Source organism: Galendromus occidentalis, unplaced genomic scaffold (genome assembly GCF_000255335.2).
Source record: "Galendromus occidentalis unplaced genomic scaffold, Mocc_1.1 scf7180000077430, whole genome shotgun sequence".
Classification (NCBI taxonomy): domain Eukaryota; kingdom Metazoa; phylum Arthropoda; class Arachnida; order Mesostigmata; family Phytoseiidae; genus Galendromus; species Galendromus occidentalis.
Window position 1 is genome coordinate 295,252 of NW_003805418.1, and position 132,650 is coordinate 427,901.

General features: G+C 51.1%; 17 protein-coding genes and 1 pseudogene across 18 annotated transcripts; 7 read left to right on the forward strand and 11 right to left on the reverse strand.

Annotated features, from left to right (window-relative positions):
* Positions 1–11,007: 11,007 nt before the first annotated feature.
* Positions 11,008–12,873, forward strand: LOC100900205 (meiotic nuclear division protein 1 homolog). The gene is made up of 5 exons (XM_003742714.1): positions 11,008–11,170; positions 11,327–11,483; positions 11,605–11,735; positions 11,878–12,008; positions 12,626–12,873. The coding sequence occupies exons 1-5, from the start codon at positions 11,096–11,098 to the stop codon at positions 12,747–12,749; spliced, it is 618 nt and encodes a 205-aa protein (XP_003742762.1). The 5' UTR covers positions 11,008–11,095; the 3' UTR covers positions 12,750–12,873.
* Positions 12,874–26,942: 14,069 nt separating this feature from the next.
* On the reverse strand, positions 26,943–29,884 carry LOC100900348 (uncharacterized). The gene is made up of 7 exons (XM_003742715.1): positions 29,673–29,884; positions 29,392–29,492; positions 28,865–29,081; positions 28,336–28,545; positions 28,123–28,242; positions 27,901–28,040; positions 26,943–27,178 (listed from the first exon to the last, which is right to left on the reverse strand). The coding sequence occupies exons 1-6, from the start codon at positions 29,742–29,744 to the stop codon at positions 27,915–27,917; spliced, it is 846 nt and encodes a 281-aa protein (XP_003742763.1). The 5' UTR covers positions 29,745–29,884; the 3' UTR covers positions 26,943–27,178; positions 27,901–27,914.
* A 1,634-nt stretch (positions 29,885–31,518) lies between these two features.
* Positions 31,519–35,591, reverse strand: LOC100905235 (uncharacterized protein K02A2.6-like; annotated as a pseudogene).
* Positions 35,592–36,823: 1,232 nt separating this feature from the next.
* On the forward strand, positions 36,824–38,651 carry Tcs3 (Probable tRNA N6-adenosine threonylcarbamoyltransferase Tcs3). The gene is made up of 6 exons (XM_003742716.2): positions 36,824–37,155; positions 37,269–37,361; positions 37,501–37,801; positions 37,925–38,148; positions 38,251–38,333; positions 38,429–38,651. Exons 1-6 carry the CDS (start codon positions 36,991–36,993, stop codon positions 38,565–38,567), a joined length of 1,005 nt encoding a protein of 334 aa, XP_003742764.1. The 5' UTR covers positions 36,824–36,990; the 3' UTR covers positions 38,568–38,651.
* A 234-nt stretch (positions 38,652–38,885) lies between these two features.
* Positions 38,886–41,006, reverse strand: UQCR-C2 (Ubiquinol-cytochrome c reductase core protein 2). The gene is made up of 3 exons (XM_003742717.2): positions 40,839–41,006; positions 39,967–40,424; positions 38,886–39,836 (listed from the first exon to the last, which is right to left on the reverse strand). Exons 1-3 carry the CDS (start codon positions 40,922–40,924, stop codon positions 39,007–39,009), a joined length of 1,374 nt encoding a protein of 457 aa, XP_003742765.1. The 5' UTR covers positions 40,925–41,006; the 3' UTR covers positions 38,886–39,006.
* Positions 41,007–41,077: 71 nt separating this feature from the next.
* Positions 41,078–45,344, forward strand: LOC100900777 (BTB/POZ domain-containing protein KCTD9). Its single transcript, XM_003742718.1, has 10 exons — positions 41,078–41,210; positions 41,575–41,739; positions 41,846–41,917; positions 41,989–42,073; positions 42,176–42,286; positions 42,366–42,459; positions 42,544–42,687; positions 44,356–44,505; positions 44,659–44,898; positions 45,094–45,344. Exons 2-10 carry the CDS (start codon positions 41,592–41,594, stop codon positions 45,208–45,210), a joined length of 1,161 nt encoding a protein of 386 aa, XP_003742766.1. The 5' UTR covers positions 41,078–41,210; positions 41,575–41,591; the 3' UTR covers positions 45,211–45,344.
* A 107-nt stretch (positions 45,345–45,451) lies between these two features.
* Positions 45,452–46,639, reverse strand: mRpS10 (mitochondrial ribosomal protein S10). Its single transcript, XM_003742719.1, has 5 exons — positions 46,492–46,639; positions 46,209–46,343; positions 45,922–46,110; positions 45,747–45,836; positions 45,452–45,605 (listed from the first exon to the last, which is right to left on the reverse strand). Exons 1-5 carry the CDS (start codon positions 46,522–46,524, stop codon positions 45,537–45,539), a joined length of 516 nt encoding a protein of 171 aa, XP_003742767.1. The 5' UTR covers positions 46,525–46,639; the 3' UTR covers positions 45,452–45,536.
* Positions 46,640–58,054: 11,415 nt separating this feature from the next.
* LOC108864183 (uncharacterized) lies at positions 58,055–60,929 on the reverse strand. The gene is made up of 5 exons (XM_018639296.1): positions 60,762–60,929; positions 59,371–60,636; positions 58,991–59,263; positions 58,690–58,924; positions 58,055–58,614 (listed from the first exon to the last, which is right to left on the reverse strand). Exons 1-5 carry the CDS (start codon positions 60,927–60,929, stop codon positions 58,055–58,057), a joined length of 2,502 nt encoding a protein of 833 aa, XP_018494812.1.
* Positions 60,930–62,114: 1,185 nt separating this feature from the next.
* LOC100901068 (uncharacterized) lies at positions 62,115–65,235 on the reverse strand. Its single transcript, XM_003742720.1, has 5 exons — positions 65,072–65,235; positions 63,470–63,684; positions 63,178–63,367; positions 62,860–63,090; positions 62,115–62,705 (listed from the first exon to the last, which is right to left on the reverse strand). The coding sequence occupies exons 1-5, from the start codon at positions 65,136–65,138 to the stop codon at positions 62,482–62,484; spliced, it is 927 nt and encodes a 308-aa protein (XP_003742768.1). The 5' UTR covers positions 65,139–65,235; the 3' UTR covers positions 62,115–62,481.
* A 2,269-nt stretch (positions 65,236–67,504) lies between these two features.
* On the reverse strand, positions 67,505–70,383 carry LOC100901207 (E3 ubiquitin-protein ligase rnf8-A). Its single transcript, XM_003742721.2, has 7 exons — positions 70,026–70,383; positions 69,000–69,083; positions 68,767–68,899; positions 68,566–68,649; positions 68,343–68,461; positions 68,082–68,188; positions 67,505–67,955 (listed from the first exon to the last, which is right to left on the reverse strand). Exons 1-7 carry the CDS (start codon positions 70,266–70,268, stop codon positions 67,844–67,846), a joined length of 882 nt encoding a protein of 293 aa, XP_003742769.1. The 5' UTR covers positions 70,269–70,383; the 3' UTR covers positions 67,505–67,843.
* Positions 70,384–70,693: 310 nt separating this feature from the next.
* Positions 70,694–73,116, forward strand: l(3)73Ah (polycomb group ring finger 3-like lethal (3) 73Ah). Its single transcript, XM_003742722.2, has 7 exons — positions 70,694–71,056; positions 71,164–71,339; positions 71,462–71,614; positions 71,731–71,831; positions 72,143–72,262; positions 72,411–72,557; positions 72,713–73,116. The coding sequence occupies exons 2-7, from the start codon at positions 71,234–71,236 to the stop codon at positions 72,836–72,838; spliced, it is 753 nt and encodes a 250-aa protein (XP_003742770.1). The 5' UTR covers positions 70,694–71,056; positions 71,164–71,233; the 3' UTR covers positions 72,839–73,116.
* A 1,841-nt stretch (positions 73,117–74,957) lies between these two features.
* Positions 74,958–79,400, reverse strand: LOC100901493 (casein kinase I). 2 transcript variants are annotated; one of them, XM_003742723.2, is made up of 8 exons: positions 79,119–79,400; positions 77,046–77,152; positions 76,765–76,938; positions 76,537–76,659; positions 76,260–76,379; positions 76,019–76,121; positions 75,552–75,831; positions 74,958–75,093 (listed from the first exon to the last, which is right to left on the reverse strand). In XM_003742723.2, exons 1-8 carry the CDS (start codon positions 79,248–79,250, stop codon positions 75,077–75,079), a joined length of 1,056 nt encoding a protein of 351 aa, XP_003742771.1. In that variant the 5' UTR covers positions 79,251–79,400; the 3' UTR covers positions 74,958–75,076. The 2 variants fall into 2 exon arrangements, with proteins under 2 accessions (XP_003742771.1, XP_018494820.1); XM_018639304.1 differs by lacking the exon at positions 74,958–75,093 and having other exon boundaries at positions 75,315–75,831.
* A 3,891-nt stretch (positions 79,401–83,291) lies between these two features.
* Positions 83,292–84,243, reverse strand: LOC100901635 (zinc finger protein 830). Its single transcript, XM_003742724.2, has 2 exons — positions 83,643–84,243; positions 83,292–83,545 (listed from the first exon to the last, which is right to left on the reverse strand). Exons 1-2 carry the CDS (start codon positions 84,213–84,215, stop codon positions 83,333–83,335), a joined length of 786 nt encoding a protein of 261 aa, XP_003742772.1. The 5' UTR covers positions 84,216–84,243; the 3' UTR covers positions 83,292–83,332.
* Positions 84,244–85,514: 1,271 nt separating this feature from the next.
* Positions 85,515–87,351, reverse strand: SdhB (Succinate dehydrogenase, subunit B (iron-sulfur)). Its single transcript, XM_003742725.1, has 6 exons — positions 87,058–87,351; positions 86,666–86,894; positions 86,467–86,575; positions 86,255–86,381; positions 85,899–86,138; positions 85,515–85,767 (listed from the first exon to the last, which is right to left on the reverse strand). The coding sequence occupies exons 1-6, from the start codon at positions 87,112–87,114 to the stop codon at positions 85,672–85,674; spliced, it is 858 nt and encodes a 285-aa protein (XP_003742773.1). The 5' UTR covers positions 87,115–87,351; the 3' UTR covers positions 85,515–85,671.
* LOC100901918 (zinc finger protein 830) lies at positions 87,280–88,770 on the forward strand. The gene is made up of 3 exons (XM_003742726.1): positions 87,280–87,516; positions 87,767–88,386; positions 88,484–88,770. Exons 2-3 carry the CDS (start codon positions 87,814–87,816, stop codon positions 88,694–88,696), a joined length of 786 nt encoding a protein of 261 aa, XP_003742774.1. The 5' UTR covers positions 87,280–87,516; positions 87,767–87,813; the 3' UTR covers positions 88,697–88,770.
* Positions 88,771–90,036: 1,266 nt separating this feature from the next.
* On the forward strand, positions 90,037–96,977 carry LOC100905530 (uncharacterized). The gene is made up of 19 exons (XM_029111297.1): positions 90,037–90,202; positions 90,276–90,428; positions 90,524–90,591; positions 90,671–90,778; positions 90,935–91,022; positions 91,113–91,267; positions 91,380–91,633; positions 91,799–91,981; positions 92,102–92,370; positions 94,187–94,402; positions 94,497–94,622; positions 94,726–94,845; positions 94,970–95,138; positions 95,459–95,615; positions 95,719–95,841; positions 95,994–96,119; positions 96,317–96,471; positions 96,556–96,724; positions 96,786–96,977. The coding sequence occupies exons 1-19, from the start codon at positions 90,037–90,039 to the stop codon at positions 96,975–96,977; spliced, it is 2,997 nt and encodes a 998-aa protein (XP_028967130.1).
* A 4,345-nt stretch (positions 96,978–101,322) lies between these two features.
* On the forward strand, positions 101,323–121,391 carry ATP8B (ATPase phospholipid transporting 8B). Its single transcript, XM_003742727.2, has 32 exons — positions 101,323–101,645; positions 101,846–101,963; positions 112,944–113,002; positions 113,119–113,223; positions 113,344–113,496; positions 113,605–113,646; positions 113,778–113,979; positions 114,082–114,214; positions 114,342–114,526; positions 114,640–114,787; positions 114,935–115,190; positions 115,306–115,424; positions 115,525–115,648; positions 115,756–115,868; positions 115,979–116,090; positions 116,170–116,341; positions 116,466–116,570; positions 116,671–116,759; positions 116,875–116,960; positions 117,065–117,208; positions 117,325–117,455; positions 117,589–117,736; positions 117,832–117,907; positions 118,014–118,097; positions 118,196–118,270; positions 118,368–118,434; positions 118,532–118,614; positions 118,697–118,823; positions 120,582–120,687; positions 120,764–120,901; positions 121,042–121,129; positions 121,216–121,391. Exons 1-32 carry the CDS (start codon positions 101,523–101,525, stop codon positions 121,261–121,263), a joined length of 3,759 nt encoding a protein of 1,252 aa, XP_003742775.1. The 5' UTR covers positions 101,323–101,522; the 3' UTR covers positions 121,264–121,391.
* An 8,908-nt stretch (positions 121,392–130,299) lies between these two features.
* Positions 130,300–131,514, reverse strand: LOC108864184 (uncharacterized). The gene has a single exon (XM_029111298.1). It carries the CDS (start codon positions 131,512–131,514, stop codon positions 130,300–130,302), a length of 1,215 nt encoding a protein of 404 aa, XP_028967131.1.
* Between the last annotated feature and the right edge of the window lie 1,136 nt (positions 131,515–132,650).

Here is a 132,650-nt window from a genome sequence, read left to right on the forward strand (position 1 = left end):
AGTTAGTGCCTGTGAGCGTGGAAGGAGAACAGCGTGCACTTCACTGAGGTCGGTCAGGGAGGCTGTGAGGTGCATTAGGGAAGGGTTTGTCGTACGCGCACCAGATAATAAGGCCTTTCCCTCTCTCTCTCTCCCTCTCTCTATCTAGCCAACGGTCCGCTCGAACGGCGGAACAGCCAACCGGTTATCCGAGCCACTAACGGCGCGCCCGCCCTCCCGCTTGCTCGCCCGCCGTCTGAACGGATTCTTGTGTCGACGTCTCCTAAGAGGGTCCTCCTCGGTCCACTTTCTCCGTGACGGTCAAGAGCACTCTGCGAAGTTTCACACGGAGCCCGGATCTGTCGTTCTGGCCTTGTTTGCTCTAGTTCACGGATGCTGCCGTGGCACCCGATCGCTCAGGCATCTTCCCCGATCAGCTGTTGCCTGCTCCCTCGAATAATCACCGACCGGCGCTGCGCGAGCAGAGGAACGGCGAGCATCATTGCCCAATCAGAGAATATGGAGGAGCTCCCATTAGGAGCGATGTCGGCCGATGGCATCTGAATAATTCGAGTGGCGCCGAGCATTCGGAAAGAGCTCGCCAATCTCCTAGAAAGTTTGGCGCCATCTTCAGGCTTCGACATCTTGTCAATGGATCTGCCTTCCGTACTAGATGCAGGGAACACGGTATGAACGGAGTCTCCGTTGATTCCACAGAGATTATTTTTTCCTGTCTCTCCGAGCGTACTTTTCATCTAGAGACGAATCGGACGGCGGCCAAATGGAGGACTGAGCGAGCGAGCGGGCGGACGGCGGGCGGGTGGGCGCAGGCGAACGAGCGGAATGAGCGCCTAAGCGCCTACGAGAGACGACGAACGGGCCACCGAGAGAATGGAGAGCTGGAACTGTTCTTCAAAGGTTCCTTGTTTCGTCGGTTGATACAACGACAAACTTGAGACAATAGAAGAGCTCTGTCAATTCGCTCGGGTGGTAGTCTTGGCGGCGGCGCGGCGGTTCGCCACTGGAAGCGGAACAACGCTGCTCAAGTTCAGATTCAGAGTCTACTTCATAAATGACACACAGCTGTCGAGCTTTTTACTAAGACTAGTCGAACGTGAAGTGAAGATAAAAGCTTTCTTAAATCACACGACCTCCTCCTCCTCTGAGCCGGGATTCCGGCCCTGGAGTTATGCTGGATCGACGGAATAATATCAATCAAAGTCTTTATTCACTCGTATTGAGGAGTTTCTATCTATCTAATAAGTAAGTAATTAGACGGAATCATATGTACGTGAACGGCGAATGGCATATCAGCCGACCCCCACGAGTCCACGAGCTTCGTTCGTCGTGAGTTTTTGGAGCTCCATTTTTGCCTGAAACGAGTGATGTTGCCGATCCGACCTTTATATCTGGGGAAAGCTAAGCGTAATGAAATATCCTGGAACTTATCGACTCGCACCGGTCCTGAATATATGTTACAATCATAATTGTCGAACCTTATTAAAAGGAGAGATTCAATTTCTGCCTTCCGCCCCCTCTACGATCGGATGGATGGGCTCAGATCGAGAATTGGCGTTTCCCAGTGCTGCGGTGCAGAAAGAGCGAGTACCAGTTGATCGCCTGACAGCCAATGTACACCGCTGACCATGAGGGCGGTCGCTTCCGCCGTCGTCCGCCTCGTAGCACACGAGCGGCTCAAGTTCCTGGCCACTCTGTCGGTCGCTTCGTCGTTTGTTTCCAGATTATTCCAAGAAGCAGCACCCTGGAAGATTTAGACAAAAGAGGATAAGGAAGATCTAGCTGACCCAGCCCAGCGAGCTATTAGTGTGAGAGTAGGGTCTCTTTGACTGCTCGTTCACGATGATCGCGTTGGCGGCGAAGGCGGCAGCCGCAATCGAGTCGGCGGCATCGTCTCTTGTTTCACTAGACGAGCTCTGACTCCGACTAAACTCCGGTTTCGATGTGAATCCAGCCATTTGGCCGACAGTGCGTCCGTCCGTCCGTCTGTCGGTCGGTCGGTCGACTCCGCTGGATACCTGGCTTCCAGGTTCGCCGCTCACCGAATGACTAACTGAGCTCGAAACCGCATCAGATCCCGTCGTCGCGCCGCTGCCGATGTCGACGACAACAACCCGAGGGAACGGGAGAATGGTTCGACACAAGCGGGTAAGTTCCTTTGTCTTCTCTCCGAAGCGAACCTCCCTCCCGAATGGATTAGAGAACGAACGGGAGAGCATATTGCGGCCATCTACGACAGAACACGACCAACTGGTGTTTTCGTCATCGTCGGTGCGCGAGAGAGCGAGCTGGGAACACTCTCGCTACAACCGGCTCCGTGGGCTTGCTACACCTAGAATCAAAGAGTTGTAGCCGGCTCCTGGACCCATAGTTACAACGGGTCATGGTGCGAGTATTTAGTGCTCGTGAATGGAATGCACCAGAACCGCTGGAGGAAGGACTTCTTCCAGAGTTTATCACCGGGGAACCTCATACGCGGCCGAGATTCAGGGAAAAGCAATTGCCGGCCTCCCTTGAAAATACTGAGCTATAACACTCGATTCGGGAGAGGGCCTTGGATTGATTCCGTCGAGTTCGAGTGAAGCGCGAGATTTTCGCGCGTACTCGCTGCGTAAATCACGTGCGAGCGAACGGCATCGAGTCACAACCACCTACGTGTTCAGTAGGAGATGCTGCTCTAATTAGCTCGATGATTCGAAGCTCTAGAGATTCAGTGGTTCATTCATGCAGCTAATCTGTTTGAACTTGGTATTTGAACATTCGTTCATTCATTCATTGGATCACTCATTCATCTGTCCGTCCGTCCGTCCGCCAGCCCACGAATTCCCTTTGGTCGATGATTCTATTTGTTCGGTCGGGAATCGTCGCTTATCTATTCACCCACTTCTACCAGCCTTCGATTACGGTGGCGTCGCTGGCCGCGATCGAGACCCGGAACTCGAACTCGGGTTGAATTACGGACCACAAGCTCACTGCTATGACGGCTTCCGATTGGAAGAAAAAATAATCCGAGCGCCTTCCCAACGAGCCCTGTCGCTCCCGTGGTCGTATCGTATCGTTTGGCGGACACAATCATCGCCGACTTACATTCACGTGTGGTGCAGAAATTTTCAATTTGCTGTCTCGCAGCTCCGGAAAGAGGAAGCGCGTCAAGGATGCAAAGCCGCAAAAAAAGGCGGCGACGTCGCCACCGTCCTTTCATGTTTTACTCGACTTTCTTCTTTCCGCGCTCCGTGAACGAACGCAAGTGATAGAGCTGCTGAGGAGAGGAACGAGGAGCAGCAGCAGCCCGCAGAGGGAGAGCGCAGCATGCGTGCAAAATGGATCAGTTTATCAAATATTTAATACGCGCTCAACAAGCCACACCTGCTCGCTTCCACGAGCGCGTTCGCGCCCAGCAGCCGAAGATTGGATTGCAGTGGCGGCATCAGAAGTTGTCGCACTAAAAAGTCGTCAAGGAAATAGCGAGCCAGGACATGGAGGACCAGGCGAAACGAAACCGTTCGCGGACCCACTTGGCAGAGAGAGACCCTGGCGGACTCCATCGAGGGAATTCTACGAGCGTCAGACAACCGATCAAAAACCCAAATCCGCAGATACCGGGCAAATACGATGTCACCGACAAAAGCCAACGCGCAGAAGAGAACATTGGGCCAAGTGACAAAATGACAGTGATCATTTTCGAGCACTCACCCGCCGCCATCAGGAGGGCCGTCGCAGCTACCACCAGTAGCGAGACTACGATGCCACATCGATTCGGACCGTCGAGACCTGGGACCGAGAATCACGATTCCCTTCAAAGTCTTGACAACACACTCTGCTCGGAATTTTTCAGTGACTCCTCGTCAGGCCCGACTCGACTGTAGAGCCCGAGCGATCAAGGCTCTTGAATGTTCGGACAGTGTGTACCATCGAAGATGATGGAGGCTATCTACATGAAATGAGCCGAGAGAGGTTGACTCCCGTCTTGCATTCGGGAAGATCCGGAAACGGAATCATTGGCGCCTCGATCGGACACGCGGCATACGGGAATTATCATGCTCACTATGCAGTAAATGGATTTTAGTTGGCATGCAATCGAGAGCCGGGATTCCGCGAGGCTCCCGCCGTACACGGTCTCTCTCCGTCGGTGCCCCACCGCAGCGGCTGAGCCAAACGACCGTCCGTCGTTCTGTTTGTCTACATGACCACCACCGCCGCCGTCATCGTCATCATTGTCCCCGGCTATCATCAGTTGTCGCTCGGGCGTACCTACCTGGTTAATAATTGAGGAAGCACACTGCAAGCTATGTTCTACCAGGTAACCCATCTCCCCCTCGTCCCGCTAACAAGAAGAGAGGATTGTTGGCTATTGTATGCACAGAGCACACATACACACAGCAGACAAGCTCTGTGATTTAAGTACCTGCCCCGGGTTCCTCCCAAGTTCCCCTCTGCTATGTTCTCCGCCTAGGTTTGCTCGCTTCCCCTGAGTACACACGGTGTAGCTACTGCAGCACAAAGGAGGATCCAGATGATGTCGCTGACGAAGTCTACGAGTCTCTCTTCTTGTGAGTTCAACCGGTGGTATCATAAGTCGTCGACGACTTTGCAATGTCCTCATCACGCAACTCGACCTCCACCTCCTGATGCATTTCCCCGCCGTGTTCGTTCGCTTCTGCTACTGCTTCAACCGGAGAATTCTTGGCGCATTCGGAGCAGATAAGTCACAGGGTGGTACTCAGTATTCCCTACAAGCGTCGTCCTTATCCGGGGACCTCTCCGAGAAGTGACCCACCGCTCTCTCGTCAGATATGGTCTCTATCGGATCGATGAGGAAACCTGAATGAAAAATGAGGATAAAATATATATATACTACTCTGAGCTGAACCTTTGGTCTGGACCGGGCAGCGTCCCAGGTACCGGCAGATGTAGCCTGAGGATCGAGTCCCGAATCCTTCGAATTCCTCCATCATCAGGCTTTGTACAAACGCGTAGAAATCCTGGTGGAAATTCCGACGGAAATCCCTGCGAGAACCCTGACACAGATGCGGAAACCCTGCCTCCTGCATGAGCCGAGCCGTCTTTTTCAGTGTTTTTCGCGGACTCGGCCGACCGCCCCCTCCTTGGAGGGAACATCACGGAGTCGGAAGCGCGACCTCTCTGAAGCCCCGACTATGCTGCATCGGTATCGATAATCTTGACCCGTGAAGTCATTTTTCTCGGGCCTTGCCGAGTCATGGATATATTATATACAGAGCTGTGCGCCATGGGATTTTCGTCGGCGGCGGCGGCGGGCTGGAAAACGGGCGGCGGCGGGCTGGAAAACGGGCGGCGGCGGCGATTTTCGGCGGACCGATGAGCCCACGGCGCGCCGCGGGATAGGTGGAACGCACGTTCGAAAGTCTTTTGATTGCGTCTCCTCATTTGTCGGGGATGAAATACTATCTGACACGTGCGATCTTCCGATGAATTCAAGTTTAATTGATCAGTCAGGGCTCTCAATGACCACGGAGCTTCGGTCCGAAACATCCCGTCTCATTCGAATGCTATGTCCCCGCATCCTCGTGCGAGCTCAGTACCTCGAACCGAATCCAATTTTTTTTCCCGTGGTTTTCTGTTACTTTTCATGAGGATTGGGCACGGCGCGCCGGCGTTCCGTCACGCCGTCGGACGCCGTGCTCGGGTTCCGGCGGCGGCGGCGGACTCCAGAGGTCGGCGGCGGCGATCGCCGGCGAATTCGTGACGCGGCGCACAGCTCTGATTATATATAGTTGAGATAGTCATGGATATAATATATAGTTGATGTGGAAGAAGACACGGAGATAGACTCAAAAACTTCATGAAGCCTCGTTGTCGCCACCGTTCTTCTGGCTGAACTTGGCATTCATGTAATGAAATAAGGACTTGTTTAGTGGACTAACAGCCGGACTCTCCAAGTTCGAGAGAGAGAGAGGGCGTGCGGACGAGGAGGAAGGGACAGCGTTTGTCTCTGACTATCGCTAAAAAGACTTCTCTCGACCGAGGGCCAACGAAGCGAGTAATTCGGCTCTCGATGTCACTGGCGCGGCGGCGACGGCTGCTACAGCTGCGGAGATTCCACCAGCAGCGAGAGAGAGATCTCCTCTTCTCTCTTCCGCGAGCTGTCTCCTGCTACCCTCGACCCCTCGTCCCCTCTCCCGATCTACCCCAAACGAATTTCTCACTCCTCCTGTTCTTGAACGAAGTTCCGCTATGGGGTATATATTTCGAGCCACTTAATGTTGACTCATTGCTTCCTGGTGGGGGAGGGATGGGGAGAAGAGAGATCCAGAGGGAGAGGAGAGATCAAGCGTCGATGATGAGGACAAGGAACAAGTCGATTCTAGGAGCGGAGCTACGGGCGGGAGGACGGGAGCCTGTGAGCAGCTTTCGAGGCTACCGATTTAAATGTTAATAGTCGTTGTTGCTGGCGCCCTCGGGGTCGGTCGACGCCTGTCTGGTCACGTGACCTCGTTGGCAATCTCGCAATACGTTGCGCATAACATGTGATGTTATTCGCTCCGTAATTTGTCGCCCTCGAAAGAGAAGAGGCAAAAGCTTTTTTGACACGTTCCTTCGTGTGCCTACACTTTTGAATGAGATCTCAGAGCGGCCAACCCACCACCAGTCAAAGAGCCCTCCAAGTCCCCACTTTGCTCCTGGATGTCATTGTTCCTGGGAGGATGGAGAACTTACTGCTAAGTAAACATTGCTTCGATCTATTTCATCACATTTCACCCAGCCTGTCAGAACAATAGTCATCGTATCTTGCTCCTCCTGCTCTCCTCATCCCCTCTCTGCGAGCTGTCTCCCCCTCCCCCTTTCTTCTCTCGTCCGGATTCCGCCATGGGATTCCCCGCATATCTCGATCTCTTCCCGAGTTTGCGGGAATTTTCGGAGATCAAGCAGCCCGGATCGGTTTCCGAGGAAAATCGGCGCGAGAGGCGGACGTGTTCAGATCACGCCCGAGCTCGACGGTACGTCCGAAGTGTCGTTAAGGGACAATTAGGCGGACAAGTTGAGCTAGATGAAGTGGAAGTGGCTCCATCTGAGACACCCTCTAACCGACTTAGTCCATGCCATCTAATCGTTCCTCCAACCCTAATCGGCGATACCCTCTTCTGCATGCTAATGGTCGACTTTGTAATTGAGCTATCCTCACATGAATGAATAATTCATGGATTAGCTCTGTTCAAGTATCGCTCATCGTTTCATAAAATCCTGGGAGTGACTTGATCTTCCAGAGCTCCACCGATTGTCCTGGGGACGCATTCGCGCTGTACTCCAGCCGGCTGTCCTGTACGGTTAGTCCAGGGCGATGCGATGTGATGTCCGAGACCACGGTATCGACCCTCCGGAAGAATTTCTCGACTTGAACGCGAGCTGTGTAATGGACTTCTTCTGCGCTTCTTTTCCGATGATAAACGCCGACGATGGTTCCCCCGGCCGGTCCTGGGAACCGGCCCGGGAGTTTTGCAGAGTATGGAGTTCCCGCCAAGAGTCCTCCAATGCAGAATCTCCCTAAGACTGAATATGCAGAATGAGGGAAGAGCGATGTTCTATCACTGAGCACCGGCAGAGGCCTTTCCCGAGAGATGGCCCTCGAAGTCTCCAGGGAGAAATCGTCTCAAACCTCCGCGGACGTTGTCGCCGTCTCCTCCATCCTCTCTTCCCGCTGAGTGAGTTCAAGTCGTCTACGATGTCTCCTGGTCGAAGAGGAGAACGGAAAATAACGATCCGGTCCCGGTCGTTTCCTCCAAATGGAAGTTTAATAACACATGTGGAGGTTGATAGAGCACTTTGCCAGAAGGGATTCTCCCGCGTTTGGAGAAATGAAAAGAAAGAGGTCATTCATCGCTCCGACCACGATCTCGAGACGATGAAGTCGAGAAATCGTCGCCGATTGCAAAACGATTTCAAGCTTCATCGACTCAAAGTCGTCAGAGTTCGCGCGATGGCCTGAGTGTCGTCCGTAGTACTCGCCTAGCTCCTTCCCCGTCCTTAATTCCACGATTCGGGGGAAAACTGCCGCTTCCAGCGATTCGATCGGGATAGGTGTGAGGAACGAGTGAGATAAAGCTCCGCGTTCTCGTTCAGATGGTGCAGTTCCAGGGCGCGACTGAGTGAGCGAGCTGGCCGAGCAGCTATGAGGCCAACCAGGAGGACAGTGGAGTTGTAGGACCAACCGACGAAGGAACATAAGGACATAAGCTGCACTTTATAGCCGCAATTTCGGCCGAGCGACCAAAATGGCGGTCTTCGTTGGCTCGTAGGCTCGTTGCGGGCCGCCATGCTGAAGTGCTCTACCGAGGCCACTTTCGCGGAATTTGTGAACAGAATATGGAGCTGTGTTAGCAGCTACAATCCACTGTCTCAATGGGCTTCTTGTGCCTTTCCTTGCCTCGCCTTCTCCGTTTGCCCCTTTGCCGACCCGGACGGACGGACGGACCGACCCCCAGGCGTACAGCGTGGCCGAAGCTCGCCTCCCTCCAGTTTTAGCTCTAAAAAGGAGATTCGGTGTCATTGGACACCGCGCTCTAGAATAGACATACCACTCGCCGAGAGTCCGTGAAGTTTGATGGTTGATTCGCCCGCGACCCATTCGGGGATCAGCAGGGCACACCCACAGACAAGATTGCGGCAAGGAAAAGAAGGGGCTCAGAAATCTTCTCATTACTCCTCTGGATGTTTTCGATGATCTTCGACGACTGCTACCGCATCCCGAGGTCCGGACACTAAGGCACATACCGTGAATATCCCAATACAAGCCCGAGCTTCTATTTTTTCAAACCCTTTCGCAGAGGGGCTCCTGTTGGTGAGGGGCTTCTATTACAGGGGAGCTCTTCATCATTCTACAAGCGGTCGTGCAAGGACGGTGATTGGGAAGAAGAGACTTCAGAAAGCTGGATTCCTCGGGACTTCTGAAAATCGAGGTACCTATGTTCTGGAACAGAGCTTCTCGGAATCTGATCCGATTCCCCTCAGGGAGCTCCTGTCCGAGACGGGCTACTACCGGAGAGGGGCTTGTACTGGAATAATTACGGTAACTCCTTCCAACGAATGCACTGTTCGGTAATCGGTGTGTTCTGGCGGGGTAGCGGGAGTTCCGATCGCTCCCGAAATCGCTTGCACCTCAGCGCGGGCTGTGCGTAAATTCTGCGATCACGAACGCGTAATAATTCGTCCAAAGCGTTTGCAACGATCAGGGACCGTCTTCCACCCTCGGTCGTCTTCGACTCTCTCATACTCCATTGGCTGCTGCGCTCCTGTACGTTTGTCACACGTAGTCTGAGCTCTCAATTGGACTCAATGAACGACGTAATGACTTCTCCCACTCGGCTTGGGGAGCCCTGAAAATATGAAACCGATTGGGCGCGAGCGATTTATCCTCACCACGTTTATGCCCTCCGAGAGTTCTCCGAAGCGAAAACTCCCTGATCTCACGTTTCCTTAGGCTCCCTTCTCGGGAACGGGCTCTTTCGACGTCTGGTCCCGGACGGTATGATAGCGTCGCGATGGAGCTCAACCCAGCAGCTCCCTCGGATTCGAAATCGCTGTAGTCGGAGTCCGCTCATTATTTTGTTTCGAGCCCCCTATAACGGGGAGGTCGAATCGACGCTCGAATTCCGAGTCCAAGTCTTGAGATCCTCTTGATACCTCCTCGAGTTTTCTGAAACTTGGAAATGGCAGAGACGCAGAGGGACCGAACGTCTTGGGGCGGGACGCGAATTTCGTACAGCTGTCATCAATGAGTACAACGACAAAAACAGCGACGGCGGCAGGGTAGCGGAAAAACGCAGTGAAGACCCATCATAAAGAGAGTCCGCACTTTCTCTGTCCATAAGTTTGAAAAGCAGATGAAGAGTAGAGCGCATCCAAAAAGTAACCACCCATTTGTCGGCTGTCTTTTCTCTTTTTTGTGACTCCGCGCTTCCTTCTGCCTCTCCATGAGACTCTGGAGGGAACAAGAAGCCGAGAGAGTGCGGTAGAAAAGTCATCGCGGAGGGACATGAGAGTAGTGAGCGGCAGATAGATAGATGGACAAACGATGGCGTCTGAGGCATCCGTCAATCCGGAATATAAGTGCATCAGAGCTGCAGATGGAAAGCGAGAAGAGAAAAAGCATTGCCAGCGAGCGCGGACAAACACATATTTATATTCGCATCAAAAAACATTGAAACGATTCTGCGGTGGGAGGATCCCGAGCGCTCTGTGCGAACGATGTCTCTGTTTCTGTATTTGAATTCATCCGGTCGAGGGCCCGGACTCATGAGCGATCGTCATGACACGCACTCATGTAACAAAATTTCGGAGCCTGAGATATAAGGTACAATTATGAACATGTGTTGAAAGACACGCCTGTGGAAGACAGAGGGTTCGGTCTCTGACTGCGAATTTTCCCCCAATCGGTAGAAGAATTCGGTCGAGACATGGCGGGAGAGGGGTGGTCTTCCGCAGACCACCGAAGTTTTGCGAAAAAACGTTGAAGCCTCATGAAGACGAGAACTCTGCGTTGAATATTCGTTGGGAGATGACTCAGACCTCGTGTGCTCCTTGAACTTGAACTCGCGGTGCAGAACCACCCGTCGAGAGCTTTTCTCGGAAGGGAAAACTTGGTCGCCGCTACAAATGATAGTCTTATTGACTCTTGTCCTCGGATGCATCGCTGCGTAAAGCCGACGGAAGTACCGCTGTCTATTCATTCAAAAGTCACCGATCGAGTCGATCTTTGTTCAAGCTCAGGGAGACGACATAATGTCTCGGGATTCTCGCAACTCGTATCGCACGGCACGCATCGAGAAACATAATTATTATCGGATTGCGACTTACGGATAACGCCGACGCGCTTTGAATTTGTGAAATTCTCGAGGCGCCTGATGATTCCTAATTTTCCACCGCTGAGCGTCGGTGCTCCCCTCAGTACCGGGATTCCATGTGATATTCGCGCGACGTCCAGCTTCATGACGTCTTGGGGAACGTGTTTCGGGCGTCATGCCCAGCTGTGTATTTGTTTACAGACCTGATAAGAATGCTCGTATGATCTGCAAGGAAATTTTTGTGGTTTCGTCCTTGCCGAGCAGCGATCGTTGCCTGGATAATGGCTAAGAGGAAAGGTCTGAGCGCAGACGAGAAACGGGAGCGAGTTCTGGATATCTTCGTCAAAAAGAAGGAGGTAAAAGAGCTTTCTCCCCGCCGACTTTTTCGACAACCGGGGTGTCGATCATTCAGCAATCATCTCTCTCCGAAGTACAAATCGCGGAAGCGATCTGTAACCGCCGGCGGGTTCTGATCAGGAAGGATGGACGGTGAAATGACATCGTATGATAAGGTGTTCCAGCTGAAAGAAGTTGAGAAGATCGCTTCCACGGAGAAGGGTGTTGTGCTGCAAGCGGTGAAAGGTATTCTCAAGGAACTCGTGGACGACAATCTGGTTGAATCGGACAGGATCGGCACTTCCGTATATTTCTGGGCGTTTCCAGGAAAAGGCATGTTCCCGGATACGACTTTTGACTCGTATATGAATTCGGAGAAAATGTGCCAGAATGTAATTGTTTCCTCGCGGCTCTTTTGCCATCGTTCGTTGAAGCCATCGTGGTACTCCCGCAGTGAGTAGACAACGGGAAGCTTGTCTTACGGAGCTCCGTGAGCAGCTGAAGAAGCTCCGTGAACTCCAGAGCGGCATTCTCAAGGATCTCGAAGAGGAGAAAGCGCTTGGCGACAAGCAAGGCGACATGTCGGTGCGTTTTGGTCCATTCAGGGTCTCTATTCCGAAAGTTCCTTGAAGTCGTCTCGCTCGATGTGATTATCGACATTTTGGGGGGACCATGCAGTCCGGAGAGCGTTGAAGTTTCATGAGTGACAGTCGACTCATTCCCGCAGGAGGTCTTGGCCGATCTGGAACGCTTGCAGCAGGAGAACAAAATACTAGCAGACCGCTACCAGAAACTCGTCGAGAACGATCCGAAAATCATGGACGAACTCGAGAAAGAAATCAAGAACTCCACGTCAGCGTGAGTATCCAGTCCTGAGCCGCGGCCGATGTTCCCTAGCGTGATTTCCGATTCGCGATGTCTCGGCTCTAGGAGTTTGATCAGGAATCGCGAAGTGGACACGATTCGCATTTCTTTCGGCCTGAGACTTCTTGGTCTGTCGCCTATGATCATCGGAGCCTCCGGCCAGACCGATTTCTGACAGAAATCAGAAAGCCTGAGGCAGAGGTGGGGGAAGCTGAATCGAGCGATGATCACCTACTCGTCTAGGCAAAGTAGGATTCCTTCCGAGTCGCCATTTTCTGTCATCCTCATCGGACACACGAATTCGGCGGCCGATTCCATCGAGGAGCCCTCAATTGCGGGAGCAAAGTTCCTCTCTCTTCATCCGAGTAAGGAGTAAATTCGCGAGGAGAGTTATTATTATAGTGACACCGATACGAGGCGTGAGAGCGAAGGAATCATTGGAAGCTTGAAATTCGTCGGTCTGCTCGTCTCCAGCTTCGCTCCGTGACCTCTCATCATGGAGCCATGGGAGAGTCTACCCGCTCGTTGGGGAATTTCGTAACGGGGCGGCATCTTCCAGCTGATCAGTGGCAAGCGCGGGGAAAGTTTTTTATTTTCACTGCGTATTCTAGGGTCAATCGATGGACCGACAACTTGTTCAACACTCGATCTTGGGTCATGAAGAAATTCGATAAAAGCAGCGGGGAAGTGAATCGAATGTTCAACATACCTGAAGACCTGGACTACGTCGAATGAATCCTAAGCGCGATTGATCTGATCCAGCAACCCGATGGTCGAGAGATCGGTACAGAAGGACGAGAACGCTCCACGACAAACAAGCGGAACGTTAGCTGAAAGTCGATTGATTCGCTCCTCTGAGCAGTTGCCTTGATTCCTCGGGGGCAATGTTTGTGCTTAATAAATCTTAACAATCTCGTGATAGTGTGTGTCTATTTTCGAACGCTCACTGCAAAGCTTTTCTAGACCGATTTAAGGCGAAATTCGAAGGAATAGCTCGACAGACGTTGCCTCAAGTGGTTCAATATCCAGCAATAGTTCCCTCGCAGCCTTTGGGTCCACGCAGCCCTCCTTTTGACAAACTCGAGAACTCGCTAATATTGTTCTTTCGAGCCACCGCTCGAGCGACTGAGATTAGCTCATTATGATTGCACTTGCTCGACGGAGGAGAAGCTCACTAGCTTTCTCCGCTGATCATTAGAGATCCGGCTCGGAAAGAAGCAGAGACCGCAGCTCAAACGCGACTTCCGATTCTATCTCTAGACTTCCCACTTGTGTGTGTGTTTATGTTGCCAGCTCCCTTATTCTGCCAGCTTCTCAAAAAAGCGCACATGTTTCCCTCGAAACATCAGAGGGTGAAAGCGAGGCTTTTATGTGGCTACCTTCGAGATCACTACCAGCAAAGCCACTAGTTGTCTCGTCGTCGAGTGGCTTTCCAAAGAAATCCCACTGCAACTCGGCTATGTTTTGACTTCCAAAAATAAAACCAATTTACTGAAGAGAACGACGAGAGTCGCCACCGGCTCAGTAAAGTAGGGAGCTGCACTTCGTTTTCGAATCTACGACTGTCTCGAATTCCTGAGTCGTCATTCTAAGGCCGTAAGCACCGGCGGTCGGTAATCGTGAACGCGTCTGGAGGCGACATTCCCTGATCATGGAGGCCGGGATTTCAGACGCTTATCGCGGCTATCAGAATCAATAATTATCACTTTATCACTATTTAATATCTGGCTCCTAAATGTTCGGACCGCGGAATTACTTCCCTAATTTCACAGACAGGAGGAGCTAGTTGCTTGAGATTGACTTCTTGCGAGCTCTCAAGGAAATTGGAGCAGAGGAATCGAGCCCATGACTCGCCGGGCTCTAGCTAACAAGTGACAATCGAAGGGTAATGATGACACCACAGTCGCTTTACACTCGTCACACGGCTATTTTTGACGGAGAGGAGTGCCGACTTAAAAAACTACGACCCGAAAAAGATGCAGGGGGAGACGAGCTGAGCGAGGAACCCAGCCAGCCAGCTTGCCAGTCCGACTGTCTCTCACTCAATATGCTACACGGACAAGCAGGCTCTCAGAAAGCGACGACGTCGTCAGGCCGGCTCTCGGAGAGCACGGCTGGACCGGGCGGGATGGCTCGCGAGCCGACAGGCTGTTGGTTGGCAAGCTCTCGTCAAAATAAGCCAAGGGAGAAGGGCAACATAATGAAAGCGCTAACTGATTGATGAAAGCTCAGCTTGCCTTCGAGCAGTCGAGCGTATCGGCCAGCCTCTGAAGAAATGGGTCAAGAATATTCTATTGCCGGGTATATCGAGGTACACCCGCTAATCACCATACCGATTCTGCAGTTGTCCCAATCTCGATGGGAAACGGCATCGCTCAGAAATTCTGTGAGACGGCGTGAAGTCTGCGAATATTCTGGATAATAGCCGCCTGTACTCCCGATTTGTTTAATCCCATGCTACCCGATTCCCAGCCCAATGATTTTCAATGACGAACGTTCGATGGACCCGATTGAGATTCCCTAGTTCTTAGTCTATCTGCGTCGAAGGCTGTCATGCCATCGTGTATGTCAAGAGCTTCCCTTCACAATGCGTTGTTGGAAGACCGCGGCACGAAGCTGAGCTAGACGGATGCGGAGTTAAAGAGCATCTCAATTCTCTGATAGCGCGCAGAATGCCGGCTGAGCAGACCAATGAGCGTCAGAGAGAGAGAGAGAGTGAGCGAGACACCGAGAACCTGAACGCATGAGTGAGAGAAAGCGGAGCGATCTCCCTACAAAGCTCAACAGCGCGAAACTTTCCGAGGGTCATCGGCATAAATTACCAACGAGCCCAGGTCCCAACGAACCTATAGCAGGCTCATATATTAGAAAAGCTGCCGCTACCTACCGTAGGTCGGTCGAGTTCCGTCTTTTCGACAATCGAAGACTCGAGTGCTGCAGCAGCGAGCCCACCGAAAGCAAGAGGAATGGAGGGGGGAAGAGAGTCGCCCGGTTGGTTTGCTTGCTTGCTGGCTGACTGGCCAGCAAAGAGGACACCGCTGAGGAGGGAGCCACATAAGTGTATTACTTACTGACGACTGTGATTACCATTGGGAAATTGGCTTGCAGCTTCAGGGAGCCATTTAAATAGCCGGCTCCGAACGCTCCGCTGAACGCAGCAGGTGGCTAGTGTGCGGTCTCGATAGCTACCAGGACGGACGGATGGATGGATAGGTTGAGTGGGGGTGGGGAGCGCCAGTTGATAGGAGAACAATGAAATTCTCCAGAGCGGTATAGGTGACTGAATGAGCGGTTTCGTATTCGACTCGACAGGCATTTTCGAATCGATTCCCCGCTCCTTGGAAAATTTCCTCCAAATCAATCCTTCCCATCCTTCAGCCCTCCAACTTCGTGATTCCATCCACTCGGCCGGATCCGAGCCATCCATCTGGATCTGAGTTTCCGGACAGATACTTCCCGAGAAAGAAGATACTTTCCGCGGCAAATCCCCGGGACGCTCGGGTGGTGATCAGAGAAAGAAATGACAGTAAGGGTATAGATCTATCATTCGGATGGCTCGCCGCCGAATGCAGTGAGTGTCATTTAAGCAACCAACATGCGTGTAATGTGCCTCTCCAACGAGCGTAGCTCGGGCACAAACGCACAAACACATTCATTCACTTATTCACATTGACACAACACATTACATTGACAAACACTCTGTCGCGGGAGAGACAAACTGCGCCGACGTGTGTGGGGCTCGCTGCTTGAGAACGGATCCTTCCGCTAGCGGCTTTTCATTTCGCTACAAATCACCTAGGATTGATCACGCTGATTTGTGTCATAAAAGTAGAAGTGTTCCACTCGAGGAATCGGGCTCTCCCTCCCCAATCGTAGAAGGTATTCGCCGAAAAGGTCGCTCTGTAGGTCGCGCAAAGGTATATCGATTTGCTCGGGTCGGACCTTCCGCGACAGCGCACCCGTTTCCGAAGACTCGGGGATCAGGTAACTTGCCTATCGATGGCCAGGATCCGAAACAGCGCTTGAGCCTCTGATCGGAGTCGAAACATGACGGGCTCTAACATGATCACTGGAATACACATCATGTGCTCCGCCGAAGGCTGTTAGTACACGTAGAATGTTGACTTCACGGCATCCTCTCTAGGCTCTCTATACTGTTTAATGCTGTGAGTCCTAAGGGATTTTTTCCCGTCTGCTTCATCATCACGGGAAGCCAGGCTATATGCATGAAACGCAATCAATTGAATTTATACGGGTAGAGGATTCATCGGGATTCTTTCTCGAGCGGATCAAGACCTCCGTGTACTACATTCTTGTGAGAGGCAGGTCGGTGGACTTTTCGCATCAAACACCAGAGGAAGTCCTGAATGATTAGCTGGGATCACGGGCAGGACTGTGTGACGGTTTTTTCCCTTCCATGAGTTCCCACGCTTTGTCAGCTACGTAGCTCGAAAATTTTGGGAGCATTCGCAGCCGAATGCCGTGACTCAATACGTTTTTACCGCCGAATCATCGCGTCCCGGATATGACTCTCTTAATCCAGATTTGACGGTGGCTTTGACGGAGGAGCGTAGACAACGCGCTTGCGAATTATGTCAGTCGAAGTCGGTCCCACGTAATCCGCGTCCCGAAATGAGGAGACCGGGCGTGCTCGAGCTCGCGACCTTCTGAGCAAGGGAGGATAATGCTGAGATAGGCTCCGAATTATGAGGGGGGCGTTCACCTCCTCTGATCGGATCATGTTACGGATCTCGCGATTTCAAGTTCTTGCCGCCGACCCTGTCCGTGTGTACACCCGCCACGGTTCGAGGGAAGAACCCAACTCTGAATGGAATTATATGAAACTCGGATGCTTGTTTTTCCATGTCCTCGGTCGACGCTTCCCTAGTCTGAATCCGGAGATCAGTCTTGGGCGCGGGTCGGCAAGAAAATCTGTGATCTTTTCGGCGCAAGGGTGCTACCGGAGAAGGGAGTCTCCTCAAGCGTTCAAGCACAAGTGCTCTCTGAGTACTCGAGCTCGAAGTTCAAAAATACCCAAAAGACATTCTCGACGACATCATTAATCATACGGTGTTTTATGAATATATGACTTACCGGCACGGCCCGCTGTCAGAATATTCATGCTATTCCGGATCAATGGGCTGTTTACGCAACAAGGTCCCTGGCGAAGCTCGGGTAGAATTGCGTCGCTCTCGACTCGCTTCCATTGGATGACGTCTCTTCATAAAATGCGCCAGAAAAATGAATGTGCGGAGCGGAAAGTTGTGTGCTCGGAAAATCGCAAGATCGCAAGCATGAGATCGTCACGGATAGGACCACAATACCAGCGGGACCCAGGTTCGAACCATTGTGCGATCTTTTGCTGAGTCCTCCCTAAAACACTATTATTACCATTTCTTGATACATTCCCTCTCCGACTTCAGGAACGACCTATGAACTCGCGGCTCTCGTTCTTCGGCACCACTCGAGAGCTCCAATCTCAGCCTTCTGCGATTGATTAATGACACCAAATTCGATCGGCGGATTCATAGATGGATGAGAAAGGGATGAACGCAAGAAATGAGGATCGGAACTAGAGGTCGCGACAAACCGGTCATATTCGGGACCGGCTTCTCGACTGGAATACCAATTATGTCGGGAAACCGGTTCTGTAGCCGGTGTCCCCAGAATTCGAAGTGAGGTTCAAAGCGAAGGTCCGACGTCATGAATGTCGAGATGAATGTCGGAGATGAGGATATTTAAGTCAAGGAGTTTACATATGGCAGTCAATAATGGAGCTACCCTCATGGGCAGCATGACTTCTCCAAAAGCAAAAACCCCGGAGAGCTGGGTTTGGCGATACTTCAATCGAAATCAAACGCCGAAAAAGCAAGGTTTCAGCTTTGCGACGTTGAGTATAAATGCAAGGGCGGGCGCACGAGCGATTCTGCGTCCCATTTGCGAAGAAAACATGCCGTGCACGAACGAGAAGTCAGGCCCGCCCGTTGCCTAAAGACAGTCTCCGAGCGAGAAGTGTGGAAGAAGAGACGAAACAACGTCATGGCAAAGTTGGCGGCGGAGAATAACGTTCCTTTAAAACAATCGCGGAGTCGTCACTCATGCGAAACATGATTTTCAGCTATACTGCAGAGGATCCCGAAATCGCCGATATCGTACTCGCGGAAGCCGACCATTCTCGTCAAAGAATGCGATTCGGATTGGGGGTCTATCAGAGCGACGGCGGCTATTTCTCCATCTCTTTCGATGAGTCTCCGCTGCGAACTGCTCCCACAGCTTCCTCAGTCTCAGTCTCAGGACAGGAATGTCCGACTTGGGCCGTGATTCGCCAGTTTCGAAGAAGGCATATCTGGGTTTGATAAGGGTAAGTGGAAGAGCTACGGCGGATGTGCTTCTGGACGCGATCCGCCACCGTCTGGATCTCTCTGGAATTCAACAGCGCAATTGCTGTTTCGCGAGCACGGACGGGGCCGCCGTTATGAAACTCGCGGTTTCGGAGTTAGGCCTGATTTTTAAACTTTGCCTGGTGCACGGTCTCCACATTGCCTTTAGGAAGGCTCTGAAAATGTGCTCGATCAATGTCTCCTCGAACTTCCAAGCTCCAGATATCGAAATTCCGAGCCATGATGAAAGTCCCCCGATGAGTTCATTACAGTAGCCGACGTTGAGGACTCCTCCATTCTGAATTCGGAATCCGGCTCGGACGCGGCCGTCGAGATCGACTAAACTGACATGGAAGAAGACGGGGACCATCTAGGAGCTCACCTGGTGCGAATCTCACACGAATCCGAAGATATGGAGGAAGATTCAGAGCCTGAGCCTCCACGGGAGCAAGAGTTGAACCGGTCTCAGCACCGGTTTCCGTAACCGGCTCTCCGCCGGATTAAGACCAATCTCAGAACCGTTTTTTCGATCGATTCCAATCCTTGATCGGAACTCTCTTCCGGACGGTAGATTAGCTCTGAGATGACGGCGTGTCACCCAGCCAGATAAATGCTTGTATTGGACATGGTGGATGATTGATGGATGGATATATAAACGGGCGGACATAAGATCGGTTGGCCGGGTTGCTGACTGGCGTAGTAAACCGATGGAAGTCGTTGATGTCGGAGCATGCTTCGCTTATTTCACTGTCTCCCTTCTCCGCTATCCGATGATCTGCTAGGGAGAACAAGACCATCTCCTGATCGCACAGCAAGCACCGAGATGTTTCGTCTTATAGACGGCCTAAAGAGCAAAACTAAGCAGCATTGAATGATCACTCCCGATGCTACCAGATCAACAGCAAGCAGGTTGGAAGACCGAGATGGAGGTTTCAGAGATCGAATGAAGTACACAACATTTTGAAATTACGAATCACCACTCATGCACGAAGCATACACGGAGATTTGTTTTTAAAGTCGCGTGTCCTTCATTTCCTGCTGCTCCCGGGCTCATCACGAATGACAGGCAACTTTTATGTCTCTTGAGATGCGGAGTCGCAGAGAAGCGGAGACGTGAATTATTCCTGGTGGCCACGCCTTCAGCTCTTTGGAACTTTTTGCCTAAAACATTTCGCAGGGGATTACTGAATTAAGGCTCGTTTGTTCGCTGCCATGCTTGGTGTCGGCTCTGTCAAGGATCCTCTGTCTTCGATCCCGTGTCCGTCCGCTAGTCAGTCAGTCAGTCAGTCAGTCAATCTCTTCGCCTATCTGTCCTTTCGTGCGATACAGAGCTAGCCGAAAAATCATTCACTCACTCGTGAGTCAGTCAGTCCGTCCGTCAGTCAGTCAGAGGGGAAAAGAATGAAATAAGTACAAAGAGCTCTGTTACCTCTAGCTTACCGACCGGTCGACCAGTCACTCAGGCGAGCATTCGTTGGCTCGCAGATTCGGTCGGTCCGTCTGCCCGTCGGACCGTCAGTCGAAGCACCAGAACATTTTTTTTTCAAGCCATATGTATTGAGTCGAACTCTACACTTTGATGAGTTACAAGGTATCCGAAGCACTGCTAAGAGCAGCGTGAAGTCCATGCTGAACTAAGAGTCTTTAGGCTCTCATATCTAGAACGATCAATCGTGAGATGACAAGTCTGTCTAGATAGAGACAGGGCTATCGAGCATCGCTATCACAATAAAGAAGTCTGCTCGACGGATGGTTCCGGACGGCGAAGAATGAATGAAAACCCGATGGATTCCCCGGATGAGTTCCCCATTAATCGAAGACCATTTAAAATATCCTCACCCGACCCCACATTCTCGGAAACAGAAAACTCGGACCGCGCGGCGTTCCGCTTTCTGAGGAATAAACTCGTATGCGGGAGGTGTCGAGCGGAAGTGATCTCTTCTTCCAGCTTGGTCGTGCTTTACACTGACTGGATAGATCGTGATCAATGATCCAGAACGGATGAAAAACATCGAGGCGGGAGCATTACAGATACTTCAAGAAAAGCAGTCGGAGAGCTCCGAAGATAGTCGTAAATGTCCACCGTGCAAACATTCTCGAAACGGGTCTTCAGATCGGTTGTAAAGCCGATCCGTTTCAAGATCGCTAATAAAATTGAGGGCAACGCTCCGAGGAGGGAATCGCAGCTAAACAATCGCGCTCGACTCGCTCTAGCACTTCGAAGCGATCCAACGATCGAGCTCTACGCAATATCTCGACACGGATTTCCGTTGACAATCTCGACGACCATCGATTATGCGGGTTTCTCCTGTGTATTTTTCCGGGTTCCCTGTTCCACGCATAATCACGAACCGTGACTGATCGGGACCAATCATTTGTAGACCGCGGTTCTGTCCGCGGGTCTGGCTTCTCGAGAACATGTGGAGGCTCGTTTGCTTTATAATTAGCCCATCAGAGCCGTTCCGTTGCTGTCTCCCTGGAAACTTGTTAGACACAGACGGTCAGCACATTTCCGTGCACGTGTGGCTGCTTGGGATTCATGGGCTGGGTGTCAATTTGTCTCCAATCTCGGGTGAGAGAGCGTCGGGTTCCAAGATGGATGACGCCAGTCAAGAAGTAAAAAATCGTCTTGCCGACTTCATCTTCTTCTTCCAGGTCTACTATCAACTTACTCGTTTTTACCTCTGTCGAATATATTATGTGCACGGAACCGGGAAGAAAACCTAGCGATATGAGCCACGTAGCGGATGCAGCCCTGCTCATATCGATTGACCCGAAATGCCTAATCCTCACACATGTCTCTTCACTTTATCCGAAACAGGGAGCACGACTATAAATCACTTCCGCATGACGTCAGTGTTGGAAACCAAGATTCACCCATGAGCTGCGACAATACAAACACGAATCAAAATTTCCCAAGCCGATGGAGTGAGATCGACAGTCAGAGGGGTCATGTGCTGCGGCTGCGTATAGACATGAAACTCGGGTACTTTTATAACTTCCGAAGCATTCGCCATAATAGCTCGTGAAATGCCAGTCCGAGCTCACTCAGACGCTCAGTCATAAATAGGGCTTCTGGCGACAATTCTCAGATCGTCGGAAAAGGAAAAATCGTCCAAAGCAAGCTGGCAACGAGAAACACTTAAGTTTCAGGAGACGGAGAACACGATCGGTGCTCAAAAGAAGCCGAATGTCGACGCTGTTCCCCGTTTTGTCGTAAAAGCCATCAGCCCCAGAACCTCTACGCGCTCTCTTCAGATGATCCGGGTCGGCGTCTCGGAGCCATGCAATGGGGAAGCACCTGGTTCACGCATTAGCTGTACCTCACTCGATTCCGGAATTCAAGGTTCGAGGATTGTTTCGAAAAATCTCATTCTAAACGGTTTCGAATGCGGAATTCGGGAGATACCTATGCCATTCTCGGGACCCTGATGAAACTTTGGGGCGTTCGCCTCCGGCCACTCCATCGGCCATGGGAGCGCTGCCATATCCAAAAACTGTCTCCGTTCCTTGCGGAAAATCACCTCTATTAAGGACCGGGGGTTGTTATCGCGTTCGGAACGAACGGGCAAACAGGGGGAGGAGGAGTCTTCGTGCCGGAGTCTGTACCCGCCCGCGCGCTCGCCAGCTATTGTCTCCATCAGCCCCTGGTCTTCGTAGCCTCCCCTCCTTCGCACCGTGCCCCCGGTCGACCCTTCAGAGGAGAGGCGACAATTTAAACTTTTTCAAGAAGACATGGACGAACAAGCCACGGGAAGCTTTTACTCACTTTAGACCCGCTAGCTTGCTCGCTCGGTCGGTTGGTTGATCTTCCGTCCCGGCTGGCTCGCTGTCTGCTCGCTGGCTGGCTGACAGGCAGGCTGGCTCGGTGGCGATTGGTACAACAGCTGCAATGAGAAGAGTTTGCAGCCCCACCGCCGCCACCAGCAACAGCAGCCGATGCCAAACGGCGGCGGCACCACCGGCAGCGGCAGCAGCAGGCAGAATCCAGCGGCAAGATGAATAATTCTCGTCCCAGTTTCGTCGGGGGCAATGCGTTCAATCAACGCTCGGCCAGCGCCAGGATGATGTCATGAATGCATTATTGACAAACCGGTTGGCAACGAGGCCAATAGACTCCTTCCCGGAGGAACCACTAACGAGGATTTATACGCTACGACTCTGCTTACTTGTCGGCTCGCTCGCTCGCTTTCCTGCCTGCCTGCCTCTCTGGCGAGTCTGCAACCTCTCTGTCGGCGAGCAAGATGTTGTGGAACCGACTGAAGGTCGGTCCGTCCGTCCGCTGCGTCCATCGCTTACTTCACAGGGAATAAGCACCTTGCGGTAAACCTCCGGCTCCGGCAGTGAATATCGACATCGGGCGCATCTCCCTCTCCGAGGCCAACCGACAGCTCGCTCCAACGGTTGACAAGTATCCGTGCGGAGCTCGCTCAAACGACTGCGAGAATTCCAAACACGGTTTTATTGAAGTCGAATCGGACTTGATCACTGTCGTCATGAGCCCCTGCTAAATATTTTAACAAACGCTTCGCACTATATCCATGAGCAAGGGATTGCGGAGCCGGTCTGCGATTTCACTAAAAGATGTCTGGCCGATTCTCTGGCCGAATCAGCCATGAAGAAATTTGCTCCGCCCAATTATTGCCCGAAGAGCCACCTCTCTCTTCCTTCAAGACATTCATGGTCCTGAAGAAGAAGAAGACGAAGAATTTCAAAAGCCTCGGAGAACGGCATGAGCGGATCCTGTTGCTTTTGATCCGGAGCGCGGTGTCAATTAGTCGTCGAAGCCGCCTCTGAAGCAGTCATTTAGTCGAGAAAGCAGCCCGCCTGATCGGCTGGTATGTCAGGAGAGTATTGAAGGAGGAACATCCAGCGCCCACAGGCTGAGATCCTTATAGAGAGCCGAGAAGACTCAATGACTCCCTCCCAGTCAACCGTCGACGGAGCCCAATTCATTTGATCGCTTCGGGGACAGAGGGGTGTGCCCACCGGTGGAGTCATGGGCCGATGAATAAATGATGATCGTGATCATCTTACCGAACCACCCAATCTCTCCTACCCGACTCTCACCGCTTCGGCGGCACCCCACCTCGGCTCCCTATGGAGCTGCGATCATCGTTGCGCTCACCAGGTGGAAGTGCCAAATACGAAAGCCCTTGCGGTAACCGAGACCTCTTCAAGGCAGACGTCCAGAGCCTTGCAATTGGTGGAGCGCGCAAGTTCGCGTATATTAGGTGTCGAGCCTGAAAGCGCTCGCCGCGCATACCGCGAGTTTTTCAGCTGCTCAGCCAGATGATTATTATGATGAGTGGAGGTCGCGGTCAGAGGAAAATTCCCCGATCCGCGCGTCTCGAGACTAGCGAACACACAGACTCAGGAGTTTAGCTCAGCTTCCCGGAAAAGCATCCTTGACGAGCTCGCTAGAAGAAAATAAGTCCCCTGCCACGAAACACATTCGATTCTCGAGTTCGAGCGAGTGAAATGAGGAGTTCCTGTAGAAGATCCTCGATAGGACATAAGTGAGTTTCCACTGTCCGTCCTAGCCAGACTTCCTTGAAAAATCAGCTCAGCATCGTCAGAGAAGAATGCGCTTCAAGCGCTGCTACTCGGTATCGATAAAGATGTTCAGATTGCTTCAATGATCCGCTGGAAAGATCTCCTCCTGCTTCTGAAGTTAGCGGTTCTTCAAGAAGCTCATTTAATGTTTGATCACTATCTAAATCTGTTAGACTGCGGCCTCCTCGTGCGGTATCCGGGTCTTGCATCGAGGGTGATTTAAATTTCATCGAACCCTCTTGCCTGGGATCGGAAGCTCACATACGCCGATCCCGACGGAAACGAGAATTAGAGGACTCTTTCATTCCAGCTCTGGAAGTCGGAGAAAAATGGAACTTAGACATTGGGACAATAGGAACCTCTGTTCCGGTTGCGCGGCGAAACGAGACTGAGTGAGCAAGCTCAGATCTGGGCCCAGACATCGAAGTCACCATTACTCTGTCTGCGATTATCGCGGTCCCGATTCACTCTCGGACGGTGCTGGGATGCAATCAAAGAATACCCGACTTGCGTCCACCAGGGAACAGATGAAGGCTGCAATGCCCTTTATCGTCCGATTCGTGCTGCCGACCAAGGCCCCGGCGATTCGAGCGGTCCGGAAAGTGTCAGATGGCTTTAGAAAGTGCCACAATACATATGTTGCTTACCTAATGACCCACGCCGACTCGAAAAGCTGACGACATCTCAATTATTCGCCTCAACACAACGCGTGCTGAACAACAAGCACAATGTCACTGCTGAGGGAGAGTGTGGCGGCAGAGACACTGGAAACTCTCACCGGGTGTAGACTCGAACAAAGAATACTATTCAGCACATCGGCGTGTTTCGTTGAACGTTTATTGTCCGCAGTCTCTCCGGTGTAATTCGTCGTATGCAGGAAACGATACTTGCCGAATTTTCAGGAAGTAGCACTCGCGAGAGCCGAGCCCTGGAACCGCGCTCGCTGGGATGAACAGACAAGGAAGCCGCTAATAGCTAGCCTTTGATGTCTCGCCATTGAAAGTAGATGCGCGTCCTCAAAGAGAAAGTGGCTTTTTAACAGCAGTCGGATTAGTGCGTCTTATTTGCCCGGAAGAAAAGAAACGGAGATCAATTGAGCGCTCCAATACAGGAGCCGGGGTCCACCGAGAGCAGCACTGACTCCTCTGCTTTGTCGGCTGCACCCGCAAGCGTAATCAGCGCTTTCGCAATTGGTATAAATAGTAGCAATTATCGGAGCCAACAGCTGAGGAGAATCGAACGCCCTGCTCGGACTTCGATCGCTTTGTTTCGCGTGACTCGATTCGCAATAATCGCAGATCGGCCGAGGCGTATCGGTAGCCCGCACGTTAGACGCCATGGGGACCTCGGGGGGTTGACCTGTTCGAATCCTCGGAGGGAGCATATCTGCAAGCGATTTCTGTCGGTGGTTTCCATTGAGGTTCCGAAACCTCGCTCGGTTGTAAAGTCGCTCCGAGAGGCGTCGCCGCAGCGCCCCTCGCAGCAAATTCAGCGTTGCTGCTAACGAGGCAGCGCTAGGCGGCATCATTTCGCAGACCCCTCCACGCGTGCCCTACTCCTCCCCGCAGCGCATATTTCCTCATCATGCCCGGCGCCTTTATGTTGCTGTTACGCTCTAGTTATGTTCACAGAGGCAAACGAGGCGGGATCCGCTGCCGCTGCGCCACTTTTGCTGCATGCTCCCACCGAAAAGGTGGGTGCATGGCTGGTAATCGCTGCATAGCTGATAGCGATGAGCCCCTTTTTGCATCTTCGAGCAAACTCTCTTACACGCAGTCATCGAGTTGATGATGACGCTGCTGTGGCGGCTCATTGCGGGTTTCGGCGGGCCGGAGAAAGCTCGAGTGCGAAACCTGGCAGGCAGGCAGGCAGGCAGGCAGGCAAGCAAGCAGCGAATAAGCGAGCGAACATCACGCCGACATCGGATGATGCGCGCATAATTCACAGCAGCTGGCAACAATTATCTGATGGGTGCCAAAGCGGGTGCGAATATTTTAGTATCTGCGGCTAGCTCATCCACCTGCGGGTTATTTCGCTTGAATTTCCTCGCATCTATTCCGACGATTATAAAGAAGTCAATCCGATCATGAATCATGACCTGGGATTCATGTGACGAGTCATTAGCTCGCCATCAGAGATACAGAACCCTGTTTGACTCTCGGCGGACGTAAGCTCATGACCGAAAGAAATCCGGGAGGGAATGATTGATACCGAGTGAGCGAGCGTTCACCTTCGGGAAGTTTGCGAAGGTTCGAGAGCTTACGGCAAATATTCTCACGGCTCTTCGGAAGGGAACGGTGTGAAATCGGCGGTGGCTTTGATCAACAGACCGTGAGTCTGGAAGGTCCGAAATTTTCGTACTCTCAGCCGACGATGTAGGGGCGGCACCCTGAGCCCCAAGAGAACATCCGTTGAGCTCTGAGCGAACTCTCGCTCAAGTAGCGGGAGTGGAAATGACCGCTGAAAGGGCTCGATACTCGGCGTTCCTTGATCGTTTCGGCAGACGTTTCTGCCAGCCAACCAGCCGATGAACATGTCGTTTTCCAAGAATGGACCCATACGCTGATCGGAAGTCTGCGGTGCCGGTGAGGGGAGAGTGAGTCTTTCTTGATCTCCTCGAAAAATCACATCGAGACATCGAATGAGCTGGGGAACTAGGAGGGGAACAGGTTGCGGAGCGCGAGATTTCCCGAAACCTCCATTGTCATACGATTTCATCAGCACCATCGTCAGGTTCTGTGAGATCTGCTATCTTAGCTTGATATCGCAAGGAGGCCCTTGCCTCCGAGTTGCAAATATTCGAAGATCGTCAGATCCAATCTCCGACTTCGGTTCTTCATCCAGGAAAAATTCGGATGGCAGCTATCCTAGTACTCGACGTGTCTAACTGCTGCGGGCGCTCACTCGAGTGCATCTCACTCAGAGAGAGCTATTCTAGTCTAGCAATGGATCGTGGTTTTTTTCGAGTGGAAAACTATGAGGAAAGACACAGCGATTTTATGTTTCTCGGCTTTGCTTGGAATTCTTACGAATCGCTCCAGGTACGATTCCAGCTTCGCAGCTTGCGAAGACACGTGAGCGAGTCCAGCAGGCTCCTCCATCCCGAAAACGATCCCAGATTGCGCCGACAGAGTCTCTGGTGTGCCGTGGTGCGTGATATCTCGCGGACATCTTATCCAAATCTTCATACGGAGATCGTTCTGAACAAGAGCCATTCAAGGGTTTGACCTGGAGAATTCGAGAAGAACCTAGGGGTCACAATCAGGAGGCGCCGAGTATCACCCAACGAGTCGGTCAGAATAACGTGACGCAGGGTGGAAGGGGTCATGACGGACCTGGGACGCAAGACAATAGATATACTTGGGAATGATTCTGAAGGTGCGACGAAGAGTGCATAGGGAGATCGAGGTTGACTACGCGGAGAGCGGCAAAATCTAGAGGCGTAGCCAAGATTCTCCACGAGAGAGCGGTCAAGGTATCCTTTTCGGCCGACAAAATAAAGGGGCGGCGGCTTGAACTCCGCGTGATTCCTCAACGTGGGGAGCAAACAAAGCCGTAACCACTATGCAGGTTTGAACCCCCGAATGCCCCTTATCCCCGTGACTGCGCCTTTGAACAGCTTGGATGCCATCGTCGAGAACAGTACGTAGCGGGAGAGATGATGACTAAGACGACAGTCCACATATCGGAACACAGTACGGAGATGGAGTGGAAATGATCGCCCCGCTATCGTCTGGGTGTGAGGATTTGTCGCGACCATGTTCTGAGACTTCGGGGACAGAATCGAGCAGAAAGGAAAGAGAATCGGCCGGCGACAACCGAAAATTCACAACAACTGTTGGGGATACGAGCCAATAACCGAGCCTCCGGGAGCACGCGTGGAACTTGGAGAGGAGACCGGGGCACGGGACCCTCATGGGCCGATAATGGGGATTTGAAGCATTCACTACCGTCAGCGATGAAGTTATCCGACTGGGATCCTTCCGCTTATCAAGCCGAATATGTCAACTTTGCCTAGCAGTTCTCCGAGCTGTTCCCGACCCTGGGTGACTATCTGCTGCCGTATTTCTTCTTTCCGGCTGCCGATGATCTGGAATGAGCAGCGGTGAGTTCCTGACCCTGCTGCTATGAGACCTCAGCTCCCCTGGGCCACTCGTGATCAGACACCAGACCTTGTTGGCGATGAATTTTGCGAGCCAGTTAAAAGCGCATGAGGCACCCGTGAATCTCTGTACTTGAGGATCGTCGAGTTCGACGTCGAATTCGCCCAAGGAAGGCTGGAAACCTACGACCTAGAAGCGATGAGTAGGAAGTAGCGCAACTCGTCGTGTGGGAGCCCTCATTCGGAAAATTCGCTGACAATGAGCCCGGAGGCGAATACTTACATCAATTCTCAAAAAAATTGAGATTTTCTCAAGGAAGGCGCCCACTTCGCCCTTGAAGTTGAAGCATAATCCTGCGTTGTAGGCGTAGTTCAAGCTGACTAGAGGACGTGTGACACCCATGGCCGCCTCGATCGAGATAGATCCATCTTCGAGGACTGAAAGGATGGCATCACCAGTCCTGCCGAAGGAGAGCAGGCCTTCGACCAAAATCTGGAAAGAAGTATTCGGAATCGCCTGGGGATCTCAGTCACACAAGACAGGATAAATAGATCGCATTTATGAGCCTTGCAGGAACGACTTCCAATGGATCAGATGCGTCGATGTCTCTTCACGTTCTCCGGAGCTCGGCTGGCCACAATACTCGCCAGCACGTGAGACATACGTCGATCCGAGATCAGACTCCGGCGGCGAGAATCCACCGATTTTTACCGTCTCAGACAGCCATGATGGAAATGCGACAAGAGGACGAGTCTCTTCTGTCATCGCAAACTTCGGCATAAGAAGATCTACCGCTGGCGTCATTACTTACATCACTGACATGATTGCCTTTGTCGTCGAGGGGTATAACTTTATCGATCCGCAGAGGGTTGATCAATTTCTGTATTTCTTCGCGACTCAGGAACTGGTTGATGATGGCATCCACTAAGGCGTTCACATTGTTCGCATTCACGAGATTTCCAAGACCGAAGTACGGTCTCACCGTAAATTGTGAGCTAGTGGTTGTATGCTCCCGACTCCGGGCCGCTCTGTAGTAGAGAAGATATGATCAGCTCAATTCGCTCGCTCCACGAACTATCCTCGATTCAAAACAGGAACAGTGTATCGCAGAATGATCCCGACTGGGAGAGTTCAAGCTCATTAAGATGAGACTACGAATATTCTTCTCCACATGTTCTTCGAAGATCTTGAATCGTGGTACACGGTCCGCGATACTTCTATCGTCGTCGGCGCTACGAACGTGTTGCTCGACGGATGCACTTCCGGTCAACATCACGGCCGTGTATATCCTGTTCGGGGTTTATGAGAACAGAGGAGATTTAAGGCTAGTGTACTCACAGAAGGCATGCTTCTACGATGTGTTTCGCCTCGCGTTCAATAGACTCCTGCGAATCTCTCACCTCCGAAATCACGATCGGAGGACCTTCCATCGTGGACCCCTGCGAAAAGAATTCGATTCAGTCGATCTACGGAACCGTAAAATTTTCTTCGAAAACTTCTTCTATCGCGCCTCCAGAGTACGTTCGCCGAATTTACCGAAATGACGCGAAGGGAATGGAAGGAAGACGAGCAACGGGAGCAAATTCTGCAGCGAACAGGTAGCTCAAGTCAGGTCTTACCGAATAAAGTCGGTAGGTTGTGTCAGTATCCTGAAGGAGGGCGGTCTCCTCTGTCGGCTCACTGTCGGACATGCCTTTTAACCACGAGAATCAAATCCGTATCAAGCGGAAACCAGCGGGCGCTGCCGATGGTACACCGCCGTAGGCTGCGCGACCGATTGCCAGGACAGCGAGAGGGCTCATCCAAAGGGTTCGCTTTCATCATGTTGAGTGAGTTAAGCCGACAGATTATACAATGCACCCTTCGCCGCTATGTGCCTGGACGATCAACTAGAAGTCGTCAGCGGACAGATTAGCGGATGAATTGAAAAATACAATATGGACAGCTTCCATAGATGCCGACCGCAAGCTTGATGAATCTCAATACTCTTTAAGTTTTAATCCGTAGAACGAGAAGCGCGAGAGTTGAGCGACGTATAGTTCAGAAATGTTTGCGATCGGAGTAGAACAAAATCTCATTGTGGAATCAGAACATGTCTTTTCAGCGGACGAATACCTAACACCGAAAGCCCTTTCGCAGCAAGATTACCTTCAGAATGGTTGTGGACTGCGCATGGGGAGTCTTCGTCCTTCCGTAACCTCGGAGCTTCCTTCTGCTCACCGTTACAGTCGAAAATTTCGATTGGATAGTGCCCATTGAACACACAACAGGGCTTTGTTCCGATTTCGGGCCGTTTCGGAGATTGACGCATCCATCACTGCCTGTCAGGTCTCCCGTCCATTCCAAAGTTAGTCCTGCAGGTTGTATCAGAAAGGTTGCTGAATTTTACATCCGAATATTGGAATCTGAGAGAAGGATTATATTCCTTAGCAGCACAAGACGAGTGGAGACAACTCGTTGGGCGACAGAGACTCGGCACCATATTTGCAGCGAACCGGCCTCATCCGAAGGGGTCTGAGGGTTTGTATAGAGCAGTGGTTCCCGAACTTTTTCTTCCGCGGAACCCCTAATGTTCCGTGGAACCCCTAGTGTCCCGTGCAACCCTTCGTCATTTTTCAAAAAATTCAAAGTCCTGTCAATTGCTCTTTCCTTTCAGCTATTAGAGGAGAAAACACGCGTTTGTTCCGGATCGGACCCGAATGTTTATTGCTTAAGTCAATTCTTGCGTAAAGTAGGAATGTTCATCCAGTGGGAACGTTCCTTGTGCAACGACCTTCGCAGTGTGCATTCGATGCCGATCGATGCGTCAATTAGAACGATGCCCTTGGGAATTGAGGAAGACATTTGGAATACAAAAACTGAAGTTCCCCACAGGGCTACGACACCTAGGGCCCGTATATGACCGTACATATGGAAGCAAAACCTCGTCGCGGAACCCCGAGTTGCGCAAAGAGCAGCCCACGGAACACTGGGGTTCCGCAGAGATTTTTTCACGGAACCCCCGGAAAAGAGCGACGGAACCCCAAGGGTTCCGCGGAACCCAGTTTGGGGACCTCTGGTATAGAGTACGAAGGTTCCAAGCCTCCGAACTCCATACTTCTATACGATGCAAGTGCAAGGCTCGAAGACCGAAGCGAGGTTCATGGAGAACCTCGATGTTGAAGAGTGCGGCGACTGCTGATATTCATAAACCAAGGAAGCTGCTCATGGACGCGCCGACTCCGCCGCCTTCGGGATTCTTTCACTGTTATACTACTCGGAATTTGGATGAAGCAATCGATCGGAGGTGTGTTCGAGACCGGCGGTAAACCACGACTGGTTTCGCTGTCATGTTTATTTGGCAGGCTTGATAGACCGTCTGCTTGTAGCGGTCTGATTCAAATGAGCAGACCTACCTAACAGTTTCCCCTCATTTGAAATTGGTGTCGATGAATATCACAATTTCCAATTATATTATAACATTATTTACATGCTTCCACAATTACTTTCGTCTTCGTCTCCGTAGCGTTTCGGAGGTACTCCTTTGTTTCGTCTCGAAGATTCTCTGACGGTAGTCTTCTGTTGGTTCTTCTGGGGGGCACTCTCGTTTGTTAGTGGTTCCTCTTCCCCCACCGGGGAGTCGTCGTTTGACTCTTCCGAAGGATGTTGTTCCTCTTGGTTTGTTGCTTGCTGGTCTCTGCTTGCATGAGATTCTGATGGTGTTCCTTCGATTTCTGGAACTTCGGGACCTGTGGTTTCTTTCGGGATGTTAATTTCACAGTCGATCAAGCAGTCGAGTTCATGACTTGTGTCTGAGTTTTTGTCGGTGCGTTTTCGAATCTGCTCGTAGTGTCTTCTCCATGTACCGCTTGGGACCGACACTTCGCAGATTCTAGAGCCGCAGTTCTTCTTCACTCGACCCGAGGTCCATTTCTGTTGGCGAGACCTGTAGTCTCTAACGCTGACTGGTTCGCCGATGGCGAATTTCGATTCTGTCTCGTCCTTCGGTTTAGGCAACGATGGTTCGCGCAAGAGGTCAAGTCTCGAGCGCAGTTCTCGACCGAGCATGATTGAAGCGGGGCTTTCTCCTGAGGAGCTTGAAACCATTCGCTGTCTAAACAGAAATCTAGCTAAACTATCGGCCAGATCCTGTTTTTCGAGCGAAAATTTCTTGAGAGCTGTTTTCATGGTGTCCACGTAGCGTTCCACTTGGCCGTTTGATGCGGGGTGAAATGGCGGTGACGTCATTTTCCGAATTCCGTTTGTGGCGCAGAATCTCTTCATCTGTTCGGATACGAAGGTTGGGTCATTATCCGTTACGATTACGGATGGGATCCCAAAACGAGCAATCGTATCCTTGAGATGTTTGAGAGTCGTACTTGACGTTTTGTCGTTGGTTATGAATGCTTCTAACCACTTGCTGAACGCGTCCACAATTAGTAAGATGTATTTCCCTTGGATCGGGCCGGCATAATCCAGATGAATTCTCTCGAAGGGAAATTTGCACGGTTTCCAGCTATGTATGACTTCTTTTGGTGGATTTCGAGCACATGCCAAGCAGGCGGGACACGATCGGGACAGCGCCTTTATGTCATGGGATATATTTGGCCACCAGACGAAGCGACGGGCGAGTTCCGTCATTTTGCGTTCTCCGTACGTGTCCCTCATGCAACTCCGTGAGCACCTGCTCTCGGCAGTTTTCGGTATGACGATACGATGGCCTCTGAGTAATGCTGAGTCCTGATGGAGACTGAACTCGCACGCGTCTAAGCCAAAGAATCTCGGGCATCCTTGCAACTCCTTGGCTCTCTGAAGAACTTCAAGAGTGGTTTCAATTCTGGATCACTTTTCGTTTCCTGCACTATTTCTTCGAAACGTAACGGGGTTTCGGAGATTAGGTTTACGATGAAACAATCCGAAGCGTCCATCTCCTGTAGTCGTTCACTTCTTGCTGGCAGTCGGGACAATGCGTCTGCATTCCCATGCTTCTCTGATTTTCTGTACACGATGTCGAAGTTGAAGGCCAATAGGTAGATCGAATAATGTTGCATACGGGTTGCTGACAGCGGAGGCAGGTTTCTTGAAGGATGGAATATCTGCACGAGTGGTCTGGAGTCGGTTATCAACTCGAATCGTCGCCCGAACAGGTAATAGAAAAATCTTTCGACGCCCGTCTTGATTCCGAGCGCTTCTTTGTCAATCTGGCTGTATTTTTTCTCGGTGTCTGTTAGAACCCGGGAATAATACGCGATCGGGCGCTCTGATTTATCCGGATAGCGGTGGGACAAGACAGCTGAAATTCCGAACGGTGAAGCATCGGTGGCGAGTAACAGTGGTCGCTTCGGATCGAAGGGTACCAACACCCTCGGCGAGCAAAGTTCTTCCTTTACGGCTTGGAATGATTTCTCCATACTCGAATCCCACAGGAATTTAGCGTTTGATTTCAGCAACGAGTACAAAGGGTGTGCCAAATCAGCTAAACGTGCTGCGAATCCTGAGTAGAATTGAATGATGCCGAGGAATGATCGCAAGTCGGATGCGTTCTTGGGTGACGGCGCTTCGCGGATCGCTTTGACTTTATCGTCGCATTTATGTATTTCTTGATTTTTGATGAGGAACCCGCAGTATGTCACCGATTCTTCGAAGAAGACACATTTTTCTGAATTCAGGCGAATGTCGTGCTCGTTGAGACGAGAGAACACTGTGTCAAGCCTCCGTAGATGCTCCTCGTTCGTGGCTCCAGTAACCAGAATGTCGTCCATTACGCACTCGCAACCTGGAATGTCTGCGAGAACACCCTCGATGAACCTCTGCCAGATCGCTGGGGCATTGGACAGGCCGTTCGCCATTCTGTTGAACTGGTATAAGCCTCTGTGAGTGTTCACAATCAAGTACTTCCGATCCTTTTCACGAACAGGCAGGTGGAGGAACGCAGAGAATACGTCAAGCTTGGAGAAAGTTTTGCCATTCCCAATGTTATCGAGCGCATGTCTGATGTTCTTGAGAGGATGGGAGTCTATCTTTATGTGACGATTTATTCCTGCTTTGAAGTTCCCACAGATCCTGACCTTCTTGCCTTTCGCTCTGGGAACGACACACATCGGATGGCTCCATTCGCTTGTGTTCACTTTGGTGATTACTCCGTATTCTTCTAGGAAGTCGAGCTCCTTGTTGGTTTTTTCGATCAAGGCTTCAGCCGGTTGATGAGCACCTGAGGTATATGGCGCTGGATCCTCCGATGTCAGTTCCAGTCTCGCCTCGCTATTCGGGATACATCCTATGCCTGGTTTCGTGAGATTCTCGTACTTCTCGAGTAATTTCCGGGCTTTGCTTTTGAAGTCCTCTGTATCTGAGGCTCCGTAGCTGCTATTTTGATTTGAAGCGTTCAGATGATGTACCTTATTTTCGCCTGTCAGCAGTTTAGACCAATGCAATGGGAGTTCACGGAGCCAGTCGCGACCTATCAACTCAGGGAATTTGTCATTCTCCATGAGATATAGTCGTAGTGATTTTTCCTGGTCTCCGTAGACGACGCTGACGTTGGCAAAGGAATGCGGTTGGAATATTTCTCCAGTCGCGCTTCGTAGTTGAATATTATTCTCGTGAAGTTCATGTTGGGGAGCGATTCTTCTGAATGTCTTAAGGGGCATCGTGGAAATCCCACTCCCTGTGTCGATCTCCATTTGAAGTGCGTGTTGCTCAATATCCACTTCAACTCGAATTGGGTCCTTCGAGTTGACATAGCGAAATGGGACCTCCTCGAGATAGTTTTGATTCGAGAGAGTGGTCCGTCGGCACGCTTTTTTCAGGTGACCGACTAGTCCGCACCCAGCGCACTTCACACCTTGGTATCGGCAAGTTTTCGCCGAATGACCTTTGTCTCCGCATCTGTAGCACCCCGGTTGATTTGAGCTTGCAGGGTATTCAGAGTTCTTTCTCAGGGGTTTTTGATACGTTTTCTTCCGGAATCCACGAGTCGAGATTTTATTCACGTCTTGTTGCGCAGATCCATTGTCGTGGATTGCGCTCGTTGCTTTCCTGATCGACAGGAACGTGTTAGCTAGCAGGGAAACTTCTGCCAACTTGGTGAAATCTCCTTCTTTCATGAGAATTTTCTGCATGATTTGCTTGTCTTCAAGACCTTCAGTGAATTGTTCTATCAATCTCTCCTGGAGTTGGTCCGCTGAGAAATGACAATCGACTGCGGCGTGACGAAGCCGATTTTCGAAAGTGCTTAGGGATTCACCTGCCGACTGACGGACCTTCCTGAATGCGCTGCGAGAAGACCATTTGTTTTTCAATGGTTCGTAGACCTTTCGGAGAACTTCAACGATTTCCACGAAACTGAGATCTTTTGGCTTCCTCTCGGGTTGCACTCTGTCCATGAGTTTCCGGTAGGCATCAGCTCCCATCCACGATATGACTGCGTTCTTTCTCTTTTCCTCGTTTGACACGTCGTGTAGGCTGAGATGATTTTCCAGTCTTTCAGCCCATGAGGAAAATTGCTCCGTTGAAACATCGAATCCGTCGAATGTAGGCACGTTGTTGGTCGAAGCCATCGCTTGACTTTAGATTTCACGTGAAAAATCGAGGCGGGTCACTACCAGGTCTGCCGAGACACGATGTACTTTCCTTCGAGTGGGTTTGAGATCTTATCTTCGTCGCCAGTTGTTATACTACTCGGAATTTGGATGAAGCAATCGATCGGAGGTGTGTTCGAGACCGGCGGTAAACCACGACTGGTTTCGCTGTCATGTTTATTTGGCAGGCTTGATAGACCGTCTGCTTGTAGCGGTCTGATTCAAATGAGCAGACCTACCTAACATTCACGCTCGCGGCTTCCCCCGTAGTAGGCCTCAAGTCTTTTTGCATGCGATGAGGAACAGTCTTTGCCTTTCCTCGCTTGGAAATTACGCCCCACAAGTATAGTGATTCATTGAAGAACCCAAATGCTCCGAAGTAGCGCTTTCTGCATAATTTCACCCTCACACGCTCTTTATTCAAGGGTTCTGCGGTCAGACCCATATCAGGGACGATCCACGATATAGGCTACATCGATATGTTGGTGTTGCTGTGTCCATATTCACTCTTTCGATGCTCTGATCGGTGGAGTCAAGCTGGCTTTCGTCCGCCACGGAATCCATTTCGTGTTGGTCATGAGTGAGCATAAGTGAGTCCATTCATCTCTTCTCCACCATTATCGGCCATCACGCTATGGGATATCCCTCATTGAAAGATTATTCCGATTTCCGGACCTTCCGTTCAAAATTATCGCCTCTTCACGATCGTCGACTCAGTCCGACGAGTCTTGCACCATGCGATTGGAGAAAAGACCAAAAACTTACGTCGGGGTCGTTCCCGAAACGTTCGGGGCTTATCCGCTACTGACTGATTATGGCCGCGACTTGCATGAGAAGAAACATGCGATCGACTCCCATACGGCTCACGCTTACGACGTGTATCATCGATCTCGATCTGTGTCGCATGTGTGTTTAGATACGGGGGATCTAAAAGCTCCGCCGAGGTGGAGGCTCGAGTTTTCTCCCGGTATATAGCCTCCGAGCTTCGATCGTAAACCTGGAGTGACATCGCTCAGAAAGGTTTGCCCGAACTCGTCGATGACCACGGCGATGCCAAGGATATATGTCTACGCTTCACGTACGCTCCCCGACTTTCGCGGTGATCCGCAGGGGTGCGCGGGCCCCTGTCTCTATGAAATGAGCGCAAGCAGACGACTGTGCAGCAGTTGCTGACGACTGTAGTATCGGAGAGAGGCCATATTTACAAACACTCGGCTGGAACATTGGCAAGTCGCGCTCGATTCAATACTTTCACTGAGCTCTAAGGTCACGCTTGCGCAACTAGACTGAGGTTTCGGAGTTGCTCGAGCGCATTCCATGGATACAAGACAGCCTGCATGTTTCTCTATTGAAGAATAGCTCGCTGTCATACCTCGAAATGGTATGCGTGATCGGATTCGAAGGCTCGGCGAATAAACTCGGTGTTGGTATCGTGAGAGATGGAGAAGTTCTGGCCAACCCCCGTGTTACCTATGTTACACCACCGGGGGAAGGATTCAAGCCCGGCCCGACCGCGAAACACCACCGCGAACACATTATAGAGGTACAGGATAGACGAGAACCCCGTGCGACCGAGTCTGGTCCTAATGACATCTGAATTCGCCGACTGCGCGCGTTGCTGTTCAGCTCCTTGTGAACTGAACTCATATTTTCCAGGTGTTGAGGAAATGTTTGGACGAGGCGAAAATCTCACCATCGGAAATAGATGCGGTTTCATTCACTCAGGGTCCCGGCATGGGCGCACCATTGGTAAGTGCCAAAAATTATCATCAGCTCTCCGCAGAGAATCGAGAAATGAGGTCTCGGTGACTCGCTCCATCATTATCGGAACTAGTTCCCATCTCGGGTGGGCGGAATGATTTCGACTCCTCAAAGATCGTTCATTAAGGTTTCAGTCGCCGTGGTAGCACGAACAGTCGCTCAGCTGTGGAATAAACCTCTTATCGGAGTGAACCACTGCGTGGGTCATATCGAAATGGGAAGACTGATCACTGGTGCAGACAACCCCACCGTCTTATACGTCAGCGGTGGGAACACCCAAGTTATAGCGTACGCTGCGCGGAGATACCGGATCTTCGGAGAAACAATCGACATAGCCATCGGGAATTGTTTGGATCGTTTTGCGCGAGTCCTGAAGCTCAGCAATGACCCGAGTCCAGGTTATAATATCGAGCAGATGGCTAAAAACGGTTAGTGTCAGGAGACCGCTTCCTCTGTTTGCGACCCGTATGAGTGCGCATGCAGACCGGAGCTGATTTTCGACGAATGGAGGTTGTTTCGGATCGGAACCACAAGTTGTGATATCATTTCAGGCAAAAAGTTTGTTCCCTTGCCCTACGTTGTGAAGGGCATGGATGTCTCCTTCTCGGGCTTATTGAGTTTCCTCGAAGAGAGAACGGATAAACTTCTGAAAGAAGGTTACACAGCCGGAGATCTGTGCATGTCGCTGCAGGAAACAATGTTCTCGATGTTGATTGAGACGACGGAGAGGGCGATGGCGCACACAGGGAGTCAGGAAGTTCTCATCGTCGGAGGGGTAAGGACAATCGCCGGAGACGAAAGGAACATGAATGAACTTGCGGCAGGGGTGAATCGGCTGTGGACTCACGGAGGTCGTCTCATCACGTTCCATTTACAGGTTGGGTGCAATAAACGACTTCAAGAGATGATGGGTATAATGGCTGAGGAGCGGGGCGCGAAGCTTTTCGCAACGGATATGAGGTATGGTTTCTACAACTTCTCGAATCAAGGTCTTGCCATCGGACTTTCCGAGTAGAAAACATCTCGCTTCCTCTATTCGTTTACTCTTCTCTAAGGTTCTGCATCGATAATGGTGCCATGATCGCACAAGCTGGATGTCGTATGTTCGAGGCGGGGATGTTCACTGGAATTGAGAACAGTTCCATCACGCAGAGATTCCGAACGGACGAAGTTGAGGTGAAGTGGAGGGACTAGTCGATATCGCTGATTTCCTGTTCCATAATCGAAAGAGAATAAAGGCGGGGGCTCGCGGATCGGAGCGCTGATCACAGAATTGTTCCATGATCGTTGTCATTTCCGTGAAATCCAGTCATAACGCTTGCTCCATGATTATTCGTCATTCCGATAACTGGACGATCCGCTTCCATACGGAGCTCGGAATTTGCATCCCAGCCGGCTAGACTAGATCGATAGAGAAAGGTACGTCACGCATTTCTAGGGAACCGTTGAGTCTCCTACAGAGAGCATCTGAGGTGAAAGCACGAGGTACATATCCCACGGAAGAAGTCAGAATATTGCCATCAACATTGAAACGTCTATTTATTTTATGCTTCGACATGATTCTCCGCATTTATACGCCTCACTTCGCTTAAAACGTACCACAGTTTCACTACTCCGTCCCGCGAACTAGCTCCTATTGCAAAAGCTCATCCAGATGGGGAACGTTGTAGGTTTTGCCGACGGCTGCCATTGAAGGCTTGACGCGCGACATCTTCTGGGTGACGTTAGCAATATCCGCGCTCGTGATGGCGTCGATCATTGAAATAGATTTTTCATAGCTTTGAGGGCCACCCTGCGTCAGGTGCTGGATGGCGGTGTTCCTCGCGGTTTTGGTGTTTTTCGAAACGCGCTTAGCGATGGCATACTTGGCCTTATTCTTCGCGGCCTCGAGCTCAGACGCGGAAATGTTCCCTTTGCCGAGATCCCGAACCGCACCGATGGCAGCCTTTGAGACTACGGCGATGTCGTTGTTGTTCGCGGCCAGAGCGATGCCGAAGAGTCCGGTGTCGCTGTAGTTTGCCGTGAAGGCTCCGATGGAGAACGGGTTCGCGGGCTTAGTGGCGAGGACAGCTTTGCCCAACCTGGTGGCTCCGAGCTCCGAGAAAGGAACTCGTGCCTTTGACATGCCCAACACGTGCTTCAAAACTTCCATGGTGAGGGCGTCCTGGGGTTTAGCGAGTCCGCTGGATTCCATTGCTAGTGCAACCATAGTGTTCGGGGCCGCAAAATCAACGCGAACCTCTCCTCCATGGGGGTTGAACCTCGACGGTTTTCCATCATCGGTGGACGAGCGTCCAATGTGTTCGCACTTCTTGTAGATGTGGACGAGACGCTCGTGGTCCACTCCCACAGCAGACACCACCGTGCGCGGTCCGGTGACGTTGTCTTTGTGGAAGTTGGTCAGGATGTCGGACTTGAGCTTGCCGATCATGGAGGGGTGAACGAACAACGAGTTGGCGAGACCTGCGGAAAAAGAGAGTGGACGCTCCGTGGTTACATTTTCTGAGCGAATTTTCTAGGAAGGATCGTCTGGTGCACACGACCGACAGCGTTTGAGCCCGGGAATATCTTTGAAAACGTGAACTTCACTCACCGCCGCGGAAACTGGCCTGGTGGAGGGCCTCCATGAGCAAAGCTCCCTGATTTTGCTGGAAAACAGCTAACTCCCGGTTGAGTTTCGGCATGATGTCATCGATCTGCCAGTGCTTGAAGGTGGGTGCGAAGACAACATCATTGAGGAAGTTGATTGTTGAGGCAACATAATCTCTGTTGCATTCGAGAGTGTAAATTAGGTGGTCTCTTGTCGCCGCCGCGGAAATGTTGCCGCCAACCCATTCCACGTTCCTCGTGATTCCGAAGCTTGTGGAGTTCTTCGTCCTCAGTCCGGCCATACAACGTACAAGATGAGATGCACCGAGCTCAGGGCCCGTCTCGTAACGAGAACCGGCCTTCGTGACGATCACGACTCGGCTGACAGGGCTCTGGTTCTCGACGGAGTACAGGGATAGTCCATTATCGAGAGTCGTGAGTCTCGTTTCCTCCGAAGGGAGCCTGTGGAGAAACTCAATTTTCAGTCTAGATAGGAACATCGAGGAATTCTCCGGAAATGGAATTATGCTGACAGGTGGACAGATAGACAATCCGAAGCATTCGCCCATGATGACGGGATTCTCTGTGCGCTCCCCGCGCATAGCTCGTCCGGACCATTGACGGAGGGAATGGGAACCTCAATATTGCAGCTTCGAGGTCACAATCAGACAGGAGAGGTTCACATAGGAGTTTCTCATGAATGACGGGGATTTAAGACCCTCAAAGCTGAACGAGGACACCATCAGAGCTCCCTCCTCCCCCCCCCCCTTAGGATTGATAGAATCGACCAAGATTCAGCCGAAAGTCTGGTTCGGATAGAGCGCTAGATCAGTAGTTTCATGTCATTCCTGAACGATTTACAGGACGAAAGGTTACCTCTTCTGGGAAACAGCCACCTGGGCGCTGTAAGCCCGGCTGGGGATCCGCTTCAACGGAGCGAACTTTGGGAGCAGAGACGCCATGAGGGGCGCGAGCGAGCTCGGATTCGGACAGAATCACCGAAGTTTATCCTGAAAAACACAGGGCACTCCGGCAAAGTCAAAATGGCTGCTTAATGCGCGGATGCCGCGCTTTCTAAAAGTCGGAGGTTCCGACAGACGACAACAGCGTGCGCTAGTGCACTGAACACGGTGAATACACACTCCTCGGAGCGAAAACTTTCTCTAGCTGAGTTCTCGATCATGAACATATACATCCAGTCTCGGGTCCGATCGTCCTCCGAGTAATCTCTCCGACTTCCCTTGTCAGGTCTGATCATCATCTTAGAGCTTGTAATCGTCTTGTCGCGAACTTTTCTTCCCTAATTCTGCGCCGAACAGCTGTGAGTCGCCCGCAAGGGATATCCAATGGAGTTGACAGGCTGATCGAACTCTTGCCATTCGGCTAGGTTGCTCATCAATCGAAATTCGTAAATGATGGAATTCCTTTTTCGGACCTTCAGCGTCCTCAATACGATGGCCTGCCTCCTGTTGTGCATGGATCGTCGATATTTCGTACTTTGCTATTTTCATCTGATGTGCTATTCTCAGAATGATTGCCAATTCTTCGAGATCCATGGCGACGACTCCGACTCGCGCGTAATTTTTCTGAATGAGGTATTGATTATTTTCAGTCAAGCGTTCGTGCTCGATGGATTTCAAACGAGTCACGCTCTTCACCAACGGGTCGACTCTTGGTGGCAAAGTCGTGATGTGTCCGGACACAATAGATGAGCTGAAACAGCTGGCTTTGGAAGTTTTGGGACTGCCGGTGAATCACATTTTCAACAAAAGTGGGGGTAGGCTCGCTAAATGGATCTGAGTCCAGACTCGATGATAAATGAGGCATACGCGAACTCCTCTCAAGATATACCCTGTACAAAAGCTACTCTCAACCTTTCTCAGGATGCTTCGATTCAGTAGACCTCATCCGCGATGACGATGTATTATATTGTTCCACGGGTCCCAATTTCATTGGTGAGTTGCCTTCGTTTTCTCTTCCGCCGTATCTAGGCTGCGTTTCCACTAAACAGACATGCCGCCTGCAGAACCAAATCAAGTTCGACAGGTTGTTGATAACAACACCGAATGGATCCTGCTCAACGTCGGAGGAAAGCGCTTCGCCACAACGAGGTAAGCAGGAAGAGACGAATCAGGGAGTTCTGGACTCAGCGAACCATTTGCGAGATTCCAGAGGCGAGCCCACGAAGTGTACAGACTTTTCTCAATTCCCAGAAGGACATTGGTCTCGAAAGAGCCACTGTCGATGCTGGCTCGGATGTTTTCCTCCGATGTTTTTTTCTGGCCGGCGGCTGTGGACAAGAAAGGAGCCTTCCTGATCGACCGGTGAGCGATCAGTTCTGATTCACATATCTCTCTGCGGTATCAGTCGGGATGCTCGAAGTGAACCCACATCTACTCCCAGATCACCCCGGTATTTCGAGCCCATCCTGAATTATCTCCGGCATGGTCAACTGATCATGGAGAACGATCTGGAATTAGAGGGTGTTCTCGAAGAGGTTTGTTCTCATTTATCATGGCGCATGCTTTCATATTCCAGTGGAGTTCCATTCATGTTTAAAATATCGGTATTCTCTCGACAGGCGAAGTTCTACGGCATACAATCTCTTGTCAATCAACTAGAGGACCGAATCGCCAAAGAGCCCCAGGATGATTCCCCCTTGACTCGCCGGGACGTTGTATCCTTACTCGCCGGGACATCAGCTGACAAAGAGCTCCGTTTCCAAGTGAGTTTCGGTTCTCCAGAGCAGATATTTCCTCTCTCCTAATATTCGCAGTTTTCAGCATCTGCATGGTATTGAACGTCGGATCCGAGGTATTCCGCTACGAAAATTGGGAAAGGGTTTCGAAGAGCCTCCGCCGGTGGCTCTACGATCATCGACGGACAGCCTCGATTCGTCCTCATTGATCGCCACGAATCGCTCGATCGAGATCGACTCCACTCGAGGGAATGGGTCTGGGCTTCTCAATCTGGGTAGCAGCCAGCGCTTTTCCTTCGAAAACGTCGCTCGAATCCAGGCGAGCAAAGAGCTACGAACGATGAGCCTCGCGGAATCTCATGATTATCGCGATTGAGAGAGTGTAGTATCCCACTCTCTGCCAGCAATTGTTCATCAGCGACGGCAGGCTGCTTCGCCTCGACGAAACGAGAAACTTTGAAAATCATCAACGATGAGTGCTCTACGTTTCATCGGAGCTTCAGAAATTGAAGATGTACTCCAAACCAACATGGAGAAATACCTCGAGTGCGTGGAGAATACTTTTGTCGAATACTCTCGTGGAAACGCCCAGAATCCGCTCCGATCATGGATAAAGACAGGCGACGGAGAAGGTAGAATGCGAACTCGGTCGAAGGAGGAGCTTCCATGAAATTGCGGCTCACTGGAATCTCTCAAAAGTCTGATGTGTACATTCGAATTAGGGCTCATTTGTATGCCGGGCTTCTTGCCGTCGACTGGGGCTCTAGCGGTCAAAATCCTGAACTACTCACCGGGACGTCATGGGGGTACCGTCGTACATTTCGAAAACGGTACAGCCGCTGCTCTTCTTGATGTCAACGCGGTGACCGATTTCAGGTAAACTGACGTGGGGCTCAATCGGTTCTCTCGTCTCGCTTGTATCTTGGGAACGATGGTTCGACGCGAGAAAAATTCTGAAGATGTAATTCTCTCTGTAGAACGAGCGCGATGTCGTTAGTTGCCACCCGACTCATGGCCCCGACGTTCTCCCGACTGGGTGTTTTCGGGAGTGGAGCTCAAGCGCGCAGACACGTCATCATGTTCGCTCAGTGCTTCGATATCGACATTGTCAAGATCTGGAACCATCGGAAAGAGAGCGCCATGACATTGGTCGAAGAGCTCACGCAGATGGGGATCAACGCGGAATTCTGCGAAAATCCGGAGGATGCTGCGCTCGAAGTCATTGTGACCGCCACCAATGCCGTGGAACCGATTCTCAAAGCGGATTGGCTGCCGAAAAGATGCCACATAAACTGTGTCGGCGCTCCGCATAAGACTCATCGAGAGCTAGAAGCTGAAATTATGAAGACAGCTGAAGTTGTTGTCGTCGATTCTCGGGAAAGTGCTCTGAGCGAGAGCGGGGACGTTATACTCAGTGGCGTTGCGGTCGACGAGATCGGGAGCCTGCTAAAGAGAAACGCTCTTGAATCGTATAAAAACTTGAGAGAAGGCGTAACGGTTTTCAAGTCTCTTGGGATCGCAGTCCAAGACGCTGCGACGGCAAAATTCATTTGGGATCGAGTTCAATAAATGTCCAGCGCTACCTCACTCAAGTCCTTCGATTCCGGGGTTGAGTCGGGTCTTCCATTCGAAATCCAGTTGGTTTCCTATGGAGGAAGCCAGAGCCCTGACTAAGTTTCCCGTGATGTTTTCTAGGGCATCAATTTGGAAGGAGCCGATCTCTCGCGAATGGATTTGAGGAACATCAATTTCAAATATTCAAATCTACGGGGCTGCCGTCTGAAGTACAGCAACCTGAGCTTCTGCAACTTTGAGAGGGCGGATATGTCTCTTGCTGATCTCGAGGTGAGTGACGGAATTTCGAGGATCGCACCTTCCATCCCGCCGACGAATTTATTCCTGCGGTTTTTTCTCTGACCAGAGGGAGGGAAAATTCTGGCGAGTCCGCAATCGATCCTGATATTTCTCAGCGGAAAAAGTAACTTATTTATCCGACAGGGCGCTGTTCTCAAAGGAGCCCGAATGGTTTGCGCCAACATGGAGAAATGCAACCTACATTCCTGTGATATGGAATCAGGAGCGGAATTTTCCGTTAGTCTGGAGTCCGCCAATCTGAAAAACGCCGTCTTCGAAGGTAGTCAAATGGCCGGGGTAAACTTGAGGGTCGCAACTTTGAAGCATGCCAACATGCAGAACTGCTACCTCCGACAAGCAAACCTTGCTGGTGCGGATCTCGAAGTGAGTATTCTTTTGCCTTAATCGATAAGCCCTCGATTATCCGGCAATAAATTATTGATGATGCATCTGAGCCTGTTTCGACGACATCACACTGAGGGGCTACGAGCCCAGGATGAACACAGCGTCTCGACTCGACCGAGGCTTGTGGCGGTTGAAAGTATTCTCCCTTGATAGGCTGAGAGTCTTCCCTTGCAGAACTGCGACCTTTCTGGAAGTGATCTACACGAAGCCAATTTGAGAGGGGCGAATCTCAAAGACGCGGTCTTCGACAGAATGCTGTCACCATTGCACATGGCGCAAGCGATCCCGTAGAGATATCCTTCGGGAGTCGATAGTATATTTTCGACAATATTCCGCGAGCAGCTAAGAGTTCAGCATGCGAGAGACGAGGGCGCCAGGCTCATGTAGATATCAGCGTTATATAAATAAAGTCCGTAATACTACTGCTGATATGCGAATTTTGGAAAGATAGATGCTCGTCAAACATGCTCGCGGTGACATCTCGGGATATCATAGAACCAATTTTCTCTATACTTTGAAAGAAGACACGGGATTAGAGAGGAGTATATCATCTGTTTATCAAGTGCTCTCTGATCACTGAAAAATACGTTTTCCGCCGCAATGCCTGAATGCTCCACCTAGGATTCTTCCTGCCTCGGCTGATGCTGAAGATATTCAGGTAGAGGTCTAATTTCTTCTTTTGTGACCTGGGGAAGCAGAGCCGGCTGAGATCGATGCTCGCCGAGACTACTCATTAAATCTGCGATACCGTCTCACTGCCGAGAGCAACTTGATTGAATATTTGGATCCGAAATAGGTAAGTGATTCTTCTGAACAAGAGAGCTTACTTTCATCGCCACTCCTTCAGGCAGATTCCTTTCGACATACTCTAAAAAGGTATCCGCGGTCGATCCCGTCAGTCTCTCAAACTCCATGATCTGTAAAACAAAAATCACAGTTGGTGCGCTGAGAGTGATTGTGGACCCGCTTTTAGTAGGCTTCCTCTCGGACAGCTGACTGTACCTGGAAATACGTCCTCGCTTCATAAGTTTCGAGATACTTCTTCTTGGCGAAATTGGATCTCAACAGGGTGCGTCGCTGATGAACTTTGGGCGGCTCCCATGTCTTGAAAACGGGAACGTCCAAATATCTGGCCGTCTCCAGAACGAAGAACTTGTAGCTCTTGAGAACTGCTGGATCGTGTCCGCGAGCCTGAAGAGAGGAATCGAATTTCACGTTCGCGGCGGCGTTCGCCACCCCTGTTCATAAGACCATGCCAGGTCAAACAGTATCGGGCCTGAACTACTCACCTCGAGAACGAGTCGCCTATACAATTTGTCGACCTTGGGTTCGGTGCCGGCATTTTCGTCCGGAGCAGTGCTGGGCTCGGCTGCGGCCGCGGTCGTTGAGGTCAGCAGACGCAAGCCCGCTTGCGAAGACGGAAGCTGCAAACAGTCCTAAGAACTTATCCACCCGGAGAACGGACGAGACTTTCGAACCGAGAAAAAAGAACTCGAAAGTCCTGAATGTCCGCGGCTCGCTGGATGGGGGAAACGCGGGAGTATTTTCGATGATGGAGACTCTTTTACTCACCCGTCGCAGTGAGGTGTAAAGAGCTGACAGCATGCTTGAGCCTGGAAGGGAGCTCAGCACCACTTTCGAATCCTTTCTCTGATCGGCGACGATGTGTTCGGGAGAATACTCTGCGCGATTCCTGTTGTTGTTGTTGTTGAGTGTGTGGTGCGGCTACAAAGAAAACATTACGACCGATTCTACACCACTCCGGTATCTGGCGGATGGGTGGGATACTGGAGTTTTCGTCCCAATTGGGCGCCTAACGGGGACTCATTCGCATCGCGATTGCGTTCGACTGACGAGTCGCCATTCTCGATTGAGTCAGCCGTTTTCCCTCTAGGCGTTCAGCTATCCATCCGAACATGCTCAGCTTCCTCCGACCTTCAGACAAGACTTCGAAAGCTTGATACTTTTCATTGAGCATATCGAGTCCCCCAGGAATTCCGTCACATCATCACGGTCGCTTTTCCCTGGGGAAGATTCTGCCTGGCTTGTGCTTCAATGTGATTCCATCTTATTTATCCGAACGACATTCTGAACATCGGGGGATAGTTGAACCAAGATGAGCAGAAATGTAAGGGTCGTTCCGCACATCGTGGCGAAGAAGGATCTGAAAAAGGACGATCAGAAGGGTCAATGAAATATGGCACGATCGACCTTCCGATGGCGATGCTCCTCCTGCGCCCTAGTAGGTATGTTCGCCCCCATTCCCGAGTGAGAGTGAACGATATACAGCGACAGTCATGATAATTCATGAGAACGATGTACCAACCGATTGACTGTAAAAACTCCGAAGGCGTCGAGACCTTGAGGCAGGAGAGAAGCTTGCAACGACCGGCTCCATGGCAAGGAGTTCGAAACCTGCGGATATGAGGATAGAATTCAGTTTTCCGTGGAAGATCACATGAAAGCGTAAAGCGGGTGTACGTTCGAAACCCGAGAGCTTCCTGGGAGTAGGTTGTTCGTCATGAACACAGACTCCCTGTTACTCTCGTGTTCTATGCGGTCTGAGCAGGTCCGGCGCCAGAGGCATCGTCTATAAGGAACAAAAAATATGTGGAGACCTAAACCGATCCCACTGGCGCCGCCGCTTTTGGATTTCAGAGAGATGACGATCGCTCGTGGGCAGTGGACCAAGCAGCACTGCTATTCGACGGGCTCTAGGACGGGGAGCTGAAGCGATGTCAGCGATCCTAAATATCAATTCGCAGTGTCTTATTACACCTGAGAAGCTTGACGTACTAGTGTCGGGGGCCACCATTTCGATGCATTCAGGCGTGAAGAGAACAGCGAGTGATAGAAGTTTGGCAATTTCGGCTGCCGGAGTATGCCCACCTTAGTCATGATTGGCGCTCTTTGCAGAAAATCGCTCCTCAAGTCACGAGAGAGTCGAGTCGACAGTTCTGAGATCGCGGCGCAGAACAGAAGATCATACATGATCACAGCGGCCTCATGCAGAAGCAGGAGTTCCGGTAGTCGCGATTTTTGTGTCGAATAGAAACTCAGGGACGATATCGCGTCGAAGACCGATTTCGCGAACAGGAGCAATAAGTACAGTCCGAGCTCTCGGTCGAGCGCTTCCACTGAAGACAGTTTGGTTTCGACGTCGAGCTCGCCGAGGCCCTCGTAAACTTTGTAGATTCGGACACAGACGTAGATCCATAGACCATTCCAAACTAGTATCGAAAAGGTATGGTAAATAATAGACCGCAGTGAGTCGAGAAATGTCGAGAAGGCGATGGCTTGCCAATACGTATTCAGTAGGAGAACCGATATAGCAGGGACGAAGATCACGACACTACGCGCGAAAGTTCCGATCGTCCTAAGGCGGAAGTTCTTGCAGAATTCCAAGCATAGGTCGGGATGTCTCGCGTAAGAATGCATAACGAAGAAACTGATGCAAAACACATTGTAGATGTCATGACTCATGGTGATTACGTGGATGACGTTGGAACGACACAGCTGATACTGCAACCATATTTTCATCGCACCGGAAAGAAGACAAATACCGAAAGCAGTCGCGTAAGCGCAAGCCAGTAGCCACACTCCGAAATTCCGATGTCTCCAAGCGAGCCACGGAGGTCGGCCGAGGAGTACGAGATTCAAGAAAACCAGGAGAGATAGTTTTTTTTCCAGGTCCGTGAAGTTCTTCATGGTTATCTTACGACCCTCTGACAGCACCGGCCGGCTGACGGTAACGGAACTGAGAGCTACTGATTTCATTGTTCGACGGGGACATTCTCAAACAAATTATCCAAAGCTGCGATAGTTCTCGTTCGGACCTCGTATCGGGGATGTCACTCGCGACGGAATCTCCGCGTGAACAGCCGATGCTTGGCGAGGGTAGTGCCCGAAGAACGCGGAACGTGGATGATATCGTCCTGAAGACGTGACATTCCGAAATGACACGTATTGAGTCTATTCTCGTATTGATAGCCGGTCTCCAACGGCGTCATTCCTACCTAGCTGTTTCTCGCATTGCGACCCGAACTCTAGTTGATCGATCTCTCAATGAGTCTATCGGGCTATCGAAGTCTACCTTTGTCAACACCCTCATTCACGGCGCTGCTATTGATTGATTCATTCCTCCATCGTGATCGGGTCGGATACGCCTCGAGCGAGCTACAGCGGAGCTTTTCCAGGACACGCCCTGAGGCTCCATGCGGGGACTTCTGTGGCCTCGATGATCGGCATGAGGTTCGAGAAGCATAAGGCCGAGGCGTAGAATGTTCCCGTGGAATTCGAATGGGAATGCGTCCGCTTCTCGAGCTCACTCATCGCCTCGGTTTTCCGAAGAGTTGCGGTTCCAGCTCACCGATGCTCAGAGCGGTGCATTTCCGGGTTCCGATTGTGTGGAATTCCTTGGTAGTCCTGACGCGGGACCTCAAGGACCTCAACTCGAAGAGCTACGCCGACTGAAGCGGGTTTTCGATCTTTCATCCAAGAGCTTTCGGGGCTCCGCCGAGGGGGGACTCGCGCTGGGGATAGCCCCAGGATATAACTTATTATCATGAATTAAACCGCCGAGGACAGATTTTGAAATGATGCTTCTCCGGACGATGTCTCGCGTGGTGTGCCTCTTTGTAAAATACCTGCCTTAACACCCCTGGAGTCCTCTGCCTTATTTGAGGTTTCGCAGGGGTTCCGGGGACCCAGCGATCTTTATTCGATATCAAATGGAATTGAGTCTTATCCGATCGGATCCGTTCTCCTGAAGAGGGCGTCCAAGTGAATGTCTCGCGCTGCTGGACTCAAGGAAACGCGGAAGGAATCGGTCGTCCACGGGAAATGAAGGATGCACGTATCAAGCTCGCATAAGTAGCCGCATTTTCCAGCCTCGGAAAAAGCTCACGAGGGGAGCGTCGCTAACATCCGCGGTACGACGACTCGCACGAGGGCCTGATATGGCAGATCAACTCCGACGCCGTCCATGAGTCACCGAAACTGGCGTACTATCACTGTATATTCCGAGTATGTTACGAGAGGAATCGCTGAGCCGATTGCAGCGGAGGAAAACCTGGCACTGACCCTCATGTTGTAGTCTTGGATCAGGACGCCTTCTAGATCGATTCGAAAGTCTTTATTCATACTCCTCATGAACGGCGACATCATATTTCCGGAGCATTCCCCGGAAGGTCCGGGTCTAGATCTTAAATGCAAATCTGATTCGTGCCGGAGAGATCCTGATTATGTTCATGGTAACATTCTGCTTGGCAGAACTTTCTCGCTGCCGGGATGAGGATCGACACCCGAGAATGTGGACTCCTAGAGTCATATCGCTCTTTCTGACGCTAGAAATCCCCTCGGAAAAAGCCGCGTCATCCGAAATTTTCGATAGCGAGGCAAGCACCGGACAGATTGCCGGACGAGAGCGAAAGAGCCGCAGATTCGCGCTCATCGGTCCATGCCGTTCAGGGCGAACAAGACCGAAGCAAATTTTTTTCGGCCAGATCGATTCCCATCTTGACATCTGCATATGGCATCCGTCAGCCTCGCATATGAGGCGCTCGAGGCGCTCGAGGCGCACGAGGAGCTCGCGGAGCTCGCGGAGGTCTCGCCGATCTCGGAGGTCTAGGAGCTCGAGGGGGCTTGGGCGCCTTTGGCGCCGATGATCTCGAATTCGATGTTCTCGGCTGCGACGGCCGTGAATTCGGCGATCTTGAGTTCGGCGATCTTGGAACTGACGGCTTGGAATTGGACGATCGCGGTGGAGATGGTTGAGAATTTGAGCGTTTTGGTGAGGATGACTGTGGGTTGGATGCTCTCGAGGGCGATGATTGCGAATCCGAACCCCGGGATGGCGACGACTGGGAGTGGGGTGTCCTCTGCGGCGAAGACGGCGAATTCGGTGCTTTTGGCGGCGATGGAGGCGAATCCGATCCCCGGGGAGACGACGATTGAGAATTCGGTCCCTTCGGAGGCGATGACTGAGAATTGGTTCCTCTCTGAGGCGTGGATCGCGAACTCGGGGCCTCTTTTGATGGAGCTTGAGAATTGGGCCCATTTCGGCTCGGTGATTGTGAATTCGTTTGATCTCGTGACGGCGATTGTGGACTCGGTGCCTCTCGTGGCTGTGAGTGCGAGTTCGGGGCTTCCCTCGTTGGGGTTTGCAGATTTGGTGCGTTGCGAGACGGTGATTGCGAATCCGGGATTTCCCTTGTAGGAGATTGGGGATTCTGACCATTACGTGACGGTGCTTGTGAATCCGATCCTCCTGGCAGCGGCGCCATCAGATCCGGTCCGATTGGTGGTAATTGGTCCACGCCAGATCCACCTTGCGAGTTCCGAGGCGGTCTTTGCGGAGGAGTCCTCGCAACTCGTCCCGCGGCTCGCGCTGCCGTAGGTGACAGTTGGCCGATGCTCTGACCTACAGCCCAGCCCGGGACTCGGAAACGACCGTCGCCGGCCCTCATTCCCTGGTTGATTCTCGAACCAGAGTCTTGAGCATCCCTCGAGCCTCCCCTTGCGGCGCCATTCGAATTCCCATTGGAATTCTTATTCGAGTTCTGATTTGAATCTTTGTTTGAATTCCGATCCGAATCTTTGTTCGAATTCCGATCCGAATCGCGCTTGGCCCAGTCCCGCTCACTATCTGGTCTCAGCCGTGGTTTCTCTGCAAGCTCAAGAGATACGATTAATGAAGGAAAGCCAACATCTTACCAACACCTTACCATGTTAGTCTGACAAATGTTCAGGGTAATACACCATCCCTGAGCGAGGGACAGGTACTCGGTGGAATACCTACGTGCAACGCAGCGGAAAAACAGGAACGACAGAGGGGCCCACAAGGATATGTCCTCATCGACGGCCGGGGGCTTTCTACAAGCACATCTACGTCAAAGCAGTGACGCACATCGTATCTAAAGTGGACAGGCGGAGACTCTTCTTGGCTTTCGGTGATCGCAAGTGCGTTCACCGCCCCCTCCCCTCTCCCCTGTCCCCCCGAAAAAGGAGCGATAGACAGAAGAATCGGAATTCAGGTCATTCATCGGAATACGAGATCCGGCTCACCGTTATCGCCATCTTCGGCATGCGAATCATCTGCCGGAACGTAGATGATAATTGTTTCCGCCTCACGGTTGTTGCCCATGACGGTATTGATCGACGACGCTACCGCCGTCAAGGCAAAGACCAAAATGAAGCTTGGAACACTCATTCCTGCAAACGAAAATTTATGAAATGGCATTCAGATTTGTCGAGAACGAGACAGAAGCTCCGATTGATTCACATGGAGCGAAGAAAGTATTAAAGACCTGCAGACCTGCAAGGAGCCGCGAAGCTTGACAGAGTCTCGATTTGGTGAGCACCCGCCGCGCCGTGATTTAGAGCGATCCCAAAAACTGCTCGTCCTCGAAGTATTCGAAGGGAAATTTGGGGTCTATCAAGATCTCCCGTGCTCGACTAATTGGAGAATAGAAGTATTCCCTGACTCTGACCTCCTGGGGAAATGGCTGCTCTGACGCCTCTCAAGTTTCTTCAGCCCAGCCGGTGGTGAGATGAAGCTACCCGAATGCGTCGCGATGCGCGATATTTCGATCCGAGCGTCCGGTCCCTCGATAACGAGCGCACAAAAGTTTCGTGATTCACAGCGGACATGGGAAGTCAAAGGCGGGCGATTGCCGCAGACGAGCTCGACCGAATGTCAGGAAGCTGCAACAGCCTCGAGTCGCAGAGCGATACCCACGCATGGAGTTCTCGCGGGGAGATCGGAGAATAAAATATTGAGAGATTCGGGCGAGAGGAAGTCCTTGCGCGGAGATGGAGGCGGATCTTGTGTCCGATTCGGATGAATCCCGTCACGGATCCCGAGTAGCTCTCCAGGGAGCCCCGAACATTATCCGCTAAATATTCTGGAATCGAGAGATCCCGCTCCAGAACCCCCTCACGCTTCGGTTTTTCCGTACATCAGTTCTCGGGAATCTTCGCAGAAAAGCATGACCCCTCTGGATCTAGAGCATCATGGCGCCCTTGTGAGCGGCGCGTGCCATCTGGTCCCGTCTGTGGTGTGGTATAATGTGGAGTTGCGTAAGACTTGCTCGACGCCGAAGTTGGGCATTTCGCGGCTTTGGAGTGTCTAGAGACTTTTTCCCTCTCAAGAGCGGATTTCCGTTCCCAACCAGTTCTCAATGATATATAGTCATTTTTGGCGGTTTCCGGGGAATAGCTCGCTGATCGGCATGGAGAGAAACCTCCGAAATTCTGTCTCCCTTCCGTTCTCCGGAAAGAATGAGAGAAAAATCGAAAAAGTCAACGCTCAAAAGGATCAGAGGGACTCACGTTTTCACTTTAGCTATTCGCAGTGGCGGGAGCGCTAGTTTCCTTTGTGCACCTCAGACCCGGCCACGGTACCGCTTGTTCGTGACGATATAGTAATATTTGATGCTCGTTTGATTATGAGGAAACTCAAAATGCCTTGCCGAATATCGACGGGGATAATCTTACCATTTTTTCCGTTGTTGTGACGTAAAACCTGAACACGCAGAATTCCTTTCCAGCCGCACAGACACTCTCAGTTAGACAGACTGCTGCATGCTCCACCAACGGCCAGCGGCCTGTCTCCTCGAGGTCTCGAATATAGTTATTGACAAATCAGCGTCTCCAATAGTAATCCTTCGCTCAGACGACGATCATCTCCATCGAAAATTTCAAAACTCACTTGATCAGCATCGCCCCTCGGTGTCGTCGAGTCGATTGATTCTCCACCCGGAAGGAATCGACTTTCGTGAATTGATCGATGCTGAATTCCTGCGCAAGCTCGTTCGTAGCCTCGACGGGAAAGAAACGTGTTTTCCGCGAATGACGGTAAAGAGCATCTGCGTTATTACGGTATCACGAGACCAACGCCTATGTCTCGTAACCCTTCCCGAGTCTTATACGCAAACTAGTCTGAAGCTCTGGCTATATTGAGAGACTGAATTGTTCTGGTTCTCCTCTGTGTGGACACCGAGATCTGCTAGGAAAGCTTTGCGGACTATCATCTCAGAAAGGAGCGAGGATTCTCATTTGAATTTTCGACTCGTCGTTAGGGGAAAATATTTGGTTCCTTGAACGAGGCATAATACCGTTCATATATAACGAGGCATATACGTTCATTGATTATGAAACTGAGGGATCCCGCGCCTTCATATAGCGCCCCTTTAGCCTGAGCAGAACACATTGCGGTGGAGTTTCTTCCTGTTTGAGCTGAGCTCGAGAAGCGCATTCGCACTGACGTCTGTTTGAATGGCTCCTGATGCAAAGAAGACGCCAAATAGCGGATTCGATTTCTTCTCCGGGGGCGAAAGAACACGGACGATCTGGTACCAAATCTCTGATCTCGGACGTGTTCTCAATCCCTTAGGATCTTTGGGTATATGTAATATCGTCATTACTGATTCTAGCTGAGCGACGGACATCTTTATTACTGATTGCGATACCTCCTTTGTATTATCATCGACCAACTCCGCGAGCATCGACTGCCGCCACTTCCCATACTGTGGGAGGACTGAGGTCTTCATCACTCCTACGAAAACTCGCTTGATCCACCGTCGGCTCTAGAGGCCTGACCTGGGTAGCGTGGAGGTTTCTTAAATCGATGAGCATTTCGATAAGGTGGCAGAACGATTTTCATGAGGTCAGTCCCTTCCGCGGAGAGTACTCATCGGGAAACCGGTCCAGAGGATGCGGATTTTCTTACATCATGGAACAAGAGATGACCCCGATCGACCGACGATCTTGAAAAGCTTCAGAGTTTGAGCGGAAGGAGACACTCTCCTGTTCGCCACAGCTGCGTATTATCATGCGATCTCTCCTCAAGATGACTGCAAGTTCGGTGCTCTGATTCTTAGAACTTGACGCGGGAGGATAGGGGTCTAATCTATTCTCGTCACACGGTACCACGGTACATTATTCCACCGAAACACTCCGAATCTGGTGTCGAAAATTGGGGATTCCCGGCGCGAGCAAAGCGTCTTAACCTCATCTGGCTAATTTTGTGGAGGAGCTCGAAATCGCAAACTATTCCGAGCCTCTCACAGTCCACACTGGGAGTTGTGGGAGGTTACTTTCCCATCTTCACATTCTAGAGTCGCGAGGTGAACGATTGATGCTAAGCGTCGAGCTCGATAGATCGTTTCATCCGTGGAGTCGCCTCCTTGGGCTGAACTCTCGCAAATACGCGACTGAGTGAGCTATAAGCCAAATTCAACCTCCGCGATCGGGGGCTCGACGGCTCAGGGCTGCTCAGCTATTGTACTCGGATCGGTGGAGGCGGCGGCCGAGACGGGGGCCGGGGTGGGGGCCGCGGCGGCGGCGGCGCCGGTGCCCTCGGTGTTCTCGGTGGTTTTGAAGGCTTCGGAGGTCTTGGCGGTTTCGGCGTTCTGTGCTGAGTTTGTCCCAAATTTTGTGCTCGATTCGCATTCGAGGACGCCGGAGGCATCTGTCTCGGATTCGGCGATCTCGATGGCGATGCTCGCATATTGGGTCTTCTCGATGACGATGCCTGCGAATTTGATCGCCTCGGAGTCGATGACTGTGAGTCGGGTCCTCTGTTCGGCCGCGATCGCGAATTCGGTGGTCTCGATTGCTGATCCGAATCTTCAGCGGGCAACGATCGAGAATTCGGTCTGTTCGGCCGCGATCGCGAATTCGGTGGTCTCGATTGCTGATCCGAATCTCCAGCGGGCAACGATCGAGAATTCGGTCTGTTTTCCCGGCGCGACTGCGAGTCGGATCCTCTTGGCGGATGCCGCGAGTCGCTGCCCCCCCGCGGGGACTGTGAGTTGGGTCCTCCCTGCGACGGAGCGGGCGAATCCATACCTTCTTGATGTGATAACTGCGAATCCTGAGGATTCCTCGATGCCCGTCGTGAATTTTGACTTTTCCCAGACGGGAATCGCGGATCTGCTTCGTCTTGAGGTGATCCCTGTCGCTCCTGATCGTTCTGCTGCCGGAGTCTCGAAAGTGCCCCCCCGGGCGCCATTGGGTCTTGTGAAGGCGCTTGCGGAGGTGTCTGAGGAGGAACGGGCGGGGGAATTGGTGGGGGTATTTGAGGAGGGACCATTCCTAAACCTAATCCGAATAAGGGTGGAACCAAAGGAAATCCCCCATTCAACGGTGGCGGTATCGGCGGTGGAAGGCCAACGTCTCCGGTTCCGAATCCCAAGTCGGGCCCCTGACCGACATTTGAGTATCCGGAATAGCCCCCACCTGATCCCCCGCTCGCTCCCCCACCTGATCCCCCGCTAGAGCCCCCGTTCGAATGCTGATTAGAATTCACATCCGATTCTGTTCTTTCTCGATCCCGATCCCGGTCCCGATCACGGTCCCGATCACGGTCCCGATCACGGTCCCGATCACGGTCCCGATCATGGTCCCGATCATGGTCCCGATCACGCTCCCGATCCCAATCACGGTCCTGGCCTCGATCCGGTCCAGCTTGCGGTTGTTCTGCAAGAATGAAAGGATCATGAAGAGGGACCCCCGATCCGCGATTTCGTCATGTGTTGAATACTCCGTCCCCACAACAAATCTCCAAGAGCGATAGGTACTCGTTTACAACCATCTGATCATAGGGAAGCTAAGCGAGGGATTGATGAGGGAACGTCTTCTGCGAAAATGACGCAGATCTACTCTGAAGACTCACCGCTGTCGCCATCATCCGCATTCAGCTGCTCCGGTTCGATGAAAACCGCTCTCCTATCCTCGTTGTGACTCCTGCCGCTGGCGATGTTGATCGATGCTACCGTCAACGTCACAGCAAAAATTAAAATCGAGCCGGGAACTCTCATCCCTGCGAACGAAATTTCTCCATCCGTCAACTCATGGCTCAAGTCAGACTGAAGTGAGGCTGGGGCCCCGAGAGGCTCGTTCAGTCTAACGTAGATTTTGTGGAATCATGAGCAGCATCATCCGCGGAAACTTGCATCTCCCTGTGGATAGTTCTATTGTATCTCTCTTGTACATATCCCCACCCTATCTCAGCAACCTCCTGCGATTGATCGTCTGGTCTTGCTCGCTGATCGAGTGATCTCCCGGATCGCCCAGTCCTTCTCCTGTTCGCCACGTCTCAATGCTGCGACTACAGGTCTCCACAGGGTTTCTCGGAGTTTCGCAATCTGTTCCAGGAGGACTCCGACCGATAGTGCGCATTCCATCCGATAGCTGGCGATCACGGCCAGGTGACCCCAGTGGAGAATTTGAAAATCTAAATCGTCTGAATTCCTCCGCGTGTACCTCACTGATGAGGAATTCCATCCCCGAGGCTCCGATTGACGTCAGACCTAGACTCATGTCTACAAAGACTCACAAAGCGCTGCCAGACTCTCACAAGTCCTCTCTTCTTGGTTCGTCCCGCCGAGAAACTCGTTCACGCAGAAGGCACTCCCTCTGGTCAGACACTCCGAGAAGGACTACCACGAGCTACTCACGGCCGTCTTATTATTATCGCTCTGCAACTTCGTCAGGTGGGCGACGACGAACATCATGTAATTTCGGTTCTCGAAAAGCGATAGATCGTGAACTCACTCGATCAGCATCTCGCTCCGCTCGTGAGTGTAGGCCCTCAGAATATTGTCGTTTACGCACTGTCTCCGAAAAACTTTAAGCCTAGGCTGTCTGCATCTTCGCCGGGCGCTCAACGTGTTTACACGAATGACGTCGGAAGCATCTGTCCCATTCCGGCATCACGAGATCAGTGCTCATGTCGTATCTAAAACTCTGACCGAGTCTTATTGGGAGCGGACAAAGGCTCGAAACACCATGGACAAGCCGAAAAGCCCCGGAACCCGGACCTGGGAGGTCTCTTCTTCGTTTCGGTTCCTTCACGGCTCGGTTTACATAGAATGGCTGCACGTAGCGTATGCCGAATGGAGCGCACAAGATATTGTGCTCCCTAGGATTCATTCTATAGCGGGGAAATGGCGCGACGTTTCTCTGAGAGGCGAATGCCTCATGCTCTCATGAAACTTCATTTCTCTCCTAATTCGGATGTGGGAACCATCCGCCAGGCTGTTTAAATCAATCGAGCGACCGGAGAGAGAAACCGCGGGTTCACGCCGTCTGACGTTTCTTTTTCACAAGAACAAACACTCGCTTTTATGCATCATGAAGTTGAGGATCCCGGGAGCATTCTCTCGAGCTCGGTGTCACCAAAGTCAGTTTCTTCAATGCCGGCTTCATGAAGATCTTTTCGGCGGAGGACGGATGTTTGATAAAAGACAACTCCGATAGACGGTCTATCTCGATAGAGTCGCTCCACTTCGGCTGGATCGACGTGCGAAACGTCGTGCCCGTTCAATTGCAAGAGAACATCCCCGTAAAAAATCATTGTATGTCCGTCGGAAGGCGTCACGTCGGGATGAACGAAGATCACCACGTGGAAACCGATGAAATCCCTCGCCTCCTGATTCCAGAGTTTCAAAATTCGAGTTTGGAAGTATTTGCTCCGAGGCGAGCTCAGAGTCACGTCGGCCTGCGGACTCCGCGTCACGTTTTCGAAAGCCCTGACACGATCGGTATACGCGTGTCGGAAGATGTTGTTTCTCAAAACTTGACATTTGATCGTTCCCTTCGTCTTCTTCATGCGACTTCTGAGAATCGCTGATATCTGTTCCATGCTCGAGCCGATCAGAGAGGATTTCTCGATCGAAACCATGATATCGCCTGCGCATAAATGGGTCAGTTAAATTGCTCACTCAGCATGCGGAATAGTCGAGCCCAGAGGAACTATTAACTCACCGTAATTGGCCTCATCGATATTCTGTTCGGCACCGGAGTCCGACTTAGCGTAGACCACGGGGTACGTTAGTTTGCCTTCGCCTTGAACGAGACGTAGCTTAATATTTGCAGTTTTGCAACAAAATAGCTTCGTCCGGTATGTGAAGGTTGCTTTAACGAGCTGAACCTGCGCTTCTCTCTGAACCGCGGTTTCTTGCATGGTCATCCCGATCAGCGTTTCCGCATCGTCTTGGGCCTGAATAGAATGGAATGACAGGAATTTCAATGTCTCCCTTCAAGGCCGAAAATTCGCCAGTCTCACCTTGTAGTAGTCTAGTTTCCGGTCCGGTGGCGTTAAGGGAACTAAGAACTTCTCGCTCATTGGGAACGTCCCGCTCTGACGATCGGTGAATCGACGGAACTTTGGATGGGAGAAAGTCGTCAGTGGATAGTGCAGGGACTCCTCAGTCTTATCTCGGAGTTCCGATAGGTTGTACGTTCCGACAGAAACCCTGTTCATTACAAGCTGCGTCACCGGAGTCTTGAGGTCTTTCGTGAGATTCCGATCGATTTCACTGAAGGAAATGATGTACAGCTGGAAATGGAATCGCGACAGTAATGTCAGAGTCTGTGACGATGATTGCTTCCATGAATGCCAGATCGAGAACAGGCGCCACCTTCAGAGACGGCGGAGGCTCACACCTTCGTTCGGAGATCTCTCACAGGTCCGCCATCCTTGAGCGTGTGAACTGGTCTCAAGGATTCTATAGCGCCGTGAACCGCAGTCGGCTCCAATAGATCACTGTATATTTTCGTGCCCAATCTGCCCATGGGATTTTTCTTCAGAAGATCGTAGACATATTCCTTGATGTCTGGCGTTGCCGAATGAGGTGATTCTGAGGCTTTCGGCCACTTGAGCTCCTCGTTGCAAACACTCTCGATAACGGCGGCAGAATTGGAACCCCTGAAGGGTAATCGGCCAGTCGTCATTTTATAGATTGAAATTCCTAACGACCACCAATCGATCGCTCTTCCCCAACTTTTCTTGTTAAGAACTTCGGGAGCCGTGTACGGAATCGCGCTGACTGTCTCTCGATCCTTCAGCTCGTTCGCGGTACGTTTGAAGAAGCCCGCTAGAATTCTCTCGAAAGCGAAATGTCCCCGGCAGACCCTCGCGCTGTCGAAATCGACGATCTTGAGCTTCCCGAAGCGATCGATGACGAAATTCGATGGTCGTATGTCTCGGTGGATGAACCCTCGTAGATGGATGTGCTCGATACCGAGGGTGGCCTGCAGTGCGATCATGAGAGCGTCTCCGGCGCTTAGGTATCCCAAATGGTCGATTAGTTGCAGGACGTCGACTTCACCGTCTCCCACATCCATCAATGTTATGTCGACGTCAGGATCGGCTCGGAAGGAGCAAAATATCCGACAGACAAGGAAGTCGTGCGTGAGAGATCCGAGCATCTTGTCAACGAAACTCATGCACGAATCATTCGTGATCCGCGATTTTCTCATTGTTCCACTCGCCTCAGCCTTCGAGCCCGCGCTGACGCAGTTGCTGGCATCGTCTCGATCAAATTTATTCGTGGGGGATATTTTCATGGCAAAAGGGTGTCCAGTCCCCTTGTGAGTGACAAGATAGACTTCACTGAAGTTCCCGGCCGAGATCCGACAAACTTGTTCGAAATCGCTGAGCTTCGGAATGTAATCCAGGAACGATGTTCTCGTCCGTTTCGCATCGGCGACCTTGGCCTCTTCGACAAAACTGTTTCCCACGACAGGCCAGTTTATGACTTTCGCGTTGCATTTTCTCTCGAGCAGATTACAGACCTCCGCAACAGCCGTGCATAATTGTAGAATCAATTTCGCGAATTTCAGGCAAATGTAGCCTCTGTCGACAGTCAGGAGTGAGAAGAGCTGGCATAAATTCTCGCAGTCGTCAAAAATGTCAGTATGCGATACGTTCTGCAAAGCATCAAGAATAGCCATTCATTCATGCAACCCGCTCGGCGTAACCCCGCACGATGAAAATCGAATATGCGGCGTCCCTACGATTATATAGGTGCTTCGAATAGGAATCGACATCACACCTGTTTCTCTATTTTGCTTATGATCTCCGCTGTCGTCAGGTGGACCTGGAGATTGACGAATTGTAGAGCTGGGTCGTTTTGAAGTGATATCTGGGCGCTCCTCTTACTGATAACTTGGAGGAGGTTTCGGCAAGCTTCCACCTTCTCAGGATATGCTGGAGGTAACATTCTCGTAAACTCACGATTCTTAGACGACGCAAAGGAGGACATTCTATATCCCTCTGTGCTCACCGTTGATGATGAAGGCAAAAGCTGTTTTCCTCACAGCTTTCTCCTCCGGAATCATTAATGTTGACGATGGACGGGCTTTTGCCTCCGGGTCATTGGATGACTATCTGAATGGTTCGCACTTTACAGATAACGAAATGATATCAGATTAATGAAGGATCGAAAGAAGAACTCCACACGATTCCGATCGAGGAAACCGTGGTTCTCAATGGAAAATTCGTCGACGACGAAGCGCCGCGTCGGGTGTGCCCGGTACATACGCTGCGATAATGTTGCGTTATTATCGAGATAAGCATCAGCATCATCCGCATCCGACGTGGTGCTTCGAGCCGCGTGTCTCGCAAGCGGCGATCGAGCGGGGAGTACATAGCCTATGGCTGGGCGTACACAAGGCCGATCGAGTTATTCCCTAGGATTTACATCCATTCTTGGGAAAGGCTGTCTGTGAAGATTTTCGGAAGAATGATCATGGGCATCATGGGTCAAGGGTAATCTTTTGGATGTATTTCGTTCCCGACGGCTGTTTTGTGTAAGGGTGAAAAGGCTCCCCGGTAGTTCGACCCTGAAGGAGTTCGAGGGGCTTTCGAAAACCATTCTTCCATCACCACGGATGATTGATAGAAAACCGACCGCGACCCTACCCGACGTGGCAGAAGTATGCTCCGGGTTCCACCGAGTATAGGTGGGAATGAACCTCTTTCCCTGGTCGCCAGCGTAGTGGTACCTATACCGTACAGTTCTCCCGCATACAACGGGATAGCTGCCGACGCGGTCCGTTCGGGGGATAAGCTGAGAAGAGTCTCGTGTGTCCATTCCAGCAGCTTCCATTTTTGGATTAACGCTGGATGCGCAACAATGATTCTATCAGGTGACAAGCCTGAAAAGCGGCGACATCGAACAACGTTCAAATCTCGATGTGTTTGATCCTTTCATTCATGTTCATAGCTCAGATTTCCTGAATCGATCCGGTTGACGTAATCGGATTCCCAGATCCCAGTCGGTGATCCTCACGAAACGGGGGCTGGGACCATGAGTCATGTGTCTCTGGGCCTTGGTAACGCGTACCCTCCAACGTAGATCGTTGCTGTGCTTCGTTCTATCTCGCTAGAGCAGAAACAGAGGTCCTCGGATTCCATCAATGATTTATTTTCGATTCCATAAATACACCCCTGTGGATTCGCGCCGCTCCCAAGGATGAGCTCGCCCTCCGACATGTGCGAAAATTACGGCAGATACGCGGTGTCCGTGGACCTCGGAGCGCAAATCTTCTTCTATGAGGTAGATGTGATTTCTACATATCTCACAAGCGGTCACTTTTCTCCTTGAGCAAAATTTAAATAGTTTCGAGCCCCACGCATGAGGCTCGCTCTCGCCTCGACGGCGCTTTGGACATTCCACGTATCTCGAGAAATTGCAGCGACAAAATGTTCCGGCCGATGCGGGATGACCGCACTTGATCACGATCGAGATCTGTAGCTCAGCCGCTCGATCTTTAGACTGAGGAATCTTCTGGCTGTTTCAAAGCTGTGTTAATCTCCTCTATGTCGTCGTGTCTCGATGCCGATTCTGGGACGTTGGTTGTCGTCACGGTCCTATATCGACGTTTACTCCTCCTGACTAGGAACAAAGCAATTATTGCTACCAGGGCCAGGATGACTACACCGCCTAAAGCTCCGATAATTATCTGAGGTCGCTTGGAGCTGCCCGATGCACGATCTGCGGAAGGGAAATTTCCCGTGAGAGTATCTGATGACGTCCGACAAGACGACGAGTCGGATTGCGAACAATTATTGCACTGGACTAGACATTGGAAGGCAAGCCGACAAGTTCGTAACGCAAGCGATGGAAATCACGCCCGGGATGAACTCACCATCCCTGGCAATTTCCTTAAATGGACTCAGAGACGCTACAGTTGAGACCGACGGAGCCGCGGGTTCAGTCGTGATCGTACCGATGCAGTCACGCTCATCCGATTCATCTTTGCAATTTGCCTGCTCGTCGCACTTCAGGACTCGAGGGATGCACAAGCTGTCAGATTCACACTTGAAATTTCCTTCGCCTTCGGGTGTTCGGTTCGGGAGCAAGCACGTGCCGTCGGCATCTATTTCAAGAGGTATTTCAGACTGTCAGGCTCATCGCGACGCTCAAGAGATCTTGGAACGCTTCGAATTGCATATTTCGGCCTCACCGGCAAAAGCCACGGTTGAAACCGTGATTGTTACACTGTCATTCCTTTCGAAAGGGACCGACCGGGAGTAGTAAAGAGTATTTTCCGTTTCATTGGAGAACAGGTAGCGGCCTAATGTTTTGATATCCGGACCGCCGCAGAGACGCTGTTCTGCGATGTCGTTATGGGTCGTGCCCTCCAGACCATCCAGCTGAGAAGAAGTTTCGGTTATCCATCACGAACATGCCGACGGATCTATGAGCGAGGCCTGGCGGTGCATAGCAATTCTGCGGTATGTTCTTAGAGAACTCACCTTCAAGAAATGTCTCAAACAGAATTTCCCATCTCCTGCCGCGGTCAAATCAAAAGCGGAAACTGCCGCCAGCAGCCGAGCATTTCCTTTGGGGCGTAAAGTCAGCACGGTCCGGCAGGAAGGCGGGCTGAAATCTCCGTCCCGCTTCAAGCGAATCGTTATCGAGTCTTCGACTTCCAAATTGACGAGGGCATTGCATTTATCTTCAAGGTAAACTGGAAGAACACATACTCGTAAGAGTGAGTTGAGGAGACCATCTCATGAGGGGAATTCATCGAACCACGGCGCCCCAAGAGAATATTTGCGCTCGGATCCATCCCCTCCTCCGTCCCGTAAATTATCCCGCGTGTCTCTCCCGACTTCATTCGCCGGTCTCGCGGCAGAATGAGGCTTTTTCGTCGTGAAAATCCCTCGCCACCGCCGCGGGGGACTCGGTGTCAGTCGTGGCTGCAGCCTTTGTCCCGGTCGACTCTATTTTTTCCAATCACGGAGAAGTTTCTCCAACGAGCATGCCGGTATACGAATCCTCGGGACGTCCATGGAAATCTTCGTGGCTCTCTCACTGAAGATTCCATTGTTCTCTCTTCATTGTTCATCCCGAAACACCGTTTCCATCGCTGGTCTTATCATCTAAGGACGGGAATGATCGACTCTTCATCGGGACATTGCTTCCCACTGCTCGCTGAATGAGTGCCTCTTGAGTCCAAGGGTTCTCTGGCTCCTTTCATATTGATCGGTGACCGGAGCTTGTCACGGGCAGAGTTGCAATGTTTGGTATGCTGATTCTTTTGCTACAGCACTTCAATCGACATGGGAACTTTGAGAAGACTCTATCTTCTCGAAACAATATCTCCGTGGGATCTAATATACCGGCTTGTCCCGGGCTTCAAGTGTTTACTCCGAATATGGGTCGAAGCTCGCATATTCCTTAATACGCCCCGCGACTCGGATGTCTCAGAAGGAGGGAGGAATAATATGCCGTTCCCTTGCCAGCGGACGAACAGGTCCTTACTGAGTGTCGGAACGAAATTCTGTGTTTCGCGATCAACACGAGGGTCTTGCGAGACGGAGTCCGAGATTATCCGTTGTGGATCCACACGTCAGAAAACGCGGACCAAGTGGCGAGATAAGCCGATAAGACTCGTCGGATTATCCGATCCTAGACCGAGAACTCCCAATAAGATACTTGGAACAACATTTGGACTCGATCAATATTTGAGTATGTGAAAAAACGGAAAGTCTGGCGATTGCTCTTCTTCTCGAGAGATTCCTCAAGTCGGAAAGATGTCCATTCGGCAATGGCATGACTAGTCTTTATAGACTGATAGCACCGGATCGGCCGACTCCCGACAGACCGTTCCCTGATGGTAAGGAAACGCTGATTCCGCGGAATCTCCCGACTATCCAAGAATAGATAATTTTTCAACAAGGACCACTCGACTCGAAATTCTGAGCGAATGCAGTGCCTCCGTGTTCGGCGTCCCAACTTGTCTAAACAGCGGAATTATCGACATGCTTCCCGATTCTCCCGAATTCGAGAGGTGAAGATGAGAAATTCCCGAGTATTCCGGGAATGGGGTTGCACCAGAGACGCGAACTCACCGGTTGTATCCTGCGCAGACACAGCTAACAAGCCTGATATGGTCACGAAAAAAAGCTTCCCCAACATGCTCCCGTCAGAGTGGTACAACACTGGTCGATGAATGCTTCGAATGCGCGGGACGAGACGCTGGGCCTGTAGACGACACGCCTTCTAAGTGAATGCCAAGATATCGGTTCGAGTGACTCATTTGGCTAAGCCGGGGACCGGCAGAAAGTCCCGGGACTCTTGAAAGAATAGATAGCGTTTCGAATCAAAGTGCTGTGGCTGTGAGCATTTCTGAACCTTGACATGAAGCTCAAAATATTCGGTAGAATATTCCGGGAGCCCATGGAGCTGCCTCCATGGCTTCGCGGAATGAAGGTTTTCCATTCGACGTTGACGCCGAGTCGGTTCTGAGGTGAGAGCGCAGATGCACAATTAGGATAAGAAGGACTCTAAGCGCAGTTGTGTGGGTGAGGAAGGTTCGTCAGGTGATCGGAGAGCATAACCGATGGGTTTCAAGCGTCTCTGATCGGACCGCTCCCAGGTGAAGAATCATGGATCGATTAGGCAGTGTTGATGCCGCACGAGTACGTAGGATTCCCAGCGATCACTACTCATGCGGAAGCTCCTGGGGAAAGGCACCGCCTCGTCCATGAGCTTTCACCTCGAGGAAACCGATGGCGGTCGAGCACAAGAGCGATATTCGATATTCACCCGTGTGGATCCTAATCCTACGCATGGATTTTTGGAATTCAAGCCCGTGCCGCTGAGCTTACAATAAGGACGAGGCTTCCTTCCGTTATCAGAGTACTTCTGAACTCACAATGCTGGGGATGCTGATTCTTTTGCGACTGCACTTCGATTGACATGAGAACTCCTCCTCCCATCCTCATCGTTGCGTGAAATCGCGAGAAGAAGCTGCGGCGAAGTAGGATTGGTCAAGTTCTCGGAGGGCCCTTCCTGAACAGAAGACGATTTTTGACCGAGCAAGGTGCATCTGTCATTCCTCGTGACCTGCATTTAATTTTGTGCACTCTCACGATTCGATCGTACTTCACGGAGCAAGAACGGCCGCTTGACTCTCCAAAGTTTTGACCGATATCTGAAGATCCGATGTGCGCATAGAGATTCCGAACGATGACCTGACGATTGACCATTTTATGACGTTGTTTAGATCGAGTACAATCAGCATTACCGCGAAAGCGGAACAGTCACCCGCATCCGGACTCCTTATTCATCATATCCACGCGGAGGGAAGTCGTATATATAGCCACCATCTCGGGCGGTTCCTATTTCCCTGAACCTAATTATTGGGCGCAGACCAACAGCAAAAGACAATGAACTGGCTTGAAAGAGATTCTGAGTCACCGCGATGATGAATCGAGAAGAATGCTTGGAAGTAAGCTCGCGTTCCCCAGATGCACTCCGTGGGAGACATCATCACGAATGAGATGACCTGGCGGAGTCATCTACACAGCGGTTCTCAACCGAGGTTCCGGGGGAAAATTTTCAGGGTTCAGCCTGGAAGCTTCCCCTTGGAAGAGCAATGCCGTAGGTACGATCTTGAGATTTTATTAGTTCGTCGACTCTGTTATCTCGTAGTATTTTTAATGAACAGGTTTGAGTGACAGTGTTCAAGTCTGAGGTTCTGAGTGAATTCGATTCTAGCGGACTAAGTCCCTCACAACATTAGGTAATTCGATTATGGGCTGTTCTTCACATATGAAGAGGTACACTGAGTCATTAGATCATCAAGCGTCCTCTATCCTCTCCAATTCCATGGAGCTATCACGAGTAGTCTGCCTCTGGGCACGAGACACGGGGCAGTCCTCGCTACACGACGTACGGGCTCTAAATAGGGGAAGAATCGTGTTTGCGAAGAATTTGCCATCCAATGACCGTCTACATTTGATGCTGCTGAACGGAAGATATGTACTTTTACAGTATTCCGCGGAGCATCCGACCTACTCGAATGCATTCTGTCGCCAACGGATTCCATTGAGATCTGACGAACCGAGTTCGAGCAAAGTCGAACTCCGGCTCGCCCCCGGCCCGGAAATCTCTCGATGTATGCAGATTTTCGTCACGATGCACGCCTTACATGATGCAATAATTCAATCCAGAAGATCATCTAGGTACTGAATTATGCAGTTTGACCGCTACTCCGCTTTGTTCTTCTTAGCCGCTACCTATGAATACCATGTATATTATGTACACAAGCCACTCTGCTCTCAAAATTTACAGCAGTTCCATCATCACCACCACAAAAGTCAGCTGAATCCTGAATCCAATCTGTTCTCCGTCAGACTTTGAGTGAAAAGAGACTCTACTCGGTATCGCGTTGGTTTTCGGAGAATCTCAAGAATGAGTCCTCCTCAAGAATGAATGAGACTTGTATTTTTCCAAACCACTGCCCGAAAGGGGGAGCGGTGACGCCCGGTGACTCGAGCCTACCGCCCTCGCCATCAGGGCAAGCATTGTTTCGGGTCAGGAGGCAGAGGGGGAGGGGAAAAATCGCACTCAAGAGATGCTTTGAATAAGTTCACTACAGGGCTACTCCTGCATTTCTTGAGCAGGCAGCTATATTCCTCTGGTCGAGACTTTTGACGTTGGAAGGGGGGACCTGTCAGCGTTTCGAGAAGGGCACAAGCAGCCGTGAAGCGCGATCCCGAAGGCCATCGGGGCTCCCTCAAGTCTCATAGAATTGCTTTTTATTGATGTCCCTAAATTTGCTCCACGTGAGTGAAGTAGTATACGTAAAGCCATGGATTCCATTTCGGGATCGCATTCTACTCGACTGAAAACCTCTCGGCGTAGCGTTTGTATCTCATGTCGTAGTGTTTTTTCAGAAGGGGGTTCAATGAGACAAGTTGCTTGATCACGCTGTCCAACACGTACGAGCTGAAATCAGAGAGAGAAAAATCTCAAATAAGTCGTGACCGACTCCATCAGACGGAATCGCTTCCGAAGTGCATCATTGCTAGCACTCACGGATAACATCCACACATCGTCAGAACGAAGTCTTACCGAATTTCTTGCACGATAGGGGAGTTGCACATGGGGCAAGTGTCTTTTTTTCGACGCCAACTCCTAATGCACATTTGACAAAAGTTGTGACCACAAGGAAGAGTCACCTAAAATATTGGCGGTATACAGCCATGAGCTATCGAGAGAATCTACGGTAGCGCCATACTCAAGCGACCGAATCACCAAGTGGCGGACGACCCCGTGTAGAACATAATTTTGCAGAGAAGACAGACACAAACGAGGCTTAGAGCAGCTGCTTACCGCACTCATGAATAATTCTGAACAAATCGAACATGTCAGCTCTTCCTCCATGATGCTTTCGACGCGTTTGACTACATCTTGCTGAGAAGTTCCCTCTTGAACCAAGCCGACAGTTGTGCCTTGAAATGAGATGTTAGTCAACTTGAGGATGTTAGCCCAGGAATTCGGTCGAACCCTCGATACAAACTCCGAGATGGGCGACGAAGAGCAAAATATCTCTCACCTTGTAGTATATTCGATGCCGATCGCGAAGATGAGGGAGCCGATGGGACAGGTGGGGAAACTTTCTCCGTATGTGGCTCTTCTTCTGTCGGCAAGATTGGTGTTATATTGCTGTTCCTCAGCAGCAAGGCTCTACATGTTTCAAGGAATAATCTGGCTGGATATATGCTCGGATTTCGCTCAAACTTGATAAAAAATATACCGTTTTCTTCGTTGTTCGTCTCGAGCATAGCTTGCTCTCTCGGTTTTATTTTACCGTGGGAGGTGATCCCGGCGGGTGTGTATATGAGTTTGTTAGCAGCCGTGGACAACCAGAATACCGTGTTCAGCGAGACCTGAATCGAGAGGGAGTTCCGGTGAGTAGCTCGTTGAGTTTCGATGTATAGCCTCGTAAGCCGGACCTGTCGCCTGACCCGGATGCAACCATCGACTCACCAATTTGGCGTCAGGATCGTCTAGGACTTGGATGAATTGGAAAGCCATGTTCGTTCGATGAATCGGTCCCAGTGAGATCAGATCCTGGAAGAAACGATACGGATTAGTCGACAGTCGACATGCAGATATGCGAGTCCGAATATTATTATCAATCAATGACTTAACGGGTGCTTCGTTTCAGGGAGACGTTACGGAACTATCAGAATGCTGGTTACTGATGTCCACGAGAATAGCGGAGAATCCAGATCTCAATTTCGATGCAAATCGAGAATCGATTACTTTCTCTGGAAGAGCTCCAAAGCGGAGCTTTCGAATCCACCCAATCGTCCGATTCTCGTTTATGTACAAATAAAGATTAAACATCCTGACGAGTTTCCTGAAGCCGACTTCTCGCCTTCACAGACACTTGTCCGAAAGGCTGGACGCAACTGAGTGTGTACGTAAATGCTCTCGTGACCAGCCACGAGAGTTACAGGAGGGCTAGCACACAATTAAACCATTCTGGCGATTCCCAATGCGGGTGAGGCGTCAGCCTTTCCGGAGGGCTTCAATCGGACCGCACACTTTAATATTGAGTCTGAGAGATTGGTCCCAAATGAATCCCAGTCGGTGATAGAAAGAAAGCTGTTCTCAATTAGGCTCGATTTGAGCTCGTTTCCTCGAAGTGCGCGGTTAGACTAGACCCTTCGGCATCTCGACCACTTGATCTTCACATTGCTCCGTTTTCAGTTTACGAGAGGGATAAGCGGCCAGCTCACTTGGGAGACTTCGCTCTGAGGTTATGCTCGGAAGCGGTAAAGCCAGCCATAAATGTCCCGGTGGAATGACCTCTCAGACTGAAAGAGTCCACTCGAGCATTCGAAGATGTAGCTGGGACACAGCCTCATCTCGGTTGAAATAGATCCGACTCCGGCAGCTCCCTCACCTCGGAAAATCTGTCAAAAACCGACCATCTTGGAGGGAATGGCTGTTCTGGTCCATTCAAACTAGCCACAGCTTCACCAGACCCATCGCGATACAACTTACCTCGTTCTTCAGTTTGCACGAGTGGGGTGGTTCGATTTTCTTGTAGTTCACGTAAACTCCATTAACCGATTCGAGATCTTTAACAGTCCAAACTCCGGAGCTGCGTCGGAACTCCGCATGTCTGCGAGACACTATCACAGAATGTATCGACACTGAGCAGTTGCCAGATCTGCCCAGAATTTCTTCGTCCAAGTTAAGCGGAATCTCTCGGGTGGACTCTGCCTGCAGCAGCAGGTTAGCCATCACGTTCGGTGGAAGACCGACAACACAACCAACGGGTCAGTTTGCTGGTGATGGAAAACAGAGCTGCCAGAAGCCAAATGACCCGAGGCCCTTACGTGTGTATACGATGTCCAACAACAGCAGCGAACGGAGGAACAACAGGCTAGCAAGTGGTCCTCGCCCCTCTCCGCTTTAGCGCATATTCTCTCACATCACGATTTTTTTCAGCGCTTCCAGTCCTCGTTTTCCTCCAGAACTAGAAGTCTCCGCCGAATTTTTGGGGTTGAGCTGAACAATGTCTTCTTCTGAGGTGGATTGAGAAGCCGAATCTGGAGAAAGCAAGATTCGGGACCCTGCCCATATCCTTCTAAGCGGGGCACCTCTCGGAGCCGATCTGCGTCTGCTCGCACTTTTGTTTTGTTCTCGAGATGTAAATAATGGTCGACGACGACTGTGCAGCCAGCCAGCCACCGACCGCACACTCACGGACCGCTGCTGCTGCAATTGAAGGCTGTCGGAAATTAAAGTGTGAAAATTCGCCTCTCTGGGAAGCTCGTTGAAGTAGTTATGTGCGTGGCGCTCCGTCGGCGTGCCGATCCCGACGCTCCGTCCTCTCGTTACTGATCACATCGCCCTCGGTCAGGATTGCCGGTGGTGACTTGCGCTTCGGCGATTGACACCGTGGTGTGCGGCGACCGAGGTCCCGGCTCGTCACGGGAAGTGATCCACTTCGAGATCATATGTCAGCTTCAATGTCCTCTTCGGTATAGAGGAGCGACGTGCATCTCTAGTATGTGCCCTTCCGCGAGGTGGGTCAGATGTTCGAGATTCGAGGAATGGAGTCAAGCTGATGACATCCTGAACTGACCGGCAACTCGGCAATGCATGAACGTCCGTATATTCTTATTCGTTCTAGGACCCCCCATGGTACAAGTTTCGTGAAGTCCTTGGGTTATTGTCTTCACTGAAGCGTCGCTGTGCTCAACATGGAACGTAAAATCAAATTGAAGACCCTCAACGTGCATATAACATGCCGGATCTGCAAAGGCTACCTCATCGATGCGACGACGGTGACAGAATGTCTGCATACATGTGAGTTTTATGCCGTATTTCAGTTCGGAAATCAAATTCATGCCGTCGAACAGCGCCGCGCCCATGGCGCATGCCGGGAACACGGGACTTCACACTGAAGTATCCTTTATATATTCTTCCAGTTTGCAAAAGCTGTCTTGTGAAACATCTGGAGGAGAAAAACACGTGCCCACAGTGCGAAACGCTCATTCATCAGAGTCATCCCCTCAACTATGTCGCATACGACAGGACGATGCAGGATGTTGTTTACCGATTAGTTCCCGACCTCCAGAAAAGTTAGTTGGCTGCATCCTGCTCGGGCGTTTACCGTCGTGAGAATTTATCGATTCATCTGGGTGAACACAGAAAGTCGTTTTTTCTTTCGATCCGAGATTGGGGAAATTATTTTCAGAGGAGCTCCGTCGAGAACATGATTTCTACAAGAGTAAGGGCCTACCTTTCCCGAGAAACCTCCTCCCGAATCTCCAAGCTCTGCTCAAAGATATTGAGCCGGTGAGTATTCTTCTGCTATCAGACAGTAAAGGCACACTTCCTAATTGTCAGGCCTAGGCCCATTCGGACCACGCGTCGCACGGCAGTCGTCTCCGACTCATCTGTGAACCATGTATGATTTATACAAGCTCGGCAAAACATCGAGAGACAGCTGTCGGCGATAGTCATGGGCCCAGAGATTACATTGTCGGATATCTCCTTTCCCTGATTCCTCGGCGGGAATTTCTAGAGGAATGTCATGTTTTTGCATGTAGGTATTTGCTCCGAAGTTTCTTCTTGAGTCACGATTATAATCGATGAAATTTCCTTAGAACGCGAAGGATGCAGAGCCGCAACCTGGGCCTTCCCATCAGAAAGATTCCGCTGGACGCACTGGCGATGATGAAAATCGGGATGATAATCAAGGAGATTGCCACAGAATGGACGAGCAGGTACGAGCCCTCCGCTCCTTCTCGATGTCAAGAGTCCAAACGAGGATCCCGGCTCCGATCGGGTCTTATGTCGCCTCCATACGCATGCGGGGCGCTCTGCGAACGAGCTCGGAAAAAAATCATCTGGTTTCTTCATTCTTATCTGCAGGTGAACCTCTGTCTGGAATCCGAGAATCCTGCATCGATGTCTCGCTTGGCTCGGAAGTTCGTTCGGGTGTCGGCTCAAGCGACTGTTACGCACTTGAAAAAATTCCTATCTAAGCAAATTTACAACACGACCGCGAAGTATAACGAGGTGAGTACTTTCTCTCGCGATTGAAAATCTCTGTTCTCTCAGGCTCCGAGGCAAAATGCCTGTATCGTCTCTCACAATCTGTCGCCCTTCTCGGACCTTCGCGAGTGAATGATATCGAACACTCATTGGGATTGTTTCTTCGCGTACTTCCCCAGGTGGAAATTCTCTGCAATGAAGAACTTCTTGGGAAGGACCACACGTTGAAGTTTGTGTCGGTGACCCGGTGGAGGTTCAAAGAACCTCCACTGCGTTTGAAGTATCGACCTAAGATGGAGCTGTGAAAGATGCTGAACTCTTTTAGGCTGAAGGACTGTTGATATAGTTTGAGTATGGAATTTGAAAGGAAACTTTATTATTGAATACTTTATTGTAAAAAAACGTGGAATCGTTTATTTATGAGGGACAACCCGAACAGAGGCTGAACAGCATCTACATATGTAATATACTCAATGAACGCTCAAATGCTCCTTGTAGAAATCTGACAATGAATGCATACCGTCATGTGTCACTGGTGCGGAAAACGCTCACGATTGAATCACCAGTTAATAAAGAATCGTAAAATGTTCATCGAATGTTCGTGTCTTATTGAGAACGTATCAATATTATCAATCATCTTGTATTGAGATGCTCGTGTCGAAGATTTTCTTTCTAAGCCGGAGAGGGCCGACCTATCTGGTCTTACAGATCTCGAGACCTCTCGCGGTGGGTTTCAGGGTCTCTTCCTCTAGCGTTCTCGTGTAAGCCTGATGCGGGAGGGAGACGGCTCGGAGCTGGATGAACGGTCCAACTCAGATCCGGTTGCCCGATGGTCGCTCTCTTAAGGATATTTCTTTCATTGAGATCGCGGTCGTCGCCTGATTGCAGGGGCATATAGCGCCGCTCAGATTTCGATCAAGTTTTTCCTCCGCTCTCGACGGGCACGGGAATCTCTAGACAGGCAAAGGGTAAACGATGAGTTTGATCAACGGTAACTTCCTCGAGGGTATTGATTGAAGAGACAACTTGGCCGCCAAAGTTTCCGGAACCAACTCCCCTTCCTTTCGTCTAATTCGATCTCTTGGAAGAGCCAATATTTCCACCAGATACTCACGAGAATATGCTGCGAGTCCCAATCCGGCAGCCGGATGGAATGAGACCCGCGGCCCCATACGTACGTGCTTTCGCCTTCAACGAGCGCAGGAATCATGTGCCGTGGTCGGTGAGGTCATGCAGCGGAGGGATCCTATGCCACCCTGAACAAGAGACTCTGATCTGCGCTCCCTCTTCTAGCGAATTCCCGCTCCACCTACCTCGCTCTATCCGACGATCCTCATTCATAAGGTAGCGAGCAAGACTCTGCTCGATGAGGATTCCGATGGATCGGTCTTGCCAGGGCTCTCTGCAGTTTGCGAATCGAGGCTCGGAGACTTGATCTCACTACTTGACTGTCGGACAAACGGCGAGCTACTCGCCGATGAGGACGGCGCGTTTCCTGCGGCTTTCAGAACGAAACTCGCATTTGATAATCCCCCAATGACTCGCTGGCCCTCTCTCCAATGCACTGCTATCCTGTGCGACGGGCTACGGCCCGACTCGTCCCAAACTCGCTATTTCTCGCAGCGACCTGAATATAAAATTTGTGAATGAGGTTTCGCGTCACCAGCAAGACATGCGCTCCGAGCGCGAATCAAGTCGAGACCTTGCAAGTCACTGGCCTACGAGACTGAGGCAACCCAATCCTCAGAGCCGTTTAAAGCGGAACGAGGAAATAAGTGAGCGGGAACTCAGCTACGGAACGACACGCATTCCGGCCATCTCTTTCCAGTGATGTAGGCGTGAGGACCATTGGAAGCGATGACCAATGAAAGAGGCGTGCGAGGTGCGACCGAGAGACGATGCTTCCGTCGGCCTGACTGCAATAAGATCAATCAGCAGTCAATCAGGTGAGGGGAAGAAAGAATCGGAGTCAGTTTCATGTTCATGTATTTCATACTGAACAAACTTATTGGGACCTAAAAGATTTCCAACGGGAGCCTTCGCTAATCGACTCACTGGATATTTTCTTGTTTCCTAGTCACATCTGTACAGAGTCACCATTCATCATCATCATGATCTCCTCCCGCTTCCCGATTGCTTTAGAAAAGTTTCGCTGCTGCTGTCGCCACTGCTGCTCCTGGCGTTGATTGGTTTCCATAGAAAAGGCATCGATTTTCCTCTGCTGATATCTGTTTTATAGCTCCTCTTGCCCTTACAACCTATATAGCTAATATTATACAATGCTGAGGAGCGTTCAACGAGGTCTTTCGCCTGTCCGCCGCATTCCCTCAAGTGTTCATCAGCCAGTATTATCCTTGTATACTTCAACTTTCCTCTCCGTTCACCGTTCTGCGGGTTTCACCACCCGAAGTATTTTTTTTTCGGTTTTATTTTCCAAGAATTCGTTAACTGTGGAATCTCAATTTTTTCCACCGCGACTTTTCATTTTCCTGCCATTCATCTTGCCTGCCCTCGAAGGGTCGAAACGATGTTTCCTCGTGCGCCTAATTCTTGGCGAGGTCTGTGGAAGAGAGAGAATGCTTGTGAGTCTTACATTCATAACTCACGCCTTCCATGCAACAATCGATTCATCGGTCTTCATCGACTTTCGTGTACTTGTTCGGTCGCGTCTCATTTCATTCAGCATGCAAACAATTCGACTTTTTGACATCGGTCTTCGCGACCCCCGGCGCGATCTCTCTCGTCGCTTGCTTTCAATTTGCAGTAATGCCCACGGGGAAAAGGTTGGAGTCTTTTATTTCTTCTTCTTATAATTCGATTTAGGTTCCGCAGTAATCTTCGTTATATGAGTACTCCAATCCGATGATACACAGGAGCACCGCGAATCCTTCTCGGGTGGTTCTACGATTGCGTCTCTTGCGTAGTCCCACATTATGCATGTATCCTTCTTGTGTTTCTTCTTGTTCTTAAGCTTGACCTGTCGTTTTCTCGCGCGTACATCAAAAGCACACGACTTACCCTGATTGGTAACACCGACTCCGCTGGCACCGGCTGCGGCGTTTTGACCCGTTTGAGAGGAAGACGGGCCGCCGTGCTGTCCCCCTTGAGACGAACCTACGCCAGATGCCCCGCCGGTCTTTTGCTTCAACATCGTCCAGTCGAAAATGTAGTCGTACTGATGGTTGAGTGTGCGGAAGAGGATCCTGAAGAGCTGGCGCAGATACATATAGTCGGGAGCTTCTTCGAAGCGAAGACCTCGGCAATAGTTTAGGTACATAGCAAACTCGGCCGGGTATCCCTGAAAATAAATTCTCGAGTTAAACAGACTGCTGATGCCTCCTTATTCTTCATTCCACCACGGATGTTTGGATCGGTAGGAAATCCTTTCGGTGGGAATAGAAGATCCCGATAGCTGGGCGCCCTGTAGGGCAGAGAGACTCGGTCGGCATCGAGCTCCGGAACTTCGTGACGCTCCGGGAACGCACCTTGGTTAAGAGCTCAATCGGCGTTCCCATCTTCTTTTCGGAGATCTTCTCATATTTTTGTTTCTTCGTCGCCGCTTTCAAGCCTTGCCACGGTAGAGACCCTCTGCAACAGAAGACCCGAATGATTCGGACGAATGCCTGAGGCTTGGGATTACTGAATCCTCTCGCAGGAGATCCCTGAGCGGTCCCGCCGGGGAGACTATCGCAAAGACCCGCAGATTGCGAACCCAGCTGAGCCTACCTGTTGAAGTACATGAGGACGTATCCGAGAGATTCCATGTCGTCCCGCCGGCTCTGCTCTATCCCGAGATGGGCGTTTATCGAGGCGTAACGCGCTGTGCCCGTAAGATTCTTGTCCTCTCTGTTGACGAATAGACAGATCAATGAGCAAAAATTCACAACAAAATCGACCTCTTTTTCGAAACTACTCCCGAGCAACGTCTGAGAGCGTCGGAATCTTCCTATTTGTTCCGCGAAAACGGCGGCGGCCGCGACAGACCTGCCCTGAGAGCTCTCACCTGTAGGGGATGTGCTGCCTGCTTTTGCTGTCCCGGTATTTTTTAGAGAGACCAAAATCTATGAGGAAGAGCTTATTGCAGTGACGCCCGATTCCCATCAGAAAATTATCAGGTTTGATATCTCTGTAATGCAATAAGGAACTTTTAATTCGAGCCCAATGTCATCGGATCGATCATCCAGAATGAGCGAGTAGGAAGAACGGATCTTGGTTCATCTCTGACTTTTACCTGTGGATGAAATTCTTGGAATGGACAAACTCAATGCGTCCAATCATCTGGTCTGCGAGCATCAGCACAGTCTTCATGGTGAAGCGGCGCGAGCAAAAATTAAATAGGTCCTCCAGACTTGGGCCGAGAAGGTCCATAACAAGTAGATTGTATTCCTTTTCACTACCATACCAGCTGCGAAGAGAACGGATAAGGAAATTAGTACACATCGTTATATCTGATGATAAGACTCATGTGAGGATTTCGCGAGGAGCAAATAATGGATTTTCAATTCGACGTACCGGATGTGTGGAATTCCGATGCCCCCCTGGAGGAGCTTATAGAGCTTGGACTCATAGAGCAGCTGTGGGTGACGGGCTTTGATGGACTCTAGCTTGACGGCTACTTCCTAGAATGACAACAAGATTTAGTTTAGAACTTCGATCCGACTTTTTGCACGGAGTCGTAGGCTTCGTTCTCTCGGGTGGCAGTCGGCAGTAAGACTGACAGCGTTCGCTAACGATGAGATTGTAACGAATACACAGAACAAGATGACGCACTGTGATGCACATCAAGTCGTCATCGACGAAGGCATCCATGGGAAAACTCTTGAGAATCGTTGCCGATTCAATCAGGTTATTGTAGCTCTGCAATCATGCTCACAACCGGCGTGGGCGTCGCCTGCCGTGATCGGGTTCTAAATCTGCTTTTGACGAATCCACGGCAACGATGTCCACGCTGACGACAGATTTCACCACGGTTGTCGATGCCAACTGGGCCGCGCCGATATGGATCTAGGCCGATACAGAAACAACGAGGATTTGCGGGAGTACTCTCCGGGAGCTTCGCCATGGAAGAGTATCCTCTCAATTGAAACGCATTTCGGGAGACATTAGCAGAAATGATAGCATAGAATGATTCCACGCCGCGGACTACGTGGGAACCCGATTCTCCCCCGACGGTGAGCCGTGTCCCCACTGCTTGCTTTCTCGTCCAGGAGGATGCACGAGTAAGTTGGAATTAGGGAGTGATTGACCTGGATGAGGGCAGCTGATTATTATCGCTCAAGCTGCTATCCCTTTGTTGTCATCGCCTCGCGACGACTCTCCATGTTAATGACGTCGCTCCACAGTCTCGAACATGTGCTCCATGAGTACTTAGTGAAGAGCAAGTTCTGCATAAACTCGAGGGGCCGATGGCTGCGCAAGGGAGATGCGCGCAACTGAGACGTTAACAACGATCACCATTTATGAAATGCACGAGATCATCCGACGCTGAATCGATATGGGAGCTATGCCCATAAAGCACGCTTTGGACTCAGTCAATTCTTCTCGCGACGGCAACATAAGCTCGAAATATGAGGTGAAATGTTCAGACAGTGCCGTCTTCGATGAGATCTCAAACAAAGCCCCACAGATCTGATTGCGAGATGTAGATGAGTTGCTGCCGAGCACACGAATCGAGAAGGCAGACGCCGTCGAACTGCCGATCGTATGGAGAAATCGAGAGAGATTCGTCCTAATTTTCGAGCACAAGAAAATGTGTTGTCCAACCGAGCGCGAGAACAGCCATAGTCTTGTTGGGACACTTGCGAAAGAAGAGAAGATTTGGCTGCCAATGCCTTGTTTCGAGAAAACAGCGTCAGTCTCAAGGATGCTGCCGCCGTCTCATTACGAAATATTCAGAAACTGCATCTCTTCGTCGTTGTTGTTATTAGCATCAGCGTTGTTGTACTGGCCTCACATCACGTCGACGGGTTATTCGGGAGCCTGTATAACGCATGTCGATGTGGGTGTATATCGTTGGGACAAATATTCGTGTCCGCCCGTCCATAGCTTGGGCTGGCCGACTTGCTTCGGCACGAGCTGCGATCTCCTGGCCTGAACGATCCCAAACACTGGAGTTCAACGCGGAGATCTCGTTCGGTTCCCCCAAACACTGTCCATCAGACACGCAAGTTCCCCGGAACTATTGAGAATGACGGCAGGGAGGGCAGCACCAGCTCCAGCAAGATCAGAAGGAGCCCCCAATGGCGACGGTGCAACAACAATGACTTCGCCATTTTCCCATGAGAGCAGCTCGAATTTCGTCGCAGCCATCGACGCCAGCAGCGTCACTGCACTTCTTACTGACTCATCGGACCGTTTGAACTCTAAAAGTGGGAAAACTCATATCCAGGACGATGATATACAACTCAAGGCCTAACAGCAGCAACTAGCTGGCCGCTGGCGCTGTGTTGTAGCCATGGCCTTCGAGCTGCGGAAGCACTGAATTATTAACCTATAACAGAACGAGCCAACGAGCATGCATTTCGAGTGGTCCGATTCTGAGACGCGGCCCCTACGCTGCGGAGCTCGTGACACAAGCTGACTGACCTCTCCATTGGTGATGTTGAGTCCGAGGTAAATGTCCCCGAAAGATCCGCTCCCGATTTTTCGGACGAGGCGATACTTCCCACCGACGATGAACTCTATTCTGCCCGTGGTGGAGCTTGCTGTGGCCGACATCTCGGCACTAGACGGACGGAGTCTCCGGCCGAAAATCACCTGGCGTTCTTTGCGAGGTAATGACTGAGAGCGACGCACGACTAACGCACGATTCAGTCTACGGTCACCAACACCACAGCAGCAGCACTAGCAGCAGCTTTGATTGCCTGATTGCAGAACGACGGTAGCGCCACCTCCAGCTCGGCAGATCCAAGGGCGAATGTAACGCTGATGGGAGCGCGCGCTGATTCGAACTTCAATTTTTGGCGGTTCTCCGACTTCCTCCTGGCTGACGAGACGATGCGGGTAGAGCGTAAGGACGTAGAAACCGGGACGTTCGAACGAGGGTATATCGGACGTCGGTGTTTCCAGTGAGACCGTGAAGTGCAGATGCTGAGTGAATCGAATGAGTTTCCGATTCGATCTTAAATACGAACTTGCGTCGCGGCAGCAATGGAGAGAGCCCAACCCTCTCTTGGGCTGATACGGAGCTCTGAAACAAGGGGCGCAACGGTATTTCCTCTGCACCGCGTCAGCGAGTTTGATTGTCGCCCACGAGAGAGGGGGTGTGTAGAGTCCAAATCTCGGACGGCGCCTCGCACAATCGTTTTCAAAAAAGAGCTAGGTAGGGGCTGAAAGTTGCCACCCGCCAGCATCGCGGGGTGAATCTACGAATTCCACGAATCGCAGCTCGTCGTGAGAATCGCCCCGAGGACATGCAAAAGAGATTTTTCTCCTATTCATGATACTGCTCGTGAATAAAATTCGATGTTCCAGGCCGCTTATACTGCTCGCCAACCTGTGGTCTCTATTGCACCCAATCTGTGAATCGCTGGTAATCTCTGTCAATCCGTGCGGCAATCATGTCCTGGAGATTGTACGGGAGGAAACTACAGATGAGCTCGGTATCCAGATTCCTTGCTGCTCGGAGGGAAAGCCATCTCCCGTTGAGACGTCGAGGGATCCCCGGGAAGCATTGCAGGATTTGCGCGACGTCGCGACGCCGACGTGGGCACAGGCGACCCCGATGGGTCGATGAGCTATTCGATCAAAGACCCGCGGCGCGGGCACAACCGGGGGTCTATTGAGCGTGGACCGTGTCCTCCCAGAAATCGCGACTCGGTGAAAGCATACTTTGTTGCGAAAATTCGCCAGGGTTCCGCGAAAAAGACACAGGATCTCGGCTCAGACATAACTGTCCAATTGAAGTCACCGGAGTCCCACAAGAGCGAAACGAGATCGATGGACCCTTTTGAGATTCGGGTTCCGATCCGGATCAGCGCCCGATCTCGTTATCCAATACCCCAGCGAGCAAAGTAATCTAAAATGACTTTCACGAGCGGCCTCCGCCCTTGGTGAAATCCGGTGAGTCCGAACCCGGGCGAATGTACATACAACCCGACCCCGCGGCTAAAGGCGTCGAAGGCGCTAATGGAGTTCGAATCGACGAGGGCGCCGCATCGAATCACTCCTCTGCTAGGCGAACGAATGCTCACACGAATCGGCACATCGCGAATCGCGAGCGCTGATGATTTCGACGAGGTTCGCGCCGACCTCCGAAGCCGAGTCACAGATTCTCAGCAAGAGAAGCGTTTCTGCCAGCGAAGTCGATTCCACAGGGAGAGCTTCCGTGGTCAGAAGGACCTGGGAGTGTTTCCTTCCTTATCTTTGGGTTTCTCATCACTATCAAGGCTGAGCACTCAAGCTTCCGAGGTAGTGAGCTCTGACCACTCGCCGCCGGGACAAGCGGTCGCTTGGCGGGGGTGTCCACTGGGTTATTGAACTTGAATGCTTCGCTGAGTAACTCGTGACAAGGATTATCGTGATCGGGAAGAATAGTTTCTGTTCCGGTTTTTATCATCATGAGTATTAGCGATCAACGGCCACGGCGCACCCCGGGGGATTCCGCACATCGATTTTGTCGTGGACTCCTCCCGATCCGAGATATCACCTGAGGGCTCGCGAATGAGGCAGTACGGCGCAGGCCTGTTCCCGAAGTTTTCCGACGACGGGTGAAGGAAGCGTCTTGAGGGATGAATCTGCTCAAATGTTGGTCAGACGCCGATCGGAGATGGCTGCCATTTCTGAAAGCATGGGGCTCCAGTACTCCGTCGAGTACTCATCCCTCCTGACATCTCATTGTTCAAGACAGGAGTCGAACCGACTGAGTTTCGAATAACCCAGCCGATGGAAATCGGTGGCTTTCATCTCGATTCGGTTCTGGGAATCTTTCGTCGACAATGACTCGCGAAGCCAGTCCCGACGGCGTACGTGGTGACCCAAGATCCGGTGTGACATATCAATAAAACCATCATTTCCGCCTTAGTAAAGAAAAGCTTCACAAGAGAGGCAGAGTCTCAACCCTCACTCGAGCATGGAAGTTGAATGGGTAGTCACACATGGAAAGAGCATTTTCCATTTCCTTGACGCATCGTACATTAGAAATCTTCCCGGTCACGACGGCAGGGGACTCAGACTTATCCGTCTTCACAGCTGCTCGCCACTGTCATGGAGAACGCACGTCTCCAAGGAAAATCGATTCCCTGCCAGCGCCCCTGATCAACTTCTTAGAGAGACTGCAAGCCGAAGCCTGGCCTCGCTCGCCGGTGGATCGAATGCACTGGCGGAGTTCGATGCACATTCGGAGCGAGCAAGTCAGATGAAAGAAGTTCCCCCAGGAACTCATACTCGACTCGACATTGCGGCGGGTATTGTCAACGGATCGGGCAAGGATCAGCATTCTCCAATCATCATCCATAATTCGATTCCTCCTCGAATTCTATCGGACAGGGAGACCCTCATGAATCAAGACGGGCATATCATTGGACGGAGATCCGGCTGGAGCAATGTTTTGAACAATCGCTGCCGCCGAATTAATTTGTTCAAGCGAGATGAGTTCAGAATCGAGATCTTTCCCACTTTCCCAGAGTGTGGGAATACCCAAACTGTGACTCCATCTCGAGATTGATGCTTGTCCGGGCCATGCCGATACAGTACCCAGCAGTAGACACTGTAATTTTCAGATGTAAAGGATCGCTTCCACTTTTCTCCCGTATGGGTACGGACGATCAAGAATTCAGATGTCAACCGGTGATTCTGTCTCACGCTCACGACCAGGGTGGGAATGGTTCGGATTGGTATGTATCGGACCGGCTTCTCACGGGCAATGGAAGCTTCCGAGCGTGGGTACAGCCATCGGGTTCGGGGCGCTCCTGAAGTACTCCGGGAAGTTGCGCTGGAGCGCTGATTCTCAGTCAGCGGCGTATCCGCGGCGCTATCCTCAGCTTCCCGATGAGTTCGAAGGACAACTCGAACTCGAGTCAGGCTTGCGTCAGCACGTCTCGCGTCCACCTCCACAGGCTAGCTCGCATAGGCCCCTTACTACGCAGACCCCTGGAGAACTGTGGAGGAAAGTTCGGGCAATCATTGCGCCGAGGGGGAGGGGTTAGCTCCTAGGACATCTACCTGAAGCAGACTGATCCCTCCCAGGTGATCCATTTCGGAGATGAGAATAGGGTCATCATCGATCCACTCAAGCTGGTAGAAGAGTCAACAGCACGATTGTTTCTCAACAGCCTGGTTCATGTGCTCTCGAACTCTCGGCTCCTTCTCAAGCAGGTCGGAGACCCTTCCGCACCCGCCAAGAAAATTCGCGGGCCAGCTTCCCGCGGATGCATCCCTGAACCAAACCGAGTCGAATTCTCTCATTCTCAGATGGCGTTGTCGAACTCGGAAACGCGAAAAAAACTAGAATAATTCACGTTGAGCCTCCTTATTGCAGGAGGGTTTGCTCCGCATTCGTACATGGCGAGTTCGGGGCGACCCCGGAGCGCCTCTGAGATTCTCTCCTAATCAAGAGGCTGCAGCTCGAAGTGCTCACGGTTCTGATGCTGCGCCTCGCAATCGAAGATCGAGGAATGCGACTCTGGTCGACCGCCGGATCTATTGGAGCCCTAGAATTACCCGCGGGACCATCCAATGATGGAGTATGGGGGGAATGGGACCATGAGGAACGACGCATTTTCGCAATCAACTTTCATCGTGTTAAATTACATGATATGTACAGATATGAACAGGAGAGAGCTGAGGAGTCTCAGCTGCACTCAGTCAACGGCCTTCTGCCGCCAGTCTAAAAACTCAGCGAATTCCGTTCCATCGTCAGCGTCCATCGGAACTGCTCCTGCGCTGACCTCCACTCTCTTTATGTGCTCTCTACGAATTTCAAGTTCCCGGATTTTCTCCCATTTCGAGAGCATTTCGTCGGCTTCGTGCAATTCGCGCTCGCGCATGTCGTTCCCTTCGTCGATCTCCACGACCTATAAATGGATGAAATTGCACCTTAGAATCTCAAGCGCATCGAAACGCCCGCTGACAATTGTTGGAGATTGATCGAATGAGAAACCGCAAGCTCACCTGTTCACTCTTGGAGCCCTCTTCTCGGAGCTCTTTCTGGAACATTTCCCATTCAACCTCTCGAGGGTCTTTGTATTCGATGTTTCGAGCTTTGGCGTCCAATTTGGGGTCATCGAAGAATCCTTCCGGTAGAACTGATCCGTCTTCAGACAGCTTTGCCGATTTCGTATCAGGCTGCTCCTCAGGAGGAGAAGCGGGTCGTTTCAGCGTTTCAGCTTTTTCGGTGGGCTTGACCACTTCTCCATCGCTTTGTGACGGGGAAGCTTTGAGAGGGTTCTTCAGAATCGATTTCGGCGCCACTTTCGGAGGTTCAGGTACTTTCTTCACAATCGCTTCGTACTTATTTGGCGCCGGCGCCGGCATGGACTTGGCTGTTTTCTGAGCGCTGACATTGCGTTTGTGCTGCGCGCTGATCTGGTGGGCTGACCAATTTTTGATAGAGACTCCAGGGCACACTGTGCACGTGATTCTCCCGCTCGACGAGACTTTCGCGTAGGGACTCTGCTGCTCTGATCCAGAGCTCATCATTTTCTCCCGCATCAAACGCCGGAGATCCTCTTGGTTCCCAGCCATCGTTTCGGAGAAATGCACGAATTTTTGAGTAGGCTCTCGAGCTGCCCCTGGAAGTCGATTCCGCTGTCCGCTACCGATACAAGGGAGTCATCAATGAAGCATTTTTCCTGGGACGACAATCAATTCGATCGGTTGCTCACTGATCGACTAGTTGTAGGCGATGCACCGGACTCTCTCCGCGATAACACGCTGCATTCGATTTCGTACGAGAGCACTCGATGACAGAATTCTTGTCCCCCCGGTATCCCGCGGAATGATTGCCGCAGAGAATCGTACAATTCACCTTCTGACTTCACGCACTTTTTTCAAAGATGTTTCGGCGCGACAAGTTCGGGCCGCCAGGTCCGGATGATGTCCACTAGATGCCCCGCGATTCAAGGGAATGAGCGGCTCTCTCCGATCTTCCCACCTGGGGCAATTTCCAGAGACTCCTCCAAGAATTTCGAGAGCTACGGCAGCCGGAACCAGTTGACGTCGTTTGGGCACCCTCCAAACAGCGGATTCGGTTCAGCGCTCTTCGGAAGCCGTGCTCGAGCGGAGGGTATATTGCACGTCGATGTTTCCAGTGAGACCGTGAAGTGCAGATGCTGAGTGGATCGAATGTGTTTCCGATTCTATCTTAAATACGAAATTGCGCCGCGGCAGCAATGGAGGGAGCCCAACCCTCTCTTCGGCTGATACGGAGCTCTGAAACAAGGGGCGCAACGGTACCTCCTCTGCGGACGGCGCGGCGCCTCGCAGAATCGTTTTCGAAAAAGAGCTAGGTAGGGGCCGAAAGTTGCCACCCGCCAGCATCGCGGGGTGAATCTACGAATTTCACGAATCGCACGTCGCCGTGAGAATCGCCCCGAGGACGTGCAAGAGAGATTTTTCTCCCATTCATTATACTGCTCGTAAATAGAATTTTATGTTGCAGGCCGCTCATACTGCTCGCCAATCTGTGGTCTCTATTGCGACCAATCTGTGAGTCGCTGGTAATCTCTGTCAATCATGTCCTGGAGATTGAATGTAACGGAACTACAGATAGGCTTGGTATTCAGATTCCTTGCTGCTCGGAGGGGAAGCCATCTCCCTTTGAGGCGTCAAGGGATCCCCGGGAAGCATTGCATGTGCGACTTTTCGCCGAGCCTGGTCGGTGCTCTCTCGCAGGCCGTCGATCAGGCATCCTGTATCGCACAGGAGGTTCCCGCAAGCTCCGTCTTTGTCTATGCTCAGACTGCAAGGGTCGGTCTCCAGCTCGAACCAAGACGCTCGCGTTCCATCCTCCCGAGTACACTCACAGGGACGACCCTTGAAATATCTAGTCGAGATTCAAAGATCGGTTTATTGTCTCATGTCTTCGTCCCTAAAATTATTATCACTTCTGTGAGTCACTCTCCGCGGAGTGATCGTTGCCCCGGGGCTCAGAGCGGAAATCTTATCTCAGACTAAGATGGAAGTTTCAGATCACTATTATCTAGGCGGTGGTACCGCTGAGCTCCGGTGTTCCTTTCTTCGCGATACCGGACATCAGCTTCTTCAGTTCGGCGATGGATCTGCCGGGATTCAAACCCTACAGACAGAAAAATATTCCGATTATCGAGTCGTCGTTGCGAGGCATACCATAAAACCATTTGTTCACCGATTGTGAACAAATCTGATCTGACCAGCGATAACTCAATATTCTTTGGGGGGCATCCAAACCTTGGGACACGTCTTTGTACAGTTCATGATGGTGTGACATCTGTAGACGCTGAATGGATCCTGGAGCCGTTTGAGGCGCTCCGCGGTATTTTCATCCCTCGAATCGATGACCCAGCGATAGGCCTGCATGAGAACAGCCGGACCCAGATACTTGTCAGGGTTCCACCAGTAAGACGGGCACGATGTCGAGCAACAAGCGCACAGGATGCACTCGTATAGGCCGTCGAGCTTGGAGCGGTCCTTGAATGATTCGGAAACATTTCAGCGAGAAGATCTCAGTCCCTGTTCTCGCTCGAGCAGCGAGGAAATTGTTGGATCATACATATCTTCATGGGTCGAAATTCCGTCACTCAGACCTTGACACTCTGCAGGTTCTGCTTCTCCCCGTAATCGACCTGGGTTTTCTTCTGAAGCCAGGGCTCAATGGAGCGATATTGCGCATAGAAGAGGGACATGTCCGGCACCAGATCCTTGACGACGTACCTTGAATACCAGGACGCGCTATTTGAAAAGTCCGGACCGTCGTATCTCCAGCAATCTTTCAGTGTCCGCGCAGTATATGACTCACATGTGGGGTAGAGGATAGATCTTCAGATCGGCGGGATCTTTATCGATCTTACAGATGCATGCCAGAGTATTAGTTCCGCCGATGTTCATGGCACACGAACCACAGATGCCTATAGAATTGACAGTAAGGTCAATTTTGAATGCCGCTGCCTGAATATAATTTTTCCGAAATTCCGAATTCATGACGTTCGATTAGACACCTTCACGGCAGCTCCTGCGGAACGTCAATGTGGGGTCGATTTCGTTCTTGATTTTGATGAGAGCATCCAGAACCATGGGTCCGCATTGGTTCAGATCCACGGTGTATGTTTGCATCCGAGGTTTATCCCCCTTCTTCTCAGGGTCGAAGCGGTAGACGGTGAAGGTTTTCTTCAACTCGGGTTTCTCCTGTACCGCAGCGGCGGCCGCAGCCCGGGTAACGGCCCCCGTCTGGAGAGAATCGAACGCTCATCGTCTCCAATACACTTTATCAAAGTGAATACCGACCACCCTAGGAGTCTCTCGCGTACTCTGAAGCCGTATGTTTCGATTTTGGTACTATGCAGCATCTACCTCCGCTACTGCGCGTCAGAAGGGTTAATCGAGATCTTACCGTGACATTCCTCGTCTGTGAAGCACCGAGTTGAATTGAACGCAACATGAGCGCCATTCCGTCGGGTAACGAAGCGTTTGCGTTCGAGTTCAGGAAGAAAGATTTCGAGTGCTAGCACCGAAACCAAAATACTGACCCCGTCAAGAGACACCAAAGTCAAAACCTGTCGTCTGCGTGTTTGTAAACAAGCGCCAGACCCTTGCGCGACTGTGTTTCTCGAGCACGGCTTCCGAAGAGCTCTGAGCCGAATCCGCTTTTTGGAGAGCGCCCTCGCGACGTCGACTGGTTCTGGCTGTCGCAGTCCTCGAAATTCCTGGGGGAGTCTCTGAAAATTGCCCCAGGGAGAGAGCCGCTCATTCCCTAGAATCGCGAGGCATCTAGTCTGGACATCATCCGGACCTGGCGGCCCGAATTTGTCAGACCGAAACATCTTCAAAAAAACGTGCGTGAAATTAGAAGGTGAGTCGTACGAATCTCTGCGGCAATCATCCCGCGGGATCCCGGGGGGACAAGAGTTCTGTCGGTAGAGATGCGTCATCGAGTGGTCACGCGCGAAATCGGATGCAGCGTATTGTCGCGGTGAGGGTCCGGTGCATGGCCTACAACTAGTCGATCAGTGAGCAACCGATCGAATTGATTGTCGTCCCAGGAAAAATGCTTCATCGATGACTCCCTTGTATCGGTAGTGGACAGCGGAATCGACTTCCAGGGGCAGCTCGAGAGCATACTCGAAAATTCGTGCATTTCTCCGGAACGATGGCTGGGAACCAAGAGGATCTCCGGCGTTTGATGCGGGAGAAAATGATGAGCTCTGGATCAGAGCAGCAGAGTCCCTTCGCGAAAATCTCGTCCAGCGGGAGAATCACGTGCACAGTGTGCCCTGGAGTCTCCATCAAAAATTGGTCAACCCACCAGATCAGCGCGCAGCATAAACGCAATGTCAGCGCTCAGAAAACAGCCAAGTCCATGCCGCCGCCGGCACCGAAGAAGTACGAAGCGATTGTGAAGAAAGTTCCTGAACCTCCGAAAGTGGCGCCGAAATCGATTCTGAAGAACCCTCTCAAAGCTTCCCCGTCACAAAGCGATGGAGAAGTGGTCAAGCCCACCGAACAAGCCGAAACGCTAAAACGACCCGCTTCTCCCCCCGAGGAGCAGCCCGATGCGAAATCGGCGAAGCTGTCTGAAGACGGATCAGTTCTACCGGAAGGATTCTTCGATGACCCCAAATTGGACGCCAAAGCTCGAAACATCGAGTACAAAGACCCTCAAGAGGTCGAATGGGAAATGTTCCAGAAAGAACTCCGAGAAGAGGGCTCCAAGAGTGAACAGGTGAGCTTGCGGTTTCTCCTTCGATCATCCTCCAACAATTGTCAGCGGGCCTTTCGATGCGCTTGAGATTCTAAGGTGCAATTTCATCCATTTATAGGTCGTGGAGATCGACGAAGAAAACGACATGCGCGAACGTGAACTCCACGAAGCTGACGAAATGATCTCGAAATGGGAAAAAATCCGGGAACTTGAAATTCGCAAAGAGCACATGAAGAGAGTGGAGGTCAGCGACGGAGCCGCTCCGATGGACGCTGACGATGAAGCGGAATTCGCTGAGTTCTTAGACTGGCGGCAGAAGGCCGTTGACTGAGTGCAGCTATGTCTCTTCAGCTCTCTCCTGTGTATATCTGTACATATCATGTAATTTAACACGATGAAAGTTGATTGCGAGAATGCGTCGTTCCTCATGGTCCTATTCCCCCAATACTTCATCATTGGATGGTCCCGCGGGTGGTTCTAGGGCTCCAATAAATCCGGCGGTCGACCAGAGACGCATTCCTCGATCTTTGATTGTAAGGCGCAGCATCAAACCGTGAGCAGTTCGAGCTGCAGCCTCTTAATTAGAAGTGAATCTCAGAGGCGCTCCGGTGTCGCCCCGAATTCGCCGTGTACGAACGAGGAGCAAACTCTCCTGCAATATGGAGGCTCAGCGTAAATTATTCTAGTTTCTTTTTGCGTTTCCGAGTTCGATGACGCCATCTGAGAATTAGAGAAATCGAAATGAGAGAATCGGTCGGGTTCAGGGGTGCACCCGCGGGTAGCCGGCCCGCGAATTTCCTTGACGGGTGTTGAAGGGTCCCCGACCTTCTTGAGAAGGAGCCGAAAGTTTGAGAGCACATGAACTTGGCGGTAATCGGCTGCTGAGTGGTGTCGATCCTATTTGGCAGCGGGTTATTTTTCGGTTCTCTCCGGACTTTGGAAGTACCGCTACGAGTGGATTCAGAAAAGTACAACTCCGGGACGCAGTCCAACCGCGAGGTATCGATAGAGCTGGAGCACTGCTAATCTCGTCGATTATCGGCATGAGCTACAGTCAGTAGTCGAGTCAGCAGTCGCCACTCATTCAGTGGACCCATGCCGCCGGTCGAACCTCCGCATCTAGCGAAAGAAATTTCGAATCATCTGTCACTGTCTTTTCAAATCCCGCGTCTCTGGGAAGTGACTTGGCACGCGATAGCAGTCGATTGTGAAAGCTTCGACTTTTCATCGATCGGTTTCCGTTCGATCGTCCGAAACGCGCGTCGCGGCGCCGGCGTCCGTTTATGTCTACGATAGTTGCGAGGATTCCCGGAGAAATTGTCTGAGATTGCTTGAAACAGGCCCCAGACTGATGCAGCTTGTCAAGTGAGTCTAGGTTCGGTACGGGAAGCGCGACACTCCTAATCCATCAGGGATATCGAATCAGGAATTCGTGTCCACGGCCTGATTGTGCTCCTCTTTCCTCTCCGTTTCGGAAGTCCATCGATAGCTGAGTATCCGATCGGTCGCTCTAACTGCGTGGAGCTTGAGCACGGAAGCCCCGAGGCGGTCTTTCCCTACGGTGGCAGGCCAAGAGAATCGACAGCACATCGTTTCTATTGACGATTTCTTGTCTCCCTCAGATTCTCGTCGGGGCGATCGAGCTTCCCAGCGAACCGCACAAAGTCACCGATGAAATCCTCAGTCCTCGTCATCGGTGCCGGTGCTGCAGGTCTCTCGGCCGCCAGGAAACTCATACGCGAAGGGATTCACAACGTTAGAGTCTACGAGGCTCGCGATCGAATAGGAGGGAGGATATTCACCAAACAAGAGAACATCAATTGTAGGGACCAAGGACGTGCTCCGTGGATTTGATGCAGCGAATTCGAAACGTTTCGGGGATCTCGACTGATTCACTCGATTCATTGCAGTGCCAATATTAGAATTCGGAGCCCAATGGATTCACGGTCAGCTCGGAAATCCCGTTTTCGAGATATGCGAGAGCGAAGGCTTGCTCAGTGATGTGCAGGATCCACTTTACGCCAGGTTCCACCATTGGCAACAACTTGATGAAACTCAGAACGGTTCGATCCTCGCGGTGATTTCCCCGATCCGATAACATGAATTCTCGTGATTAGATTTCACCTAAGCATATATGTATTGATGCCTCGCCTTCCAGAACTCGCTCGTGAAGTCGCGGTTTACTGCGAGGCTGCCATCGAAGAGATCGGAGCGAAGTCTGCGGAGGTGAGGCAAAGAATCGAAGTTTCAAACGAAAGGTACTTCTCGGAACGATCACTCAACTCAGGGCTTAACACACTTGCAGAGCTCCCAGACATCCCGAGAACTCGATGCTCGCTCTCTATATGATTTTCTAGAGAAGAGAATCGAGAGTGACTGGCTCAGCAAAGAGACAGATGAAGGGAGGAAGAAGGTGAGACGACTTCCTGATTTACGTATCTTACGATATCAGTTGATCAGGTATCTGGAATGACCGATCAGAGAAGTTTCGAGCCAGATCCTCCGGTCGACTCTGCTCAGGGCACATAGAATCAGTCTGATGTACAACTATACGCGCCTTTTCCCACAGACGATCCGTTCCGTTTTCGACTGGGTTGTGCGATATGAGAACGAAATCAATGGAGGCGAAGCTCGAAGAGTATCCGCCAAATATTTCGGTAAAATCACTAGCGCCTCGTCCCTGATCAGTATGGTGTCCGTGACCAACCTGCGCCCCTTACGTGAAAGTGGTATGCCTTCATTTCCAGGCGAATATGAGGAGCTCGGAGGCGACCCCGTTACCGCCCTGGGCCCGCGCGGATACAAAGGCTTCCTCTCCGTTCTCTCAGAGGGTATTCCAGAGTCAAAAATTAACCTCGGAGTCGAAGTTACGAAAATTGACTACTCAACGCCAGCGGCCAAAGTAATTTACTCGTGCGGCCAGTGGCTCCGCGTTTCCTCCTGATTCGGAATTCGACGAGTATGAGCCAGGTCCGACTTCTCCCTCCGGTTAGCATTTCTCTTTTTGTCGGCAGGTCACATCGACCCTCGGCGAGCAAACCTTCGATTTCGTGATATGTACAATTCCGCTCGGTGTTTTGAAGCATCGGGAGTCTGAATTGTTCTCGCCGAAACTCCCCGAAGAGAAGCGTCAAACGATCGGAGCGCTTGGGTTCGGGGTGTGCAACAAAATCTACCTCGAGTTCGACAGCAAGCATGTGTTCTGGGAGAACGGCGACTCTTTTCAAATACTCTGGAAGGACGAGGTAGCAGAATCGGAGAGGAGTTGGTAAGTCAGAGTACGCTGTTACTGGACTGCCGACTCGGCCTGAGGTGGGGTTTTCCGATAGATGTAATCGTGATCGGAGTCTGGAAAGCGTGGAAATTGCTTGTTCAACTCCGAAGTCAACTCCGTCAGTGTGTGCCCTGATAAGTGAGTGTTTCGAAATTTCAGGATTCACTGTTTGAGTCGTTTTAATTCAGTAGAACGACACCCGAATGTTTTAGTAGCGTGGGCTGTCGGGGAGAGCTCTTGTTCGATGGAAGACGACTCCGATGAGGAAGTGATCCAGAAGTGCCATGAAGTTCTCAGCATGGTCCTTGGGAGAAGAGCGCCGGCTCCAGTCGCTGTTCAGAGGTCAGAAATGTGTCTGATCGGGAGGGCATCCCCCGCCCGGGGCAAAAATAAATATCTCCCATTGATATCCATTCTGGGGAAAGATGAACTACCGATGAGGTTTCCGTATTTCCATTGCAGATCCAGCTGGTATTCGGATCCGTTCTCAAGGGGCTCTTACTCTTACATTTCCACCGCCTGTGATGAAGATGGCGCGCACCCCTTGTTACCGTCCACTTTAGCGAAACCCCTCGAAGCCGCAGGGAAACCGGTTGTCTGTTTTGCGGGAGAAGCAACTTCGGAAAAGCATTTCTCGACGGTTCACGGTGCTTTTGAGAGCGGCCAACGAGAAGCGGAACGTATCCTGAAGTACATTCAGGAGCATCCGAGCAGTGTCCGGTCGTCTACGTGTAAGTGAACACGGAAGGACCTCGCATTGCATGTTGAGCAATCTCGAAACGCTCGTAGATTGCGATTGTTTCTCGGCTGATTCAAATAAAACTGGCTAGTTACCCCTCGCATGTTTTTTCAATTTCCTCCTTACGCTCGCTAACTCCCTCCAGAAGGCGCTCCGATTCTTCTAACACTCTGTGATTGGATTCAATCCTCTCGCGCGAGTATTCGTCTAGGAATCGAGAACGTGGAGCGACTCCCCACCGCCTCAATAAGATTCCGAACAATGCCCTCGAGGAACCCTGGGCCAGAGGAATGATCATGAGATCTCTCGACTGGAAAGTACTTGTTGGAAGATCATTTTCTTAATTTCCTCCGAATTCGAGGCCTCTCTCCTCAGCAGCGCCGGTTGGTCTCATCGGGATTCCCGCTCTTCTCTTGAGTGATGTCGATAGGCGATCAGATAGGCGCGTGCGTCTCCGCACCAAAACAAATAGAATCTTCCGATAACACACAGACGCTGTTTCTACGAGCAGGGATGAGATAGTCCCGATCGAAAGGTGAACCGCTGAGAAGGTGCCTGTCGAGACATTGGAAAATTTGCATGAGGATGTTCATCTACAAGCAACAGACGTGAGGCTCATGGCGACATTCGGTAAATAATCGCGAGGACTCTTCAATCTCGGTCCTCGTGTTGTGTCTGATGTTGCCGCTGTCAAGCAAGAGCGAGCCTCTTCGCCTTGTGCAATTTTCTTCGATTCGGAAACTTGTTCCTTGAACAAGGGAGCCCTCTCGAGCCAGCAGATGCTGCTAAAACCGGGGAATCTCGCGCGCCCTGTTCCGAAAGAGTGATGTTTGGGCTGAATGAACGCGTGACCCATTCAACGGGCAACTCTGACCTGATTCCATCGCCTGTCCAGAGAGCTGAGACGTGTATCTCTCGAATCCATATATCCATATCCCTTGCCCCATACGCGGGGCAATACGTGTGATCGGATTTCGCCGTTTGAGATGCTCGTCTTCTCTATTCGGCATTCTGCGGAGCTTCCGTCGTTTCCACGAGCTATGAGCCTAGGCGTAGACACAGCTTCCTCTGGCCGCCAGTCCCCCGAAAGGGAACTCATCCGGAGAATCGAGCGGGCAGCGCTCCTCGTGGTCTAGTCCAGAATCGCTGAAGGAGCAGGAAGCAGAGGGTGGGTTATATCTTGCTGAGTTACGGACTTCGAAAACATGCGTGGCGGGAATGCTCCGAAAGTGACAAGGATTCCTCTCAGCTCGAGACGATGCCACTAGGGAACAAAGGTCGATGACTCCGGTCAGCTCAATTATTGCTTCCCAAGAGTGGAGCTCGGCCCCCGCGTGGGCGAGTCGGAAAACAATAATTCTGATCGATACCGGGTTGAATTCCCCGAGCAGTCGGAGCTCTTCGAGACCTATCGAGACGCAGCCCAGCGTCCTGAAGAACGAGTTCGCAAAAGAACGAGAATCCTGTTGAGAGGGGAAGTCGGTCAGGGAGGGGATGCGCATCCGCGAAACCAGGGGTAGTCCATCAGAGTCGCGTCGGGGAACACAATATTCCTCTCAGAGCCCACCTCGGTTTCCGAAAGAGAAGAAACAGCTCGACGCTGTAGAACAAGGTCGAGGGCTTCCGGCTTATTCCGTAAAGGTGCATGATGTCAATCAATGACAGCGCGGTCCTGTACGCAGTCTCGATTCCTGCAGGCCTTCACAGCTCGAGGAGAGGGTGTTCTGGATCCTCGAGTATGGAGAAGGATACAGAGCTCTCTCACAGGAATCGTCGAGAAGTTTTCTGAGAGCGTGTTCGAGTTTCAGATAGGAGCGCGGAGCCCGGGTCGGGAGCATCGACCGAAGTGCTCGAGAAACTCGGTCCAGAGTCTTGTCATCTCCGAAGCCACCACGACGTTATCATCATCGGCGCGGGAGCGGCGGGCCTAGGCGCAGCCTTGCGACTCAACGAAGCGGGCATCGGATTCAAAGTTTTGGAAGCGCACAGCGAGGCAGGTGGCCGTATCCGAACGCATCGTGCAGGTGAGTATTGAAAACCTAGGAAAACTCCGTGAGAAAAAAGCCGAAATGTTCTCTCTGCTGAGAATTTCCCCGCAGCTGAATCCAGTTTTTGCAGGGGACGCCCGTCTGGAACTCGGAGCTCAGTGGGTGCATGGCGAGGAAGATAATGTTCTCCATGAGTACTGTCTGAGGAAAGACCTGCTGACGGACTCGAAAACCGACCGCTCCTTCGAAGGCAAAGGTACGCGGTTCCGAGCTTCTCTGGGCTCCGGTTCCGATTGATCCTCTGTGTGAATCCATACAGGAATCGATGGACGGAGGAACTTCAGATTTCGGAATTACAGGCATATTCCTTCTCCCGGACGGAAATGCGGTGCTGGAAGAAACAATCCAGACCGCAGCCGGGATTCTCCGCGATGTACAGGATGAAGTGTTCTCAATCGGCGACTCGGCCGTTAAGCAAAGTGAGTCAAGACTGATGATCGGGGAACCGGGAAACCTTCGTCAGTCGGAAGGCCACAGCGAGATCCGTTGCTTCATGCTCCGATCACCCATCGGCTCTCATTGATTCCATCTCGGCATTTCCAGGCGAAACCGTCAAGTTTAAATCGATGGGCGACTTGTATCGAACCCGCTTCGAAGAAAGTAGACCAAGGGGGCCTGACTTCGATTCTGTCATGAGAGCCGTAATGGATTGGTTCACCAAATTCGAGATCGTCGACAATGCTTGCAAAGACATCGACAAGCTATCTATAAGGTACGGGGTTACTTTCCGAGAATCGATCTGAGAGCTACTATATGGGAAAAAACACGGTATCCCACAATCATCTTTGGGGCACCCTCAACGAACTGACCGAACATGATTACGCCTATGCGGAATTTCAAACATGCGAGAGCAGATGTTTCGACGACACATCTGGCGCGCAGACATTCGCCCAGAAGCCTGGCGACGTGGATCATATGTTTACACAGAAAGCATGGCTAGTTGTGCCGAGTCCGTCTGATATACCATGAATGAAAGTCACCACCAGAATGTTCCGAAAGCTCCGTGATTTGTAATGTGGTTCGACTTTGCAGAGGATTCGGCCATTACAAGGAATGCTCGGGAAATTATTACGTTAATTTCAAAAATGGTTTCGATTCCTTCACGAGAGCGATTCTACAGTCCCTTCCTGGAGACAGCGTACGATTATCGACCCCCGTGAATCACGTCGAGTGGTCGGAGAAGTCCAAGGTCAGTCTCCAGAATCAGGGCTCTACGGAGTCAATTACCTCGATTTGGACATCCCAGTCCGTCGCTCCTTAGAGGTTTATGCTCGAATTCTATCTTCTCACAGATTCTCAATGTTGTCACGGAGAAGGGAGAGCTTCTCACCTGCAACCACACCATCCTCACGCCCTCGATCCGAGTCCTCCGAGATTTCGACGTCCGACCTGCGCTGCCATCGTATAAACTAGAGGTGAGAGCAACAATGTTCCCGGAGCGCGTGGCGGGAACTCCTGAGACATAGAGACTCATGAAGCTCATGGGACACAGGCTGAATGATCACGAAATGAGGTAGGGAAAAGAACGCAGAGGCTAATCCGGACGCATCCCTTCCGGGATTTCTAGGCTATCGACTGCTTCGGTTTCGACACGATTGACAAAATTTTTCTCTACTGGGAAAAGCCATTCTGGGCCCCGGACACGCTAGGATTACAGATCCTTTGGCCAGAATACGACGATGAGTTCTTCAAGGTTAGTTGAGAGAGGGGAGAAACCGGCCGTCAAGCACACAGGGAGCATCTGGGACCTGGGAGAGCCTTTCGAGCTCGAACGCGCATCATCTGCACAGAAGTGGCTCATACGTGAGCATCGGAATATCCTGATGAAATGCGAGTCGGTCGGGGGCCAGGAAAACCTTCAATTAAGTGTTTTCTGATACCCTAATCCAGGTTCACGGAGAGTTCCTCCGAGGCATTTACGGTTTCGAAAAAGTGAATCACACAGACAACTATCTCCTCACTTGGATAGGCGGAAGCGAAGCCGAAGCGATGGAGGCGCTCCCGGATGAAATCGTAATAGATGGTTGCTACGCTCTCTTGAAGAGGTACGAATACGATCTCAAGCGTGACTGCCGGTGATTTGCAAGGAATGAATAGAGGTCTCCGAGTCTAATTCGTTCTCCTCGTAGATTCGCTGGACAAGTCTTCGATGTGTCACGACCCTCTAAAGCTATCCGGTCGTCCTGGAGCTCGAACCCCTACGTCAAGGGCGCCTACAGCCACAGGGTATTGAGCTTCGATGATGTGCTCGATCCTGTCGAAAAACTCCAGAGACCCATCTGCGAGTCATCGGATGGGGTAATTATCTAGCTAAGAGCGCCTTCGTTGATCTTCTGTCTGAGGCCTAATGAAGCTCGAGCGATTCTACGCCGTGGATGTCGCGGTACCAGAGAACGTGTTACCATATCCGAGTCCCTCTTATTTCCAGACCCCACTGCTACTTTTCGCCGGAGAAGCGACCGATCCGAATTATTTTTCGACGGTACATGGGGCTCTTCGGTCAGGATATCGGGAAGCTCAACGCATAATAGATCATCATGAGAATAGGTGAAGCAAGGTGTTCGAGCTAATAAATTCGAGATATGACTCAGGTTCAGAAACCTCGCAATTGGCCTCGCCCCATATCCGCATCCTCCTCTGTTCTGACCCGATCCCCGATCCCCTACGGACCGGGATATTGTCCTTCGGGATTGATCTCGCGCATGAGAGCGTCTCTGAGTCGCTTCACGTCGAGCAGCTCGAGCCCCGCAGAACTTTAGAGAGTTCGACCACGGGGCTCAAGACTGGCTCTCTCAAGTCAAGCACAATTATTGCTTGAGAGTACTCGGGTCAATCGAGTACCTGAACTATGGAGGTCGGGTCTTCCGTTCTGGTTTCAGCATGCAGCGCGGGAAAACAAGTGAAAGGCAAAAAACGAACGATTCGTTCGTGCGGCCGCCGTGGATTTCGTTCACGGATCGCCGGACGTCGAAATCAGAGATTAGAATCGCAGCCGAGAAACATTAGCGCGGGACTCTCAGTCAGTTCTTGTTTTGATGCTGTTTGCAGACTTTTGAGTAGAAGTCTTACCCTCCGCGACGGCCGAGCTGCCCTTCCCTTGCCCAGTCCTGAGCGGTTTCCGTAGCAACCCGCGTGAATCACGAAGTTACTGTAGCAGCCAACAACAGGCAGAGGGCTCGTCTGGTGGTAGTTCGACAGCGGCTGGAGCTCCTTGAACACGAAAGGGACCTAGCCTCAGAACGAGATGGAGGAAATCGAGCTCGCTCTGAGTCCTACCTCCCAATGAACTATTCCATGAGTGTTCTCTTGTGTGGTGTTCGTTTTGTGACCGCTCCGAAGTGATTTTCTGGTAGGGCGAACGGCAGCACATGGAAGAGAGGAGCAGCCGGCGTTCCACTTGTTGACAATTCCGGATTTTCCAATGCTTCGCTGTCGTTCGATCCGGTGGACAACATCCGGAAGCAAACGGAAACGACGGTGAGTCTGCCTCCGGAGGTCATATCCAGACAAGAATTCATCAACCTACATTTCCATGAGCTTCCCTCAACCTTCGCGCTGATCGCGTAATGAAGCTTGGGGACTTGATCTGTCATCTGCTCCGAAGCATGCCTGTGCGTGGAGTCGCGTCTCCCGCGTAGATCGAAATCATATTCGCTACGTAGTTGAGCGCTCCGTACCGATCGGAGCTCGATTCGTCTCGACGCGAGCTCTCAGTCGGTAGTATCCCTCGATCATTGAGCTGTCTCTTACTCGCGCGGAGCGTCGCCCTTCACGCGGATTTGTACCGCGGATTTTCGCCGTGCGTCTGATACTGTAGAGAAAAGTTGGATGACCGAACTCCTTCGCGCCACTCAGATCTCGAATCGTCAGACGGTTTCCCTGAATTTCACCTGTCAGCATCTCGGTCAAGGTTGAGACGGCGCTGACATGCGCCACTACGACGATAAATCGAGCGCGCGATCCGGTGCTTAGCATGAGCCGACGCGGAGCCGGAACACCTCTTGACTGTTCTAGGTCGATGATGTGCCGATGATTTGTTACCGTGTCAGGAGTCGGTAGCGGTTTTTAGTTGCCTCTGGGGCGGCGCGAATCGCGGATTAACGCAGAAGGAACGCAAGCCGCCACGCCGCGCCGCCAGAAAGATTCTCAACGCACCGTCTTGGTCCTACGTCCGTTTTCGAGTGATTGATTCAGTTGATGAAAATATTCATTGAATACTTGCATACCGACGCAGATTGTCCCGCGAAAGCTACGGTTCTCCGTCCGTATCTTCGTCCGAAACTTGGATCGTCGGACGGGAATCCTGAAGTTCGACTCCCGATGCGAAAAGTCGGTTACGATCAGAGCGTTTCGAGGAACTGCCAGAATCGAGGAAAACTACGCTCTTCGAGCCACGATGACCTCCGCGTTACGCCCGTCTTGTTTCTTCCCCCTGTGATTTTTCGTTTGTTTCATCGAGGGATAATGCTTGTACGTCGCTGCTTTCCATCTTGCCGTGCGAGAATGTTGAGTGGGGCATAAAGATGCTCACGTTTCTTTGTTGAATATATCGCGGCCGAATTCCGATGGGCTACTACTCGCCAGTGATGCTGCCCGTCGGGACAGAATTGCCGCATCCAGAACTTTCACACAGAAGTACGCGCTGTGTTATGCTCCGGAGCCTTGGCGAAACATCCACGGTTCGATTTTGCTTTTCGATGCTCAGGGTCAAGGCGGCAGGGTGTTCGATTCGACGCTGAGTGGCTAGGCAGCAGCTCAGCTTCCGCTGATGTGGATCTACGGGCGGAGACGGGCTTTGTTTTGACTGAGCTTCACTTCTCGTGGGAATTACTTCACGCCGATATTTCTGGTTAACAATGCGGGGATGGCAGCGGGAAAATACGTCGACGATCCCAATCTGTGAGTAATAACAACGTATTCGATGATCGTCACCAAGAATTCATCGGGGAAAAATCACCAGAGGGCTATTATATCCTAATCGCGAGAAGCATAGATCGAGTTTTGATTTGTTGAATGTGAGGTCCGAATCGCCTGCATAATTCATTTTATTCGGCTCAGTCAAGCACGACGAGGACGAATATCGATGAAAGTGCGGTGAGCCATTTGGTGACTTGATTCAATCCGAGTCCCCCATTCGAAGCCGTCACGTCAAGGGGTCTTTTCGCTGTGGGCGGCGAAGATTTTCGAGATACCGAAGCCTCGAAACATGTAGGCATGCTCGATTCAGAAACTACGCTTGGCGGCATTCCTGTCAAAGTGAGCTGATCGATTTAGTATTGTAGAAATCCCGGCGATTCGCTCCTCCGCCTGCGGACTCGATGATGACTCTTACTGTCCCCAACCATCCTACGGAAATTCTGAGAAAGCTCTCCGTCGTTCCCGCCTGCCCGCTGAGAGAAGAGTCTGCCTGTGAGCTCACAGGATGTTCCTCGCCCTGAAATTCCCGTAGAAACGTTCATCGGGTAGGGACAGGTCGGAATTCCGTGAGTCTGAATACAAAAGTCGAATTCGTACCGAAAGCAAAGCTCCCAGAAGACAAAACAGAAGACTCGCCCTCGGAGCGGGAACGTTAGGACGATGACAAGTGGAAAACGTCTCGTAGCAGCGATACGAACGATGGCGGCGGCAGCCGGAGTCGAATCGAGACTCTTGAAGTGAAATCCCGCATTGTCATTGCTGAAAATGTTTGCGGCTCGCCTTGTCTGGATTCAATCGAGCGCAGATTCTCTCCGGTGCAGAGAATGATTCTGCGGTTCCAGCGTTTACTCTCCCCGAATGTATTTCCGCGTTCCTTCTACATGTTTCCATCAGAGCTGTCTACTCGACGCTGATCGCTAGCTTCGCAGACTCTGATTATGCACACTGTTGGGCGCAATCCGCGCTCACGTCCGCGCGGGCCGAGAGCGGGATAACTGGCACTTTTCGCGTCACCGTCCGCTGAAGCGACACCATCAGGTTATTCGGAAAAAAACGCATCCGATTCCCGGAGTCCAGAAAAATTTATCTTGTTCCTCGTTGAGAACGCCAGGACAGTCCAAGTCGTGAAGCTCGGCATGGAAACGCGGATCAGAATCCGAGTGGGTTCACGCTCCGGGTGCGAACGGAATCTCTGGCGTAACATTGCGTGTGACCGATTGAGGGGTCTCGTGGATCGTTTTGGGGTTAACTCGCTGAGGTAGCGAAGGCACAGTGAACGAACGCATCGGGAACCCAGATCACGTACTGCAGTTTCAAAAAGCGACCCATGAGTCACAGGCTTGACGTGCCACAGGTTGGTCTCATGCAACGGAAAAGCATGTTCGAATGTACGTGTGAAGGAGCATATCTCCGACGGCTCCCGAAGATCGCAGAGGCGATTTTCCGCTTCTCCCTGCCACAACAAAAGGAAGTAGTATACGCTAGTATCTGGATCCGGACATGCCCGTCGCGGCGCCGCCGCGAACGTCTGTTATTGATTCCGCTGTTTGGATACACCTCTGAGCGATCCCACGTAGAGAGATGACATCCGTTCAAAAATATATACCGAAGCTTGAATAATTGAGTCGTCCTATGGTGAGCCCGGCGGAAGTCGAGGATCCCCTTCGCGACCGCAGCGATCCGCTCCGTAAGGCTACGTAAACAGAAAGAAGATTTAGTAGGATTTTCGGAAAGATAAAAGCCGACCGAGTACTATGCGTCAACCTTGAAGGTGGCTCACAGCGACGGCCGTCTACCTAGAGCCTCGACGGCGATGGCAGCGGCAGCCACGGAATCGGCGACCACACCACGATCGCTACGAGCTCAACGACGACAATAGGATCAAGCAAGCCTTGCGAAACGTCATCTCACAACTTCTCTCTCACTTATTTGCAGGATGTTATTCCGGCAGGCCCAGGATTCCTAAGGCAACTACGACCGGCTCAGCAGACGTTTAGTGAGAGACTTTTAGTCAGATCGTACTAGCAGCAGCGAGGTGTCGCTCTCGTGAAAATTCCCCGGGACATTCCCAAGAGTCCTTGGAGACATCACGCCTCCGTGCCCTGACGATCACCTGGTTTCGCCGAGAAGGGTCCTCCAGGGCTATGATCCAAGCCCTCGAAATACATCGTTCACCTCAATGGTCTACGGGATTCCAAGACAGACCAGCCGGGATATTCCCAACGATCTTCAAAACGATTCGAACGGCGGTACCTCCAGCGGAGAGTCACAGGGAGTTTCGTATCACAAGAAAAGTCAGCAGGTACGTGGTCTGCTCAACAGTCATTTGAATTTCATTCGACATCCCTCGAATCCCTGTCACTCGGGAAAGTTTACGAGGCAAATCCACGTCAGGGAGAAGAAGTTTCTCGCTGCGGCGAACGGGATTGTACGGCTTGAGGGAGCGCTCGAGAGAGCTCTCAATCGCTCGTTGATCTGCGAATATGCAATTCTCTACCACAGGTGTCTACTTCGGTTCGACAAGCCGCCGGTGTTGACCTCGACGGGAAAACTTCGGCAAAGTCCTGGACGGAAAGACTTCAAACGGCCTTGGGATTGCGAGACAAGGAAATACCCCCGGGTGAGTTTCCAAAACGTCACAAAAATCAAGCTCGCATGAGTCCCATGAATCGATGGGTCAAACCGTCGCACTTCATCTCCTGCGCAGAAGCGGAACTCGGATTCCAATGAGCTCGTAAGTTTCGGGAATGCTTGAGATATTTTCCCAAAACTTCGCGATCGGAGTCCTTCGGATCCGAGCTTCCGCAACGTCGTAGGTTAGCACGAGATTCAGTTCCACCGGAACTGAACACTCTACAGCAAGGCTGCCTGGGAGCGCACACTGTGACAGCGTTCTATGGAAGAACTCGTTCCGCGATTACGTTGTCGCCGTCCGTGATGGATGATCGACGCGAATCGAGTTCCTTGTCTTCCGGAGAATCCCTCCACCAGAGCTGAATATTTCTGCAGCTATTCTCAATAGAGCAACTCCTCTCGAGACGTTCTTAGGGTTTAGAAATTTCTGCGATGCAAACCGTGAACGGCTCGTGTAGTCAGCACCCGACTCGCTCAGAAGCTATCACGGTGGAAGTTGACCAGCGGATATTTAGCTATAAAAATGATCTCAAGGCGGCCGAGTTGTTTTGCCTATTGTTTGCCGCGTAAGGAGGACCGTCCGTTCATTCTGTCGGAAAATACGGGCATCGATCCAGTTCTCAGGAATTCGTCAGCTCGAGCCACAGTCGCCGTCGCTGCGCGGACAACATCGTAAAGGTCACGCCGTATCGATCTTTTCGGCGGGTTGCTGAGCACTTTCGACTCATGGAGAAGGGGGTCAGCATGTTCAATCGAGTGGACTCCTCCACAACAGGGCACATATCTATTCCAGGATCCTTTGGGACGGTGGTCCTGTGATCCCTGATTTAGCGTATTCCCTCATATATTCCTAAGGACAATTGGTCGGTGACTGAAATCAGGTCCATGGTGGCCTGTGGACACACCACTCCGTCTCTCTTGCGCCGATGAAATTAACTCTCGTTGGCCGAAAAATCAAAGATCACTACCAGAGCCGAGTAGCACTTCTTCTTGCCGATGCCTAGAAACGAAGCACGAATGACCGCACGATCGACTGTCCGGTACGAACGAAGGGTCATACCTACCACAGGAATGCGTGCGTCCTCGATAAACGCATCGACGCACCCTTCGTATATTCCTCGTATACCCCTCGCGAGGCCTACCACCTCTCCGGAATGCCAGTACGGATCACTGCCTGCCACTGCGAAGACCACGGATCTCGAAGCGAGCGAGGATCCTTGCATGATGAAATATTTCCCGAATAATCAAGCTCAACGCAACCATCTACACAGACCGATTGAATCTCCGGTGGCCTCGCCAACTATGCCTCCCCACCTTGAGGTTCCCTCGGATTCGAACCACAATCAACTCATTCATGATATCATCGAGGATCGAGAGTCTAGGAACCGAAAGCCGGACATCAATTTCGAGAGAATGTCGTACCTGAGTCTAAAAACTACAACGACGGACGAGAGCTCCCGACGATCTTCGTTGCTCAGCGTCGTCAATGCCACAGCCAAGTTGTTCACGGGCAAGAAAGGTTAGAATCGATGCTCGCGTCTTCCGTATGAAGCAAGCGGATGAACTTCACGCCCTAGAGCAGCCCTAAGCTGGATGAGCTCGCATGCTGGCGAAGAGTGAGGTAAGGACCGGTCATCAATCTGAGGAATAAATGTGATATGGCGTCACCGTCGAGTCCACGCCGTCTTGACGCGTACTGACGTGTGACGAGCGCGGCGCTGGTCTACTCACCGAGCGTAGCAGCTATCGCAAGCCACGTCGGGAACCGTCTCCGGTGAGCCTGGATCTATCGACGACGCCGCCGACGTTCGGGTAGCCTCAAGTTATTCTAGGTCGCGCTCCTCCAACAACGTGCCTCGACTTGCATCGAATTAAAGTAATCCTTGTTCAAAATCATTCCGCTCGAACCGCTGCAGGCCTTCGAGTAGCCGAAGCCGATCGATTTAATTCTACGCCTCTGGGACGAGAAACTCGTCCTCGATCCCCATCACGCGTCGAAATCGAAACTAGTATCTGAGCCAGCATATATAAGTATCTCAAGCGTCTGAAACGACTCCGCATTCGTCTCCAGACTGATGAGGTATTTACCTAATAGGATATTTCCGCCCGGGAGTTTTAATAATTAAATATTGGTTGATCGAATGCTCCCCGGACTCCAATGAGCCCGGAGGCCAACCCCAAGATGATTGGTCCACCGGATCCAGCGAAGAGTCTGTGATTTTTTCGGTCTTGCGAAACATTTTCCATGGTCGAACTTGACACATGCCACTCTATACGGTGGTTGACATTGGAACAACGGGCGTTCTCTGGCCGCACCCAAGACACGCCGCGCCGCCCTACAGGTGGCACTGACGACTTTAATCTTGGGGTTCCATTACCTAATGGACAGCTAGCCAGCATTCAAACTTCAACACAAACCACGATCCGGAAGCTGTTCAGAAACCGAGTTCCCCCCGCGGGATTAGTCCACGAGCGGAAGGGGAATCGCGGTACATCGTTCACAGGCGTACAGTGAACGCTTCCCGAGAGCTGTCCCTTCACTCGGATCATCCGCTCGCTTACAGTCTCCCGAGCCTTCGGGCCAGTGCATCGTTCGAGGTGCGGACCTATCGGATCGGCGATAGGGACCGCTTGGGCGGGGCGCGGAGCACCAGAGGACCCGTGGACTGAAGACCAGTGAGATTCCGAATGTTGAGCCGAGCTTACCCGCGGGGAAGCGTGGAGACGAACCGTGAGGGTCGATGTATCTGTGGACTTCCTCGAATAGTTCCAGCTTCGGAGAATCGGTCCAGCTCCAGATGCTCGGATGTCGGAATGGCGGACCTCATTCTTGGAGACTTGCTGCGCGAGTTACGGGTCGCCATGAATGATGAAGCTGGATTCACCCTAATAGAGGGACGGGGTGAGATAACAATCGGATAATGTTTGGGCGAAGACAATGAAACCACCATTTCCGACTGTACAGAGACCGCCACGCGGCTTCTGTTAGTCTCCACCCAGCTCGTTATGGATAGCATTCGTCCTTGTAGAGGTTTTTGCCGCCGGAAGTCGAACAGGAAGCTCAGGGCGAGGTCCTCTCTCGTGTGGTCGGTGGGCTCGTCGGTCGCTCGTTCCTCTCGGCCGTCAAGTCCGTCTTCGGCCTGGTCTTCCTGCCCCGAACTCAGTCACCTCCGCGCGAAGTCTGGCCTACCAAGGACGAATAACGATTGTTAACTTCGAATGTCTTCTGGGCTTCTGATACCGATCCAAATAAGCGATGCTGAAGCCTCGGGTAGTCGCGTGACGGTAAGTCACGCTGCTCCTGGAATGGGAGGAGGGGTGGAGGAAACGAGTCTGCAAGCAGAAAGAGAATCAGGGACGAGGCTTGATCGTAGACAAGACGCTCAAGTTCCGCTCAGCTCCCGGACCATTCCAATCGCGACGATTTTTGTGTTCCGCTCCCGGTGACCTTAATTTTTGGAATCGAAAGGGCAGTCTCTCAACGCGAAAATTCCCTTCAAACAACGGGCTTTATCCGAAAGCTGCATATTCGACTCGACCAAGCGGGATATAGTCGAAGCTAGGAGGGGTTCTCACACTCTCGAGCGATACGCTCGAAACGTGTCGATCGCTGCTGGCTGTTTTGACAAACGTGGTTATCGTGACGCGATGCACTCTGTGCCTCGGCGCTAGAACCGCGGATTCGATCGAGCGAGCCTCGGCGACACTTTCTGACCGTCTCATTGTTTGTGTTCGCCATGATGCTATTATATAATATGTCGAGCAACCGTTTTACAGTCGGGTGTGGCTTCGGCACGGAACTCAGGAGCCATAAATTCCAGGAACGAGTTGAAGACGACGACCTTGTGCATTGTATTCTCACGAAATAGCGATCCGCAGCGATGCCGGAGTCGACTCGAGCTTGTACCATGTAATCTGTCCCAGCTAATAATAATATCGGGACTTGCACAGCAGCTGTTCGACTGTTCGGTCTCGGCTGTTGCAGCGCCTCCTGGACTGCCATTGTTTCAAATGACAGTTTACCGAACGGCCTTGGTCGGACAACGTTCGGCGTTTCTCTTGCCTGGTGCGTCGAACTGATTCTGTTTTTTTTCCTTTCGCGAATAAAAAAGACTCGGAACAATCGTTGAGGTCACATTCCAATGATTTCTCGAAATCTTTCGGCTTCGCTGTGACCGTTCCTACGCGGCCAGAGTCTCCTATGATTTTTATGCAGATTTTCTGCATGAATCACGCGGCTTGCTCGGAGAACCACCCGAGTCGGATTAGGTAAGCCTTCGATCGCTCATCTGACCAGGCGACCGAATTTCGTGCTTGATCGGGTCACTCAATAGCCTTGAAGGCTCATTACATGTACAATGGGGCGCGAGACGTATTCATCTTTCAAGCGTCCGTTATAAATGTGAAGATAGCAAGTTTCTTAATGAAATGGCGGTATCGATCGACTGCCGCGGTATAGGTGCTGGGCGCTTGCCGTAGCGGTGGCAAACATGTACATATCTGAATTTCATATTTGATCGATGAATTTCGTGCTCGGCCTGCTTTCTGGCCGTAATTCATTTCCGATCTCAGACTGAATTCCTCGGTGGGAATTCCTTTCATCTCATACGGCTGCTTCTACGACCCTTAGAGAACATGAGCATTCCTGCCTTTCTGTCGAGGAAATAATCAGCTCCCCATTTGTGCATATCAATGCGAACTCACAAGGGAGGTACCAGAACTGCCCCCTCGCGATTTCGACGAGATAGTGCGGGATTTGAAGGTCGACTCGAGTCTAGAAAAACGCCATATGTCCTTGCGGCAGGTGGGCCCTTTTGAACGAATAACTTCATTTTGGGTTTCCCATTGGAAATAGCCTATTTTCCACAGATTTTTTCTTAAAGCTGCCTCAAAACTCAAACCGCTGTCATGGAAGCTGGATGATGAGCTCGCTCAGAGCCGCGATAGGCCCCGCCGTTTGAATTCGGTGCCATTTTCGTCATTCACAGAGTTTGTTCACTCTGTGAGATTTCGCGATATCGAAAACCACGATTGTAGAGACTGTACAACCTTGTAGAAGCTTTATTCGCTTCCGACGAGGATTCAGTTCATGTGAGGAAGAAACTACAGCAATGATATGACACGAAAAAACATCGGGCGCACAGAACTTTCTCACAGTGAATACATCGAATGAATGGAGCCAATTTGCAATCTGGCGTGGAACAATCCTCGTAGAAAGTGAACAACATTTCTGACAGAGATGGGAACCCACTCGGGTACTTCGAAGCCTCCAAGTCGCCAACCGCACAGCCACATTGGCCGGAAGGCCGGGTGCTGGAACTGATTTAATATTAACGAATGCAACCGTAAAACGTCATGCCTCTGGTCGATTCTGAAGTTGAAGAGAAGGCAATGTTCAGTGAGTCTCTTGGCGGAGTCCTTCCATCGTCTAAAGCCAGACTGATCCGTATTAAATATCTCATCCGGATCGTATTTCCCGTGTATCTCATCGACGTGAGCCAAGATGAGAGCCAGTGCTTCGTTTTCGATCTCTTTCCGCTCTCTCTGATGCTTGTAGGTGATGAACTTGACGATCTTCCGCGTTGAGACTCGATTGGTAGCTTTCCATCTTGCTATCCAACTATGGGAGGCTGTGAATAGGGTCAATCTGAGATCCCTTGCTTTTTGCAAAGCCCACATCCTAATTGTGCGGTCGTGAACGATGCACCCATTCGCCCGTGCGGAGTCGAACATCTCCTTGCAGTATTTCGACACCTCGAGGGAGCGTCCTCGATCCTCGAGTTCCCATCTGCTCTTTGTACTCTCTGAAGCGTTTGACGTCAGATTTGTCGAGAAGCCTAGGTCGCGGCTCTAGGTCACACTTCTGAGCGAGCCCATTCATACAGCTTCCATGACAGCGGTTTGAGTTTTGAGGCAGCTTGTAGAGAAAATCTATGGAAAATAGGCTATTTTCAATAGAAAACCCAGAATGAAGGTGGTCGACTCATTCGGTCAAAAAGGCCCACCTGCCGCAAGGACATATGGCGTTTTTCTAGACTCGAGTCGACCTTCGAATCCCGCACTATCCCGTCGAAATCGCGAGGGGGCAGTTCTGGTACGTCCCTTGTCAGTGAGTCTCTCGAGCTTTGTGAACACGGTAGACCCCGCTCGTCAGTCACTCTCAGTGCGTCATGAGCGGCGATGCCGCGCGTGAATACAATTATTGCGATTGGATGCTGCGGGAATTCCCCTTTCATATTACTCGTGTACGGGGGAACGCAGAGCTTGTTCGAGTGGCTGAGCTGCAGATTCAGCTAATCCAGACGAACCTGATCGGCCAGACCTTGCCTCCAGACTCGCATTCAACTCCCTAGCTTCATCTTTTATCCTCATCGACAGGATCGAGGAACGACCCTCCGCCTCTCCCGATCTGCGGGAATGATCCAGAAGGATCCAGCTCAACACTAAGTGACGGCCCGACAACGCACCGAAATCTATTTCTCCCGTCAGCTTTTCCTCTGCTCTAAATATACCTCCACTGGCTGCGGCCCTACTCGACTATGGGCCACCAGGGACAAAGGCAGCCCTTTTCCGGAGATTATGACGAATGATCTACATGAGCTCCGCGAATACACAGCATCGAGCGTTTTCGCGATGAAAACCGATGTTGAGAGTCTGGTTCAGATTCACAGCTAGTTACGGGAGACCCAGAGATTTCTCCGGGAAAGAAAACGTAGGCATAGTTTAAGCCTCCGGAGGTAATCTCAATAGGGCGCGAGAGCGTATTTTCGCGGGGGGATGACGGGGGAAATTCGGAACCTCGACGGAAAAATACAAGTCGTGCTTGAGCTGCCGCTGAGATTCGCGTAATTCTGAAATAACCATTCGAGACGCTGCAACCCTCTTCCGCATATCTAGCCGTTCCGCGGAACTTCCCCGACTGTTGAGTACGGAGCGAGCGAGTGCAGAACTTGCCTATATGCGCGAACGAAGAGATGTTATCGCCTCATGGAGACGAGATGGGATTTACGTTCATTGAATGAGAGGCTCGTGAGTTCCTTGTAGGGAAGGGAATCGAGACCCATGGAGAAAGAGAGGGCTACGTGAGGGTAAAACGTGTTCGAGCAAGGGTTTTTAGGCACATTCATGCGGGGTAGTTGCGACAAGGAAAACCTTGTTGTTGGCGAAACGACCGCGCGAACATCGGTCTTCGAGCTGGAGGAAAATCTCAATACTCCAAACGGTCAACTTCGCTCTCGGCAATGTTATTCACTAGATGGGTATCGTCCCTCGAGACTAGGAAAATACATCGCCCGGAGACGACCGGCTCTCCCGACCTTGCGGCACTACTTCACTGTTCGCGGCGGCTACGTAGCGTGATTTGTCCTTCGGACGACGCCCTGTTCACGAACGAACAGGCCCAACCCAAGGCCCTTCCTCAACCGGTCCACACCCCCCGACTGATCAGAGTTAGGCAAACGGCGACCTGCATCAGCTGAGAAGACATGTGATTCTCGGTTCGTGCGCTGCTTGTGAGCCTTGCTTTCTCTTCAAGAAAAGTGGACCACGTCTTCGAACGACTCTTCAGTTGAGAGAGACTTCGGGGAAGGAACCACGAGTGGAGTTGGGTACCCCGTGGGGTGCCCGCTCTAGCTTCGCGTTGCCATCTTTCGAATTTTCCTCAGGCGCCCCCCTGACTTTCTTCGCTTCGCCGCGTTTGTTGCTGCTGTTCTCCCCGTTCCTCTTCCGCCGGCTTTTCGAAGAATACGACAACGACTGCGACAACGATCACCCAATTCGGCGACCGATCGCCCAGCTTAGAAGTAGAAACGCAACGCTTCGTCGAAGCTTCGGAGGCGTACTGACCCTCGAATAGCAGACGAGGGAATCCGACTGGTCTCTTTTGTCAAATGCTCCGTTGGTGTGGATTCCCGAAGAAAACCGGATCATGTGGACGTGACCTCCGTGGAAACAAGCCAAATGTGTACAGAATCTTCCGGGACGTGAGCGAGTGGACGCCATCCGCTTGCGATGAGCCCCCGCTGCGTGTGATTCGATCCTACCTCGGAAAGCCCCTACCGACGCCGCTTCATCTTGAGCTCGAGCCCGGCTCAAAATGCTCATGTCTCTGAGTCAGAGAGACTCTCCAGGCGAGCGGCGAAGATCGCCCCGTTCAAGGGAGCACCGACGATCTCCGAGAGAATCCACAGATCGCCGGGGGAGCCGAGGCAGTAGAGGCTCTCCCCAGGACCCCGAGGAATGGAACCCTAGGGAGCGTCATCATCGAAGATCGAATCCATCGGATCCCGCCGTCAGAGGAAGCCATCATAGACGGTCCGCAGATAGGAGCTCAGCTGCTCGTCGGAGCAATCCCCGGGCGCAAATCGCCCCGCATAGGAATCGAGTCGCTGATTCATCACAAGAACCGAAAAAATCCATAGCGAGTGGAGCCTCGAATGGGTTTGAAAGAGTACGGAGATTTTCGCAGGCCATCATCCACGGTTTTCGTAAGTACGCCGGGAAGGGAGTTATCTAGAATCTTGACGAGCGAATCTCAGCTACCTCCGAGCTTCGAGCGCCTGGACCTCCGAAATACCCGGAATTCACCGAATTTCGAGATGATTTTCCGAAACTCACGCTCAAACTGGCCGTGCAGCTTCATCGTTGCTCCTTCTCGGGGCTTCTGACCTCTGCTCTCCAGGCTTGGAGACGTCACCTGGGAGCTTTGACCTCGGCTTTGAGGAAGGGGGCTTCCCGATCGACTCTGGGGTCAGACGTATACGAGCGACTCGGACCCCTTCATTCAGACTTTCTCGTCTACGGGATACATGGTGGTCTCCCTGGGGTTAACCTTGGTCCTAAACAATGTCCACAAGAAGTTCCCCGCAAAATTACTCTATGAAGTATTGTCGACGTGTCTGACAGATGAACACCATGCATACGACGGCGGTGCCTTTGGAGAAGCGAATACTTCCTGAGGAGGTGGAAAAATAAGCGGTTCGACCTCCATGTCACTGTTTTTCCTTGAGGACAGGGCAGAAAGCCCGACCGACCCGAGCTTCCTCCGGCTTTTCGTGTTGACAGGCTCCCATCGTAGTGAGCTGGTCGCAGAGCCACCATAAGAAAACGAATCTTGGCAGGGGGAAACGAAATCTTCCGCTCTGGCTCTCCCCAGTACCGAGAACTGTTGGAATTCAGAGAACCGCAATAGGTGAATACCTTCATATCCTCATCGCGGAATCGTATCCTCTCTCGGGAAGGTCAATCCTTTTGGGTATTTCTGCTCAAGATGTATGATATAGCCGAATCAACGCGGAAGGAGGCTCGAGGATGTTTTCAATGTTTGTCGGCCAGGCATGAGAGGGTAGCGGGCAACAGATCGGAAGAGATTGTTCAGCTCGCTGAGTGCTACGAAGTTTGTTTTTTGACATCGCGGCATAACCAAAAGGAGGGAAGGATAGCATTCAAGCCCGCCTTCGGGCGGAAGTTCTGCTGCCTCCTCTCTGGATGGTATGACCTTCAAAACATCGATCGTCGAGAATGCATTTCGTTCCCTAGTCTGTCCTCGCCATGTATTCCTTCGGGACGAATCGTTGGCTCCCCCGGTGGCTGGCAACGCATATTTCTGAGGTAGTATGTACATGATTGTTTTCAATCGATGAGTTCATATTATTATCATGATCCCGAATCATCATTACCTTGTCACTCGAACGACGGAGGGATGAAGAACGCATCAGCGCAGAGCCTGTTTCCTCTCGAGAGCAAAAATCTCTTCTATGGTCCGAGGTCGTTCGGGTCCTGACCTCACCCACGTAATCCTTGACGACCTCGGTGTTAGCGGGTGACCCAGTTAGGGTCTCGCAATCCACGGAAGCCCATCCGTTGAATTCGAGACTCCCGGGCTCGATTCTGCCTCACGTCTCGATTGTGATATACCTGCTCGACATGAGGTTCTTACGCGTACTCCGAAGGCAGCTAGATCAGAAATGAAAAGAATCCCACTGCCGCCAGAGAAAGCAGCGAGCATATAACACCTTCCTCTGATCGGGGCGATTGATCATTGACCCACTTTTGATGGAAATTTCGCTCTGAGCCATCTCGTCGGCTGAAAATTCCCGCTCAAAACCAATCATCTCGGGTGGCTCAATGATGACGACGGTCTAAATGGAGATCAGAGTCGAGCGATCTCGGTCGGTGATGTATTGATGAGTGAACGTAGACGAGGTTCATAATTATTGTATCTCGATGCTGTGAATCCGTCTACGCAGATTATATGTGCCACTATGCTAGTTAGAAGGAGGTGGCTTTACTGTGCCGCGCTGTCTGGGTCGTAGGAGATGAATTTTCGTGGAGCACGACGTTTGACCCAGTTCCGTGGGGAGGTGGGCTCTTGGCGAGCCGCTCGCTTGGCTGAATCTTTGATCTCAAGCTGAAGACTCGCTCCGATGTGAGGTAAGGCTGGCAGTAACGACCTCACACCGCTCCTCCCACTCATCGGTCGAGACAACAGCGTGATAATGCTGTCGTTGTGCTCAGGGGTCGTCTAGCGGCGTCTCGTAACACATATAAGGAACTTTTTCGGCAAACCCAGCTCTAAGCTTCCTCGATTTTCTGATCTCAAAAACCGACACAAGGGGTGCTCATGGACGGTTTGATCCGCTCTGACGTACAGGTCACGAAACCGCTCTTCAGCCCAAAATCTTGAACTCTTGTTGAATTATATAAATGCAGTGGCGGATCCAGACAGAACTACTGGGCGGATCGATATGAGAGCCCTCCCCCTCTACGATAGCCTCTTCTAGGATTAAATATGCCGCGGCATTCCCAACAATGGCCTCTTTTACGATTATATATAACGTGGCATTCCCGATCAACCTCAAGGAGATTGGGCGGTTAGATTTATTACCGAATCGTGATGGCCGACGTACTTCACATGTTCAAGTCCATGTTGGAGTGAATCGCAATGAGCTGATCGGATTTTTTTCAGAAACCCAAAGACGGATTCGAGCTAATAATCCTGACTTCAATGCCCAATTCAACTATGCGGTGAGCTTTTCCATTCAGGCCTTCCATTATTCGAGCATAGGTCATTCGCTCGAGCCAGCGAAGGTCTGCAGAATCTGCGCGCAGAGAGTCTGAATCTGCTCTTGCTCGTTTTCCAGAACAACTATATCAAAACTTCGAAGTATACAGTGTTGACGTTTGTCCCGAGAAATCTTTTCGAACAGTTCCAGAGACTTGCCAACTTCTACTTTTTGTGCCTCCTCGTAAGTGCTCGATTCGACAAAAATACTATTTTCCCCTGGCGCGAGAGTCTCTCAGAGGCTTGATTCCAAATTGAGTCACAGTCGTTGATTTTCCTCGGAACATTCGACTTGCGCCCCCAGGTCCTGCAGCTCATCCCGCAGATATCCTCATTAACTCCAGTAACCACCGCCGTGCCGCTTATCGTCGTATTGACATTGACGGCGGCCAAAGATGCAGTGGACGATATTCAGCGGCATCGGAGTGATAATTCGGTTAACAACCGACTTTCAAAGGTACCGTGCTCCTATCCAAAAGGCACCGAGTACCTGCACAGATGGCTTTAGGAGTACCCGACCCAGTTCTCAACGACTCGCCTCAGTATTAACGAATATTTCGCTCAGGTTCTCCGAGGAAGCACGGTGGTGGAAGAGCGGTGGCATAAGGTAAGTGGGAAACTCGATTCCGCGATCGCAGAGGATTCCTCGCCCGTGCCTTGATCATTCCGAGCCTGGAGGGATCGGATACCTTAATTTTATAACAAGGATCTAGCCTTCAATCGTTTCGCTGTCGACAGGTACAAGTGGGCGACCTGATCTTCATGGAAAACGACCAATTCGTTGCCGCCGACCTATTGCTACTTTCATCCTCAGAACCAAATGGCTTGTGCTATATAGAAACCGCTGAGTTAGATGGAGAGACGAACCTTAAATGCCGGCAAGCGATTCCCGACACCGCCGAGATGGGCAACGACACGCAGCTCCTATCGAAATTCAATGGTAGGAATTCGAGACATATCTCTGTGTTAGAGTTCCACATCTCTTTCAAAATGTGGAGCGCTGCCGACAGCCTCCGGAATCCGAATTTTTGACGTCTTCCAGGCGAGATCGTGTGCGAATTGCCCAACAATAACCTGAACAAGTTCGAAGGAACCCTCAATTGGAAAAATCAAACTCATCCTATCGACAACGACAAGATCCTCTTGCGAGGATGTGTGCTCAGGAACACTCATTGGTGCGTCTTTGTCCTTGGCATTCCCGGGGTCGAATCTATCGATTGGTCGGATGCACGCGGTCGCGGGAAGAATTCCTCGCGTTGAAAACGTCCACAACTCATGACGGATTTGTCAAATCTGTTACAGGTGCTACGGGATGGTGATTTTTGCCGGACGCGATACTAAGCTAATGCAGAACAGCGGCAAAACAATCTTCAAGCGAACTTCGCTCGACAGACTCCTGAATGTCCTTATATTGGGAATTGTGTTTTTCCTCTTTAGTATCTGTACCTTCTGTTCCGTCGCATGCTCCGTATGGGAAACAGTAACAGGTGTGTTGATCGCCACGGAGAAGCAGATCCGAATCGACATCGACCCTTGTCACATTGCTATCAGTACACTATTGGTCCAGCTCTCTCACAACAGAAATTAATTTTCTCTCCAGGACAATACTTCCGTGATTTCTTGCCGTGGGACGCCTCGATCATTACGACCGATAATCCGGCAGGGGGAGCAGCTCTTATATCGCTGCTCGTTTTTTTCTCCTATACTATTGTGCTCAATACTGTTGTACCCATATCGCTATATGTCAGGTTGGTGTATTCATGAAGGAATCGTGCATTCCCTCGCAAAGATTTCTCCCTAATTCCCTCGACGTCATCGGCGGTTCCTCGCTTCCTGGGGTGGCCCCGATTCATGACCAGAGAATAGAGTGGAAAAATAAAATTCCCGTCTTTCAGTGTTGAAGTCATCCGCTTCTGGCATTCCTTATGGATCAACTGGGACGAGAAAATGTACTACGCGCCGAAAGACCAGGCTGCCAGAGCTCGAACGACAACGTTGAACGAAGAGCTAGGCCAAATCGAGTATATTTTCAGTGATAAGACCGGGACATTAACGCAAAACATAATGACATTCAACAAAGCCTCCATCGATGGCAAACTCTATGGAGAAGTTTTGGACAGCAAGACCGGTGAACCGATTGAAGTTACGGAGGTACGGGTTTCGACTCTGTACTTTGGCGGAATGAATCCGATCCCAAGTCTACATACGTCATCGGCGTGGTCGTCTCAGCCCTGAAAATTATGATTCTCCATATTCTTCCTTGCAGGATATGGTTCCCGTGGATTTCAGTGCAAATGTTGACTACGAGCCAAAGTTCAGATTTTACGACAAAACTCTGTTACAAGACGTTAAGAGTGGGGAGCCACACGTTGAGAACTATTTCCGGTGGGCCGGCTTACCGAAACGTTCAACGATCATGCATTCATATTATGTTCCGTATGCCTCGACTAGGATAACTCATTCACGAGTAACCCTTATTTTGCAGTCTTCTGGCACTGTGCCATACTGTGATGTCTGAGATCAAAGACGGCGTTCTCGAATATCAGGCGCAATCGCCTGACGAAGAAGCATTGACCTCAGCAGCCAGAAACTTCGGTTTCGTTTTCAAAGTGAGTCGATGCGTTGCTTTCCTTGTACGAGAGCCGAACAACGAACGTAATCTTTGGATTCGACTCCGATCGTGAAGCGCCTCCTTGAAATTCTCCCATAATTCCAGAACCGAACGCCAAAAAGCATAACGATCAGCGTTTGGGGCAAAGAAGAAGTCTATGAATTGTTAGCTATTCTCGATTTTAACAACGTTAGAAAACGAATGTCGGTTATTGTGAGGTAAGATTCTTCTGGCGTTTTGCAAATTACGGATTTCAATGCATTCTCTCGAAAGCTGCAAGGCTCTATACATTGCAACGGGAGAGATTCCGAAGAGCTTACTTCCATAGGAGTCCCGACGGGCGACTGAAGCTCTACTGCAAAGGAGCGGATTCCGTTGTTTTCGAGCGACTTTCGGAAGCGTGCAAGGATCTTCAAGAGCAGACCATGGAACATCTAAACGTATGTTCCCGTCACACTATCAGGGTTTGAAATCCCTGTGGAGGGCTCAGCAATAATCCCCTCATGAATACCCCCACAGAAATTCGCGGGAGAAGGATTGCGGACCCTCTGTCTGGCCTACAAAGATATCGACGAATCATATTTCGAACAGTGGTCGGACAAGCACCACAAGGCCTCGATCACTTTGGACAACAGAGAAGAAGCTGTCGACGCTGTGAATGAAGAAATTGAACGCGATCTCATACTCATAGGTGAGTCCGGAGTTTCGGACCCTGCAGAAGCGCTGAGAATTCTCCCTCTGCCTCTCAGATCAATGATTCCCCGAGGAGAGCTTGTTGCTCACTTACAGATTTTTTTACAATGAATGCTTCATAGGCGCAACAGCGATCGAAGACAAACTCCAGGACGGGGTGCCGCAAGCAATCGCGAATTTAGCGGCTGCCGGGATCAAATTATGGGTTCTGACGGGAGACAAACAAGGTACAGCGGACAAATCCCGAAAACTGAGAAGGTTGACGCGAAGTCGCGCTCCTCCGGTTTGAAGGACTCCAATTCACTACTTTTTCCATAATGTTTTCAGAGACAGCAATAAATATCGGATACTCATGCCAGTTGTTGACGGACGAGATGGTCGATATATTTATCGTGGACGGCTCCGAAAAAGATGAGGTCATTTTCCATGCGGAATATTGTGACACTGTATCGATCTCGAAGACGGGATCGTCGAGCTCATGATCAGTGAAATCTCTCGCTGATCAGCGAGCTAAACGATCCTCTTCTCTAGGTGTGGAAGCAACTACGCACTTTCCGGGAAAACATAGCATCGGTCGTTTCACAAAGCGCTGCGGGGGGAGACTTATCGATCGTTAGGTGAGTTTACCCATAGTCCGAGGAGGCTCCAAGGAGATGTCTGGGTGACATTCGAAGCGGAGCTCAAAATCTAGCACGAGCTCTGATCGGAATTCGCCTTCAAGGTTCCACGATGACGATGGAACTGGCGGGGGGGAATGGGATTTCTCTGATTCCTTCGGAGGATTTGCACTCATAGTGAACGGCCATTCATTGGTTCACGCGCTGGATCAAGATCTCGAACTCCTGTTCCTCGAAGTCGCATCGAGGTGAGTCGAATCGAATAAGATCGTTCGGCGGCGATCCGAGCTACCCCACCGCAGCTCGGCCGAACGTATTGTTTCATTCTCGATGAGCGCCATAACGATTCAAATATTTCATGTAGGTGCAAGGCCGTCGTGTGCTGTCGGGTCACACCGTTACAAAAAGCCCTAGTCGTGGATCTTGTGAAAAAACACAAGAAAGCGGTCACATTGGCCATTGGGGACGGCGCGAACGATGTTTCCATGATAAAGAGTGAGTTTTGCAGAATGCCTGCGAGATCAGGTCCCGGGTACGGGCCGGGAACCTCCGTGACCGGTGACCTCGCATCGGAATAAGCGTGTACATGATTTCACGAAGAATAACTTCGCCTAATTTTCTCTCCTAGTGGCCCATATAGGTGTGGGAATTTCAGGGCAAGAGGGTATGCAGGCTGTGTTAGCCTCGGATTTCTCAATCGCGCAGTTTCGTTTCCTCGAAAGATTACTCCTCGTCCACGGACGTTGGTCTTACCTACGAATGTGCAGATTTCTTCGGTAATTGGTCGTGTCTGAAAAATGGAGAGAATCCGCACGATTTCTCGGACTTTCAGAAGTCAAGATATAATCGAGCTCGATGTCTCCCCTTTCAGATATTTTTTCTACAAAAATTTTGCATTCACTCTCTGCCATTTCTGGTTTGCCTTCTTCTGTGGGTTTTCCGCGCAGGCAAGTCCCCGAATGGAATTCAGGCATTTCTCCTCCCATGAAAAAAATAGTCAGCGGATATCTCCACGAATTCGAGCTAATCAAGAGCGAATTTCTATACTTTCAGACCCTGTACGATCCCGTTTTCATATCGTTTTATAACGTGTTTTATACATCACTACCTGTATTGGCTCTTGGAGTATTCGACCAAGTGAGTATGACATGGGATCACTACGACAGGGAGCGAGTGTGCCGAGACTTGGCGTGCGAGATTCAGACGTGCAAATTCGGATTCCATACCCTTTGCAGGACGTCAATGACTACCACTCAATACGATATCCGAAACTTTATACACCCGGGCACTTGAACCTGTTGTTCAATAAGGTGAGTCTATCTGTAGGGCATTACCGAGAGACGCTCCAAAGTCGGATATGAGAAGAATTCTCTCGTGCTAAACGACTAGACGATTGTCTGATTCCAGGTGGAATTTCTGAAGAGCGTGGCTCACGGAGTCGTCACATCATTTGTACTATTCTTCATACCATACGGTAAATCCACAAATCAATCTGAGAGAGAGCTCTCGATAGCGGTTAGATCACTCAGGGAATGAAGCTCCCTCTGACGCGATTCGCGTGCGGATTACAGGAGCTTTTAACAACAGCATCGCCGAGAACGGCGAGAACCTCGATGGCCACCAATTATTTGGAACCGTCGTCTCGACGATCTTGGTAAGCTTCCGTAGTTTCCTGCCGAGAATCAATACCATTTGGCAGTGGCATCGGTGTTAATCTCCTCTAATCTACCCTTCAGGTGATCATTGTCAACTGCCAGATCGCCATCGACACAACGTATTGGACGTTGTTCAACCACATCTGCATTTGGGGATCTGTAGCGTTCTATTTTGCTATGACCCTACTGATAAACTCCGACTTTATAGGTAAGTTTTTCTATAAGCTGCTGCGACAAGTTTCGTCGGCGGCCCCAGGAAGAATGCTCCCAGCTGGACTCTCGGTGCCTACGCTGGTCTATCGAACTCTCTTCTTGCTTCAGTCTTCTGGCTCCCTTTTCTGTCGAACTCTTTTTCAAAGATAAGACTCAATTTCGCTCCGAGCGTTGCGAGTGGTATCGTCATTGTTGTTTCTCGCTGTCATCAATGCTTTTCGTGATAGACGAGAATACTTTGACTATCTGGTAGCGATGGAGCCCAACAGAATTTTTATAGTTTGCATTTTGCCGAAATGTGCATTTTGTGAATCGTCCGACAGCATTGCATTTTTGAGGAGCTTCGTGGCGTATTTTTGATAGGCATGCTAGGCTTGATCATATCTTTTCGAGGAGGGATGTGAGGTATCATACTCGATCAGCTCATGCAGATGTTCTGAGCAAGGATATCGTATATCTTTCGTCGATTGCGCTCGGATATTCTCTAACTTATTGAGTGAGCCTTGCTCTTTTCCTTGAAATACTTGAGAGAATTTATTCGGCCCGCATCTTAAACGGTGGTATCTTTAATCAGCAACGCTTCTGGAAGAACGAATTACCGGTAAGCCGGAGTTGAACACGGTGGTGTTCTGGAACGAATGCTGCATCCAACCACGTCCGACTGTTCTCGGAAGATCTTCCTGCGTCGCGGAGAATTCTTTCACCGAATTGCGGTTGTCTCGACCATTCACTGTGTAGCTCGAACGAATGTTTTAATTATCCCAAATCGATCCCACCCAAGTTCCAACCGTGAACTCGGGTCCGCGGCGCAGAGCATGTGATATAGCGTTCACATCATTCTCCGCGGCACATTGACCAGGTCTCATGTCGACTTCCTTCTTCCCCACGAAAGGCATGATTCCTTGGTGGCACGATACTGTCAGCGGATGTTGCTTGCAAAGAGATCGTTTAGCAAGAGGAAGGTACACGCCTAACCGAATTCCGCACCACATACGGGCGAGTGATTTTCATCTGAGGCATCACTGGCATAATTCCTCGCCTGCTGAGTTGCATGAAAGCACCGTATACGGAGAAACTCCCTTATAAATTATAACGGACCTCATGATCATGGACCAATTATTGCTCGGGCCCGGCCGAGCCTTCGGGGTTTCAATTGAGTCGCTTATATAGGACACAGTAACGGGCACTCGGATATAAGGGACGCAATCCCCGGTCCCGCCCCTATCTCGTTCCAGAGCGTCTCTGCCGAGGCATGCGATCCGCTGTAGAGAAGCGGGGGATGTCAGGGCTGCCATCCTCATGATTGGCAAATACTTCAATCGGCATCCGAATGAATAGCTGGATGGTAGATAATGCAGAGGTCTCAACTTGTGGTTTTCAAGATCGGTGTTGTTCAAGCTTTTTGCCGAACCCCTCAGAAGAGATTCGGAGAAAGAAAGCTGACAAGGGGCCCCATTCCGTACTTGTGCGAGATGCAGGATTTCGAAACTCTTTCCGCCGAATGGCGCGAACCCTGAAATTCAAAGCCCCTCTGGCCTTCTCATGATGAGCGAACTCTGGGGATTGAGGAACACCGAGCTGGAAAAATATGGAAATGAGTCCTCCACAAGCAAAATGGAATCACGAGAGCACTACTTAATTTGGCAATCGTTTCTTCCTGTCACGGGGAGAATCGATCTCTTTTCTCCTCTATGAGACGTCTCTTCCACAAGGAGATTACGGAAATATTCAATACTGCTCTCACATGTGACAGGTAACGCGTATATGGCATCTCTTCGCGTAACACTGCGCACGCCACAGTTCTGGTTTGTGGCTGCGCTCACAGTCACCATTCTGATGCTGCCTGTTGTTGCATTCCGGTAAGGACGGCTCCCCCAATGGAATATAGGGCTCATCTCAAACAAGTCACAGTCTCTCACATAATCTATGCTCCAGGTTCTTCTACGTGGACGTCTTTCCCACGCTCAGTGATCGAGTGCGTCTCAAACAGCGTCTCCAGAGAATCAAATCACGACCCTCGGAGCCTCACATGACGACCGCACGGAGCCTCCGTCGATCACGACGTTCTATAAGGCACGTAACCATGTAGCACGAAGTATAGGCATCGATCCACGCGATCGATGCCGTCGAGCCTGCTCGGAGCAGAGGATATCCGCCGATGGATACCGTCGAGAAAACTATCTGATCACGGACAATCTGTCTGCCTCTTCTAGGTCGGGGTACGCATTCGCACATCAAGAGGGCTTCGGACGCCTTATAATGAGTGGCAAAATTATGAAGAAAAGTGCGACATCGGCTCATGTGAGTTTCGAGAGTTTTGAAGGGGGGGGGATCAGATGAATCTGATGAATAAACAATCCTCTAACTCCGTGTCCAATCTCTCACAGATGCACCATCACATTTCTACACATCTGCCGAATCAGACAGCTGAATAGAAAAAGTGAAAGTCTGAAAATTGGTCCTGCCAATTTTTGTATTGTGTCAGATGTCGTCGTCAAATGTGAGGGTTCCTTGGAGCTCCCGACGAAAGGAAAATAACACTTGTGGTACTCGAGAAGCACAACCGATCGATTGCTCGATAATTCGTTCAAAAATCATCCCATCGACAAATCACGTCCGATTTCTCCCCTGGCTTAATTGGGTCTCGCTGTCCAAATGAGTTAGGCTGATTAATTAGCCGACATAGTATATTCGGTAGAGAAATCGAAACGAGGAAATGGACGCAGAAGATTCCGAGTCGATCCTACACCCTGATCGTCGGTCTGTTCGGCGCATCCATTGATGTACCCCAATCGAGTTCAAGTCTTAGATCGGTTCCGGAGAAGTCTTTTCGGAAGGACGCTTGAGTCGTGGCATTATTTCTCAGGTCTGTGAAGAGATTCTGATGATGTAAATAACATATACATGTTATTTCTCGGTGTATGCATTTCGGTATTTGAGGTGACGACAAACCAAATTAGCTCTGGAGGCAGGAATTCTGATCATAGCCTATATGCAGTTCTAGCCTCAGTCCCTTTGAACAATCAATGCTATGGCTGAATGGGGGATGTTGAGGAGAATCTCTTATTCGTTGAGTCAGACTTTTAGAACACTTGCCCTCCGATGAGGCCTCCAGAGACATTTTTTCCGCGGTCGGGAGACGCCTTGAGCGCTTCGTCGACGATTCCCACTAGTCATGGAGGTATGGAAGAAGCGACCTATTGTTAATGTTCCTTCGGGACGAGTTCCCAGCTCGACTCACGAGAGTAGTAGCTTCGGAGCTTTATTCGCGGATGAGCCAGGCTTTGTTCTCTGTTACTTAAAGTTCTGCCTATTACTTGCTAGTCAAGAGTTCCTGAAAGTTCATTCGACATCCAACGGAGGACCATTTCGGTAGTACCTCTGAGCTAGCATACGATTGTTCCTCTAAGGCGTGACTCCTGGAATCAAATTGCGAAACATGGCTTTCAGAAGCTCCCTCGTTCCCTTGTATGGCCCTCATGGATTTCTTTAGTCAAGCGATTGCACCGTGGATGATCGTGAGGCAGTTGCCGAAGTACATCAGCTTCTCTGGTATAAACGTGCCTATACTTGTAAGATAAGGGAGGAACATTCCGGGGTTCAGAGTTGTCATTGAACTCATTATTTGTTAAAAAGTATATGCGACAATGAGCATTTCGTGTTTGATACGTGGAAAGGCCGATAATACACTGAGAAGGCAATTTTCATCGTGTAGATTTTACGAAGTTTGTTACCCTTGAGCGATACCCCGTAGAATTCTTTGCGAAGAAATCCGCTCTCATCGATGAACATGCCCATAATTTGCAATCCGCCTCGATTTGAACCAATCCAGTGCGATCGGTTTCGGATCCGAAAGGAGATGGACTAGCGTCCGAATCCTGGCATTTTTCGAGAGAGGAACGATACTACGCTTATCGCGAATGTTTACACCATCGTCTATGAGTCACCCCTACCACTCAGATATCTCGCTTGCGAAATCTCGGAAGCAGCAGTCAGGCGATGAGTTCTGATCCCTGAGTCATTTATGAATGAATGGGCAAATGGACTTTCAAGTCGAGGGAAAGCGGTGATGATATATACGTACATGAGGCGATATTTATATATACATATTTGGACAATAAGCGAACTCTCAACGAAGCGGAGAACTATCGCGCGGTTCAACATTTATGGAGTCTCGTCGCAAAAGTCAGTCTTGGTATTTGAAGTCGGCCCCTTCCGATGAGTGCCCTAGGTTCGATGCGTCAGAGTTTGTGATCTTGATGTTGGAATTTGAGCGACTCGTCGACCGTGTATAAGATTTTCGAATCAAGTAAATCTCGGGCTCTAGGTGTCTATCCTCAGTGTCTCATATCAAGAGAGCTAACGGCAATAAATGACTTTGGTGTAAAATCTTGGAGTCTGCGCAGCTTTAAGCTAGAGTTTCTAGCATCAGCTCGTAGCGACACAATTGAACGAAGCCTCTGCCGATCCGCAGCATCGAAATAGTACCTCATCGCCGCTGATTCTCCGTGGGGAGGTTCTCCGCCTTGATTCTGGAGATTCAGCGCCCTCAGGGACATACGATCCCTGTCAAACTCCGATCCAGCAAGGATGAGCAGGGCCACTCCTTTTCTCTTTCTGTCTCTTCCTTCCCACTCCCAAGGGAACGCCTGGTCGAAGGGACCTGGACCATTTGCCTATTGTCGACCATCGAACTATTGCCGGGATCCTCTTCATATTGAGAGCTTATGAATGCGACGTCCTCCGATGGGGATTCAAGGAATAGGCATGTCTATATCGGTAAAAGAATCCAGGGGGCTCTCTGTCTCGGTCGAGGGATCCTGCAGGCTCTTCACCTCGTCCCTGACTTTCCGAGGGATCGACAGTCGGTCGAGGCCGACCAGAGCAAAAGATCTCGATATTTTTCGCAGTAGCCTCGTGGGCAGAATATATTAAAATCGACCTCTGTATAAACAAGAATGCTGCATTTTTCGGCGGCGGCGGTCAGATTCTGAGCGACCCGGAGACACTGCCAGTGTCCGTGGCGCCGCGTGGGTCACTGATCTCAGTCTTCTGGCTCCGCTTCGAGGCGGCTTTCGTCCTACAACACACAAGCTCGTCCTCGGGGCTCGTCAGATCGAGGATTATCAATGAGGGGTCAAATTTCACCTGAGGAAAGCTTCAATTTCGATCACCGGCGATTCTCGCGGTTGGACGAGGGGCTAGGCGAAATAGAGGCCTCAAACAAGGCAGCGAGTTCCGCGAGATTCTTAATTTTTTCACTCGCTGACAGATCTTACTTTGTTAAAACAACTCGACAACAAACAAGATGAAGACCTCGATCCGAGACCAGGCCGCGTCTCGCGCGGTAAATGGATCTTCATGAAGAGTACTTCGATAACCAATCATGCTTGAGTCCGCAAAGGAACTTCCTTCAAACCGAGAGCTCATCTATCATAGTCTCGGATACGGCGTGGAGGGAGAAGGAGAGCTGGGGCGAGGGCGCGGACAGTTCTTCGGAAGCTGAGAGAATCGCTTTCCCTGATCGCAGAATCTCTATCCAAGTTCCGTGATATTATTCGCGATTCGCCACAGATGCCGCTCTTAAAGGGAAAGGGAATAGTCGAAGACTCCCTTACTTCTTACTCCATTGGATTTGTGTGACTCTCCTGCGACCCAAGAGTTTTATCTCACAGTTTCCGTAAAATATACCAGACTTTCCACACCTTGGCTATCTACAAGCATACACGAAACCGTCTTCCCCACGGAAATACTGAAGAAATCCTTCATCGAGCAACTGGGCGAACCTATCCTCAACTTCGGTCGTTCCTCGACTTGAGTCCCAACGTAAGGCACCAATCATTGACTCAAGTTGAGGTCGCACTGAATAGAAACGAAAGGGAAGAAAGAAGAATGAGCCTGACTATTGAACCCTTATAAAATTTGATAGGCCTATATCCTTCCCTAGCATCTCCTAGCGTCGGTTCAGAAAAATCGACGCATTCGGAAGTTTTGTTCGAGAGTAATCGGGAGACGTACAGACAGACATGCATTCGATTTTATTCCTGAAAAAAAGAAGATATTATTCAGCGACGATGCTTTTCGAAAATATCAAAGGCTTCGAGGCTCTCAGACACGAATATAACCGGGAATTCCATCGATGCCACAATCCCAGCTGGAAATCTGTCTGAAAGCCAATGCGCGCAAGTTGGACCTGCGCTCGATCTGACTTGCGCTCGAATCTATATCGATATCATAGAAAATCATTGAGTGCCGCAACGAGCTGAGCAGGGGAACCGGACGGATGCTCCGAGACCGCGTCATCGAATCCCGCCGGCACCACGGGAGCTTAGGCGGCTATCATTCTTTCCTATCATCATCCTCGCTCGAAATCCTAGTCCGAGTCGTCCGTTGAGAATTTAGACGAGTATTGGCGTCATTCGTATCTAATGTGTGGATACGTCAGTCAGGAGATTCTTCTTCGGCCGGGAGACGTCTTAGCAGCGGCGCCGTAGAGGTCGGTCTCGGATCGCGACCCGGAACTGAAGTTCATCCCCCGCATGCGAGTCCCTGTAAATCTTGCAGCATCCCCAGAAAGCGTCGCATGCTTAACATTCGGAGCTTTCCGGGAGCAACTACTTCCCGGCGAATGGAAGAAACACACAGAGAACTGATCATAGAGTCGGAATCGAATGCATGACTTGGTTCTCCGCGTCGGAGTGTTCCCGCGTCCCCAGCTTACTTGGTGGGGAGTATTCCATGCTGAATCAAAATATATCCATACGTATGTACATTAAGTGTAGTTCTGGGAGCGCGCTTATAGGAGAGACTGGGACATGTGGGCACCAGGAAGAGCCGGGGACACTGCATCGAAGACACTCAAGACTCGGCTGCATTATTCCACTCGAAGTCTCAGGTCATTCCGGAATTTTTGATCCGAACCCGAATCACCCTGTTCTGACTAGCGCTCCATCGTGTATTTTGGAATCCGGACAGACTAGAACTGAGCGCGTCAAAAACGACCGCTCCATCAACTCTCCCGAGCGGCAAAACGCAGCGAATCATCAAATTTTCTTCGATTCCTCTTCGAATGCGGAGAAAATGCGGACAATCGGAGCTTCTTAGAAATTTAGTAAATTAAGAATAAATCAATCAAGCACGTACTCGCTTCCGAATCCCTATTCATTTCGTGGGATATGTACTTCTCACGTTTTCGCCTTCTCACACCCTGTGAGTCAATTGGTTTGTATGAGCTAGGAGCTCCCTTCGGGCCGAGAGAGTCGCGCCGCGAGTGTGTGGTCCGCCGAAAAACGCCGTGGCGTTCGCCGTCTTCGTCTATTTTCCCGCCGCCACTGCGGCGCACAGCTCTGCTACCGATCCACAAAGAGCTCCGAGAACATCGACGCCGCCGGAAGATGCTGCCCGCGTCGACGCGCCTGCGGAAACGCTTTTCCCGTTGCCGAAAGCTGGACCTCGTAGATCGACTCGTAAAGGTAGGCCGAAAAGATCGGCCGCAAAACTGACCGACGATGCTGTGCGAGCAGCCCTTGTCGAGGAGCGGAATCGAAGCGCAAGTCGCGAACGCGAGAGAACGAAGAAGAAGCGACGCAACTCCGGAGGAGGAGAAGCGTAGCATTATCATTGAAATTTTTTTTCAATCAGTCCTTGTCGGAGAAGCTTGATTATTATATCTTTGCTCTTCGGCGATTATCTCATGAGAATCTATCCCCGAATAAATTGACAGGAACGCTCTGAAACCCCAACAAGGAACATTTCATTGACATGAGCTCGTTTTCCTCACGGTACCGCTTCGGTGCCAAGATGCCCCGCATGCGAGGATCTTAGGCACTGAAACAGATGACGACCTCTAAGTCTGGCAGTCCGCAAAGGGAGCCACCGTACTGGATTCTGTCCCTGCGCGGTTGCAGTCCACGGGAGTCCCAACAAGAAACCTAGAATGGGTCGATTTAGATGGGTTGTAGATTGCGTAACTGCGGAAAGAAAGGCGAGTCGGGTGCCAACATGCCCCGGTGTCCCCTGTTATCCCTCTGACTCGACCCAACGTTGCCACTGTGTGTTGGGTTGGACATTGAATCCACCGAAACCGATCAGAAACTACTTTCGGGCCTCGTGTCCCGCCTCCCGTGTTGAGAGAAGACCAACGATCACGTTAGACATTTGGAATCATGTGAGTATGACGTGACACCTTCCGGGAGCTCCGAATATGGGATCATAATAATCGAACTCTACACGAAAGGAGTTCTACCATCTGATGCGACGGTAGGGTTATGGATTTGGACGGTGTTTGGAAGAGAACGATGATGTCCTGTCTCGATGGAAGTTGACTACCGCACAGTCCACATCAGAATAGCTGTTGGTTGGAAGAATGGAAGTAATACACGAGAGTTGTTGGGTGTAGTCTGGATGGTGACTACTGAGACTTTGAGCTTTATTCCGATGAACGGGTCTATATACTGGTGAGTGTGACGTAATGGAGTGGAGGCTAGCTTAGGTCAGCTCGAGCTAGCTTAGGTCCTGCTCGGGGCGCTCGTATTTCCCTGCAATTGAGAGAAGACCAACGATCACATTAGACATTTGGAATCATGTAAGGATGACGTGACACCTTCCGGGAGTTTCGAATATGGGATCATAATAATCGAATTCTACACAGATATCGAACGGGGTTCTACCATCTGATACGACCGCGCAATGCACTGCTTCCGACGACGCAGACGATCATGGCGTCGACGACTACAACGACTTCTACTCGAGCAATAGCATGACGCTGCCGCCGTCGAAAGCTCGGATCCAACGATTTGTTGCACCGAGGGCTGAAGGACTCTAGGGATAGGACCGTAGGGATATCTGATCTTATGTTCATTGATGCGTTCGCCAGCTAGAGATCAAAGCTCTCAGGTGACTCCGCTGGATTTATGTACATAAAGCTATTATTACTACGTTATGTGCCTCGATGATAACGGTGTCGTCTTCGGCTAGTTTGCATCTGGCATCCTTGAGCTTACTGTTGTAGATTACCGCGACGCCACCACTGGGGCGACCAGGGCCATCACTTTTCCTGGCCGGGCATTGAGCGATATGAAAGAAGGGGAACTTCAGGTCGTCTCTCAGCTCCCACGTCTCTGTGAAGACGAAGACGTCGTAGGACTTCATCTGCTCTTTATCGATGACGAGCATCTTTCTACGGAGGCCCTCACAATTCCAGAGCCCGATGGTACAGTCGGCATGGTTAGGAGTCAATGATATTTCGGGGTAAAATCGGTTCTCAGGGAGAGTGGTTGTTTTACATTTCGTCCTTGGGCGGTGCTTCATTCTGATGGGAAGTGCGGGAGTTCTATATGAGCGGTTCACGTCATCTATGGTCTCTGTGATTTCGTTGGTTTCGGCGGTGTCGGTGAGGTCTGGGGAAGGTTGGAGAAGAATTGGGCTTACGAGTTGATCGATATAGCGAATCCACTCATTGATTCAACTTTGTAATGACCACGTCACGAGGTGAAGAGAGCGGACTGGCTTCCTTGTCAACGCCAGCAAAGTCAATGACAATGATTACAGGCTTGCCACCTTCATTTATAGGACGGTAATACTGAAGGATAATTGTTTCGGTCCTCACACCTCCCTTTTGAGAGGGACGCCTACTCATACGACTCGGGTCGACTACGAGCCTCCGCGGAGGGACGAGAAGTTGATGTGCTCTGAGAGTCCATCGTTCAAGAAGAGGAGTCGGTGTCAGCGTCGTTAAATCAGGCGATGGCGTTGATTGAGGCGTTGCCATCGGTGCTTCGGACGGCGCGGTTTCGTGACTCCTCGACTCCTGCTGAACTTCTCGAAATCCTCGGACTTGAACTGGGATCCATTATCAGACTCTAATATGGCAGGATTCCCGAATCTCACGAAAATTGGAACAAATTTCTCGATGGTGGTCCTTCTTGTCGCGGATCGCATCTCGAAGATTTCAGGCCACTCAGAAAAAGCATCAACTACGATGAAGAACATAGACCCCTCGAGAGGTCCGGCCGAATCGACGTGGACCCGCTCCCATGGCTTCGAAGCAAGCTCCCGGGCTCGTGGCGGAGCTTTGTGCGGATCGCGATAAAATTCAACGCAGGCAGCACAGCCACGATGTAGAGTCTCTATCTCTCTGTCGATCTTCGGCAAACACGACAGACTCCTCGCTAATCGCTTCATTCTGGTAACCCCTGGATGCTCCACGTGCAGCTGTCGGAGGATTTTCGGCTGCAGAACTCCAGGGATGGACTCGGTCGTCGGTGATGACGCATTCCCTCACGATCGATAGAGAATTCCTACGGTCGTAGAAGTGCCCAATGAAACTATCTCGTTCAATTCTGTCAGGCCATTTGCTTCGGATGTATTGCTTGACTTAGCACAGACCCTCATCTCTCTCAGTAGCGCTTCGAACATCCCTGACAGTGACTGGGATCGTCTGAACGCACGCGTCAAAGACTACATTGATGTCTGCTTCAATGTAGCTGATAACGACATCCTCCGAAACCTAATCGTTCACTTGCTTGGCGACGAGTCTTGACAGAGCATCGGCCTGCCCGGATTTCGTGGTCTGTCGGCACTTAATGGAGAAGTCATATCCCATGAAATTGTTGCCATCTGTGGTAGGCGATTCGCGGAATACACTGGGATTCCAGATTTGCTTCCGAATATAGCAAGGAGAGGCTGATGATCTGTCAGCAGAGTGAACTTGCGTCCGCATATGAATATATCGGAGCGTCCCATTTGGGCGCGAGCCATTCGGGCGCCGGTCCGATTGGACGCGAGCCATTTTGGCGCCGCGCCGGCGCCGGTTTGATTGAGCGCGGGTCATTCGAGCGCGGGACCGGCGATCTCTATGAAACTATGGCAGCTCATGAAGTTCTCCCACCAGAACTCTTGGGTTTTTCGATAATCACAGCGAAGGCATGAATGAAGAGTCAGTCAATCGTTTTGAAGCACTCAATCGACCGCGTCAGAGACGCCGTTATTTCGTTTTATTATTCTTAGGCTATTCGTTCATCCCGGACTTTTCGGGTTGGACTCTGGAGAGGAAAAGCTGTACGTATGTTTTCACAGTTTAAGAGTTTCGCGGATCATGTTCTCTCGACGCTACTCTGGGACGGGGTTCTCGGAGATGGTTTGCGATGCGCTCCTGGAAGCGTCCATCCTGAAGTTCCTCGCGGGTCCGCGCAAGTAATCCAAAGGCGTCACCGAATTCTCCGACTATTTTGAGAATCCGGTCATCGGCAGCGACATATTTACTGCGCTTCGGTTCCGGCTCGTTCCAGCGACGTATCGAGCGTATGTCACGTCGCGACTTTGTTGAACTTTGCGGATCCCGTCTATGAACTTCCATAGATTGGGATGATCGACCCCGAACTCGCCCTGCAAACGACGGTGGGCAGCTTCCGCGAAATTATTCGTTCGAGCTTCACTGTCCAGGGTACGTTGGTAAACCGACCACATATCGATCAGGATCGAGGCGGGGCGCGAGCGATTTCTCCGCCGGGAACTAATCGCAAGCGTCCGACGTAATTGTACTCGAAGTAATTCAAGATGGGCATGAGCTCTTCGGGCAGCTCTGGAGCCAGTTCGCTGATGGCGTTGTCGATGTGCGCCGGCGGAATGAACGCGAGCGTCGGTATCATCCGAGCAGACAAGGCGAAGTCGGCGTCTTGATTGTATCGCCTGATGAGCCCCAGATCCATGAGTTTTCCCTTCATGTTCTTAACTAAGTGAAAGAGGCAACCGTTCATCTCAGCATTCGGGAAGGTGGTTCGGAAAGCGTTCACGAGACCGAGCTCGAAATCGACCGAGACTTTGTCGGGACTGAACTGGGGCCGTGCTTCCCTCACGAGCTCCAGTATGCGCGTGTACGTTGCTTGAGTTTTGTTGGGGAGGAGTGCGTAGCATACCGGTACGACGAAGCCCGAGCGCTCCGCTAGGATGGCGAAAACCTGATTGAACATCTTCGGAGCCAAGCTGAAGGCTCCGTCGACACTTATCTTGTTGACGAGCCCGATCCAGCTCGAGGCAGACTCACGACCAAAGATGAGAATTCTGCCCTCGTCGCCGAAGCCCGAATCTCCAATCAGAAAACGTTCCGAATGATCCGGGTTCGGCTCGTAAACCGCATAATCATCAGGGATGACGATGAGGCTCCGGTCAGCGGGAAGAGCCGGTGCGCTTGCGCGAGCCTTGCGGACACGGTTCACGACTTTCGCGAGCACCCGGTTTGAGGGGAATTCCCTCTGGATGGCGAGCGATGCTCCACTCTGGACGTGATTGATAACTTGAGCTGGACTTTCTTGGGTCTCTGCAGCCCGTCGTTCCAACGCTTTTCTCGCGCTCGCAACCTCTATCGCAGCCGCATACGAAGAATCGCTATGAGATCCAGAGACAAAATTGACCTCATTGGTAGCGATGGTCCGGTGCAAACGGATCTTGCAAGTTTTCTTGAACATGCAACGCCAGAAATCATCTGTACCATCCGAGCTGGTCTTGTCAAATACATACATCTGCCCCTCCAAGCACAATTTATCCCGACCACGGCTTGATTTGACGAAAGTGGGAACCGACGACATGTCTGTATTGATTTTTTCTTCAGCTTCGGAATCGAACACCGTTCCCGCGCCCCGCGTTGATATGGTCGTTCCCGCGTACCCGCACACGTCCCACTTACCCATATCTTTCTACGACCAAATACTGGGAGGATCTGCGAGTTGCTACCCAGGCAGAAAGTGAATTCTCAGCCCCGTAGACCGCTGGGGCGCCCAAACGGCTCGCACCCAAATGGACTGGCGCCCAAAAAGTTCGCGACCAAATGGACCGGCGCCCAAACGGCCGCGCCCAAACGATCGCGCCCAAATGGGGTGCACCGGAATATATGGAATTTTTTCGCAAGCGAAGATCAGCGCCAAGCCTTCCTCCTCGATGTGGGAATAATTCTTCTCACGATCAGCTGAAGTCAGAGAGCGACATGCGTGGGCGACTGCTTTTTCCGAGGAATCCGGGACAGAACAGCCCCAATGCCATAGTTGTTGGCATCGGCTGCGACCACAAGAGGGAGTGCTGGGTTATAATGGGTCAGACCCAAGTCTGATTGAAGAAGACGTTCCAACTCATCGAGAGAATCCTGGCACTGAGAGCTCCAAGTGAACGGACGATCCTTCTTGAGGAGATTATCGAGTGGAATCCGAAGGTCACGCATGCCCGGCCTGAATCTATATATATAAAAACGTATGTCTGTCTGTTTGTCTGTTTGTCTGTTTGTCTGTCTGTTTGTCTGTCTGGTGTCACCTATAGACTCGAAAACGGCTGAACCGATCGTCGTGAAAATTTAGGAGCGTGTTCTGGGCGATCCAGCGGTGGTTATAGGGGGGTCAGTTCTCCGATGCGATGAGTCCTTCTACCTTAAAAAAATTATTCGAGTGCTCCAGTGACGGAAATACGAAAAATGGGAAAAAAATTGAAAAATCCGAAATTCGCATAATTCACAAACGCCTGAACCGATCGCTGCAAGAATTCAGGGATGGGTTCCCGGGAGCCTCAGGAAGGTCATCTGAGGGTCGTCGTTCTCATGTGCTGGGTACTCCCACCATGAGAAAATTATTCGAGTTGTCCTCTCACCGAGAATCAAAGATTTCATCAAGGGAAAGACGGGAATTTGTAGGACTTCCAACGGCTGGACCACTATGGAGGGGGCGGATTCTCGGGAGCTCCTAAGAAGGCTAGTCGGGGGTTGCCGTTATCATTGGCCTCTGTCTTCCTACTTTCTACTAATGAATCTCGCAGAAAATTGCTGCAGCCGTGAAGGGTATGG

Excerpts from the sequence above, each read along its gene's own strand:
- LOC100905530 (XM_029111297.1), top strand. The coding sequence starts at position 90,037 with ATGAAATCCTCAGTCCTCGTCATCGGTGCCGGTGCTGCAGGTCTCTCG. Across the intron at positions 91,634-91,798 it reads GCAGAATCGGAGAGGAGTTG|GATTCACTGTTTGAGTCGTT; the intron begins GTAAGTCAGAGT and ends TCGAAATTTCAG. Across the intron at positions 96,472-96,555 it reads TGCTACGCTCTCTTGAAGAG|ATTCGCTGGACAAGTCTTCG; the intron begins GTACGAATACGA and ends TTCTCCTCGTAG.
- LOC100901635 (XM_003742724.2), bottom strand. The coding sequence starts at position 84,215 with ATGGCTGGGAACCAAGAGGATCTCCGGCGTTTGATGCGGGAGAAAATG. Across the intron at positions 83,546-83,642 it reads AGGGCTCCAAGAGTGAACAG|GTCGTGGAGATCGACGAAGG; the intron begins GTGAGCTTGCGG and ends ATCCATTTATAG.
- SdhB (XM_003742725.1), bottom strand. The coding sequence starts at position 87,114 with ATGGCGCTCATGTTGCGTTCAATTCAACTCGGTGCTTCACAGACGAGG. Across the intron at positions 86,382-86,466 it reads ATCTATCCTCTACCCCACAT|GTACGTCGTCAAGGATCTGG; the intron begins GTGAGTCATATA and ends CTGGTATTCAAG. Across the intron at positions 85,768-85,898 it reads GTACAAAGACGTGTCCCAAG|GGTTTGAATCCCGGCAGATC; the intron begins GTTTGGATGCCC and ends TTCTGTCTGTAG.
- LOC100901493 (XM_018639304.1), bottom strand. The coding sequence starts at position 79,250 with ATGTCGGCCACAGCAAGCTCCACCACGGGCAGAATAGAGTTCATCGTC. Across the intron at positions 76,939-77,045 it reads ATCGGAATTCCACACATCCG|CTGGTATGGTAGTGAAAAGG; the intron begins GTACGTCGAATT and ends TTCTCTTCGCAG. Across the intron at positions 76,380-76,536 it reads AGGCAGCACATCCCCTACAG|AGAGGACAAGAATCTTACGG; the intron begins GTGAGAGCTCTC and ends ATTCGTCAACAG.
- Tcs3 (XM_003742716.2), top strand. The coding sequence starts at position 36,991 with ATGGTATGCGTGATCGGATTCGAAGGCTCGGCGAATAAACTCGGTGTT. Across the intron at positions 37,156-37,268 it reads ACCGCGAACACATTATAGAG|GTGTTGAGGAAATGTTTGGA; the intron begins GTACAGGATAGA and ends CATATTTTCCAG. Across the intron at positions 37,802-37,924 it reads CGAGCAGATGGCTAAAAACG|GCAAAAAGTTTGTTCCCTTG; the intron begins GTTAGTGTCAGG and ends ATATCATTTCAG.
- LOC108864183 (XM_018639296.1), bottom strand. The coding sequence starts at position 60,929 with ATGTTACCTCCAGCATATCCTGAGAAGGTGGAAGCTTGCCGAAACCTC. Across the intron at positions 60,637-60,761 it reads TAAGCAAAATAGAGAAACAG|AACGTATCGCATACTGACAT; the intron begins GTGTGATGTCGA and ends GATGCTTTGCAG. Across the intron at positions 58,925-58,990 it reads GGAAACTAGACTACTACAAG|GCCCAAGACGATGCGGAAAC; the intron begins GTGAGACTGGCG and ends CATTCTATTCAG.
- LOC100900205 (XM_003742714.1), top strand. The coding sequence starts at position 11,096 with ATGGCTAAGAGGAAAGGTCTGAGCGCAGACGAGAAACGGGAGCGAGTT. Across the intron at positions 11,736-11,877 it reads ACAAGCAAGGCGACATGTCG|GAGGTCTTGGCCGATCTGGA; the intron begins GTGCGTTTTGGT and ends TCATTCCCGCAG. Across the intron at positions 12,009-12,625 it reads ATCAAGAACTCCACGTCAGC|GGTCAATCGATGGACCGACA; the intron begins GTGAGTATCCAG and ends TGCGTATTCTAG.
- mRpS10 (XM_003742719.1), bottom strand. The coding sequence starts at position 46,524 with ATGCTGTCAGCTCTTTACACCTCACTGCGACGG. Across the intron at positions 46,111-46,208 it reads ATAGGCGACTCGTTCTCGAG|GCTCGCGGACACGATCCAGC; the intron begins GTGAGTAGTTCA and ends TCCTCTCTTCAG. Across the intron at positions 45,837-45,921 it reads AAGCGAGGACGTATTTCCAG|ATCATGGAGTTTGAGAGACT; the intron begins GTACAGTCAGCT and ends TTTGTTTTACAG.
- LOC100901207 (XM_003742721.2), bottom strand. The coding sequence starts at position 70,268 with ATGGCTAACCTGCTGCTGCAGGCAGAGTCCACCCGAGAGATTCCGCTT. Across the intron at positions 69,084-70,025 it reads CGTGCAAACTGAAGAACGAG|GATCTGATCTCACTGGGACC; the intron begins GTAAGTTGTATC and ends CGTTTCTTCCAG. Across the intron at positions 68,900-68,999 it reads ACGATCCTGACGCCAAATTG|GTCTCGCTGAACACGGTATT; the intron begins GTGAGTCGATGG and ends CTCTCGATTCAG.
- ATP8B (XM_003742727.2), top strand. The coding sequence starts at position 101,523 with ATGGTCTACGGGATTCCAAGACAGACCAGCCGGGATATTCCCAACGAT. Across the intron at positions 113,647-113,777 it reads TGGAAGAGCGGTGGCATAAG|GTACAAGTGGGCGACCTGAT; the intron begins GTAAGTGGGAAA and ends CGCTGTCGACAG. Across the intron at positions 120,688-120,763 it reads CTGCCTGTTGTTGCATTCCG|GTTCTTCTACGTGGACGTCT; the intron begins GTAAGGACGGCT and ends TCTATGCTCCAG.
- LOC100901918 (XM_003742726.1), top strand. The coding sequence starts at position 87,814 with ATGGCTGGGAACCAAGAGGATCTCCGGCGTTTGATGCGGGAGAAAATG. Across the intron at positions 88,387-88,483 it reads AGGGCTCCAAGAGTGAACAG|GTCGTGGAGATCGACGAAGA; the intron begins GTGAGCTTGCGG and ends ATCCATTTATAG.
- LOC108864184 (XM_029111298.1), bottom strand. The coding sequence starts at position 131,514 with ATGGGTAAGTGGGACGTGTGCGGGTACGCGGGAACGACCATATCAACG.
- LOC100901068 (XM_003742720.1), bottom strand. The coding sequence starts at position 65,138 with ATGTTGGGGAAGCTTTTTTTCGTGACCATATCAGGCTTGTTAGCTGTG. Across the intron at positions 63,368-63,469 it reads GTTTGAGACATTTCTTGAAG|CTGGATGGTCTGGAGGGCAC; the intron begins GTGAGTTCTCTA and ends ACTTCTTCTCAG. Across the intron at positions 62,706-62,859 it reads TAAGGAAATTGCCAGGGATG|ATCGTGCATCGGGCAGCTCC; the intron begins GTGAGTTCATCC and ends TCCCTTCCGCAG.
- LOC100900348 (XM_003742715.1), bottom strand. The coding sequence starts at position 29,744 with ATGTCCGACAGTGAGCCGACAGAGGAGACCGCCCTCCTTCAGGATACT. Across the intron at positions 29,493-29,672 it reads CAACCTACCGACTTTATTCG|GGGTCCACGATGGAAGGTCC; the intron begins GTAAGACCTGAC and ends TTCTTTTCGCAG. Across the intron at positions 28,041-28,122 it reads CAAAATTCATCGCCAACAAG|ATCATCGGCAGCCGGAAAGA; the intron begins GTCTGGTGTCTG and ends TGCTCATTCCAG.
- LOC100900777 (XM_003742718.1), top strand. The coding sequence starts at position 41,592 with ATGGATTTCAAACGAGTCACGCTCTTCACCAACGGGTCGACTCTTGGT. Across the intron at positions 42,460-42,543 it reads TAGAGGGTGTTCTCGAAGAG|GCGAAGTTCTACGGCATACA; the intron begins GTTTGTTCTCAT and ends TTCTCTCGACAG. Across the intron at positions 42,688-44,355 it reads ACAAAGAGCTCCGTTTCCAA|GGCATCAATTTGGAAGGAGC; the intron begins GTGAGTTTCGGT and ends GATGTTTTCTAG.
- UQCR-C2 (XM_003742717.2), bottom strand. The coding sequence starts at position 40,924 with ATGGCGTCTCTGCTCCCAAAGTTCGCTCCGTTGAAGCGGATCCCCAGC. Across the intron at positions 40,425-40,838 it reads GTGGCTGTTTCCCAGAAGAG|GCTCCCTTCGGAGGAAACGA; the intron begins GTAACCTTTCGT and ends GTTTCTCCACAG. Across the intron at positions 39,837-39,966 it reads CCAGGCCAGTTTCCGCGGCG|GTCTCGCCAACTCGTTGTTC; the intron begins GTGAGTGAAGTT and ends CTTTTTCCGCAG.